Here is a 127243-nt window from a genome sequence, read left to right as displayed (position 1 = left end):
AGGTCCCACCAGCGATATATAAAAATTCTTTCACATGCCGAAAAAAAATATATAATAATAATAATAATAATAATAATAAGAAGAAGAAGAATAAATAAAATACGAACGAAAAAACCCAGGACTGTTGCGGCGGCGGTGGCGGCGGCGGCGGCCGAAGCACCGGTTTCGTGTCGTCGTGTGAGCGAGTGAGGGAGACAGAATGAGTGAGAGCACACGTGAGAATGAAAACGAGAGTGTGGGGGGGCACTGTGTACGTATTACAAAAAATTATTATTATACAATTACCGCCGTCATGTATATTGTATATCATACATATTATATGGCTACATATTATTTAGGTAGGTATAAAGCATACCTATACATCGTACACCAAAGTACATCAAACTACCTACCGCAACCGCTGTATACCACGTCATGGCGTTTACCCATAACGCATAAATTAAAATATTTTTAATGTTATTAGTGTTATTACGCACACGTCATTATTCGATTTTTCCCAACAGCTTACGAACATTCGTCGACTAAAATCGAAGAAAATCGTACTAGCCCCAAGAATTGGAAACGTTTTCTGCTTCCTAAGCGTATAAACGACTAATGAAAATAATTTTTTGTCAAAAATAAAGCCAATGTCTTGAAAAACCTATTAGTACCTATTATTTTATATTTTAGCGCTATTGACAAGTCGAAATTAACTTATAGCAGGTTTCTAAGTATCCATTTCAATTTCTCTACTTCAATAGTATTCACAGTACTTATTAAACACAAGTACCAGGGCACCAAGTTAGTTAATGCTCAAATTTAGATTTTATATTGCAAGTCTTAATAATAGATATTATATAATTTGAAAAAATTAGCATTTTTTTTTTTTTTTGGAACATCAGATTGGTTTATTCGATGATTTTTAATTAACACATTTTTTTTTTTTTTGACCGTAGTACAATTAACCATTTTTACAATTTCAAATCTATGAAATGTAACGAAACGTCCTCGTGTTAAGCGTACACAACCACCGAACAATTTATTTTTCAAGGCTTTTATTCAAATACATCTGTTTATAATAATAACGCAAAGAAAAAAAACCCATTGAATAACAGAAAACGTCGACGTCGCCTGTCGATAACAGGACCGGTCAAGGTTAAAACTGTATAATCCCTGTATTAAATAGTAAATGCTAAAAAGCCTCATTTTAATCTATACTTTAGATTTTTTTCTCCTTAGTCATAAAAGACACTTATCGGTTCATATCAAATGCATATTCATTTAATTCATGTTTTTTTCATATCTTCCGAAACTACATCGACAAGAACGTGTTGAGTCATATTACAAAAATATTAACACAATGGTTATAAGATAATATAATTATGTATAGTATCTTAAACCGCGGTTATCATATTTTTATTATATTAAATTTTAAGCATTTCATAAGTAGAGTGTAATATTTATTAATTGATAACCATTTAAGTTATGAGTTTATGACGACTGTGTAACCGCATGTCAACAAAGTTGAATAGTTTTTAACTTTAAGGAACATGGTATATTAAAACGATTACTACAGCGTTCAACCAATTAAAACGTCGAAATTTTAATTTGACGTATTAAATAATGGATGACATATGATAGAACTGCTAGAAGGTGCTTTTACTCGTTTTTTCCGTTCAACTTACCACACAGAACACACTATTTATTTTCAATCGATAGCAGTCGACAGGATAAACGCTTCAACATTTTCAAATATATGAACTAAATAATATAACAATGATACGTAAGTGAAGTAACATACAAGTATTAGTCTTAACTCTTAAATAACAATATTATCATCCAATCCCAACCGTTACGCCAATAACATCCCGCGAGTCTTTGGGTGGCGATATTAATTTCAATATTTCACAGACATAATAACAATAATAATACGCGTAACGTGGGCGTCAATAGTAAATTCATACAGAGTTTTTCCAAGAAAAATAGACAATAGAATGTGAATTAGACCAACGTCGACGTACAACGGACATATTATTATTATTGTGAATTGTGATTGGGTCAGGTGTTTTAATATAGGTCGTAAGTGGTGAGTAACTATAGTGTGGTGCCCGAAAGTAATTGTTAGCGACGCAACGTTTGTATATTATATATACAGGACGTCGCGGTTAAAATATATCGAGTCCGACTGATGGCAATAAAATGCGGCCATACACATCGTCGATTTTCTTTTGTAGTGTAATTTTATGGGAAATACTTTTACGGTGTGAATAATAATACGAACGCGCCCGTAATAAATTACACTATGCGTCGTGGTTTCGATTTTCAAAGGGAATCGTATAACTGCATAATAATATAATATCGTTGTTGTACAGTATATGCCATACGCAGTAAACGGACGAACGAATTCAAATAGCCCCGAATGTACCCACCAACCTATATTAATGATATTGTATAAAAATTAAGGCTCAACAATTTTAACTTATAAGTTGCATTTTTCTGTAACAGCCGCTGGCCATGTCAGAAATGCATTCTAATTACAATGAAAAGTTTAAACACGAAAATTAAAAATACATATTTTTGCTTGTTTTATTAATTTTAAAAGTTAAGCACTACCTCGAAATCTTATTAGATTTTTATGCAATTTTAATATTTTCTAAAAAAAATATGTTTTCTTACTGAATTATTTAAAATAGGTATTTTCTTTTTCTTAATATTTGAACAACGTAAATAAATCCATTATTTTCATTTAATATAACAAAACTTTTTGATACGGCCCAACAATATAATATGCACATGATATGCCACAGCTACGTGATATGTACCTAACAAGATTTTACTAAAAATATCTTTATTATTATTGTTATTTTTAATACAAAAATAATTTTAAAATATACTAGTATATGTTTAATAATCTATAGTTTTAAATTTTTGTTTTTTGTATATTTTATTGATTTTAATTTTCACAATTTCCAAACCCTAATAATTATAATATTATAGAAATATAGAATTTATGATTATATCTATACGGTTGAGTTAAAATTATTTAAGACTTTGAACAATTATTTTACAATATAATAATTAACATTATGTTTATGTGTAAAACGTTAAAGATAGTTTATATGTATATATATATATTATAATGCTATACTACGTAGATCGCAGGTACGTCGATGGAAAATAAATTATTAACGACGTGCAGGTCGCAATGCAAAATTAACGTTAGCACTTAGTACTCATTAAAAATAATAATATTATAATTTATAACATATCGAAACTAATGTTCAAAACTACTGAATATTATTATGCAATACGCTTCATATGTTATACAAAAGTACATATCATTATAAACGATCGATTGTGAAGCGCGTCTTAGTACGTGATACTGACTAACCAGCCGGCTGACTGGCTAATAAACACAATTTTATTCTTATAAAACATTCTTACTATACATGTATTGTGTATAGTTTTTCGAACTGTTGATTATTTTTAATGAACGTTCGCTTTGGCGCAGTGACATTGGTTCTGACACCAAATTTTGATAATTTACGACAAAAACTATTTAATGGATGCGCACAACATTCGTCGTTATAAGGACTTTCTGTGTAACTATCGTTATAGTCTTATGTATTTTATGCAATATATTTTATAAATACTTATCAGTTATCATACGCATTTTTTATGTCACAATAAGAAGCACGTTAAAACAATGTATTTTTATTTTTATATACACACAATATACGGTATTATATATAAACCGAATCGAAAATATATTACACAAAACCGTTTATGACTATTTCCTATTGACTATATATTGCTAGTTATCACGTATTTTGTTTAAAATCAAATAATAAATATAATTAGAATGATGAAGCACTTCTCTATTTCGTGTGCAGGTACTTCATTAAATAGTTCCCGTTACGAAAAACGTCGTAAAAACTTATTGGTTTAAATTGTTACATAGTAGGTATAGACAGTATAGTTAACCATTAAGTTAAGTCCACATTCTACATTCTCTATCAATTACATTAGAATTTTTTAAAGTATAAAACGAACGTTCTTTATAGTTTATATTAGGTAACCTCCAACATATTTTCATGGTGAATTCAGTATTTAAAGATTTCAAAAATCAAAAATAATAAATTCAATTGTTCAACATATAAGGCTTGGGAAAAACACATGATATTATAATAGATAGGTACCTTAATATATTTTACATACAAGTATGTATTCAATGTTTTCCAAGGTGATGAAACGAAAAACTAAGATGTTTAAAAAAAAAGTATTAATTGCTTATCAGTGTATATTGTGTACTGGTGTGTATATACGAGTATACCTATATTTAAAAAGAAAAAGTAATTTTTATACAACAGTGAAAATAATTTTATAGTAATAAATTTAATAAAACTATGATAAAAATACTACAGTTCAACATTGTATTTGTATCCTTTTATAAATAGGTTCTATTTAGGATGAAAATGCATCATTTTATATGGTATCACAAAATACATAATATTTCTCTATATCTCACATGATAGTTAGTAGGTGGTATCTACACGCATGTGTTTAATACTCACATCGCAATTTCGTCTGATCATACACAATACATTTGAAAATATAATGAATACAACTTATTAAAATAATAATACAAGTAAAGACGGTAAATTTCTTAACTTTATGGTTATGAATAAGTCTAATTTGTTTCTATTTCAATGTAACAGCTATACATAATATGGATACAGTTATAACTTTGTTATTTATAATCTCCGTACAAGATTATATAGGTACCTAATGTGAGTTATATTTGACAAAATAATAGAGTGACTTTATATTATTCAATGAAATTGTACACGAATCGTATGGAAAAAACCTGTTTTAAAGTAAAAAAGGGTCCATGGCATATATATGAGTATATATTACATTATATATATATATATATATATATATATATTATTTACGTTGTAAAGAACTACAAGGGATCGAATCTAACAAAAACTTGTTTTCGTTTTCAAAGCGTTCAGTGATTTCCATTTTTTTCAACCAAATGTTACCACCAGAATTAATAATGCTAATTGAGTTATAGAGTATCTACCTATATTAAGAGATAGAATACTCTGAAGAGTATAATGTTAGTAGTCAACAATATACACGATGGACTTAAAACAATGAGATTAAAATACTACATTTTAAATTAATAATTGACCTTTTTAATAGTTGTGATGTATTATTAGTTAACTAATATTATTGGTTATAAATATTATTATTTATAATCAATGCTAATACATAAAATATTTATTTTTAGACTGGTAGACTGGTGCAAACTATGTATTAATCGTAGGAGGATATTTTAATGTTTAAATTTCATGATCTATGGAAATCGTTGAAATTTAATACTATTATAGCATTAATTATATAAATATATACTACATAGTATTTGGGATTTTAAAATATTTTTTTTTCTTATGTAAACTTGCTATAAACATAATTGTCTATGCCTTACTTTTGTGATTTTTCAATAGTATATACATAACTAAAAATTTAGAACAAAGAAAAATATGCAATAAAGGTGAGCGAAACACTAGATTAGTCCGTTATATATAAGTATGTAACTACTAGCTACTTACCGTGATATCGCTCACATATCAATAGTTTTGTTATAATAGGTAAGTGAAGATATATATATATTTGTTATAATAGGTGAGTGAAGATGAGTAGAAAATCTATTTTAAACTAAGCGTGTTTCATTAATTGTGTCAAAGAGCATTTAATACCACGTTTCATGTAAGTTTTATCATAAAAATATTATTTTCCATACAATCTTTGCCACTTTTTTATATTCCATTAAGTGTTAAATTTCTAAAAAATTGTTTTTCTTAAACGATGCCTACAATATAAAATCAACATCCTTTAAACTTTCTAAATTTCAAATATCTATTCACATAGTTGATTTTCAATTATATAAGATTAGTTACCTACTTAGTTTCATTTATTTGGGTGTTGTTTTTTTTTTTTTTATTATTATTTATGTAATCTTTGTTCTTTTTTAGAATTCAAGCTATCTTCATATTAAATTTAATCAAAATCGGTTCAGTGGTTTAGTTGTAAAAACAAAATAAACGATCTGAGTTACTTTTGCATTTATAATATTATATAGTACGGATTTAATATATTTTTTTATACGTTATGACTGATAAGCTTTAAGCCTTTAAATAATTTAAATTAGTCTCCAAACAAACATAAATAAAAAGGTCATTTCAACATAGTAATATAATTTATTTCCTGGTCAATTGGTTCAGATGGATTTTCTATGACTATAGTAATAGATACTGATAAATAATAAATGTTATTTTTATATCATTATAGTTAGCAATATTTACGGTGATATAATATTTAAAATACTATTATAATACCTTATGTAAGTAATTATTATGTTATAATATAATTTTTTTTTAAATTTTTTGATATTTAGTAAGCACTGTTAACATTAGTAAAGTAGCACCTATGTTAGTAATCCAGAAATAAACGCAAAACCCATTTTTGAATCATTTAGATTTTTGGAAGTACGATTGTGTATATTTGACGAATAATAAAGAAATCCTTTTTAATATGTAAAATACTTGTGTACAGACAGGTATTATAAAATATTTAGTTTTAAAAGTTTAAAAAAATAATAAAATGTGTCTTGTTAAATGTTAGCTCAAAAATCTATAATACTGTAAGGATATAAATTAATCAATTCCATAAATTTTATGAGATTAATTAATTTATTGTTAAGTATTGTATATTATATATATTTCATTACTACTTCACAATTCCTTAAAAAAATATGTATAACTTATTGAAAATAAATAAATCAAAACATTTTTAAGAATTTTATATTTAATTACTTTTTAAATTCAATGGAACACTTTGTTTTTATGAATAAATTACCTCTTAAGTTGAAATAATGTTCATAATTGTTTCTACTTCGATCTTCATTAATCGTAATATATACAATATTGTCTACATTTGACTATTGTAAATTTTGTAAAGCATTTTGGACCATTTGTGTTCTATAGTTTAATTTCTTCAATTTTGTGTTTGGCAACATCGCACAAAAATAAAATTAATTTAACGTACAGAATCGTGTTATGAAAAATGTACCACCTATAAGCACCATATACAATCTTATTCTACCCATGTCATGTCGAATTATGTAATTATTTTTGATACACCAATTATTAATTTGTGTTGCATTTCAAAAATATATCCATAGTCAACTTAATTTTTAAGTGTAGAAATTAATATACGATACATATTATCTTTCTTTCATGATAATCTATTATTTATTGAAAACTGTAATTCAAATACTAGTCATCAAATATAGTATGTGTATGTATACATATATATTATATATATTGTCTAACCTACTAACTATGTTAATTATTATTTATGATTTATGAAGTGAAAAATAAGACTGTTAAATTTGATATCATATTATGATAATTATTTTATTATATTATAGTATACATCGTATTAAAAATCCAATTAAAAATATATCATAACTCCTAGTATTCAAATTTATTTAATATAAACGTTTACCAATATATATATATATATATATATTAATTGTACAATAACACATTGTTTAATGTTTACAACAATTTAATGAAATAAAGCGTAATTAAAACTTGTAACATTCAATATCTTATGATAAATCTTTTGTTTAATTATTTAAATTTACCGAGGGCGTAATATATCTTATTATATTTCATTAAACATATTGTGGTATTATGATTCTGATAGTGGAATTTTATTTAATTGTGTATTCTTCTTCAATTAGAATTAAGTTCCGTGGGAATGACAGTATAGTGATATAGAATATAGATCACTTTGAGGTGTTGTCTTTTAAAGAATTAGATTTATAAATTTGATACACGAAAAAACTAAAACGGAAATATTCCGAATAAATCTTCACGTTGTATGTTTAGTTTTTATTTTGCCTAACTCCAATATCTAATCACTGGATAATTAGTACTGTTTTTAGTTAATAATTAATATAACTACTTTTGGCCTTATAATATTAGATCCTGAACCTGAGGGGAAGGATAAAAATATTTTGCAATGATGTATATTTTTTATTTATTATTTTAAATTTTAAATTTCTACGCGTGTCATCACTTTTTAGAAAAGTAAAAACTTTCACGATCCAGTAAATATATTAATATGTTAAATAATTAAGAAACCTAAGTATAAAAAGTTTTATTCTTCAAAACCTCTTTCTGTTGCATGAGTCGTATATTATAGAAGACCCAAATTTAAAATTGTATTTAATGGTTTTGACTTTTGTGTTTATTTTTATGTCGAAATCTATTACTCGTCTTTATCACAAGGAATATAATAATAGTAGGTATTCAATTAAGACATCATTTACACAAAAATAATTATGAACTGGGTCCTTTTTAATTTTTTAATATTTTAAGAATAATAAGTAATAAATAATATAAATACGAGTATTGAAGTAAATTATTGTTAAAATTAATAATTTTCATAATTTACTTATATCAATACAATTTTATTTTTGCTTAAATACATTAAATCTGTTCTCTTATTTATTATGGTTTCTATTTACTAAATAAAAAATTAAAATTCTTTTATAAATACAAATTTATCTCACTAGATCTATGTGATTTTTATTAAAAATATGGAAAATATTCTATATAGCATGATATCAATTAATTTTTGTAAATTAAAATGATGGATATACTGTTTAAATTGATTTCTTTTAATAACTAATGACTCATTAATATAATAAAATAACGACGTTACTACCTGTTGGTTACCGTTTAGCACTTAGTTAAACTGTTTATATTATTTTGTGTTATGTAACCAATAATTGTCTTGTTAATTTCAAATAATCGCGAATCGCGATTACTGATTAGATTCATACTGAAGAGCGAAAAACTAAAGTATAAACATTATCTTAGATATACAAAATATATGTTTTAAATCTAATATTAAAAAAACAATTGGTATCAAAGGGGAATATAAATCATATAAAATTATAAATTATAATTATACAGGGCGATTCACTATATTCATGCTCGAACCATTTTATCATTTTTTCATGATATATTCATTCAAATTCTAGTTTTTAAGATTTTTAATTAAACTTAAGAATTTTATTTTAAAAGATTTTTATAACTTTTAGGAAGTATTTTTTGATTATACCAACTTTTTTTTTCAAATGAGAATCTTTTTTTTTTATTAATTATTAATTATTAATCAGATTAAGTTTTTAAAAATGTTTATGTATCAAAATCAAAATTCGAACGATAATGTTTTGAATTATTTAATTTTGTGTATTACTAAAGGATGATATACTGTATATCAATAATATAAAAATTAAATTAACAATAGTTATATATATAATATATAATAAAATATTTTTAGATATTTAGACAGATAGATTATCTCTACTCATTATTGTTTTTCACTATATAGTATGATTTATCATTTAATTCATATTTAACACATCTTTACAATAACCCACTCAATTACGAGATACACTTTACATTTTTTCTGATGCCTGGTGCTTATAAATTGTGAGTTAAGCTAATAATTAAATAACTTATATGAATAACGTTTATTATTAAAATAAAAAAAAAAAAATAGTAGCGGAGAAACTTGACAACAAAGCATTCCTATTATAAGTTTACACTCGCTGCGTGGTCCAAAAGTTGAAACTCAAGTCATTGAGTTGCGAACACTGTTGATATTGTCTTACAATTTATTTCATGATATTTTAAAAAATTTTATCATATTATGATAGATAACCAGAGACTATTTTAAAAGAAAAAATTGCAACAAAAAGAAGCTAACTGAACTTTTAGATACAATGATCGGAAACTGACAAGGTCAGGTCGCTAGTAACTTGGCGCTGTATAAATGTTGATCACCTATTATTATTTATTAATGTAAAATATGTATAGGTACAAATGTACAATATAGGTTTAGTATAAACTATAATATGTATATTAAAAATTTTATTAAATAACTGATTCTTAAAAAATTAAAATTTCATTAACATACTTTATATACATATAATCTGCATTAATTGATTCAAGTTAAATGATAGTACCGTATAATAAAAACAGATTTTTATTAAAAAGAAATATTAAAAACTTTGTATAATTAAAATACATAAGATACCTAAAATCAAACAAATTAAATTGAATCTAAAATTTAATATTTTATTAGATATAATTAAGAATAAATTAAAAAACTGTAGTAAACATAATAGAAATAAAAGCAGCAGCATGAGAAAATGTTGTTGAATAACTATATCGTTATCACAATTAATGTAAACGTTTTACACAAGAAAAGTATTCTACATAAATATCACTAATTAAATTTAACAACGATTTATTAACACGTGTTTGAGTATACTAATATATTAATGGAATGCTCTAACAAAAAATGAAAAAGAAACTTAAAAACCATTTACCAAATTACTTCTATACTAAATCCTAGTACCAGTGTACTATATCTGAGTCAACGAATCGTAAAACAAAATTACTTATTTGAATTACAAACACGCCACACTATAATGTTACTATTTTATCCGATATTTATCTAAATGCATCCTTCTCGCGTCCGAAATTATATTACAACCGAATAAAAAAGATTATAGGAAATTTGCGTTTCAGCGTGCTTTTTCTTTAAGCTAATTGCATCCTTAAAACTATTGGGATGATAATTTACCAAACGGGATAATATTATTTATAATTTGGAATTTTACTACTATAATTTCACAATAACCACACAAAAATAATCATAATAGCTATAATTAAATAAATTGTAAGAAAAAATATGTTTCATGCGAGTCATCCTCTTGATGTACCTATACATAATATAGTTACAGAACCCATAGGTATACCATAATATATTATATGCATACATGTTATATGCTATAGTTAAAAACAAGTTGGTTATTGAATTTACTATACATGCTTAGTTAATTTTTTTGGAAGACGCAAGTAGTATGCCGTCATTTATTTATTTATTAGTATTTACACGCATCGAGTTTAATATTTATAAATTAATTTTTTTCAAAGTTTTCCGTGGCCTACGGGCTACGGCTGTACTTTTATAGACGTAAGTAGGTATTTGTAGAATGCAGTTCATTATGATTTATGATATTCTTGTTCTTATGTAATAATTGTACAGTTGCAGTATGATAGTAAAATCCAGTGTGTATTTGTTACGATCGTTAAACTTAGTAATTGTGTTTCTTGTTAGAATCTCATGAACGAGACACCTCCACGTGTTTTGTGTAAATTATTAGGTCAATTATCAACCCAACATGTGTATATTATAAACCATAAAGTAATATTAGTATTGTTCGTACAAAATAGTAATTAGTTATACGGTAGGTACACTGAAGTACACACATTATTATTTTAAACAAATGACTACCTACCTATCTACCTCTATAATATAATAGAAATAATAGTTATACTCGATAATATATATTATGATATAGTTGTTGGGCGATGGCACGACGTTTTACGTAATTGTAAATTGTAACAACAGCAATTATTATTAAACTTACTACTGTTGTACGCCTGTATCCACAATATTCCATGCAGAATAATAAAGTGCATTCAGTTAATACAAATATATACAAGTAGAACCGTACTGATGAGTGTATTGTATTTTTTATTTTGTTTATCAATTTATCGATAATAGGTTTTTTTACATCGGAAATGTTGGTTAATGCGGGTTAAAAAAAGGAATACGTGTTTTTAAATGATAAGGCTATATATTTTAAAAATGATAATAATGATTAAACAACTAATGTTATTCTACATAAAGACACCATCTACTATGAAATTTAAATAGTTTTTTCTTTATAGTCAATTTATAATAAACTATTCTTCACGTTTGTACGAATCATTTTGGCTAATTAAAAGCCGCCAAAAGCCACAATAAAAATATCTGTTTCCGTAAGATCAAAGCGAAACAAAAAATTAAAAACATTAACATCGATGTTATGTGTATACTTTAAAGATATTAATTTGTTTGGGTCAACAATAAATTATACTATACAGTAGTACATAATCGTTCGAAAAACGTTTGGTAATTCTTTATTATGTATGAATGATAATATATGTATATATGAATTAATTTTTACATCATTTATTTTTAAATATAATAGTAAGATTCGTTTGTTAGTAACAAACTGGTGTTGATAAGTGAATTACATAAGTACATAAGTCACGTTATCATGTCATATTACTTAATATTACTTCACCATGTTACAGTTACATTAATAGTAATTTTAATCTTCAATTCATAACAATTAAGTACTCATAAAACAGCGTATATGCAGTTATAGAAATAGAATTTTTATATTTCTGTTGCATTGAATAATGTATTATGAATAATTTCAATTTTAATAAAATTGTTAATAATTATTATTGTCGACAATTTTATTTTTCACAATATTAGTCATCCTGTTTCCTGAATATTTTAATTGAGTACAAAAATATTTAAGTAATTTTTATAAATCCTAAATTTTTTGCTTTGGTTATTATAAAGGATAGAATAAAATCAATAAAAGTTCAATATTTTATTTGGTTCCTAAATCTTTTACCTCATGGTACACTATTATAAATTAATAAAAGTTGCAGCACATTTTATATGTTTATTTATTATTTTTCAATATAACAATGATTACAAAATGCCACAGCTTAAACACCAAAGCCTCAAACAAACATCGAATTATTCCCATTAAGATATGAACTTAAAATATGTATTTGTGCAAGAAATTTTTCAAAAATGTCTTAAGCAAAAATAGAAATTGTTTAAGTTTTGGAGTTCAATGACGTATTAAATGACAATTATTATCATAAATAATATAAAATAAATGTATATAAACATGTATAAATACTTAATAGTAAACATGAGCATCAGGTATGTAAGTATGTTATAATTAAAAGTAATAAATAGCTTCAATTATTCTAAATAATACTTATTTTTCAAAATATTTTTCAAAAACAGATTTAGTGAACTTAAATTTTAAATTTTAAGAATTACTTACATGAATTTATTATATAATAATGTTTTCATAATAAAAACATTGTTTTGACTTAACATTTAAGTATTCTAAATTTTATTTTTTATACGAGCACAATGCATAAAACATAAAGATTCTTTTACTTTATGTTTAACCATCAAAGAATTTATTAAAATTAGAGATTCGTGGAAAAAATTATTAATCAACAAATATAGTATTATTCAAATCTCTTATAATTTTAAATAATGAAAAAGACATTGTCAATTAAATTAGTATTAATTATAAACTGAATATACGCGATCTTTAGCAAAACAATAAAAGATTATTATTTGAGACAATTTAAAAACCATCATCAATATTTTTTGAAAAAAAAAAAATTATATTTATTAAAAAATATTCATAATTATTATAAGTAATAATACTGTTTTCTGTAAGTGTTATTTAGCGGTTTACTGGTTATTTTAAAGTATAATATTATATTTATAATATTAAAATATAATATTAACAACCTTACATGGTTGTTTATGATAACCTGCTGCAACTAAATATATTGATGATATTTTATGCACCTAATTAATATTATTTTAAAATATACTCGTACTTATCACACTAGTTTTTAATTAACAATAATTGTTAAGCTAATGTCGAAATATCTCCAGTAGGAGAATTCTTCATTCTGGGAATCATATTATCTTTTTTTTTATTATATACATTACATTCACATATTGTTCTGATAAACATTATATTTTATTTATACTCGTATCATATATATTATGTATAATAAATTGTGTAATACAAATATTTAAAATTAAAAAAGTGTAAAATAAAACACTTATGTTCACATATATTAATTGTATGATATATAGGTATTATTCTAGGTATACAGAGTACACTACATTTTCGATATAAACAATTTAAACTTACAAATTATACATTTATATAACTTATAGAGCAAAAAACTAAAATATGAAATCTAATTAGTAATTAAGTAATTAGGTATATTTAAATATAAATTTTAGATTCTGTGTGAAGCGATGAATGTATATTTTGTTTATTATAATAAAAAGCTTTCATAACTTCTGTGAACAATTAAAATTTGTAGACATAACCTATCCTTGTATTGGAGATTTATTTATTTATTTTTCTGTATCGAACAGGTTTCAATAAATTTTAATAATGATATAATTTATAACGTACTAATTCAAGGACGCGTAATAAAATATTTAAGTGGGAAAAATATGAATATAAGTGGTAAATAAACTTAAAAAACGTAGGTAGTCAGAATTAAATAATAATTGAACTTGTATCATTGTCCATACAAGATCAAATACCAACTATAATTTGTCATTACCTCCTTCAAATAACTAGTCGTTTTTCTCACAATATATTTTAATTTATAAATAAAATTTATACCACCCCTATTCTACTGTAAACAGTATAAAAATCAGATTATAAATATCACGATAAAATTAATAATAATTTAAACAATAAAAATGTGACATTTAGTTATATTCTGAACAGTTTGTTGCTATTATTATCATATCAAAATATTATCATACATTTTACTCTTTTATTTGTAAAATTACTTGTATGTTATACGTAGGCGTAATATGGAGAATGAGGATGTTATGTTCATCAAAAAAAAAAAACTTTATAAATTACACTTTTTATCATAGCAATTAAAACTATAAAATATGATTTTGTTTAAGTAATTTTATTTTTAATCTATTTCTTTTAAGTGTACATAACTGATAATGATTGACGAATTCACAACTATTTTCTTTTATCTTTGTAGTTATTGTTTGTGGTTTGGGAAGTATTTTTAAAATAAGAGTCATTCAAAATCATATATATTTTTGACATATTATATGTATAATAAACATCACTGCACAATTATTTCTATACACATAATTTTATAAGTAATGCTTTTCGGTATCTATTATCTACACATAGAATGTTTTACCTAATCAGTATTTTAAAATATTGATTCAAAATTACTATGATCTTTTTTTGTTTATTTTTAGATTAAAATAACTTTAAAAAAATAAAATTGTATTTTTGCGTTTCTTAAAAGTAAAAGAAAAATAACTTTAGAACGATAAATATTTTAAAAGTAGAATTTTTGTTATGCAATTAAATATTGAATATTAAAATTAAAATTAAAAAGGAAATGTTAAGTAGAATAGTTATGAGTTTATGACTTATGAGTTATTTTGTGGATATATAATATATTAATATATATATAACTGTGAATTCTGTGTAGGACCAGCAACTGATACACACTGTACAAACAGTGCTTGAGTGTTTGGCTTAAAAAGAAATAGTAGAAGTACTCTGATAATCTGATGATACAAAACAAAAATTAATCTCCCTATAAATAATAGATATGGGTAATTTATATCACCGTGTTCGGGTTTGCCCTCTACACCTCCCCCTCTTTATTACATCCTAAAATATATTACCATGAATTAACAAACATTTCATGACTTATAAAGTTTTGATATTATTGAAATATTAGCTTTTAAAGTAAATATAATCAGTTCTATAGTAAATTATAATTATAATAAGAAACATAAAATAATTAAACGGACAAGGCAGAAGACGCATGACCTGCTTTCAACAGAATTAACATTATAACTATAATTTTTTTTTTTAAATTTAATTTTATTGAATTAACTTGTATGATTCTATAATACTGTTTGAATACATTTTTTTGTAAATTTTATGTAAAGTAATATAAATAATTTTTAAAATTTTTTTTATTAAAGGTTTAAAAACAAAGTCGGCCTGATAATAATAAATAAGAACTTTGGGTCAACTAACTTCATGAGTACATGCACGCATACATTGTTTTAAATATAAAGTACTTTATCTATTAGGAATTAATACAATATTAATATTTATTGATTCTTATTAATAAAATATATTTATTATTATTATTTATTTCATAGGTAGTATATTTTATCACTCAATCATTATACAACTATCCATTTCAAACATCAGTGTTGAAAAATCAGTCGTCACTCATCAGTTCATAGGATATGTGTTTTTTATTAATTAGTATAGTTTCAGTTATATTTGATAAAATATAGGTTATGTAGGTACTGATGTATTTATCATTTAAACCAGCTGTTTTTATACAGTTTCTACGTGTTAAATCATGTCAATAATTTTTTTATATTATGTTAATATTTTTGAATTTTTTACTAAATTGGAACTATTATTGTTTAAAAATGCTACAATAGTTATAGTTAAAATTATCAAATCACTTGTTTATTATAATTTTTTTTTTTTATATACAACGTGTACCTATTTGTAACTTAAACAACATAACTTGTGAGAGATATATATTTTAAATGCATATCTTATTTAATAGTATCGAGTAGTTAAGTAATGAGTTCATAAGTTTTTAAACTAATATTTGAAAACGTAATATACGTTAACTGGCGTATGTAAAAATGTTTTAAATTATAAAAAAAAAAAGTTAGGATTCAGTAATAGATGTACATATGAAAATAATGAAATATAATTCAGATATTTTATTATCTTAATTAGTTATTTGAAATTTTAATTGATTTTTAAATTTACAATTTTTCATTGTTAAGTATTTTATAATTTTATACTAATTATAATGTATTCTTTTTAATATAAATTTAAAAAATATATTGGATATATCCTTATATATTATAAGTATATTAATAATATAATACTTACAAACAAGTAACAACATATAAATATATTATATTTATAATATAACTGCAATATAATAAACTACTTATTTATTTATGATATAAAATACGCATAAATGTACAGTAAACAAATGCCAAATCTAACGTATTATCTTGATTATTAGTATTTACTTATAACTAATTTTATAATACGTTTTAAAAATTATTTTAATTTATTATTGGTTATACTTTTGTAGAAAACGTAATATCAGACCATAAATAATTATTATACGTATTTTATCGAAAAAACAGCAAAATTCCATACATTTTAAATTAAATTTAAATTAAATATTAGGTGTACCTATTATAGTTACATAATATATGTATATATATAGTTGCTGTATATATGTAGTTATTATATATATATATATATATAATGCATATGAAAATCAAATATTTTTAAAACAAACGAATCTGTTTAAACAAAACTTAAATACATTTTTACATACGAAACGATTTATTGCTAAATCCGAATTTATAACTACGTTGTCTTTTATGTCGAGTTTAAAAGTTGAGTTTGGCCCAACTCACTGTTAGATCATGGATAATGAATTATGTTATGATTACAACGACCAATCAGAATAAAAAAAAAACACGATACGACAGATTAAGTAGCTACAAATTGTTTAATGCATTATTCAAATATAAATTATATTAAAAATGAATACCGTTGTATGACAAGTATTTTAGCTATCGTTACTATAAAACTTAAAACATCAAATACATTGTTTCCCTTGATAACATAGTTGAATCTTCTTTAAAATGAAGCAAATTTCGTGTATTTAAAAACAAAACAAATGTTTGAAAACATAATATTTCTACATGTAATATTTAATATACGGGTATTATTATTTATTACCTGAGGAGATAGGGATTTTGGTTTTTTGAATTGTATTCTTAAAAACCGGTTTTATAAACAAGCTATTGTTTAGAAGAATGTCACATGTAGATTAATTTTATATATTAAAGTAATGCATGAAAGTATATTAAACAATTATTTTTTACATTTCCTGAAAAAAATATCTTCTTTATTCAACATATTGTAAAAACGTTTTATTTAAATGTATATAATTTATAGTTGTAATTATTATTAACCAGTGTCTATTATATACAATATTATCGAAAATATTATGCTAAATATAAAAATGAATTATATTTTTAAAATTTTTTTAAAGCTTTATGACCAAGTTTAAATATTTTTATCAACACTTTAAAAAACAAAACTTTCAAAATCAACTGCCTAAAAATAACTTAAAATAAGCCTAAATATTTTGAAATTTTTATTATAAATAAAAATTATTTAAATTGCCAATAAAATGCTTAGAGTTTCTTCAAATAGTATTTTTTGAAAAATAACAAAGACCGTTATCAATTATCACACTTTTGAATAGTTTAATTTCAATCACTAAATTTTTACTTTTGACCAAGTTCTAACTAGATTCAATTTTCTGCTAGAAATCAAACTCAAAGTTTAATGTAATAGCATTTTAATTGCTTTGAAAAATGACAAAATAAAATTTAATAAAAAAACGATATATTATTTTAAAACCAATACATTCATAGTTCCTTTCAAAATTTAAATTGAAACTAGAAAGTAATTAAACAATTGTTATGAAGTTTCTTATAAATGAATCAATTTATGAAATGTTTTGTAAAATTTAAATTGAATATTTATTTTTTTCAAATTGTTTTATTGTATTTGCAAATAAAATTTTGTTTTATCAAAATAATAATAATAATAAATGATATTAAATATAGTTTTCGTAACTAGTCAATAATAAAAGTAAATAAGCTAAAAGTAAATATATTTATTTTAATAACTGGACCATTTAATTTACATACTGTTAAATGAATAATATTGAATTATTTGCGTTTTTAAGCAACGGAGTCTTGAAATGGAACTTTTTTGAGGATATCACTGACACGGTAGAACAAGTAATATAATATTTACTCGTATAGTCGTTTATACAACTTAAAACTAGGTTCATGTATTCACAATTTTTGAAACCTAATTTTGCTTTCTTAAAGTTTAAAAAGTATGAGATGTATGTCCAATATGTGTGCATTGTAAAATACATTCAATAACTTGTATACGTATTAATTATTGTGATGGTTTATACAATTTTGTGTTTGTATACATAAAAATATAAAATATTACATACTCGTATGTTAATAGAAAACAAAATATTTTATACTTGTGAACTTGGCTTATTATTACTTACAGAAAATTAAACAAATTATATATTTCTTAGACATTTTTATGTGTAATAAGTATAACTTTAGTATTATTTTATTTACGATACTAACACAAACTAACTATACACATTTTAACTTATAATAAAAACTAAAACAATTTACAAATTGCAATACAGTAATATACTCGTATTTAAATTTAATGATATTCTCAACTTAATTAAGCTTGTTAAGTAATATCGATATAATTATGAAAAAAAATATAGCTTTCGAATATTAATACATTGTATTCTACACATATAATTCGTGGTTGAACACTGCTCACTATAACATTATTCAAATACAAAAGAAAATTTTATTTAATACATTTTTAATAAATTGAAACGTTATAGAACAATGATGTGGAAAAAGATAATGATAAAAATTCTATATTAGAAGAAATATTTCCTCCCAGAGAATGGACTCAGGTTAATAATAAAAACAAGGTGATAACTTTGAGACAGACAATTTCCAGAGAACCGTCAAATAGAGATGAAGTGGCCAAAATGATTGTCATGTTAAACCATTTAGAACAGTTTTATAGATTCAAGAAAAAAGGGATTTGTGAAACAAGAAATTATGTTTACAATTTATTTTTTGGTAATAAAAGATTTTTATACGTATATTTATGTATAAATAAATATATGTATTATATTTATTGTGTGGTTTTACTAAACGTTGTTAAATATTTTTAAAAAAAGATGAAATTTTGAGACAAGTTGTAATTTTGGATGAAGATCTTGGAGCAGTTTTATATAGAATTCAAAAAGAGTTTAAAAATACGATTTTTATCTTAAAATATATGCTTGATAAAGCAGTGATGTTTAATAATTTGTACCCGGATACAGAGGTACTTGGTTTAAAATATATTATCTATTTATCTAAATATTTATCTAAGTAATTAATAATATATCATAATATAGTTATTATAATTATTAGTGTTATTACCCTAATCAGACGACTGTTAATAACAGTCATTTTGACTTAAGTATGTTTTATTTTCGTTTTAAAGATATACATTATGCTTTACTGAAATATTTGAGAATCAATTTTTGATAAACCAGAATTTCTATTAATTATCAGAAATTTATCCATCAGTAGTTTTGCTACGAACATATGTATATTATAGGCTATACTAACGATATAAATATGTGTGCTATCTCAAATGCACGAGAATTAAACATTGAAAAGTTTACTTTCAGCTACGGTCCTGTCTTTTGCAATTAACTACAATAATAGTTAATGTTAACCGGGATATGATGTTAATGAAATATATTAATTTGTCAGTTAATGTGTCAGCTACAGTATATAGGTAGTGGATACTAAATAAATGCAATGATTGTAATCACGATGACCCTTAATCTTAATGTATGAATAGCACCATTAACCCTCGCTATTGAGTTTCTATTCATGAATAAACATTTAAAAATACAATAGCCCATAGCCCTATTAACTGCCAATTCCAAATGTGTTTAGTTACAATGAAATAGAGTAGGCATTTTAAGTAGGCAGTAAAATTATACATTATAATAAGTAGTATATAATTACAGTTCAACTGTTCAAATGTAATAGCCAATAAGTATAAAATATATTTTAAAATACCATTTATGTATACTCATTTACAAAAATGTTTAACATAAGCGTAGTATATAAAATAGTCAGTTTAAAAACGTATCTCTAAAATTATTATATTATCGGGTCGTTTTATTATAGACCTCATAAATAATATTATACTTAATTGATTGTATAAGAATTATAGTACTTTAATTCGATAATCAGAAGTGTCGACCACCAGCAAGTTGTGATAATTTCTTTTTTAAACTAAATGTAGTAGTTATTGAGCAAGTCTATTCTACTCCTATTTACCATGGTCAAAAAAAAAAAATATGTATATGAAGTATAAAATAATAATACAATCATATACAATATAAATGAATTATGCATAGATTCTTTAATATATACTTGTTTAATAACTTACATATGTAAATTTAAATAAGGACAAAATACTTATATAATAATACATTTTTTAATTTCAACTATGATTGTTATTATTAGTTCAGAACTGATGATAATATTTAGGAAATATATCTATAAAATATTAATGGAATAGCAAACAGTTTCAAGTACCTTACAAGATAATCACATTTTTTTTTATAAGTATTTCTTCTATTTTACTGTTTATTTTATCAATATTTTTGAAATGTACACAAATATTTTAATAAAGTATAATATGAATATATGATAATTATATATTTAATCTGTGTTCTAATATTCCTATTTATAAGTTAGGTTAAGTAAATAATGTAACTCAAATAATTGTATTTCAACATAGAAATATGTAGGTAATCGATTAATAATAAATTTAAAACTATATGCAATATATTTATTTAATAAAATTTATAATATTAAGCTATGTATCGTATTTTCAACCCCACTCAGAAATAAAGAATAAAAACTTTATTTTTAAAATATTTATTGAAATAAGTTGTTTTTAATTCATAGCTGATTTGTATTTTAAAAGAAATATATTAGGTTAAAAATAATTAATAAAAGAACATTATAAATTTTAAATTAATTATGTTTAATTACCAGAATTTACCATATTTTTTAAATAATTAAATTTTTATCGTACATTATATTATTGGTTAAATTTTGTTTTTGTCTTTGTTTCTACTAGATTATTGTTTTTTTAGGCCTCAGCTGCTATAGGGGAAAACTGCGTTAGAATTACTGTTTTTAATATTTGTCAGTGGGCCTCAGCCTAAATTAATTTTATATTAATATGGCTATTAATATAAAATAAAATAATTAAACTTGGTATTAATACATTTTAGAATTTCAGCCCTGAATTTTTAAAGGAAGTTGAAGAATTAAAAAGAATAAATAATGATTTAAAAATAAAATATAGACTTTCAAAACAAAGATATTTAGACAGGGTAAAGAAAAAAGAGTCGGGCGAGGATTATAAACTTCTAATTTTATTGAAAGTTAAATACAGAATGCTGATGAACTACATTAAAAGATCAACTGAACAACTCAAAGTGAGATAATAATACAATGAATTTTTGACTAATGAAAGTAACCATGACGTATCATTTTAAAATGTTTACTTTAGCAACAATTTTTTTCTTTTTTGTTGGTCTTTTATTACGCTTTTGATCATACAATGCATTAATTTTTATCATATTATTATTTAAATGTATTATCGTTATATTAAATGTAATAATGAAAAATATAAAAATTAAAATTAAAATCAGAAAAATTAAATCGATTAAGTATATACATATTATACTTATATAATTATATAAAAATCGACAACTTGGCTGTAGCTAAATTTTATAATTAATAATAATAATAATAAACGTATATTCATAGTATCAGATTTGATATAATCATACGAATAATAATAATAAAAGAAAAAAAATAACAACAATAATATGATAATAATAATAATAATGAATACACAAATTAAACATTAAAAAGTTTTAAGCAACAAAAGTTTAGTTTACATGACTATTTAAAAATCTAAAATATTAATACTTATAGCAAAATTATAGTTATATAGTACATATATAGCACATAGTTTATACATTATACCTTGTATATTTATAGTCGACAGATAATTTAATACAACTGTGGTGGCTTTTTTCAGTGATTGTATCCTAAACTCGTATCAGTTATAATTTTTTTTATAACAATTGTAAATAAATATTAATAATTGTAAATTGTATAAATTACGAAGAACCACTGACTTTACATATTAGTGTCGTGGCTGTTATGCCAAGTTTGCCTCACCTAATAACTTTATAAAGATTATGAGTAAGGTAAAAATATTATATTATTGATAAATATTTGCCTGTTACAGGAACAGATGAATATGATGACGCCATCAACAAAGACTTCTTATCTGATCCAAAGTAAAATCAATTCAACCAAGTTGTAAGGGTTAATTATAAGGTTTCTATTTCCTAACCTTTTATTACTGAATTCAATTGAAATATTTCAAATTTGAACTTTATTGATTATTTGATATTTAAAACAAAGTAATAATAAATAATAGAATAATAAAAAAAGTATTTTTTTTTTTATGTTTAATGGTGTAACGATATTTTGAACACAAATACATTTGGTATATAATCGCCGGACATAACTACGTGTCATGTTGTATAATGTATTATTTATAATCGGCTAATAATACATAAGAATTTATGAACATTGTTATATTAGTTTTAACTTTTAAGGTTTGTACGTTGTTATACTCCGCCGAATTATCAATGACGAGTATAGAAAAAATATTGGTATTATTATAATGAACAATTATATATATATATAATTATTTAATTTACAATTACTTGTGACATTTTTTTTTTTGTATTTATTATTATTATTTTTTTTTTTTTTGTAATTTCCAAATTTCAAAAAATTTCAAACTATTTTCTCTTAAAAAAAAAAAAAATTGCGAACGATATATATATAAAAAACACCAGATATATCTTGTTCTATTTTTTATTTAATAAGTGAAATCGATGTGAAAGAATAATCTACTGTATGGGGACCGCGTTTTCCAATATAAAATAATAAGTCATTGTCGACGTATATATTATTACGTATAGCATAGGTTAGAGTAGTCTACACTATACTTGACATGATTATTAAATATGAAACTACATAATATTATTATGTTAACAGCGCTAATTTAAAAGAATAACAATCATATAGTATATTCTGTACAACTTAAAATAGCACGCGTACAAAAGTATTAAAATAGTAAATACCACCAACCAAACACTTACACCAATGGAATTATAATGGGTTGCTGAGGTGTTAAATCATACGGCGCGATGTTTTTCCAACAATACAAACACACAATGTTTGTTTTTATTTACACAAAAATAAATGTAAAGAAAGGTTAAAAATATTATTATAATTAATTATTGTAAATATTATATGCTATTTAGTAATCATATAAGAATTGTATGGATTTAAATTAGTTATATTATATGTTAAAATTTAAAAATAATAAAACGTTTTAATGTTTAAATATTAATTATAATATCTATATACTCTTGTGTCAATGTATAAAAATAAAACCTTATAGATTTAATTGTACTTTGCTTTTCAAAGTTTCAAATAATTGTTATCATTTTTAATTAATTTATTTTTATATTTTTTTGTAATGTAGTTACCCATAGTTGTGTATAATTTTCAGTTACCTTCCTAGTCCTTCCATTATCGATCACCGTTTTAACTATGTTTACTATTTTTCGTTAGTCATTTCATAAATAGAAATTTATATTTTGAATTCCAAACGACTTACATTTTATCACTCCTTTCAAGAGAGAAAAACGATGAGTGAAATTCGAATCGTCGTCAGTTTTTGGGAATTTTAATAACGTAGTTATCAGTGTTCACGCGTATTCCATTTTCATTTAATGCGTAGTGTACATTATCTAGTGTCTTTTAAAATATTCTAGATGATTTTTAATAAAGTAAATATTTTTATTTATTCGTAAACTTATTAGTTTGAGTAATAATTATATAATAATAATGTATAATAATTATAAACTATTTACTAGTAAGCGAGTATTAGTATATTCATATTTAATAGTAGGTACTGAATGGTTACTTCTATTCCCAATTGCTCATCATTTGAAATCTAATTAATTTACTCCAAAGCTTCAAATTGAGTTTTTGAAATTTGAGTGTTTATCAAATATATTTATTGTAAAATTATTGATTATTGAAATAACTTTTGTTGAGTTAATATTTTTTGATACTAATTAAATCTTAAAAACAAATATACAAAACAACAAACATATGGTTATAAATATATTATAGGTATTCCAACGGTTACTAATATATTATTTAAATGTAATATCTAAAAACGCACGTAAATGTTAAAAGAAAACAGTATAAAGTAAAACGAATTTTTATGAATTAGACGCCCATAAAGTCAAACATCAACAAATGGTCACCGTTAAATCTATTACCTATACAAAATAAATCATTTACGATAAAACTATAAAAATTATGATAATGATGATCGTTATGTTCGTTGACATAACGATATTATGTACAAGGTGTTCGATAATTTATTTAGTGTCAACACAATGTTTTTTTTACATATGATTTTATGAATCATGAAACAATATTTTAGGAATTTTTAGAATTGTTAAGAAAACATTTTTACGATTTTTATTGTTGTAATTTTATAAATTTTTTACTGTTTGAATACAAAAATATATTTTTAATTTTATATTCCTAGGCAAAATATTTTTAGAAGTATTTTTATGTGTAGGTATTTTATAGTACGTTTTTTAGCATTTATATTTTATTTTCACAATAGTAGGATTTTAAACGAGTACTTAATTAATTATAACTTATAATAAGTACTTAACGTTTAGAAGAGCAAGATTATACTGGCACAACTAAAGGTACGTCGCAAAATTTTGAACACAACCTAATTCATTTAAACTTAAATACTTAGTTATAAGTTATAATATCTAATTAACTACTCGTTAAAAATTCAAAATTATACATCAAAGTACTAAGAAAATTACTCTGCTTTCAAGTTAGAATAAATACATTTATTTTATTGTCCAGAAAAGTCAAAATCTTAAAAAATTGACAAAAATAAAAAATATAACTTTTTATTTTCAAAAATGTCAAGTAGGTACTTTGTGATGATGTTGAATTACGTAATAAAATATTTTCAAAAAAGTTAAAAATTCAAAATAACGAATGTATTTTTAAATGAATCATCTTGTATAGTAATACGCAATATCAAGTCTATATAAAATAATATAAGTATAGTAAATAGGACATATATTATATAAGTACACAGCCAATATGATTTATCTTTAATTTCACTTTTGTAATTACAACTTACTTTTTTCCAGTACATTTTTTATAGTACCCGAGGAGATAATTTCAATTAAATGTGCTCGAGTGTCGAATTATTGTAGTATTTTTGTGATTTTTTTTATAGGATTCGAATAGCCTTCGGACGCGAATGCAATGACGGCTGAATAATAATTAAGTAGTTTACTGCAGAGGAATGTCTCTTTCTATGTACATATATAATATAATATTCATATTATGTACTCGGTATACAATACCCTAATAATACATCTCAATAAAAATAGACAAGCATTTTCTAGACTTCTAATATAAAATAGCATATCATACAACATATACATATTATAATATATACATATATATATATAACAAGTAGTTGAATACGTCACGCGAAATCACGTGAATTGAAAAAAATTCTCCATCAGCACGTATAGCCTGTATAGCAGTATATGTATGTTGTATACACATAAAAACTTACGAAAGAAAGTACACGTAACGATCATATAAGTCCAGTAATGAAGCAAGTATTACACCAATCCGCGCCAGAATTAATCAAATTTTCGCCAGCAATTAAAAAAAAACAAAATCAAATGACGCGCAGTGACGCCGTTGAAGATAAAATTAAATTTGTTTTCCTATGTCTGTAAGTCAAGAAATTCAAATAATTTAATATATATATATACTAAGTAATATAATTTTATGTCTACCCTCATTTTTTTTTTAATAATTTATTTATTTAAATTCTAAATTTTAGAATATTTTATTATATTTAAACATCAAATTTTTAAATTCTTGAGATTTAATAAGAATTTATTAAGGAAGTATACTATGGCAATACAAATTTAAGTTTTTAAAATTAGGACCATCCTTTTTATTATTAAGTAGATATATTTTTTTTAAATGTCGGAATTCCTAAATCAAAATTCGAAAAAGTAGTTATTATAATTACTAATTAGTAACTTATAATTACTCGGTTATTATAATATTTATATACTTAGTATAGAAGTCTTCAAAAATGAATTAAAAAATATAAAAAATAAATTAATAATATTGGATCTAACTCATTATACTTGGATTATTTTTATAAATTATTAATATTAATATTTTTATATCAATTGTTTATTAAAATGTTCAGATCTCCATAGTCTTAAAATTGCACAACTTTCAAACTCATAAACATGAAGCTATATGTTATCCTTAATACAAAAAGTTAATTTACTCAAAAACTATTAATTCAAATTTTAATTTTTATACGACAATTTTTTTTTGTAAATTTTCGCTAAATAATTTACAGAAAAAAAACTAGGGTTCTCATTTTAAAAACAGAATTTTGTAACTCCATATGACATTTGTTAAATAATACAATCTCAAATAAATTGAAAATGTAATCTTAAAGTAATTTAAAAATTCCAAAAACCTGATTAACTGCGTAATTAATAAAAAAGGTAGGAGAGCATGCTTGGTGAATCATTCCGTATCATAAATAGTTTTTAACTCATACACATCTATAATAATTTTGTAATGATGTTATGGTTTTACGACGTTTATACGTTTTACAGTTCTTTTTTTCCCACCAAACTATCTTATTAGAAATTCATCGGGTCCGTTAAAAACTTTAACAAATTATTATACAAATAAATAGCTAATCATAATATTTAATACCTGTAAAAATGATTGATGCGTAGGTAGATATTTACGCAATTACACACCAGTTTATAATGTTTATTATCATTTATCGTTTACACAACGATTTGCAGATTAAAGTCACGCTGTTTACCTACTTATTAAAGGGGAAGTACGCTATAAATTACTTTGCGATAAGTATTTATTTTGTTATAATAACTGTTATCATTATCACTAGCGCGAGATTTTATACACAGAAATCTGACCAGGAGTCTCACAAATTATGGTGTCCGGTCGTGACTAGGCGTTTTTTTCATTCATTCACGATAATAGTTAAAATAATTCAATTTCAACTTTCTAACAATCTATTGCACGTATCATATGTCATCGTTATATTAAATACTTAATTATATTGTAATGAACGAACAAAGTGAAACATTCAGTTTACGTAATAACGTATTGTTTATCAGTTTATTATAAATTTATTATAATATGAACACATCACACATATACCGTTATGTATCTAGTATCTGTTATATATTAATTATTAATAATTATAATGCGGATATGCTATTAAAACTAGTCATATATGCACTAAATATGCATATACCTATATACCTATATATATATAATATATTATGTACAATATACATATTATATATTTACATATATGTACTAAACATATTAAATTTGCACTCAAAAATTATCTAAAAAATAATATATTTATTTTTCTATAAATCAGAACCACAAACATTTATTAAATTAGTAACATTAATAGTCTGAGATCTGAATTTACATTTACTTATCTTAGTACATATTTATACGTAAATAGGTACCTATCATATAACTTTGGAACGGAAATTTACTAATTGCGTTCTATACACTTTACAATATTTAAAGAAAACTTTTTAGTTAGTTATACAATAAATTATATAATAAATTAATAAACTAATCGATTTTTTGAACAATAATATTTTCATATTTGAAGGAAGAAAAATTTGAATACTAATGCAATTAGTCCATGCCCTACAGAACATATCCAATATTTATCTGTATTCACGTTTAACTATTTATTTCAATCTTATTCGAAAAACATAAAACTAAAATTCAAAAAATAATTGTTGCGTGCGTAGTTTCAGCAACCAAGTTTAGGTGTTTTAAATAAATCGATACAACAATATATATATTTTTACTAAAACTAAAGTACATGTAAAATTGTACTATAGCGGATGAGTGATTGAAGGTGCTTGAATCTTAATAGCTATGGTACATCTGATCTTGCTAATCTCTGGGCTCCCTTATATATGAAAAAGCTTCTTGTTATTGTAGTCCATGGCCTTGCATTTCGTATATATTCTTGGAATTGTTTTGATACTTGTTTTTGGCAAAAACAATCTCCAGGATGCAATTTAATCCAAAATGCCAACACGTGCCAATGCAGTATGTTGTTGCATGCGGGTGACTTCAATAATGCATTTCACTCGACCTCGGCACGCGCAATGCACTATTGCGATATTTATTATGATGTATATATAATGTCACATATATGTACGCAATTAATACAAATCTGTATTCTAATTATTATCATAATTTATAAATGTATAATTTACGGTATCCATATGGTCATATACCTTAGAATTTTTGTGACAGATAATAAACTTACATTTTTCAATTATTTGTATACAAATAATATAATTTATAATTCTTATTAGATAATCACTACAGTATTATAGGTTTGTGGATTAAATATTGCATTGAACATTTTATGTAAATGATAAAATACTCTATATGTAAAAATTGTTTGATGATTATACCCATTGAACATTACGTTTTGTTCTTACTTAAAGTTAAATCTATATCTAATTCTATTAGAATTTATTTAAAAATGATAATGTGTAAAAAACTATAAAATAAGTATTATACTATACATGAATAAAAAATAATTTGGATTTTTTAAAATAAAATCTATTTTGTTTGTTTTAAATTAAAAGTTAACACATAAATGTCTCACTTAAGGCTTACTAATTTTAAATGATTGTGTAGTAATACTAATAAGGCAACGCATATAGGTTCTGTCACCATTTAAATTTAGTAAATACTTGTGGGACATTTACACTCTATACTTTTTACTTTTGTGAATGTATAGCAATACTATTCACTGTCTTAGTATATTCTGGCACTATGTTTTTCTTCACGATTTCTATTTACCCGCCTTCCGCGATGGTTCAATCCAACACCAGTCATACATCAATATTTATATTGTGTGAACTACGAGCAAATATTAATTTAACGCAGTTTCTTAGAGAAGCCGAACCCAAATATTAGACTTCATCTTCGGTTGTCATCTTGACCTTTATACAGTGCGGCGGTAAGTTGTTTGAGAGCTTACAGGTACCTACTAATTAAATAGAACCATAAATATATATATATAACTATAACTGGGGATTGGCTTGGAATTTCAATGTTTTTAAAAATGGGTGATAATTTTATACGATAACTTGATACTCAAGACTTGTATTGAATATACTGTCGGAAATCGAAATCTAAGTATTTTTTTTCTTGATTTTGATATTTTATTATGTTTTAAAAATGTTGTTGTTGCGTAGGTACTTTTATTTTTATTACCTGAAATAATATCTCAACTATCTTGATAAATAATCAAAAAATACTTTTGATAGTTGATACCTAACTTAATATTAAAACTCAGACCAACTAAGAATAAAATTTGGCTCGAGAAAACTATTTTACAAACCCTCAAATTTGTTTCATCCTGGATATATATATATATATATATATATTAGTTGTTTTTTTAGAATATTAATGCATGCTTTGTAAATATCTGCAATGCAGATGTTTAATTAATTAGGTAATGTTTTTCATATAAAACAAATGTATATAGCTTTTTATCTAATAATTTTATTTTATTTTTAAAAATGTCTATATTATGTCTTCAAAATCAATATCATTGTAAATATTTTTCTTTATAACTACTAACAAGGATTTCTGTTATTAATATGAACAGCCCACTGTCCCTGCTGTCGCAAATAATTGTGATAAGTCCTGATATCCTGTGAACATAGTTTGCCACTGAACATAATGTTACTAATTAGTGGTCACTTATATACTTTACGTATAGATAATATTATATATTATAATCCTCTTAATTAATAAACAGAATATTTATGACACATAAATATTACGGTTATTTTGGCAAATGCAGAGTATTAAGATCTATACTTTTTTGCAAACATGTGATCCTTGATGTTAAACTTCAATATTATATTTATTTTTTTTTTGTAGAATCGATCAATATGTTAGTTCTACTAAGTTCTTATAATATTTCTTAATTTAATATTCTTTGACACTTTAAGAGCATAATATTATGTTCAATATGATATAATGTCGTTAAAATAATACGTCATCAAGAAAATTTTTTTAGAATTAATTTTCAGCACAGCAAAATGTCAAATTTTCTTTTAATAATTTAGTATAATAAAAAAATTATAAACCTTATATTGTTTATAAGTATACTTTAACGACTACTAAACATATAAAATGTTCAATTGTTCTTTTAGCCATGCTGCACTGTTATAATACTTTTGTTTATACTTTACCTATCGCTGTATTATTTTTTTTTATATACAGATCTGTTCAATAAATATTAAAAAAAAATAGAACTATATAGCGGGCGTCCGCTTATAGTTTGGAGATTGATTGCATGTTTTGTATTTTTTTCATATGTAATTTAAATGATATCGTTCGCTATTTGAATATTATAATAACTATTTTGATAGTAATCATTTATTTACCATTTTTTTCTGACAAAAACAATAAATATTATGGTTTGAAGACAAAAATTTAATTTAAATATTTATACTCATTATTAAAACAAATACTAAAAGAGACAGATTTACTCGAATCTGTTAAAATGTTAGATAGTAAATATAAAGTAAAGTAAAATAAAATTATAAATTGGAAAATTATACACAAGTATTGAAAATAATATTGATCCGTATAATTTATGAGTGAAATATACAAAAAACATAAAAAAAAGATTTTCAATATGTCGTAAAAACCTAGAATTTATTACAAACTGAATATTTTATTTTAAATACCAATCTACCATATAACATTAAATATCTAGAGAGAGAAATCAATCAATTTGAAAGAAATTATATATTCGAAAAAGGATAGTAGTAAGCTGCAATGACTGTTTTCTAAATTATATAATGATAATCTTTAAATTTTTTAGTAGAAAAAATAGATGGCATAATTTTATAATAAGTAGGAATAATTTTACTTTAACAAATGTTGCCTTTTTTTTTATATTTATTGGTTTTTGGGTCTAGTTAAATTACCACATACCATTGGGTGAACAATTATGGCAATTACAATTTATAAATTCATGGGCTTGATTAATCGCGACTAAAAAATATTTTAAAAAAACAATTGCCACATTATAGGAAAACAAATATATACTATATATCAGGGGTGGCCAGCATGAATAGGTTCGCGGGTCACATAGATAAATACAATGATACCAAGAGCCAACATTTTTATAGACACATTTTATATAATTTAATAATTTTTATAAGTTAATACCTAAAAATTAAAATTTATAATAATATTAAGTAAATGTTGATTTTGTAAATAAGACGCGAGCATCATCTGACAATGACGCGAGAGGGCACATTAAATGACTCGCGAGCCACAAGTTGACCGCCTATGCTATGTATCTATCTCAAGGCTTCCCATGAACATACGGTAATATAACGATGTTCAATATTATTGTCTACGCATTTGTAATACCCACCGGCCACCAATATTTATTTGATACTTATATAAAATACTAAATGTTAGTTTACATATAGAAACAGTGGGGGACTATAGCCCTCTCTTAACCACTTTTTCTTGACCACACCACTGTTATACGTTATATTATAAGTAGAATTTTTTTATTAGAGGAAATTTGAGCATAAGTGCGAGATTGATATTTGATACGACGCTTTTACGCACTTACGCTTACTTATTTAATTATAATTATAAAATCCCACTACAGACGACTAATTCATTATGGTATACTTTACTTTTACACATCTAACAAACTCACTGAGAATTAGCAATTTTTCTAGAAATAAAAAAAAATCAATCTACGAGTATAAACAATACATACAAAGTATTTCTATAATGTTTCTCCAGAGCTGGGAACTTCTAGCATTTGCATTTTGCAAAGCCAAATCTGTAGTTTTATGTTGCATATTTTTACGTATTACCTATAGTAATTGGTAATATTTAATTTTTGATGCATATTTCCCTTTTTTTGGCTATTTTCGTACATTTTTTTTAATTGACATTTACAAAAATACCAATCAGTTTTTATACCATTTAATTATCTGAGAAACTCTATACGCATTGCCTTATTGGGGTAACGGATTGATTGAGTATTTGAGAGTTTACGCGGTACCGGTTTAGACGTTATGTCCGTGACTTATTTCATCGTTCCTATTTCAGATGCTTTTTTATATTATTTATCAATTGAACAATTTTTTCGTGCATATTTTAGTGTTTTGAACTGCATAAGTCCCTGTATATTTTGTGTCTATATAATATTGTTATGTCCCCTCCTCTGCTTATCACACGCATTGAATGACCAATGCTAGAGGGAGTGAGAGACTCTTAAGAGATATAGAATAAACGAATAATGGTGGAGTTCCGTGAGTCGTAAAAACACAAATAATATTATTACGACGCACTACGAGTTGTATAAACGCGTCGTAATAATAAATAATAATACGTAATAATACGGTGTTTCGTCGTCGGACGATTCGACAGTCGTTTTCGGTGTTCACCCAAGGCGACGACGAGTGAACGTCGCCGATGCGATGCGCACACCGGTTCCGTGAACGCATACCAACGCGGCCCCCGCGGCATCCGTACGCCACGAACCAACTCCACGCGTACCACGTGACAATCATTTGCTCGAATCGCGCGCAGTACCAGCCAATCTCCAATCTCGATCACGGCGGTCGTACGGTAAACAAAAACACGTGGACCGACGACGACAACAACAACAACAACAACAATAAAAACTAAGTAACGTACTGTGGCGGGGGCGGTGGCGAGCAGTAGACGGCAGCTGCTGTCTCGGCGGTGCCGGAGAAGACTACAGCGCCGAGTAGGTCGGATTTTATTATTATTATTATTATTATTATTAATAATAATAAAATAAAATTATAGTCGTACGACGACATTGCGCGATTGGCGGTCGACGGGATGTGTGCGGGCGAAAACGAACGAGAACGTCGTCGGACGGCGACACCTAAACACGGAAAACGAAGACTGCGGTTCGTAATGTTTTTGTAATCGTATTAAAAAAAATTAAATACGGACAAGTCATTGTGCGGCGCACGCACCGCGCGCATGTACCCGAGTACGCCGAAGATAAGCTGGCCTAACGTTTATTCCGTTGCCGACCGTTACGCCACCGCGCCGTATTAATATCGGTTAAACCGTCGTCGGTCGACCGCGATAACGAGCGCAAACGCCGCGTGTCTAATAAGCGGTTCGAACTTCGAGGTTCGAGCCAGCCACGTTCCGGACAGTATTCCACACGGTCGTGACAATGAGCGCGCACGAGGCCGGCCGGCCGTCCGTCCGATGACGACGACGACGACGACGACCGAATCGCCAACGATAATAGCAATAATCGATCGCGTAAAAGCCGTCGCCGCCGAAAACCTTACCGACAATACCGACCGACCGATCGACCGACCGTTAGCCGACCGGTCAACCAACAGCTACCGCCATGGTCCTGTGTTTTGGTAAGCGTGTTATAAATTTATAATATTTTGTAATACGATTCGTTACGATAAATAATATTGTAAAAATTATATAATTTTTGACGTGTGTCATTATGTTAATATAATAAATAATAATGTATGTTGTGCGGACGACGCGAGCATGTCGTCGTTGTCGTCGTTGTTATGTAAACCGACGGCGGCGGTGGCAGAGATTTCACGCGAAAGATGTCGTAGTGTGATTTTTGTTTTGTTTTGTTTTTTTTTTTTTTTTTTTGCTAACCGTCTACACCTACGACGTAATAATTGTCGATTTCGATTGATTTTTGAATTTGTCGCTCTGAAGTCGATTGGCTTGAGATGTTGGTTTTTTTTCGACGTTACAGTCGGGTACCGATTTAACGGGTATTACGCAATGTTTGAATGATTTATGTGTTTCGTATGATCGTATGGTATAAATTACCTACGTCGGACAATATATTATTATTTGTTTTTAAATTATTTTTATGTAAATCATAATACATCATAGCTTCTGAAGTTTCCACGATGACGTGTTTCCTTGTGTTGTGCGGGTATAGTACCTGTGTAACAAAATACATATACAATACGTACAATATTTTTAACTGTTCAGCCATCCGACAGATTAACGAAATAATTATTGTACTTGATCTTTTCTATTCTGTAGGTCATTACACGTTCTATTTATTACATTCTGAGCTCTTAATACTTATACATACTCCGCGGTTATACATAGTCCACTTAGTATTATGTAAAAGTGTACGGGTGCACGCGCGGGTATATTGTACTCGAATAATACTATATAATACGTAGTCATGACTTGTGAGTAATTACGACTAGATTCTCAATTAACTTATCAATGTTGTAAACTGTACCAATTACTCGTAATTTCATAAGTGTTAATGGTTATTTTTATTAGCTATTGACTGCTACCGTAGACATTATTGACAAAACATATCAAAATGCAATTTATAATGCGCAAAAGTAAACAAATCATAAATGTACGAATATACCTAATAAATTTATGGAAAGTGATTTTGGATAGTAAAGTAAACAAATTTTTAATATTATACATACATTTGCAATTTATTGACTCATAAAATGCTAATAAGTCTTTTTATGAATTTATTGTTAAACATTAATGTTTAAGTACCTATTTACAAAAATGTTGTTGACATGAAAAAAGTTTAAACCATAATAATAGTGTTTGTTTATCGTCTTAACATTTTATAAAATTTTATATAACATAAATAACATAATCAATTTTTATTAAACAAAATATATGCTATAATATTATAAAATATTAGTTAGTTAAACTTAAAGTTTTAACTGTTTACTCAAATCATTTTTTTTTGAATTTTTTTCAAATTAGAGAACTGTTAAAGTTAAACATATTATTGATTTTTAATATTATTTATTCTGACATTTTTTAATGTACTAAAATACTAAATAGTAAAATGTATACCATTACTATTTATTTAGGAACCTACGTTAGTTTACAGTGAGATACTACATGTTAGCTGCTGCTAAATACTAATATCATCATATGGTTAACACGTGTGATAAAGCTTAAATTAAATTCATGATGTGGGATTACACAGTATACAACATTAACATTTAATACTTATGTGCCTTCACAGTGATTAAGGATTATGATAATAATTTATTGAGCTTGAGTTAAAATAAAAGTCTTAGGAAATTTAAGACAAAACAAAACGTAATCAGATACCTAATAATTACAGATTATACAAAACAATAAAAAATATGTAACTCATATTATACCTAATGGATAAAATATGTGATTATAATAATAAGTTAATTACTAAAACATGTTAATTGTTTTGATGATCATCGATCATCCATAAATTATATTGTCTTAAGTAGAAAATCGAAAGTTAGGTTATCAAACAATATATTTGTGCATAATATTTATATTATTAAGTTATAATATATCTTCCAGTATCTATCTAATTCATTCACTATTGATTCAAGGTATAGTATTTTTTAATATTGTAAACGAATTATCTGATTTTTATACTATACGCTATACAATAACTACAATATATTTTGTAACCATGACTATGTTCAATTTTTAGTTTAAGGATAAATATAAAAAATATTTGGACATTTGTATTCAATAACTCAAGGTCTTGCAGTTTTTAATAAAATGCATTTTTTAATAACGCAATATGTATATAATGTCAAATGTGTATAGATTATTGGTAAAACTGTACTAAGTGATTTAAATATGAATTAATTTATCTTTGTTTATCCTTTTTTTTACATATATTAACCAAATGACAGATTATTTTTCAGACTTCTCTCTGAATAATTAATAAGCGCTTAATAAAACAATATCCTCGACAATATCATAATTTCAACTGTAATAATTCAAATACAACAAAAACATTTTTATGGCTCACCCATAGATCAAAGTCTATTTACACATTAATCATCATTACCTAATAGTTTAAAACAGAAGGCTAATAATTTGATTTATTGTTTTTATCTCAATTTTATATAATATGTATATAGATATATTATAGAGTATATTTTGTTGACAGAATCTACGAAATATTAATGCGTAGACTTTATATTTAATTAATCAATAACTCTACATAGTAAATATTGGCCATAAAACCATTATGAACGATTACGAATATCATAAACCACGTGTTCGGTATATCATTTATTCTAGTAGTTGTATTAATGATATAATCACAGCTTATTAGAATAATTAAATCATCATATTTTAGATTCTAAACAAAGCGATTTATGTATTGGTCTTACAATGATATGTGATATTTTTTTTTGTCTGACATAACCTTTAAAAGAGGTAAAAATGCTGCAATCTTAAAATTTTATCGTGGTTTTTATTAGCAAATAGTATACAATGGTCAATGAGTTTTCATTAAATTCAAATTTACAACATCTATTACAGTGACCTTCACAATCGATGAGGTACACTTTATAACCCAATATTCAACAGATTTCCCAGATTACTTCTAGTTAAGTTTTAAGCGAATTAAATTTATATACTCAGATAAATGTATTAATCTCAGGAATTAGAGTTCATCGAATTAAAAATACTATTCTATTGGCTATTTTTCAATTACATTGAATATATCTCAATTATCATAAGCAAGTATGTGAAATAATAAATTAATACAATATAATAGTATGTTTATTAGTAATTTAATTATACTTTGTCAATTGGCTAATGCTTAAAGTATATAATATGATATCAAGTCTAGCACCCAAAAAATACAAGACACTTAACAGATACTTTGAGTCAAAATAATGAGTTGTGGTTGTATGATACCCAATGAAAACAAAGAAAGAACTCTGTGAATGTGCTTCGTTTGGTTACTATAAATTTCATCGTTATATGCTCAAAACATTATATTACTTCACCTCGAACAACCGGCATGGTCGTAACAAATACACAATGGGAATTTGCGAGCTTGTAAAATGAAACGTGTTTTGGAGGAGAACTACTTTTCGCATTTCAATTATTATTATGTACGTATATACTATATACTGTACATAATATCTTAACATAACACCGTAACATATATAATACTATGTAGCACACTTGTGTGTGTATATATATATATAGTTGAATACGTTGGTAAAACATTGATATTTTATATAGGACATGGGCTAGTGAAACTTGGGTTTATTTATAGGTGGATTGAGAAAATAAAACAGTCTGGGGCAAATGGTTTTGGAATTGACAAAAATAAATTTCGACACTATTTCATTAGGCAATTATACATTTTTTTACTATAAGTTTATTTTGTAACTATCGAAACTTCATATAAACGGTTAATAATTTATAGCAATAAAACAGAAATTATTTTAATATCTAGAAATAAATTAATCACGAAGTTGTAATTTATATTTACCGGAAATAATAAAAACAATTACTTATAGATTTTCAAGGCCGTATAATTTAAGCTTCGAGAATCCAAAATTATTTAGTTGCTTAGACTATAGGTTTTTTCTCAAAAAATACATCTTAAATTTCATTTTCATTTTTTTAATTTAATTTTTTCTAATTAAATCAAATTTATTTAAAAAACTAGTAATTGGATATTCATTAAATTGAACTACGAACGTTTTAAAATGCCAATCTCACACGAGATCCCATAAACCTTTCTTTGGACATGACCTGATTATATATTTTTATCATATTTATGTATTTATCGTTAGACATTTTTTATTTATAATCATTGCTTATCAATCAAAATATTATAATAATAATTATAGTAATCATAGCTATATAGACTTCAAAGTACCTATGTATTTATACTACCTCGTTGTATTTGAAGAAAAAATAACGTATTACACTTACACGGTGTATTACATTCACTTTCGTCAAGTACCTATGTTTATTGTTTATTTATGCATACTTATATACATTATGCATTATACACACTATAGGTTCATATTTCGGTATTCGTATGAGTAACCATTGAAGAAAATCTGGATGTCTATATAAATGTGTAAAAATCTATTGTGTTATAAAAAAAATCAATTTTATTAATATTAACGGTTGGACGTTTAATGTGAATTGCAGTGCATATAACATACTTGAAGTCTAAAATAAATGAATAGTAGTCTACAAGTAATAGTATTTATCTTAAATTCTAGTATTTATAATCAATAGTAGGCAACAGGTATGACTGTATAAGTATTAAGTATCACAAATATAAGGACTAAAAATAAGATTGAGTACTTTGAAACATTATACTTGAGATAGTGTAGTTCATATAGTATACGTAAATACGCAATAAAACCTTTAGGTTTATAGTATAAGTACCTAAATTCAGTGTGAGTAAAACATCCATATTACATTTTTTATCCCACTCATTTTTTTAAAGGAAACATTTTAAGTTATTAATTAGTAGTTGCAAAATAGTGTGTTAATATATATAATTTATAATATGACGTATTCGGTTGAATATTGTTGATTAAATCGTTAATGATTTTTATTTATTTGTAATTGAAATTTGATATTTTCTATTGAAATATACTATCTTTAAAAATAAAATAATTATACATAATTATAGGTTATAATTAAATTATTGATACTACAAAGTATAAAATCTGATGTTGCTCTAATTATAAGATTTTTTTTCAATAATTGAATCAATTAATAAATTCAACGAATTTCTGAAATAATTTCAAGATTATTTAATAGATAACCGTAATCAAAAGCCAATAGCCACTGACCATAAAGGTGGAACTGTAGAAAGTATACGATGTACAAAAAAAGGGAGATTTTCAAAAAGCATTTGTTTAATATACTATATTTATGACTTTATGAAGGATTTTTACTATGTGAAATTCTATTGACCTGCAAACATATCAATTTGTATTAAATATTATAACTATGAGGATGTTAACGCACTGTCTGTTTTCTTCTCTGGTCCAAGGCTCACATAGAAAAAACGTAGGTAGGTATACATGCAAAATTATTATTATTTTTTCATGATTTAAATCACTTTTTACAAAAATTATAGAGAGTAATATTTTTGAAGGTATGACATGTTGATAATTAATTTTTATTTAAATTTACAACAAAAAAATGTATTTTTAAAATCGTATACCAAGTTAAATAATAATAAAATATAAAACCAATGTGTGAAACTCTTAAAAATATTATCTACTATCATTTTTGTAATAAATAATTTTACATAAAAGTAATGAAAAATATTTTTATGTGAATACGTTTTATTCATGTTATGCGTGAGTCTGAAAGAAAACAAATGTTGCGCTGACATTCTCTTTTATCATTATTAGTGGAAAATTACCGGAATCCAGACCACAAACATACACCTTATGTCATTTATTTATATTAACATATATATTTACTCTAAACTATATTTGATTGAAGTAATATTATTGAAATAGTTATTTATAGTTAAAATATGTAATTTTGTCCAAATGTGTACCTACTTAAAATGCCTATTAAAAAAACATGCTCGTATATTTTTTAGATTTTTTGGTTTTGGTTTTTAGTATAAATCATTAAATATTTTATTAAATTTCAGATGAACTACTTATGAGACATTTTGTGTTGAATTGTCAAGCCTTATGCCTATAAAAATTGAACACTTAATACATTTGAATTGCGAAACAATTTTTAAATTTTCTTAGTATATAAATACGAATTCTGTTAAAATTTGAACTTCAAATGCTTATAAAAAGAATTTGTATTAAAGTATTTGAAATATTTCTACATATTCATAAGAACACCTTATGTTACATCTCATATTAAATTTCCAAGCTTTTTAATCGAGTGATATACTCGAAGTAAAAATAATTATTTATTTATCTGTAAATCATATATTTCATAAACTATAATTATATTTTGTTATATATTTTAGGTTGCTGTTCTCGTGGAGACTATTTACCAATAGATGATGGATCGCCATCTCATCACATTAACAATTTAGATGTAGAATACATTGACATAAAATGTGGATATTCTTATAACCTAGTGAAAAAAATAATATTTAATATAATTGCAATATGCATGGTTGGTGTACCTTACTTAGCCATTCATTGGTCAATAAAATTAAAATTATATCTACTTATGACTCCTAGTCCATTATCAACTTCCGACATTGTTCTCGTTACTGTAAGTATTTAAAGCAAACAAATTTTATCTATAGTAACTTACTTTAAAGTCAATTATTATAAAATTACACAATAATAGACATATTATAGTCTGTAATGTCTTAAGTATTCCATTCTGTTATATAATACTCGTATATAAAAACATTTTTTTATAAGCCAATACGTCTCATAGTAATTAAAACTACTTAAAAATAACATTTAATTTATTTATTTTTACAGTTAAAATGTAGTTTAATTACTATTCCTAGTAACTATTATTTTTTTTTTATTTTTTTTTTTTAATATTGTAAACATATTTAAAAAAAAAGTAACTAACTGAAAATTATCAGAAATTATCTTGTTAAAAAGGTTTTCAATTATCAACATTAGCATAAGACTTTAAATTTTTTTAAATTATTATTTTAATGATTATTAAAAATGTAAATAAAAATAGCTTTATTAGCATACTTGTTTATTTTAATGAATTATATAGTTTATATTTAAATATTATAAACTTAAACCATATTGCAGTAAAAATACGTCATTTAAAAGAAAAAATAGTTTTTCATTGGAATAGTTCTGTAATATTTATGAATATCGTACCTTGGTATTTTTAAATTTTGAGAAAAATCATAATGATTTGGTTTAACGGTATTTTTTTTCTTTTGCATTTATTCTTAATACTCTGGTAAAATATATTTAAAAGTTGCTATCGTAACATCTCTATAAATTAGAAGCATATAAAAATAATATATAACTATTTTTGTCACTTGGCGCTTTTGTAAAAAATATACATTAATTCTTACGTATTTAAAATAATATTTTAATATAAATAAAACTGATATTTTTACCGCAGATATTAGTAATTTAACGAAGTTATTATGTATAAGTGCATATATTATGTTTAGGTAGGAAATTCAAAATTTTAATAAAATATGAGATAAATATAACATTAATTATCTTAAAATGTATGTCATTGTGTTACTTGGCAACATTGCAGAATCGTGTAATTATATTTAAAACGCACAAACATAAACCAAAAGGGTTCTCGCGGAATAGTAATACGCACAAAATAGATAGGTAGGTACATACTTATAGATGTAAAATTTTAGCTTCCTTGCAACTCAATTTTGTATAAAATATTTGAGTAAAAAATCTTAATACTTTTATCACTATTGAAGTATTTTTTTTTAATAAATTATAAATTGTTTTAAATACAACTTTTGGGTATTGAATAAAAATTATATTAAATATTCTTGAACAATTAATAAATACAATACATTTTTAAATATTTTAGTTAGTATTTTCGACAATAATATTACCCCTCCATTATTGTATTTAAAATTTAATTTAGTTGTATCTATTAAATTACTAGTGTACTGAAAAGAATTAAATCACCGTGAAACGATAAATTTTTTTATCAATATTAAAATTGGTAAGTAACATATTTTAAACAACTACATTCAAGTAGATACACTGCAGTACATATCAAAGAAATGAATGCTCTTTAATACTCATTTTATATAATATTGAGGTAGTGCAGTAATGCAGTAATTAATATGATGTATAAGTATATTAAATTCATTACTGAATAATTGTCAGTTGATCTAAGTTTTGAAATAATGTATTAATCGCATCATAGTCTTAAACAAAATGGAAATTAATGTACCTACTAAATCTGCATATTATTATGCATTTATAAATTATTAGAAATTCGGTCATGTGGCTTTAGGGAGAAAAAACTATAGTTAAATCTGTTGTTTACACATTATTATATAATGATTATTTTATTCTTCAATGAATAACCAGTCGGTTAGTTTAATAATATCCAGTTTTCCTCCACTGATCAACGCCCTTTTTATTCTTTTTACCCACTTGTCGGGGTTTCTTTAAAGACACCCGTGGAATGTGTAAATGAGCTACTTGAGTCTTCTCACCAAGTTTAATGGACGCCATGAAAGAGACGTGTTCTTTCAAAAAACCTGTATATAGTAATGTATTGTATTTAGGTGTATATAGTATATACTGAACATAATATAATAAACAGATCATTATTTTTTAATATTACTGCCGTTATACATATCGTATCTTATACTAATATAAATTATTACTTGCATGGCTATATTTTTTTAATTTTTATATAAATTATAAAAAATTGTATTTAATTTCATTATTTATATTATATTAAATACATAGTTGAGTTTCGATTATGTGAGGAAGCTCCGTTTTTTAATTCATGTCATCAACTTTAAAGATTACAACAATTAGTCATTATTCGTTATCATTTTTATAGTTGAAAATATTTTATTTTAAGATAAATTTAAATAAATAAATATAATACTATATTATATTTACGTGAAAATATAACATCATATAGATATCACCTAACTAGTGTCATATCTACTGTATCGTTACCACTCTGTGATTTTGGCTATCAACTACTTTTTAAAATATTTATATTTTTATCACCCTGAAAGGCGGAAGATAATAAGTATTGAAAATACTAAGAATAATAATTTTTATTATATCAAATATTTTTATTACTGATTTGACCATTTAGTAAAATTTTATTAAAGCAGGTATAGGTACCAAAGATTTTTTTGTGTTTTATTACATCACTCAAACATGTATGGTACTTTTCCCTTTTTATTTGTATAAATATGACTATATAAATATATTATAAATTACATATATAGGTTCATTTAAATTAAAAATAATTTAAACATTATAATATAAACAACATCATATGCTCATTATCTAGCATTTTAACACGGAAATTGACTTTAATCAGTTGATTCCGCGACAAGATTACTGAAATATTATGTATGGATTTTTGAATTAATTATTAAACTGATTTTATTGCGTATTTTTGTATAATGTTTAAAAATATTGAAATAATAACAAGTAACCACAAACCTATTATGCTAATTAACAATTTTTTTTAATTTACGATTATCTATGCATACATGTTGTGTATTTTAAAATTCCATTCAGAATTAGACAAAATCATGTACAAAAAGGTTTTATACGGCACGTATAATACGTTTTATATCGTATAAAACCAATATTTTATTTCTATTATCATAAGTTAATAAACAAAATGTAACAATTTATTGAACACTCCATATTTCATAATATTTTATTACCTTTTATAATCTGTTGTATTTTTTACCAATAATTACCACTAATAACCTGTAAAACTACTTCAATTGTAAAAAAAAAGTGAAACAAATTGCTCTGTTAGTTATTTATCTCGTTATTTATTTATAATATTATATTACTTATTAAATTTTAAAATTATTATCCTTTTACATATAGTATAGTTTATAATTTTCAATATAATTGATAATTATTACTTATTAATTATAATTAATATTTAGTAATTAGTATTCAACCGCTGAGTTGACATTTTTTTCATAAATTTTAAGTGCATTATAGTTAAGTAATAGTTTTAATATATGCTATAAAATAGTTTTTGTGTTTTATCTTAAACTATTACTGTATACGTATAATATGTATAAAACGTAAATCTCTAGGGATATATATCAATTATTATATATTTGATTATAATACGTTCCAACCCACAGTGGAGGTACTACCAAAAAAAAATTCCTTTGCGTAGAGTAAAGTTTCACAAATAATATATTTGAATTTCTATTATTTATTTTTTACAAATTTTTAAAAACTTTTAAATAAACTTAATTACTTTTTAGCAAAATCAAATATAATTGTGAATATTAATATACCTTAAAAAAATAACATAAAATTATGATGATCTATTTTCCGAATTTATAAGTTATTAAATCTCTTAAATCTTGTACATTGCTTTGTTTTGGATTATGGTTTTAAAATGGAAATAAATAAGAGACGTACTGTGTTACAACTAAATAAGCAAAATTTAGTTAATGAAATTAAATCTACACACATAAAAAAAATAATAATATTAAAATACTTACTTGTTTAAAAATGTTCAAAATAAATTATATTTATTATGTGCAAAATAAATAATAATGAATATGACAATATGAATAATATAATATGATTTTGTGCATTTTATAAATGTCTTGCTTTACCATATTTTATTTAAATTAAAAAATGTTCATGTAAATTAAGTAAAATGACAATTTATAAATATTTAAATATAAATTATTTGTGATTTAAAATAAGTATATTATACAATATATAAGGCTATATATTATCTAGTTGTTTAATCTCGAACATTTAATATATCATGACCTACGCCGTGTAGTATCAGTATTTAAATAAAACATATATTATTAAAAAATATATAAATTATAAATAAAACAGCTTACTAATAACTAAACTATTTATTAATTTATTTATTTATAAATAAATAAATTATATATTAAAAAAGATCAAAAAAAGTTATAAATTTATTTTGTTCCAATCAAATTTACGTAAGTGCTAAGATAAATATAAAAAACCAATAAAAATATAATATTAATATAAAAATAAAAACTGTTATTTAAAACTTGATTATTATTACGAAACAAATTATTAGTATCTTGAGTTAAAATAATTGTATTAAGATATTGATATATCATTTTGTCAATATAGCATTCCAATATATAATTATTTCAGATTTTATAATATTTAAATATCGTAGAATTCATTTAACATCGAAACAGTGATTTTTCTGAAAATATTATCACTAAAACTCTATATAAATGTAATCAATTTCAAAATTATATTTAACTCAAAATTGGATTGGTTTTTTGCTTCAACTTCATTATACTATTTATGTTGATACATTTTTATTATTTATAGGACGCGAATAATAGCGATGCCATATACGATGTACAAATTTCAACAATAAAAGACTCAAACGGAAAAAGAAAAACCGTAAGATATTTTAAACATCAATTACTTAAATATATATGGGATGAGAATGAAAATGTATTCAAATTTCTACAAGGTCTTGATAATGGAACAACTACACTATCAAATTTGTTAGAAAAGTGTCATGGTCTCACATCTGATGAATATCTAAACCAGTACGTATAACACGAATCTACCTAAATAAATTAGGTTTATTTAGTTTTCATAATATTTTAATTTAAGAACTATTCAACTTAACAATTTTTTAACAGTTTTCAAAATCTTAATTTGATGTTATATCATAAAATATTTAATTACATATTTCTATGAATATATTGAACTATAAATAAATTAGTCACGATTGATCGCCCACATCCAACTAAGTACATTTCATATAAATAAACATGATTTTAATTCTAAAATCCTGTGATTTATTATTAATTGTCGTAAGATTAATTATTCGCAGAACATGACGTATAATATGTACATGTATTCTATTGGGACTATAACGTTTCTATGAAATAATTTATTTTATTCTATTAATTATTATGTATGTGTTTTGTGTTTATTTTGAATGGAAATTTGATAATAAATTTTGAAAAATTGATAAATTAATTAATGGTAGTACATATTTTTTGGTGTTTACAACGCTAATTTTTCACATCATTAATGTAACGTCAAAAAAATCGGTATTAATTACTATTTATTTTAATAAAAAAATAATACAGTATTTTATAGTATACTTTTTATGCATATTTATTATTATAAAAATATTCAATACCTATATAAACATCGATGGAGACCCTATAAATGCATAATATATAATCTTATAACAGGCATTAAAATACTTAAATACCAAATATTATATACATCAACTATTAAGGCCTAAGGATAATACCTAAAATTGGATAACTACAATTGGATATCAACTTAAACCAAATTACTAATATTAACCATGGTTAATACTTTATATTCTATAAAGGAATAAAAAAATTATGAATCATGAGTTACAAGTGATTCCCAAACCATTAAAACATTTTTTGATCAATTTTGATTAATATTTTTCATGATAGGTAAGTGATACTAGTAATAGGTAATAACTGTTATAGTATATTTTATTGGAACAATAATTATTTTAAATTTGACATTTCAACACATGTTATTATACAATGTTTTTTGTAGCCATTTTAAAGCATAAATATATATATTATTTTTAAATTTAATTTTTATTTAGGTTAGAGCTTTTTGGCAAGAATGAAGTGATTGTAGAAGTATATTCTTACTGGAAATTATTTTTTGCTGAAGTGTTGAATCCATTTTACGTCTTCCAAATATTTAGCATATGTCTATGGTTTTTTGATGACTATGAATACTATGCTTTATGCGTATTAGTTAGTTCAGCTTTTTCTATTGGGACTTCATTATATCAACTGAAATCGGTTTGGATATTTTATATTTCCTTATAGACTATTGTCGAATTTTGTGTTATCCAAACTATAATAAAATAATAAGATATATTCGATTAAAATGTATTTATTATCTACACCATTTTTTTTATAAAGCGTGGGGCATAGTTTTAAAAAATGGTCACTAAACTTTGGATATAATTACTAAATATTTTTTTAAATAATATTGTACATTTTTTTTACATTTAACATTTACTTCAACATATGCGATTTACATAGATAAAACTTACCATGAGTAAACATGTTAATTAATATTTTTTTTAACTAATTTTTCGGATATTTTTTTTTTTTATTTCATTTTTCAGTATATTTTTTATTCCGATACCATACACACATATAATATATAGTACATATTATATATTTGTCCATGCTGCCGTCATAATATCTTACATTTTTTCATACTCGCGTAACTACTAATGCATCGGTGGCTTTTAGCCAGGATTTACTTTGTATTTTCCTTCCACAAAAAGACTGATAACTTTTTGTATAGGGGATGCTTAACTTAAGATTTCTAGCAAATTGTTTGTGCTGTGAGTATAAAACATTTTAGATTACTAGTACAATCTTCATACAAATCATAGTTTTAATACTTGGTTAATGGTTATGTCTTATATTATGGCATACATTCACAAAACACTGAAAGCATTTTATTATTTTCCTGGAAATTCGGAAAGGGCTGTAGTCCCTTTCAACCTTCTTTGCTATACCACTGAATTATATGAATAATGAATATATTATTCTTCTGTATTTCTTCAATATTTACAAACAAATACTGCCCACTTTAAATTTTGTGTGACCCTATTAACAAGTTCTAAATGTTAAAATCGAGGTTAAATTTCTTTATCAATAAAATTTCTTTAATTTAAACATATATATCAAAATCATAATAAATCATATTTTTGCATACAATAATATATTATGATTTATTTACTATAAATTTATTAAGTATATATCATTTCAAATCTAGTTCCTCTGAACTTGATTATTATTTATAAATTTTGCTTTAAATTTTAAATTGATTATACAAATCTTGTATCCTAATATTTTAGCTTCTACATGTCTTTTATAATTTATCTCAAATAATTAGCCACTTTGAATAATAAATATGTCGAATATATCTGTTCATAGTTTGGATTCTACAAATTTTCAACGATAAATTAAAATTTATACTAAATACCAAATGAATATTTTACAGCAAAGTCAATCACTTAAAGAAACTGTAGATACTTATAATAATGATATTTATACTGTCCTAAGAAGAGACGAAGGTGAGTTTATTTAATAATTAAGTATATAGGTTGTATTTTGTATATATATATAAATTCTAATTTTAACTTTTTCCAATAACTTTAGCACACGATACAGTATAATTTATAAGAGTTTTATTAGTTCAGGATATAAAATAATATATTTGTACTGTACTAAGGATGATCAATTAATAAAAAAAATTAAAATTAAATTTTAGTAATTGTGTAATAATTTTTTATTCATATTAAATATTTATTTTGTTATTTATAAAATAAATCTATAACATAGCAAATGTCAGAATTATGGTCTTTTACCAATTGATATTAGTTAATTCTAAGATATACAAATAAATTTAGTCTACACATAGTAATATTTTCAAAATATTTTGGCTCTTTTTATGTTATTTATAAGCATAAAAAATGTTCAATTTTATTTAGTTTTTTCAATCATTGTCGATAAAAAAGTGTTCAGTTTAAATAAAAAAGCTTGAAATTTTAATACTAGATTCCTTATAAATTATATCTATTTAAACATATTAAAAATACGTTTGCACAAATGTTTTTTTATAAGCATTTGAAGTTCAAATTATAACGAAATTACATATTTAAACGAATAACAACGATGTTACTTATTTCGTTATAATTTAAAAACATTATTTGTGAAGATTTAAAATGTTTACGTATATTATGAATTTTACTATACGTAATGACATTTTCAAAATATATAGATTAATTGTAAGGTATTATCTTTTCATAAATCATTTCAGCTTTTTTACACTATTTTTTAGTATAATTATATTGGCTCAAAAGTTAATTACAATGATTTATTATGGTATAAACAGTATAAATATAGATAGATATACTATTATAAAATTAAATATTAATAATATAAATGTAATGTTTTCGGTTAAGTTAATCTTTCGGTAAAACTTAAATCAAACTTTATCGGGTCTATACCAAAAATATACTATCAGTAAAAATAACTTAAAAAGCTGTAAAAAAAAAAAAAAAAATATTTTTTCATGAAATATAATTTATTTATAAAATAGTGGTATGACATCTCTGATTAAAATTGTTTTTTATATAAAATGATATATCATTAATTTCAAATTTAACACACCCATACAGTAACAAGGGCTGTCTCGAGAGAAAAATCATTGGCTTGACTCATTAGTTTGCTAACTTTAAAAAAATGTTCTCGCTCCGCTCGAATTACTATTAACATATTATATCTCATAAACATAAGTATACTTACATATAAATATTTATTATTTACCTAATAGCCACAAACGACTTAGATATTTTTTGGTATCAGTACCTACCTAGTTAACACATAACGGTAAGTACATGAGGTTAAATAAAATTAAAACTTATATACAATTTTTGAAATTGAATTCTTTGTTTCATATAAGACTATTTGTGTAGCTATTTTACTTACATTGGTTTCGTGTAAAACATCGTTTTCAATACTCATCAGCATTAATGAGTCTAACCTATTGTCTATCATTGTTGACCTTAAATAACTTTTGATAATTTTAAGTTTACTAAACGTCCTTTCACTGATAGCAACACTAACAGGCACTGTTAATGCTAATCGACAAATACTATTAACCGATGGTAGGATATATTTTACTTCTTCACATTTTTCAATTTTTTATACTGATAAAAGTGGTTGAAAATGGTTTTTGAACTCAAATATTTGCATATTTTGTTTAATATTCCGAATTCAACTTGAATGGTTTTGATATCTTTGCACTTGACAAAATCACTGTTGGGAGGAAATATTAACATAATTAACACATACTATCTATACAATAGAGTTGTACCCTCTTACCCACCTTTTTTAAATTGAATTATAAAAATAATTAAAAACAAAATCTGAGTAAATTATGGAATAAAATTACAAAATTATTGGTACATTCAATAAACATTGTTATTGATTATTACATGTTCGAGTTGCTTAATTACTAATAGCATAAAAAATAGCATTAGACAATATTAAAAATTACTACAATAATGTAACATTTCTCTTAAACAAAGTGCAAACAATTTTATTATAATAATATATTATATAATTTTTAATAAACGTTACTATTATTTACCTAATCACTTAATTACCATTGTATCGTTAAATTATTGATAATAATTAAATAGGTACTAATAAATAATGATTATTTTATATTATTTTCTGTGTGTTATATTTAATAAATTAATTGATTAATATATTTCAATATTTTTTTTTATTTCTTTGTGTGTGTATAGAAAGTGTAAAAGTCAGAGCTCAATACTTAGTGCCTGGAGATGTAATTGTAATACCACCAGGTGGCTGCAATATTGCTTGTGATGCTTTATTGTTATCTGGTAATTGTATTGTCGACGAAAGTCTTTTAACAGGTTTGTATTAGCATTAGAATAAAATTATAAGCAGTATTAAAGTTGTTTAAAGTTACCTACCATAAATTTTCATAATAAATTGTTATACCTAAATTGAATAACACACATTGCATGGGATAAGTGTAATCTTAATAGATACTTACTTTAAACTGGTACAGATTTTATTAAAATTTATGTTCTAATGGTCATAATATCTAAGCTGAAAATATTATTTATTTAGGAGAAAGTGAGCCAATAACAAAAAGTCCTCCTTTGTCAATTGAAGAATTTTGTTATAGTAGTTCTTCACATAAACATCACACATTGTATTGTGGAACCAAGATTTTACAGTCAAGATTTTACTCTGGAGCTCAAGTATGGAAATCAATATGAATTATTTACTATTTGTTTACTTAACATGTACAGTGAAAATTTAATAAAATTAATTCAATTTATAGGTATTAGCTCTAGTGGTTAGGACTGGAAGTTCTACAGCTAAAGGGAATTTAATACGTTCAATTATGTTTCCAAAAGATATGGATTTTGAATTTTATTTGGACTCCATAAAATTTGTTTTAATCATGTTTATTGTCGCTACCGTTGGAATGCTTTACTGTGCCTATTTATACATGATAAGAGATGTAAGTATTTAAATTTCCAAGTAATTTAATGAGATAAATCACTAAATCAGTATACTATTAATATTAAATTACCTGTTCAATTTATTTTTATTTTATTAATATATTTACAAATATACATTTATGATATTATATACCTATTTTTTTAATTATTATTATTATTTTTTTTTTTTAATAGGCTTCTATTGAGTACATCGTCATAAGAAGTCTGGACATTTACACTGTGGTTGTTCCCCCTGCATTACCAGCTGCTATGACAATTGGTATTGTGCATTCTATGAAACGCCTGAAACGACTTAAAATATATTGCACAAGTCAATCCCGTATAAATGTTGCTGGTAAAATAAAGCTGGTTTGTTTTGATAAGGTAAATTTTATAAATAAACAATTAAAATTTATTCAATTATGGGCTGTTAATTTTGGTTATAACTATAACTTAGTTTTATTGTTAAATTAACATGTTATATTAAATTTAGATAAATTATATGAGAAAAAGTATAAAAATAATTAGGTTGAATTTCAGTAAGATTTTATAAAAATTTGGTAATTACAAAAATATTTAAATATTTTATTGTTTGTAAAAATATATCAAGTTTTCAAAAAACTTAATCCTTTTAAATCAAATGAAAAAAATAAATATCGAAGTAAAAGTTAATGTTAAATTAATAATATAAATACAATATTTTTTATCAAATTTAATATAATTAATAACTTTTTTAGTTGAAATAGGTATATATAATATAACTTGATACATCTAAGCTTTCTTCAACATTTTACTAAAAATAAAATAAATACAATCATTTTTGAAAATCTTTAGATAAGTAAACAAAGTATTGGGTTCAGATTCATTTTTTTAAGTGTAATTATTAATTTTCTAATTTTTTTTACTTAAATACACTATTTTTATATAATTCAATACCTACTTTTAAACGATACAAGTTAAATTATAACCTAGATATCCAATATCTATAATGTTGTTTTTTTTTAGACTGGCACATTAACTGAAGACGGATTGCACTTTTATGGACTATTGCCTCGTGATGATCTAAAATGTGTAACAAATATTTATGATAATTTAGTGAAAGATTTATCTCAAATAGATGTCAGGTCACCAATAATTGCTACAATGGCATCTTGTCATTCATTAACTCACATTCACGGATCACTGGCTGGAGATCCATTAGATTTGAGCATGTTTAATGCAACTGATTGGGTAAAAGAAAATAACTTATATAATTGAATAATGTTGTTCAATAAAAAACTAATTCATAATCTATACATAACGATTATTTTTATGTTTTAGGAATTGGAAGAGCCAGGAGCAGATAATTCAATGTATGATAACTTATTACCTCCCATAGTAAGACCGTCTAAAAAATTATATCTAGATGAAGTAAGAAAATATCAAAGTACTCATTTTTTTTCTAATTATTATTTATAACTATAACAAATATTGTAATTTAATAGTCGCCAATTGAAATCGGTATTGTACATCAATTTCCCTTTAATTCAAAAACACAGAGCATGTGTGTTATTGGTCAAGTGTTTGGTACTCGGGGTTACACAGCATACTGTAAAGGTGCTCCAGAAAAGATTATCCAAAGCTGCTTAAAAGAAACAAGTAATTTAAAAATAATTAATTTTTTCATTGTATTATATATTTAAATGTATTATTATTTTTTTTCTAGTTCCTACAAATATTTTTTCTGTTTTGGAAGAATTTGGTTCATCTGGGTACCGAGTATTAGCATTGGCATACAAAGATTTGCCAAAAAAAGTTAATTGGAAATCATTAAATCATATTAAATTAGAAAATGTAAATCATTTTATATCTCTGCTATTTATATCATACAACATTTGTGTAATAATAATAAATTTTAAAATATTTTTAAAGATTCAGTGTGATTTAAATTTTCTTGGATTTCTGGTTATGCAAAATAAACTTAAACCACAATCTTCTAATGTAATTCAACAATTGAGAACAGCAAATATAAAATGTGTCATGGTTACAGGTAAGCACAAACCTACAGTTAAGTAGATATAAAAATTGATCTTTATTTGCATTGCACTGTGTTGGATTAATTTATTAATTTCTAAGCAGTAGTTATAATAATTAAAACAATGCAAATTAAATTAATACATTTGATAAATGATGTTGAGTAAAACTTAGTACCTAGTTTACACAAAAATAGTTAAAATTTCTTTAGTATTTTTGTTTGCATGAAATTATAATTATTTATCATTTTTTTTTTTTTTTGGATACTTAAAATTTGACATAACATTGTAAGAACGGGTAGTCTTATATGGACATGATTTATTTTTTAATTTATTTATTCAATCGATTGTTTAAATTAGTATATTTTTAAATTTTTTTCATTTAATTTATTAGTATTCAATAAATATGATTTTTTTTTTTTAGGGGATAATTTATATACTGGAATAAGTGTAGCAAGAGAGTGTTCTATGATCCCATCTAATATCAATATTGCAGTACTAACAGCAACACCTAGTACTGAAATAAATAAAGCAGAAATCAAACTTGAGCCTACCTTGGGACATAGCTTTGATGTAATTACTTAAAATACAAAATACTTTATTTATTTTTATTAATTTCTTGTTAAAAATATGTAATGTATTTATTATAGATACAAGACGAAAAAGTATGTTATGCAATTGACGGGAGGTCATGGTCTGTTTTGGAATCAGATTTTCCAAATTGGTTACCTTATATTGTTTCTAAAGGTCTTGTGTTTGGACGAATGTTACCAGAACAAAAAATGAAACTTGTGGAATATTTTCAAAGTATGGGCTATGTGACAGCTATGTGTGGTGATGGAGCAAATGATGCTGGGGTATGATTTAATTTTTTATTGAATGAATATGAAAAATATTGATATAAATTATATTTATACTTTATAGGCATTAAAAGTTGCTCATGTTGGCATTTCACTTTCACAAGCTGAAGCTTCTATAGCAGCACCATTTACTTCTCAAATAACAAATATCTCATGTGTTACTAATGTAATACGAGAAGGACGATGTGCTCTGGTTACTAGTTTTGGAATATTTAAATATATGACATGCTACAGTTTAATACAATTTATTACATTAGTTTTACTTTATAGCGTAGGTACAATCACCATTATTTACAAAATTTAAAACTGGCATTTGATTATATGAAAATAATTTTTTTTTTTCTAATATTTTTAGAGAGGTATTATGTTGGGAAATTTTCAATTTTTATACTTTGATTTTGTTCTTACTACATCTTTAGCTATTGTAATGAGTGATATCGATCCTACTGATAAAGTTCATCCTCACCGTCCTTTGTCTAAAATTCTGACTGCAAAAAACTTAATACCACTATTTTTGCAATTGTTGGTTTGTGCTTTAATTCAAATAGGATCACTATACTACTTAAAATTACAAAATTGGTAAGTATTTTCATATTGTATTTTAATTTATAAAATCATTTTATTACATAATTTAACTGAAAATATTAATGAAAATGTATATTTAAAACTTAAAATATAATATTAATCACTTATAACATGGTAATAATTTTTATTAACCTTAAACATTTTTCCATGATAAATTATGTCAATGTCAATTTTTCACAGATTATTTATTAATGTAGGTAATTATTGAAATAATATATTTTGGACTTGGGTATTGTATATGGTGTATATATATATATATATATATATAATATATATATATATATATATATATTTATACAAAATACTGATAAATTTACTATTTATTTATTTTGTACACGAGGAAATTAAATTGACAATTAAAAGTTTTAATGACTTAGTCACTAATACTTAATAGGATTCAGTATTAATATATTTTGTTTCATTAACATCCAAAGTAAACATTATAGATGATATGGAAATAGTTAAACGGTTTAAAAACAATTTTCATTAAGTATGATTTTGAAAAATAATTTTTGTAAATGTTTAAAAATAATATTGAAATTAAGGTTTTTATGTTTCATATTATTAAAAATTATATGAAGCTTATTATATAACTTATTTTTAGTAGTTAATATTATCTTCCTATTCTATGACATAGGTAATATAATATGCATTAAGGGCCAAAATCAATTAAAAAAAAAAGGTTTCCTTGTTCTGAACTACCAAAGTAAAATGTCCAATGTTTTTTCTCAAGATACAACCATTATTGCTATATTTAATAAAAAAGAATTCTATTTTTTTATAGGTATGTGCCTACAAGTCCTGCATGGTCAGACGAAGACGTAATTTCATGTTGGGAAAATACTACATTGTTTTTAACCAGTTCATACCAGTACATTATTTTAGCATTTGTATTGAACAAGGGGTATCCTCATCGGAAACCGTTTTACCAAAATTGTAAATTTGTACTAAACATTTTATTCTTTTATTTCATTTATTTACTTGTATAATATATTTTTATAGTATTTTTCACAACTGTCATTGTGATATTGACTTTATTTACGCTGATGTTGCAAATCACAAGAAATTCTACGTTTACAGACATATTCGATATGGTCAATCTGAAAAATTCACCCCATGAAAAAGAACAGCGGCTTTTCCTAATTACTCTACTTTCTTTTCCTATTTTAAATCTTTACCTAGCTATCTATATCGAGGTAAATATTTATTTTTATTTAATACCATTAACTTTATTCTAAAAATATAATCATACAATAGTTTTAATTATATTGTTTTATTTTATTTTTCAAGGAGTTTGCCGAGTCGACTTTTATGAAAAAAATATTAAGCACCATTAAACAGAAAAAAAAGCCTAAAAATCCTTATAATCAGCTGATTGCTAGTCAGCCTAACATATTTATATAAAAAATTACAAAATATTATTTAGAGTGAATGCATTCTTTTTTGAAATGTTATTCTGTTTGATTATAGGTAATCTCAAATCAAATTGTCACCTATGTCCTACTTAAATCATACTAATTTAATTTTATGAGAAATGTTTAATTATTAAATATTGGATTATAAGTATTTTGATAATAAAACCATACAGTTTTATAATTTAAATTATTATTAATGGTATAGATACATAAAATACATATGTACAGAATACTTTCATATTATAAATTTGTATAATAAATTATAAATATAAATTTTATGTATGTATATGTAGTTGTATATAATATAGTTAATTAAATATCTGTACATCACAAGTAAAGTTATCTTAGTCCTTAGTCATAAAAATTGGTATTTTTCAGAGAAGCAAAAAACAAAAAATATTTTTTTATTTTTATTTTAGAAAATAATAATCATCAATAATAATAATTATTATTGATTAAATATTATTTTATAATAAAACCATGAATGTTCCTTATATGAGTAGAGTTAGTAGTAATTACATCATGTACATTATATTTTGATATAAAAGTTAATATTTTTTAAACGAGTTAACTAAACTAAAAACAAAAAAAAATTACTAAGAACATTTGTTTTTGAAAATAAAAAAAATAATTTTAACTCTATACATAATATAACAACTGTCTATTATAACTACAATTATGTTGATCTGTTGTCTAGTCTTCTGGATAATCTATAGTATTATCCACAAATTTTAAGTATTTACAGTAACTATGGAACATTGTAGTTAATGGTTATCCATTTCTACATGATTTGTAAATCTCTATACTTAAATATATTTATTGGTTTAACTTCACTTCTAACTGGTGGAATAATTGTTGACCAAATTACTCTTTTGGTTATTCTGCTAAATGAAAACGTTTTAAAATCATCTTCTTTAAAGTTAGTTTTATACATAATAGTCCATTCTTTACTTTTTTAAAACAAATATGAATCATTTCAAATAATATTCTTTGAATTCCGTTAATTTATGAAATAACTAGGTAGTTACCTGCAAATGTTAGTTAAAGTATGAAATAATACATGAAAATTGTACTTTAACTAGTTATTTCATAGAATATCTAGTTATTCTATACAATTTCAGTTTGATATCCTTTAAAGTATAAAATACATTAAAATTTAAAATATATATTAAAATATTTTATTTTACTGAATTAATTATAGTTATATTATTTATTTATTTATTTATACATGTAAGGCTATTATGGCATTTAGAATTGCACAATACCTCTTTTTTTTCTACAAACACATCAATTTGTGTCACATTTTTTGGTACAAGTGCACTTAAAAAAACCCTGACTAGTTCCCAGTGACTGTGCAGTTGCCGTAGATCTTAATGTAATAATTTCATTTGGAACAGCTTTTACAGCTAACAAATTTTCTGAACATACTGTGAACTGGGATTGAGAGTATATAGTTGTTTATCACTCCTGTAATTATAATTTATTATAAATAAATAAAAAATAACTTGTATTATCTAAATTTATCTTACCATCATTGGATCCCAGTTGATAAAACCCATCGTCAGTTAATTTTAAAACAACTGCAATAATTGAACGAGCATCACCCTTTCCTCTATCAACATCAGACATTTTTATACGCATTGTAGAACTAATATTAGCAACCGCAAATTTAGTATTTGATAAATCTTTCATTCTTTTTGCCTGTTTTTCCAAACATACATTGCGGTCACCGACAAAAAGGATGTCAATCTTATCTGATTTAATATGTTATATTAAATTTTTGAAAATGTTAGAACTATATTTATTTATCATGATTTTTTGTTATTTTCAATTTAATACATTAATGAAGTGATGCCAGAGAATGTATAAAATAACTAGTTAAAGTATAAATTATATACATTACCTACAAGCTTTAATTATTTTATAAATTACCTTATTATTTCATAAACTAACTGATTTAACACTTTAACTGTAACATATACGCTTTGAAAATCAATCAAGTATTTTAAATCAAAATTTATTACATTGATTGAATAGATTTTTCTTGCAATTTATTCTAAATTTCTGCCAATCCCAATATTATTACTATGGAATATAAAATCTTTTGTTTTGTTTTTTCAATAATTTAATAGTTTCCATCTACTTTCTATGAGTATATGGCATTTTAAATTAATTTTTTTATTATGCATAGACTCTTGAACTAGTCCCATAGTAAAAATGATTCATTAGCAGTGATGACTTACCTATCTAAAATGCCACATGGCTTATATTTTATTATTGAAACAAGTTTAAAAAAAATTATTACTAGATAACCAAAAAAATAACCAAATAATGCTGCCTATTTTGGAAACAAAGTTGTATTGAAAGCTCTCATTTAAGTTATTTTTTGTAATAATAATTACCTTACACATTGAATCACCCAATATATGAACCGTGTATGTGTATTCATAATTCTATTTAAGTCGGTATATACCTACCTACATTAGTACAATGTATTATATAAATGCAACTAAATAATTTATTCTTATTTGTATGACTCTTGTATTCAAATCTCTAGTCTTAAAATGCAATACACAAAACAATGAACTCTATTAAAATTAAAAATAATTACATTTTAAATTTATAAAATCATCATCATTTTATCTAAAAATTGACCCCATATGATAATCATTAATGATCAACTCTAGATTTTTATACCTCAAAAGGTTCAAAAAATCGTTCATCAAATATTTAAATCTATCAGAGCTTACACGTAGGCAGTATTAATAGATAAAATTCAATAGTTAATACCAATGTGGCAATATATCATAGTAGACTAATAAAGGCATAATAAAATTACTACATACAGACGATTAGCCAAAATGATATCATTAAAATACTAAGTTAATAATAACACAACAAAAATCTAATCCAATCATTAGAATATATCAATTTCTATTAAAAATGTTATTTATAGAAAATGGAAGTAGCTAATTTTTTTTACATCCAATAACTCGATTCGCAGAAATATAGTATCAAAAATTGAAATTTTAATTTAATTTTTTTCGGTATTAGATATTTTACAATACTTTTAAGTTTTAAGTGCCTAATGTGCCCATATTATCATCATTTTTTTCCTAATCATTAATTAGGTATACTATTTTTTTAATTGTTATGAGTTATGACATTATGTAGTAACTTTTCTGTTGGGGTAATCTTATACAAAATAAATTATTTGTATATAGAAAAAAATTACCTACCAAATAGGCATTAAAAATTAATAAAACTTTAACTAGGCAGTCTCCATTTTTTGTCTCCATTTAGATATTTATTCAGGATCTCAATACCAAACAATTTGGACAATACGAAATATCCAATTGAAAATATACAATTATATTTGATTTGGTTACTGTGGTATAATATACTTAACCCTAAATATTCCAACATTTTCAACTAAGTTAATATAAATTCTGGAAATGACGGCCTGCAGAGACTGTGGAGATGGACACGTGATGGATATGATTTTTAAACATTAAATCGAAAATTGAAAATTTCACAAAAAACCCACATAAGTTATCATTATATCTGTATAAAATAATTAAAAATACCTATATGTATATGGTTATTTTTAAATGTATTTTAAGTTCAAATTTTTAAAACTTTCAAAATTGTGTAGTAAAACATTTATAAAACGTACGATTTTCATTGTTCAGGCTTGAAAATGTAATACAAACTAGTTTATACTGAAATCGAAAAATCTAAAAACTATACAGTGTAATTTAATAGTTTAAATTTGAACTAAATTGCATATTATTTAGATTATGAACCACAATACTTACTATTTTATTATAGTTTAAAATCATAACTCATAGAGACATAAAACTTTTACGCATATTATTATATTTTATACACACAATGATATTTTTAAATGCAATATTTTTGGTAAAAAATATTTTAACCTACAGTATTACTAAGAGTAAAGAGTAAAATAAATTACTTTACCTAATAACAGTATCAAAAAACATAATTTATAATATTATTTTTAATATTTCAGTGACAGAGACAGTGACATATACCGTATATCAGAGCGAAACCCTCAAATCAACCTCCTTTTTATTTATAATTTTGTCTTAAACTCTTAAGAGGATACCGCACAGAAATTTGTTGTCTCTATTTTACAAGTGCGTATAACAAACAATTTATGTTCAGCAGATAAGGTTTAGCTTCGTCAGCTTAAAAATTAGAGTAACCTATAATTAAACTTGATGGTAAGAACATTTTCTGTGTTTATATGTGGGTTTTTACGATAATTCAATTTTTTAAATTAGTTATGAACATTTTTAATTTACTATATTTTACATACGCAAAATTCGCTAAAAAATTTAATTATCGTACAAAACATCCACATACAGATACGGAAAATCATCTTGCCATTATGTTTCATTATTATAGGTCAATTTACTCTAAGGCTACGGCTACATTGGAATCGTTTCCGATCCGATCCGATAATCCGACTAGTCGGAAGAAAAACAAACTATGTATAATTTCGGTAGTGGCTAGATTTATCCGTTCCGACCGTTTCCGACGTACCAACCAGTCGGATACGTCGGTTTTAAAACAAATTGATTTGTTTTTCATCCGACGAGTCGGACAAAATAAAGTTTTTTTTGATTAAAATAGTAATCAAAATTATTTTTAAAATTGATTTCTACCATATTTATTGCGTGCGAGTGTGCACAGGTCACGACATGTACCCACACGTGTTGTACTGGTCGTCTTGTCGTGCCTGACATTTTGTCAATTGTGTCTGCAGTGTGTTCGATAAATTTGTTAAATTAAAATAATTGAAATTAAAATTGTTTAAGTTTTTAGCCAAAATATAATATAATATTAAAATTTAAAAGTGAAATAACTTAATAAATTTAATAAATTTAATAATGGAATACGATAAAGAGCGCCTAATTGAAATTGTTCACTCAAAACCAGCATTATGGGACAAAAAGACATCACAATATCAAAACAGAAACTTGAAACAGAAAGAATGGAAAGACGTTAATAAAATATTGGGAGGTAAGTCAAATATTATTTTATATAATATTTACATATTTATTATATTGAAACATTTGAAACTTAATTAATTTTTTCATCATATATAAAAGTAACACAAATTAATAAAAAGTACATAGTACATAATATTATAGTAGTATTATAGTAGTATATAATAATATAATATTATAACATAATATACTAGTAATACTGTTAAAACATTATTTACTAATTTATTTATCCAAGAGAGATTGTTATCATTTTCTCCAACAATGTGATATCTTCTTATGTATACATTTTACAGTGTAAAATATATCATGGACCATGACTAAACTTATTATTTAATTACTTTTTGTTCCATAACAATAAATTTCTTGAAATGAAATTTTTCCAATTGGACTGTTAAAATATGATTTTAATGTATCTCTAAGTTGTTTTGCATCATTTGAATACCTATTAAGACTTTTTCGTGAAATATTTGTAATTTCTTGATTTTTTTTTTCAAATTCGAAACTTTCCATTGCTTCTTCTATTGCAATTGCGTTAGGGCTTCCATCTAAATCTATTATTATGTTATGCAGTAAAGTTATGGCTTTGGCAATGTTTTCTGCTTTTTCAATTTTAGTTTCGATAGGTTTGTATAACAGTCTCCACTTGGTACACATTATTCCAAACGCACATTCGACACAACGTCTAGAACGTGAAAGTCTATAATTAAATATCATTTCTTCATGTGTCAGTTTTCACTTTGAATATGGCTTCAATATATACTCTTTTAAAGGGTAGGCATCATCAGCAAGCATTACATATGGCATAACAATTTCGGTATCTTTGATTTTTGTAGGAAGAGGTAATGAATTTTTGTAGTTATCGAGTATGTCATATAAATCTGAGGCTAAAAACGTACCGCTATCACTCTGTTTACCGTAGGCTCCTACATCTACAAATATGAATTTGTAATTCGCATCTGCAACTCCTTGTAATACAATTGAATAATAACCTTTGTAGTTGAAAAACATACTGCCAGACTTTTCTGGACACTTTACCCGTAGATGTTTTCCATCCAAGCAACCAACAACATGCGGAAAATTCCATAGTACTTCAAATGTTGATGATATTTTTAAATAGTCTTCTTTATTGGGAATCGGCATATGTTTAGTAAAAAGTTTATTCCATATTGCAACACAAACATCTTCAACGATTTTACCAATGGTGTAATGATGTCGCCTAAATGAAAATTCTAAAGCTCGAAATGACATACCAGTTGACAAATATCTGAAATAATTATTAATTATATTTGTTATTTTATTTTTTAAATAAACTTATATAATAAAATATTAATATAATAATAATAATACATATTATTACATATAATATTATAGTACATTTATACTAAATAATCGTATCTAGTTAGTATTTTGAGGGTCAGAAGACAGAAGTAAAAAGTCCCAGTAGTTTTCCAAATGTCATGGACATGCTTAAATTTTCAAAATACTTACACTTTTTTGAGCTATTTATAGAAAATTTAAATTTTAGATTTTCTTTATAAAGTTGTACTTAGTTCGGTTAAAAAAAAAATCAAAAATCGTAAGTCACAATTTCTATTTATATACTTTTATATTAAGTTCGATTTTAGGTTCTGGTCAGAGCTATGGATGTAATTATTTTACAATGACGTGTTTTTTAAATTTATTTATTTTACTATATTTATTTATTTATTTGTTATATTTATTTATTTATTTCTGGTTATCTATAATATGAAACTGTTAGAGTATATTGTTATATTTTATAGTTTTATACACACAATGACATTTTTAAATGTAATTTTTTTTGTCAAAAATGAATTTAACCTACTTTAGTAGATATCATGAAATATACCTATTTAGTAATATTATAGGCTGACATATTATCTTCACTGAGAATTGTATTTCTTATACAATAATAATATATCATTGAATTAAAATTTAGCACAATCCATTACAGTAACCCACTTGTAACCTACTGTACATCAGAGTGACACCCACTTGCCTGCCTTAGGTGTTATTATTAAATAATAAAATTATTAATAATATTAATAACTAATTATTAATTTCGTAAAAAAATTGTATTTTGCGTAGACAACGAGGCAAAAGAAAAATGGGAAAACACAAGAGACATTTTTAGAAGATAATTCAATAAGTCGATAAAATCATCGGGTCAAGGTACGGACGAGGCTTATAAGAGTAAGTGGCCGTATTATGAACGAATGTTGTTTTTAAAAGATGTAATGATGCCAAGAAAGACCTCATCAAATATTCAAAAAGATATAACGTTGATAGAAAACGATGATGATAGTGAAAATCCCGATGACCAAATTGAATCACCACCAGAAACACTCGAAAATTTAGATATCCCAAAACCAATCACTCCTATTTCAAATAAACGTAAAACATTTCAAGAAAAAGCTTTGGAGGTAGAAAAAAAAAAGATTAAACTTTTTGAGGCTCGTTTAGAAACACGTATTCAGAAAAATTTAAATAAAAATAACGAAACTGATGGTGACTATCATTTTTTGATGAGTATTTTGCCCATGTTTAAAAAAATGAATGAAGTTGACAAAATAGATGCTAAAATGGAAATTTACGGTACATTAAAAAAATATATTAATACAAGTTCACTATCTCAAATCAATTCAAATAATTATTGCTCTACTTCTTCGTCATCGTATTATCAATCGCCTTCGCCAGCTTCTTTAGAGTGGATGGCATCAGACTCAAGAACAAGCAGCATCACTTATACTGATATGGACACAATGCAAAGTCGATCATTTCAAAATAACTAAGTTTTAGTTTTTAAGTTATTTTTTTTTCGGATTTTGGTTTTGAATTATTTTAGGAGTAACAATTTATTTTTAAAAAAGAACAGATGTTATTATTTTTTTTTTGGTTTTGAGTTATTTTAAAAGGAGTAACAATTTATTTTTTAAAAATGAACAGATAAGTTATTTTTATTTATTTTTTTTTTTAAATAATAAATTTAAGAGTTGAAATTAGAAATTTTGAAATTTGTACTTACCTTATTGTTATTGCAAGTTTTTCATCTGGTTGAATACACTCACGAAAATTACTATATTTTTTTATATCATTTGAAATATTATCCAATATGTAGTCATACGTATGTATGCTCATTCGAAAATATTCTTTAAATTTTTCCGGGTATTCTCGAAGTTTAATACATGTTTGAAAATATTCTCCATTTTTATAATCTTTCAATAAATCGTGCACCCAGCAAGACCTTGGACTGTTTAAGTACAAATTATAACTACTATCCAATAAATCATCCCATTCGTCTTCTGAGCCTGAACTGCTGGAACTTGAAAACATATTGAGTATTGACTAAAAATTATAAAATGAAACAGCACCAAAACACGTGTTAACTGTAAGAGAAGGTACGTGCAAATAAAATAAAAGTCACAGCAGATGACCTGATGACAACATAATATTTGATTGTAGTCGGTACAAAATCGGATATGATGTAGCCACAAATATCGGACGAGTAGGATGTTGGTCGGATCGGATCGATTAGGATCGGATCGGAAACGATTCCAATGTAGCCGTAGCCTAATTTTTAAACTAACGAAGCTGTATAGTGTATTATAATATTATAAAGTTATAGATATTATACACTAATTTTAACTCTTGAGCGAAATAAAATATCATAGAAGAAAAGGCGGGTACCTACTATGCATATTTATTAGCCATGATCGTCATAACGGTCATATTTACATCGTCCTTTGCAGTCATCGGCGGTTCGAAACTCCTTGCGAAACGTACAAGTTTGTTACTATTCACCTATGTTCCTCCGTGGCTCGCCATTCTTTCGTCATCGTTACTGTCGTCAAGACCATATTTGCATTTTCCAACGTTCATTTTTCATTTTGTCTCTTCGTTAAATTTGGGATGGAAGAAAATTCGAAAGTTGAAGTTGTTACGGTGACTTGGTACAGTTATTTGTCACAAATAATTGTGGGGCTTTTGTCTTTATTCGGTAAGAATATTTAATATTATTACAGACATAATAGTTAGGTACTTTTATATACAATATTTATTATAAATTTGTATTTTATTGAAAGTTAGTTCAATTATTACCCAATCGTTATACGAATAATATTACATTTTAAGCTGCCTATTTATTCTTATTATAGTATTATCAGTAACTTATGTTAAGAATACGCATATGAAATAATAAAAATATAAATTTTTACGTAATTTAATTTTTGTGCAAAAATTTTAAACATAGTAAAGATATTATATTTATTTATTATCGAAAGTAGATAGGTACTACTTTTTACAGCAAACATTACACCATTATTGAGCAAAATGTCTGTACCTAAAAAATATTTAAATATACTTATTAGATTTTTGCCAAGTTATATTGGTGTATATTCTATTCTATTTTTAATTAAATAGATTAATACCTTAAAGATTTTAATTCTTTAAGTAAAGAATCTGCTTACATGATTTTCAGAGGTGAATGATCGTTATAAATCAACATAATAAAACATGATATTACCTATATTTTTAAATTATCATAATATTTATCTGCCAGTTTAGATATTAGGTAATTAAAATTTTATTTTGAAAAGTTCTGATAAATTAATGCAATGATATTATTTAACCTACCATTTTCCTAATAGAAAATAAATTACTTATTGTAAGATATATGTTAAATAAAATATCCTTAGACATATACATACAGGGCAATTATTGTATAAAATGGTATCATTCAATTCATTTTAACACATCCATCGACCATCACAATGATTTACTCAATCACCACATTGCATATATAAGTACACTCGACACTTACTCCTACTATACAGACTATACAACCGAGTGATTTTTTTTAGATTTTATTCACTAGCTGCATAGGTATGTTATAATTATATAATTCGTGTTGTTTTGCTTAATTCTATAATATACGATACATACATAGACCATAACAAATATTGTGTATTAATATTATGTATATTATATGCAATATAAGATTAAACCTACTACCAACTTTTATCAACTGGTTGAAAAATTAAATAAAAGCACTTAATAAGAAAAAGTATCCACATTAATTTATACTGATTCAATTATATATTTCACTATTTCAGCGTTGAAAATAATTTACTTTACCATAAAACGTAGATATACACAAACATCGAAAGTTGAAAAAAATTCTACAGAAGAAAGTAAAATTTATACAAGTAGTGAAAACGTGTTTAATGAATCTTCAACAGAAAGCTTGAATTTAGAACTAGAAGAAAAATATGTAAATATACCTTAGTGTTATTATTTTATACCTAATTAGTTAGGTACCTATTTAAATTTATTAATGAAGTATTTATTACCTAATAATTTTATATGTAAGAGGTTTTCGAATAAAAAAAAATACATTTTTTTGTATTAGAACTTTCTAACCTAAGAACTAATAAAATAAATATCTAATTATCTACTTTGTACATTTGTATTGAATTGTTTTTTTTTGTTTTTTTTAGAAATTATTGCGTCGATCGGATAAAAGGAATGAATCATCGGGAGTATTGTGCACAAATGTAATGAATAAAGATCAATCATTATTTATATATTTATTGATATTATTTATAGTAGACTTTTTTTACAAAAAAGAAAAAAGAAATATTAAACGAAAAATAATACGATAAATTTATTTCTAACTAATAATATTTTTTCTTTTACGTTTTTGTTATACGGCCTATTATTAATAATATCAATATTTTTTTCAGGATTCTGAGTTATCGAAACTCATTGACACAGAAGATGATATCGTTGATAAACTTCTCAGTGAATTAATAAACTTTGATACTAAGTTAGATTTTAAGGTAATTTTTTATTTTTTATTTTATTAGTATATTGTTACCTATTTGCTATAATATATAGTAAGTTCTAGACCAGGGGTCGACAATTAAATTCTATGGAGGTCTAGAAAATCAAAAAAAAAAAAAAATTCGAAGGCCAGTAAAAACTAAAATCTCAGATATTAGTTAATAATAATTGTTGTGTTATCGCAACTATTATTGTAAATAGCAATAAACGATAAACACCATCGTAATCTCTAAATACATCATAAAATAGATAAAATATATAATATTATGTGTGGAAAACCAGCATTATTAAAAAAAATAATATTTTTTTGTGGTCCAATTATTTTTCCTTCGCGGGCCGCCTATTGCCGACCACTGTTCTAGACTATTAAACCAGAATTCGGATTATGAGTTCATATAAGTAGGTACTACCTACCTATTTTATACATTGGTAGTTACTTTATTAATGATAAATTAAAATCTTAAATGGTCATTATTATTTTTATTTATGTATTTATTTACTAATTGTTAAGTGTTATTACACATTATTCAATATTTAAGTATGGATATAAATTTTAAACTTATGATAAAAATACAGTAGATTTTATTCTTTGATTTGTTAATAGAGAACTATAGATACAGTTTTTAGTGGTTACGATTCAACTCAAAATGAAATGCAGGAATGTAAGAATTATAGGAAATTTCAAGATGTTGTGGACACTTGTAAAATAAATTCTGATTCACATTCATCAATTTTATCATGGAAATCTTGTCATAAAAATATCGACCACTCTGAATCTGACTATATAAACAATTCAGAAAATCTGGAAATATGTCAACCAGTTAATCTATGCATAAAAGATAATAACAATGAAGTGTGTTTAAATTTTCAATATACCTATTATATAATGTTTATTTATTTAAATGTTATGTTTTAGTTAACAATTTATGTTTAAATAAGTATATTTTTATTTTTATTTATTTTTAGACAGAAACAAATAAAAAAACAATTAAAACATTTTTTACGGATAGAAAATATAAAAATACTAAAGACTTACTAATGATAAATCCTGAAGATTTTCCTTTTGCTGAAACAATTGCAAATAAACAAGTAAGATAAAAATATTGTATAACTATAATTTATTAAAAAAAAAAGAAAAAATGTATGAATAACTGTTTAAGTTTTAAATGTACATAAACTTTAATTTCTTAAATGCTTCAGTGTGTTTTAAAAGTATGGGAAAACTGAAGAATGAGTATATTTTGAATAACACTAAAATAGTACTTATGTAAATATTACTATTCAATACAGGCGCGGGTCCAGGGATATTTTTTTGGGCGGCCCGTAAATTTAACCACAAAAGATAATACAGTAAAATTATGATTTAATTAAGAATAATTTTCATTTAGATTTTAGTTATAAATATTTCAATAAATAGTCCGGTACTAATAATAGAAAAAAAAATAATAAAAAAATATTGAAATACAATTACGTGGAAAAATTTTAAAATAACAACTCCAATGCCAATATTCAAAATTAAAATTATTTTTTTTTGGAAAATTTGGGTGAGCCCGGCCCACTCTCTGGATCCGCGCCTGATTCAACACAGTGCATTTTTAATACAGTACTTTAATTACAATTTTTTTGTTTTTATAGTACTTAGCCTTATTTCAAAATAAATTGAAAAATTTAAACTATTTTTATGATAAAGAAGTATACATACTTATTTATAAACATCACTGAATTGAATACATTAATTTTATTGATTTTTGATTTTTATAGTTCTCTATAAATACTGACAAACTAGAATACAAAATGGAAAACACGGAAGTATTTAATATTATTTATTAATGTCAATAAATTGAGTGCATTAATATTATTTATTTTTGATTATTGTAGCATGGTTTGAAGCATGAAAACTATTTGGAGATTACAAAAGTATACATACACACACACACACACACACACACACACACACACACACACATATATATATATGTATATATATATAAATTGTATTGATAAATAATTATTTAAATTCAATTTTTAACTATTATTGTAGCTCTCTGCAAATAATCATGATGAATTGGAAAATGAAGACAATTTGAATGACACAGAAGTATATATTTATAAATATTTAAATATTACATTAATAAACACATAGACAAATTTAATTTTTTTTACAACTATTGTAGCACTTTTCAAACTATCATAATGAATTGGAGGCTGAATACAATTCGGAGAGTTTAAAAGTATGTAATATTATATATACATATACATTTATTAAGCTTATTTTTATTATTATAGCATGGATTGGAGAATGAATACGATTTGAATGACACAGAAGTATACATTAATTAATAATTAAATATTACATTATTAAATAAGAATAAAAATTTAATATTTTTTATAATTTTAGCTTTCTACTATAAATTACAATGCATCAGAGAATGAATACAGTTTGGAAAATACAAAAGTATTTAATATTATAAATACATTTTAATAAATGAAATACATTAATTTTATTTATTTTCTATTATTTTAGTATTCCTTAAATGAGGATGAACTGATGCTTGAAAAAAATTTGGAGACAACTGAAGTATACTTATATAAATACAAATATTAATAAATTAAATAAGTAAATATGTATTTTTATTTTTTTATAACTATCTTAGATCTCTTCTATAAATCAGGATGAATCGTTATATGAATACAATTTGAAGAGTCCGGAAGTAAATATATTTACATAAATATTAATAAATTTAGTAATCTACATTATCTTATTTTTATTACTGTAGCTCTCCTCCTTAAATAATGACAAAAGCATTTCTGGTATCGATAGCCCTGTAAGTATACTCTAAATTAGAAAATGTTATAGGTATGTTAAACAAACTTTAATGATTATTATATTACATAAAATATTTAAATTTTTTAAATTTTTAAGTGAAAATGTACTGTTATTTGAAACATTAAAGCTTCTCCAATTAAAAAAAAAATAAATAATTTTTATGAAAATAAAACTAACATTACCACACATATTTTGTAGAATATTCATGATTATGACGTTCAAAGTATCACAGACTTGAACAATACTTCTTCAACTGAGTTTACAGAATCATTACCAAGTCCCATATACCAAAACAATAATTCAATTGATGACATTCGAGTAAGCATAACCTAATTATACACTTGAAAATTTTTATAAGAGTTGTAAAGTAATAGGTATTTATTACATAATTCTAATTTGTAAATATTTTTGAAATCATTCAATATAATTAATTATGAAATACTAAATATCTAAAAATAAATAAAGCAATATTATTATATTGAGCTCTTAAAATGTCATAAAAGCCAATGAAATTAAACAAAAAAGTTTGGTTTAAATTAGAAATGTTTTTTTTTTGTTATTTGATAATAGTTATTTAACTAAAAATATCGCAATAAATACACATTTTTTTGTTTTTGTTTTGATTGATATTTTTTCAACAATTTATTCTTTTTATTATTTAGACTATTGTTTATTAGGTATTGACAACGGTTTCTAATTACCCCCTTTGATGGGTAAATTATTTAGTTAATAATTTTTTTTTTAATTTTATAAAAATGCTTAACACCATAATTCTCATATAAAATAAAATTATTAATAATAAGTTATTACTAATAACTTGAGTGTAATGTAAAGTAATACTGTAGAAACTCAATTAATCATCAGTCATAGGACCAGAGTCTTGAGTCTTAACAGATAATCGAATAGATGGTCAAAAGAAACTTTGTAATAGATGTTTATATACATTTTACAACATATTTTTATATAAATTATAATAAACAAATTATACAATATATATACACAAGCTACTTGTGAATTAATAATTAAATTAAATTAAAAGTTTGTTCACGTCACATTTAATATATATATATATTAGATATTTAAAAATATTTTTATACGCTTTGATAGTTGTGGCAACACTAAATAGTATTTTAAGCACCGATATAACCTTACCTTTGATCTCCATTTTATTTTTTGAAGATGATAGATAACAGAATTCGAGTTTCTACTGTATTGTGGAATCAGAAATCCAAATCTATTCAAGTTGAATGGATTTCATAGTTTCCATTTTAAATATAGTAATCTAATTCTTGTTATTTTTATAATTATTATCTAATTTATGTTATAATTTTCAGTATGTAGAAGACTTTAATGATATAAGCTTCTTTGATCCAACATTATCAGACGATGCCATGAATGAAGCATTCGTAGAAGACTAAATAACATTGTATCACAAAACTCAATTTATTGTTACTTTTATGTATAAAATGAATATTTTAAATAAAATTAATTATCTTGTTAAATAAGAACAAATGGTAACAGCATAGAAATGTACAAATTCTGAATACATTTTTATAAGCCATTTTCTTCAATATATGACAGTAATATATTAAGTTCTTATTTGTCTTTTTTAAATATATTGAAATTAATTTAACATGCCATAAACAATGTAGTAAAAATACTTCAAATATAATCAATTAATAAAACTAAGTTACAATCAAATAAAATGACTTCTGATAAGTATTAAAAATATATAAGTGAAACAATACATAAAACACTGTCATATATCCAACAATGAATAAAATGTTAGTTATTAAATACAAATTAAAAATAAAAATAAATTAAATATATTTTTAATTTTAAGTATAATTAATATAATATACATAATAATATAACATAGATTAAAAAAATAATTTATTTTCAATTATGAAAACAATTAGATTATTATAATATAAAAAAGAACAATAATTGTTCTTACTACAATTTTAGTTCTTACTAAACTATATTAAATTTAACAATTTTCAATCATCTTTTTCTTCATATTTATCTTCATCTTCATTGTTCAAAGATTTTTTCATCTTTCTAATTTTGTCTCGTTTACACTTGGGACATTCATTTACTTTTTTAAAACAATTACGATGGAATAATGATTTGCAATGGCGACACTAGAAAAAAATGTCATTAATTTTTAATGGGTATCAATATAAAAATGTTTTATTAACCATTAATATTATTTTATTATTTAAAAAGTAGGTTAATGATAAAATCCATAACATACATATGAGTGAAGGGGGGGGGGGGGGGGTTGTTAGAGTATTCAACCTATTCTACTAATTTTTTTACTATACAAGAATGTGAAAATGTATATTGATTTAATATAACACATTCTTTTAATGGAAATGTCTTTATATGCTAGACAACAAAATAATTACAAAATCTGTAAATATATTTATGTTGTAGGTATATAGTGTACCTACAATATAATATATTGTAAAATAATAAAACATTTAAGAGGATGTCTCAAGCAGAAATATGTTATCCCAGTCTTACAAACATATAATATAGCCAAATTGTGTTCAGTAGTTATAATTTAATGCAGTAACTTTTAATAACAGAATGAATTTACTAATTAACAATAATATTTTTTTTAACATGAGAATTTTGACTTGCTTAAAAATTTAACTAAATTTAACAATAGATCAATTCATTCTATTATTTAATGTTGCTACATAAAATTGGGCCTGCCAAACATAAATTTTCTATGATAAATGGTAAAAACAAATATGGGTATAGCATCATTTTAAAATTATTCTTACCCGATAATTATCTCCCATGTCAAATGGATAGATGATTTTGGGGTCGCGGCAAAGTTCACATATAAAACCTTTTTGACTGCACACTAAACAGTTGTAAACGTGGTTTCGGCTAGTTTCAATTTTGCGCTCAAGAAATTCTAATAAAGTACCAGAATAGATCTCTAGAAGGTCCTGAAAAGCATCAAATAAATTAAAATGAAAAACTCTTCATTTAATTGATTTTAAAAAACTTACGGCAAATGAATACAGGTGAATGTTATTAAAGAAATACACACGAGGCCATATGTCTTTGGATAGTTCATCAATATTGTAAAACTTGCATGTAGATAAATAATGATACAGATAGTAAATTTGCCACCGTAATTTCTACAATAAAACATATAAAAATAAAAAATGGATATCAAGATAAATTATAATTTTAATAGTTATGTAAATTTTATCCTTACTTTTGACTTGTTCATTTCCTTGTTGGCTTTGTACAGTTTATGATGAATACTCCTCATATTAAACAATGGATGATATTGTATTTCACTTAAAAATGTTGCACTACTGTTAGACACTGGATACCGGTTGAAATCCCAATTAAGCAATGTTTTTACAGGTATTGCCCAAGTTTCTGATCCAAAACAGTGTACACAATAATAACATGCCGTGAAATTGCATTTACTAAAAGTTTAATAATTAAAGCAAACATTATAAAAATGCTTATTATGTAATTGATAAACTGAAACATTAAGTTCTCAATTTTACTTACTAATATTCTCCAAAATCAATGCCAATTGCTTCGTTGCAACTTTTACACATAAAATCCTGAGAATTTAAACCAAGTTCCTTTGGAGGAGTAAATAAATATTCTAAATATTGTTTTAAAAGCTAACAAATAAAACCAAATTATAAAAAACGTATAGTTAAAAATATAAAAATGATAAGTAATAATAATTACATCTAAACTCAAACGTTCGGGATGCATTGATACCTCAACAAAAGATTCATCATCCTGTAAATACAATTTTAATTATTAGTTTAATGTTTAATAATAATTTCAATAATATTTAGAGAGTAGTTATTTACAATTTTTTTATATTTACATCATTTAAAATTTCAGGTTCGGTGAAATGCTTCTCTTCGATAATTTGTGGGACAGTCAATTGTTTATATAAATCTTCCATTTTAGGGCTATCAGACAAACTTTTCACTCTCAAATTATAAGATTCTAATAATTCATTGAAACTTTGGACATTATATTTAGCTTCTTCATTTGGTAAGCTTTCAGCTTTGTGTTCAGTATTTGGTACTTCTGATGAATTTTCAACTTCTTTCGTTTCTATCTCATGAGGTTTTGTTACTGAAATGTCACTATTAGAAATGTCTTCTTTCAATACATCAACAGACTGTATATCTTTGGTAAGACTAGGAGATACATAAGAAGTAGAAGGTTGCTTCATTATCAATTGCCACCCAATTTCTTCATCCATCATAATGGGAGGTTTACGCAAAAACTCTGAATCAACAAATGACGAAGATAAAGATGACGTATAGCTTTCTTCTGATCTATTATGATCATTTATTAGTATTGCTTCATCAGTATCATTAACATCCACCGCTTCAGCTATCTGAGGATTATTGTTGTGTAATGGGTTATTTTTAAGAGCTGGGGTCCAGTAACCAGCCAACATCAATGTGCTATTGGGCCATGTATTAAGAAGACTTGAGTTTAAAGTGAGTTCAAAATGATACTGATCAATGCTTTCTAGTAAAGCAATTATCTTTTCAAAACTTTCATGGTCCCGTATAATTGCTGTCTTGTTATAAAACTTAACAATATATCGACGATATTTAACAACAGACATTAAATAACTACGAAAAACGCAATCGTTGAGGGTACAGCGAATCCAAGCTCTGCATTTTCCTACATCTGTTGTAACATGTTTTAATGAGTTAATCTGAAAACAATTGAATAACAGTTAAGATATTATATACTCAGTAGTTAGTTATACAAACTTACTTGATCTACCACACCACTTGGAGATAGTACAAGAAGACAGTGCCAAAAATTGATATCCATAGTTTTGTCCACATCGTTACCAATTACTGTTGATAACTGACTGATAAACGTTTCTTTAAGGCCATGTAAGAACAATGCTTCTAGGTTAGCCAATAATCTATCGGCAACATAGTTGGAACTAGTAACTTTTACTTCTTTATCTGAGAACTCTGAATGAAATTCATTTAATCTTTCTTCAAAATAATGTATAATAGATGCCTTATTACATTCATCTTTAAGTTCTTTATTACTTATAATTTTTCTTAAAAATTTATTCATTATAATTCCTTTAAACCAAATTTATGCAATTTCTGTAATGTATTTAAAAGTGCAGATCCTGTTCTTATTACTCTAAAATGATTATTGATTGTTAAGTCAATTATAGTAGAACCTTGGCGTGATTCTAATGAGGAACCAATAGTACCACCATCAAATATGGCATCTAATTTAGGCCACAAACCTAAAAATTCTATTGGTTTTAATGTACTAGGTTTGTTACTCTCATTAGCGCTCGTTAAAGCAATTGGTTTCTTCAGATTACTTACAATATTACAAACAAAACCACTGTTTGGTACTCGTATTGCAATATTTGATTCCTCAGGATTTAATGCAAAATTTAAAAATGGTGTTCTTTGTAATACAACTGTTACAGGCCCAGGTAATAGTGAATCTAAAAGACCAAAAGGCAAGTGACCAATTTCACCCCAATTGCCAATATCATTTACATGGTGAGTACATATAGCTATTGGTTTTTGAAGATTACGTCCTTTGATATTGTATAGTTTGCCTATAGCACTTGAATTTTGTGCATCAGCTGCTAGACCATAAACAGTATCAGTTGGAAGTGCAACAACGCTACCGTCATTAATTAATTTAACAGCCAAAGAGACAGCTTGTTGTTCATATTTTTTTATGTCAATTAATTTATTCATTAATATTTGTTTTGGATATTTAAATTTATTGAGCAAGAACTCAATTTTATAAATCCAGTGTTTAAAATGCTTGAAATTTATAAAAAGCATTGGATAAACTTAAAATATTTTTGACACATTATTAATATTGGAATTCATTGGAAAAGCTGAAACAGAAAAAGTACATTAGGTTAACATAGTAAAATGCATTGTATTGTTAATAATTATTTATTATTTGTACAATGATCACAATATTATTAATTTTTATATTGATTTAAAATTAAGGTAATTCTGAACATATTTTAATCAATAAGTATTTAGAAATAACATACTTCATGGATAAATTATAATAATCATTTTACATATTTAAATAAAATAAATGTACGTAATATGTATATTGCATATTGATTTAATAAGAGATTTTTTAATAGCTGTTTTATATTATTAAGTCAACACCAACATAAATACTTAAAAATACTACATACAATTTCAAAAATTAAATTATTTTAGATTTTAAAATAACTTTTTTAATTTTATAATTTCTTATAAAAAGTCTACAATTGTTAAAAATACAAGTTTGTATAATATTAAATAAATATAATTTAGACAATTTCAAAATCTTTTAAAGTTTTCAGCTCAGTTTTCTTTAAATTAACAATATCAAAATTATAAAAACTATATAATTCCCTGAAAAATTAAGACTATTAAAATTTAAATCTAAATCAAGTCTAGTATACCTAACAAATGTCTTAACTTGATTTACAATTCACTAAATCTTTGATTGTAATCTAGTGACAGTTATAGAGCATGACAAATCACTCTACTATATTTTAACCTTGATTTTAACAGTCACTGATAGTCATAGTTATTAATAAAGTTACCTAAATTACTTTTTAATCTATAATCTATAAATTAAAAACTTTATAATCAATGTTACCTAATATTTTTTATATTTGCATAGTAACTTACATTAATTAAATTAGAATTGAGGTAGAGCATATAATGTATACAAAAATTAAATATCTCAAAACTTTGTTTTAATTTAAAACAAAAAATATAAAATCATACATGCAATAAACAACTTCTGTCAGAATTAACAATAGCAATGTTTAAACTACCTATTACAATTAAGTAGGTAGATAAATAATTCAAGCTAACCTAAACCAAAATGATGTGATAGATAATGTATATAAATTTAAACAGATTTACATAATATAAATTATAGCTTTAAAGTAACTATAGATTTTAATAAAATTTAATTTACATTGTGTAAAATAAAAAAAAATTCAAGACCATCATCATTAACCCTTTGTTAGTCTTACAGTATTATATTACACTAGTGGTTATGTGGAGTACAATATTAAATTTATAATTAAATACAACTTATCGTAATAAACCATTTAAATTCTAGTAAGTTTTTTATTATTATTATTATTATATTTTTTGAAATATCATATCCAATTTACTGAAACTGCTACAAAAAAAAAATAAATAAATAAATAAATAAATGTCATAACTCATAATTATATACTTATTAGATAAGTACCTAATGTATAACAAAATGTATTAATTATAAAAACTATATAGCTGATATTGAATAAAATAAAAATACTTAAAAATTGATGAAATAACTTTGAAGATGTAATTGTTTGAGAGAAGACAAAAAGGTAGTTATCTATTTACTTATTTTCTCCATAAACAATATATTTATGACCTTGGTACAAAAAGTAACAAAACCAACCGTCTTACATGGTCAGTGATGCATCTAAAGTTCAAATCTTGGAGATGCTATAATTATAAATCGCACAAAGCAAACAATATCATAATTTTGAATTTGTATCATTTAAATCACTAGGTCATTAGTTATTACTTATTACTATAGCTGTGGACTATCTATAACATCCTATATTCCTATCGATAATTTATTATCCTTCGAAATTATAGATTAACTTCCAGTAATCTCAATATGACAATATTATGTTACTATTTATTATAATAATTATAATAATATAATATAAATTATAATCTATATCCAAGAAAAAAATGACTGATAATGAAATCAAAAAAATAAAGATATTTTAAATTACAAAGACACAGAATTTGAGTGGGATGGGGTGATTGAGCACTCCCAAACAACTCCGTAGTTATGCCACTACTGTGCAGTTTATAAACATATATCAGTTGACTTCAGCATAAGTTTACTAGATTATAAAAACATCTAACCCTAAAACTGGGTTTACAAAGTAACAATAAAATTATAACAAAATAATGTTTATATTTTTAGAAACATAATTCTGTCAGTGATAAGAAAACTGAGTTTTTGTTAATTATTTTATTATGTGCAGATCTGACATAAAATAAAAGTAAATAACATTGAGATTATCTATAAGGATCATAAAAAGTTAATCTATCATTAGTAAATATTTATAACTAATGAAAGGTTAGATATTATTTAGAATAATAATTAGCAATTTACCTATATCCATAGCTTACCTTAGGATTAAACTAACTACCAATAGGTTTCACTGTACACTAAACCACAAAAATTAACCAGGATATCGTTTAGACCCTGACTAGTGCCTACGATTGAGACATGAACAAAACATTCAAATAAAATTTTCTTAACTACCTACCTACCTCGGTTTGGTGACGACAGTTATTAGAATAGGATTGATAAAATTATTGTTATTACGACTCATTATTTCCGCCTCACTTTTATACAAATACCAATGACGTTATGACAGGTGACGACGTGTACGTACCTATTGATGGATTTTGAGTCGATTGTCCGTATTAACAATTAAATATCCTGGACGGGAATTCATTAAATTTGCAGTATTTCATCGGAATTCATTTGTCACTCGTGAAGGACATTTTTTACGTTACGCACAAATGTTGAGTAATATTGTAAAAGACGATAAGAAAAACAAACGAAAGCACGAGACGACGGCGGTAACAATATGATAACACGACGACTTCAAAAATGTGTTTTCATTTATCATTTGAAGCACAGCAGTTGTAGATAAAGCGGCGGACAAATACCAAATATTTTTCTTATCCTCATTTACGTAGGTGATACGTTCACCGGTAGATAGCAGTTAACTTACCGTAAAAATAATGAAATAGTGTAGTTTCGGTAATTGTGGAATTATTTTACGAGCGAGTACCTACCTACTTAAACTACGTCGTAAACGTAGGCAAGTTAATGAAAATAATTTACTCAAATTACGTAAAGTGAACATATTCGTTAAGTTAAAAGTAAGTAATTAACAAATAGTACCTACATTTAGTTCTCGAAATTCAAAGTCAAAATGGTAAAAAAATTGACTTAGTTTAAAAAAATTGATTTAATTTTTTATATTAGTGCGAATAGTACGTGGGTTACATATGTGGCCTATTTACGGGTGAGGATTAAGGAGATATATCTCCTCCTCCCTTAGACCCCATTTTTGCATATATCTAAATGGTTTTATTTATGATTTTTAAATTTATCACTTAGGTAATCAGTTGGCATTAACATGTTGAGACGTTTGGCTTCGACAATTTTAGTTATATCTCCCACCTCAAAGAAATTCTAAATACCTATGCCATTGGATCACATGATGAGTATTTTATACTTATATTAATCTATATAATATCAAACAACGTAATAGAAATTTTAGTATTATTAGTTATTACTAAAGCTAGGATTTTGATGACTTTTGTATTTTTTTTTTTTTTTTTGTGAGTGTTATACTGTTTTAATCAAAAACTAAATTTGTTCCGTCATATAATAATTTAGAATGTGTAATTTTTATTTAGCATTTTTCTTGCATTTTTGCAAGAAAAATCTTAATTACCTGCTCCGTTCATTGATACTGAAAAAGTAATTTAATTGTCAACTCAAATTTGAATTAATTTGTTTAATTTATTTCTTAATATAAATGTTTACCTATTTTGTAAAATATAAAAATGAATAAATAATAATTGCTTTAAAATTATATTTTTTTCGTTCATCTAACTTAATTTTTTTGTCATTTTTAGCTTTTTTAGGTCATCAAAATTTTAGCTCTAGTTATATTTATTAATTTATTATTATATAGTATCCATTAGTTAGCTTTTTTTTATATAAAACCTCATATACATAAAATGAATTAAAACAAATTAAAATTAGTTATTTCAACAATCAGTTAAACTAATCAAGTTCTCAATTTAATTAGAAAATTATAATAAACTAATTCTAAAATTAAAAAAATTAAATAATTTTTTAATTATAGATTTTCGCCCACCTTTTTGAGTAGATATTCAGTAAACAATATTACGACACATTAACAGTTGTCAGCATGATGGCTTCGTATGCTTCTTACAACTGTACTAATCTATATGATCATCGTGCGTAATTAGAATTTAGAATTAAGAATTGGAGCTTGGATTCCTGATGAATATATTATGGTATATCAAATTCGAAAAATATGTAATGTGTATCTATTAAATTATTATATTTTAGTGATTATATAACATTATGATGTTAACAAGAAGCATAAATCTACACATGGACATATTAAAATATTATAATATTGCAATATTGAAATAAATTAAGCATAATACAACAAAAAATAATCGTATTTAAATAAAATAAAAATATTATTTGATTATGACTTATGGTTAACAAAAAAAAAAACTTAAGACTTAATAAAATAATCTTCCATAGGACGCACTTTTCATAAAAAACTTCATCATATTTAATACTTCTATTTATTGAATGGACGAATGACGACAACATACATAATAAAAGTAAAGTCCGCTTAAAATTATGTAGCTATTTGATGTTTATTTTTTTTTTTAATTTTATACATTTTTGTGACTATTTTAGTTATAGTAATGAAAAAGTTTATAAAAGTAAAAAAAAAAATATTATAGGTAAAACAGTCAAATAAGGTAGTAATAAGGTATACTTGTACATTATATTATATAATAATTATAGTGTACAGTCGATGTGATTTGCTAAAAACAAATAGGTAACCACGATGAACATAATTAGGTAGTAGGTATTTCAAACTATTTTAAGGTGTAAGTGACAATTTATTGATTAAGTCGTTTTGTAATAAATTTATGTATGAGATCGTATAAAATTTCTGGCCTGTCACAGGATACTAAATGGCCCGCGTTTCTTACCATTACTTCTGTAAGGTTTCCGACCGTTTTTATGTAACCAGCCAACTTTTTATTTACATACCACGGTTTTCTGATCGCTTTCTTGTAATCAGCGCCGTAAGGGCTCTTCATGTTCGAATACAAGTTGACGGATAGCGGATACGCCACGACAAGGTCCATTTGACCATTGTAAACTAGAATGGGATAACTGGTCACTAGCTGTTCCAGGTGTTCCTTAACCGAGGTCATGAAATCCGGTATCATTTTGTAATAGATCACGCCCAAACTAGTATACTCAATATCGCCAATGTGTAAAGCTCTTCGGCTATCAACCGTCTGCAATAAGTCAATGTAACTGACGTCTCCAATGGTGTTAGTGGAATTCCACGGAATTGTGTCGCCGTCAATGATATTGTATAAGCTTGGAAACTGAGTTTGCTCAATAAACGTACTCATTATACCACTCCAAGCCTGAAAATATAATTTTTTTTTTAAAATTATAATATAACTATTTACATCATCCATAAACTATATCATTTGTACCATCATTTGTAGAGAGGAATTAAATTATAGGGGAAGGGGGATAAAGGATGCTGATGAGGAATCGCCACCAAAGGATTACATTTTATTAGCACTACTTTTATAAGAGCTATTTGTGGATCATATATATATGAGAGATATATTATATATTATAATTTTATAAGTGATATACATATACCTATATATCTACTTATATGTGTACATACACATTTTAAGCATTGTTTTAAATTTCCAATTTTTTTAAAAGCATACAAGAAAATTAAAATTATAATAAATACTTATTCAATTTTTTATTGTTTTGTAGTTATAAAATGGTAATTTTAAAGTAAAATAAGCAATAAGAAATGTAATACCTATCATATATTGAATATAAACATTTACCAACATTTTGGACATAATAATTATATATATAATATGTATATATATTATGTCAATATATTAATAGGTTTAGTGGTTATACAACTAATACAAAAATTATAAAAAAATAAGTGAAAAAAATTAAACAAATTAATATTTATGAATATTTTATAAATTAAAAAACATGTAGAGAAATTTTTTATTGTGGTCAGAAAGTGAATTAATATATGATAGGCATACTCACATAAAATGCATCGACAAAATGTTTATCGTGTATTGCTTTTCTGCCTTGGGATTCCAATTTATTAATTTCTTGTTTTGTATTGTTATCAACTAAACCAATTTGGTATAGAAAATCTCCATAACACAACAATGTTTCAGGATCTAAAAATCCGTTGCCAATTGCGATTCCATCTATTCTTATATTAGCTAATGTTTTGTCATTGTGAATTAATGACGCCAAAGAAAGTGCAAATTTGCCTAAGTTCCAAATTAATTTTAAATATAATTAAATAATCGATTGTATATTTAATATGTGAATTATAGATTTCTTATCAATTGAGTGTTGTACATACCACCGTATGATTCAGCAACAATATAGAACGGGTTTGGTCTCTGTTCAGGAAACATAGTGTAGAATTGTGTTAAAGCTTCGAAAAGTTGTTCGCCAACGGTTGTGAAGTTTGTTGCATATCCGTCAATGTGTTCAGTGAAACTGAACCCTAAAATAAAAAAAAGTATAAATATTGACAAATTGTTAAAATATAACTACTTGCGTAAAATTATTGATATTTGCTCATTAAACACTTGCAAAAATTAAATTAAAAAGTTTAAAAATTAAGCAAACACAATTGAAAAGGAAAATAATAATATATAAAATATTCATTCTCTCTTATATGTAGTATCTTTAAATCATTTCGTTACCATACATTAATTTTTGATTTTATTTTTACGACTTAAAATGCACATTTTTGTTAAATACATACTGCATTAAATTAATCATAAATAGTTAAACATATTAAAAATTAATAAACATAATATTTGGTTATGGGTTATTATAATATTCGTTTAACCTGTTCCAACAGGACTGTCGATGAATAGTAATGAATTGTTATTGTGCCAAGATAATGGATTTTCATCAATTGTATAGGTTTTTCCGTCAAAGGAGGAATTGAACGGGCCAATTTCTTTAAATACGCTAAACGCCGTACTGGCACCAGGGCCACCTTCCAGCCACAAAATTAACGGTGCTTCTATTTCATGGTAAAGACACTATAATAATAACATAAAAAGTATAAATTAAACTTCTTATAGAATAGGAAAACTTTTTCAATCGTGACACTTATTTTTCACTTCAGTTCTTATTACAGATATGACTGTAACGTTATACAATTCATGCTTGGATAATAAGCTTCATAATATATTCCAATGTTCGTATTATAATTTTATAAGGCTTTATTTTTACGTGAGACTTCTAAAGAGAAGATTCACCGTGCTACATAATTATAGCCATACTAAAATAATTTAAGCAAAAGTGAAATCTTTATGTTTTTAGCTCCGAAAATATAATAATTCTCGCTTAGGTAGTTGTTGTTTCTTTGCATTTATCCCTACTATATTATAATTTAAAAATAAAGTGAACTTAATACTTCCATACTTTTATGCTATATTAATAAAATTAAAACATCTATTATATATTTAACTTTTATTTTTTTATTACTATATGTTAAAACAATAAAATATGATTATGATTGTTTATCACAATAATTTAAATAATATTTATTTTTCGGCTTTCACAGATAGTTGTTAATATTTTAAATTTCGATAAATAAAAAAATAATGCACATTACTTATCAAGAAAAAAACCATTACCTAGTCTATAAAAGATAGAATCTATTAATGGTTTAAATTTTTTAATGTAATGGGACATGGGTGTATTATAAATTACACTGTAGACAAATTAAAAACGTTTTTAAATTTATTAACCTACTACTATTATTTTTTATTTCTGCTTATTAGATATATGTTTTAACTTTTATGTTTCAATTATTCATTTAGTCAAATTTATCATTTAAACTTTTAGAGGATTCAATTCTAACCGTTTTTAAGGATTTTAAGATTATTTTACCAATTATATTAAGAGACCAAATTATTCGATACAATTTTCTAAATCTTCTATTTATCATGAAATTTACTTAAAAACGACTTTTTTTTTTAATATTTTTTCATTAATTTATTAAGTTGGATATTATCAACAATTAATAATAAAATTCTTAACACGCAAAATTGAAAAAACTTAAGGATTTAAGAATTAAATTTTAAAAATGTAGTTTATAACGAATTAAATTTTCTTTCAAAAGATTTATCTAATTAATAGAATAGTCAGTACGATTGGCATACATATGTCTATTTTTATAGAGATCATAGTCTGGATCGAATTCCCTAAATTTTTTTTTTGAACGAATCGTAAAAAATTTAATTTGTATAGTTTAGATTATGGTAAAGGTAATATGTGTAGGACAGAGAACTTGTAAAGCTGAAGCTCTAAAAAATCATTGAATATATACTTTAAAATCTAACATTTATACATTTTAAATATCCAGTTAAAAACTAGTATTAAAAAAACAAATTTTCGTCAAAAATAAATAGAATTTTAATTTCAGACTTTTTGTACATATAAATAAAATTAACCGGAAACAAAACGCGTACAGACCGTTTAGAAACACATCTGATAAGTATTAAATGTGAAATTTTTAATATATCGGAGTATAGTATATAGCCGGCCGTGTATAAACACTATTGATTATATTTTGTGCGGTGAACAATTATCCATCAATAAATTAAATGAAAAATTAATCTAGACGTCATTCTCTATAGCGCCTCTAGGTAAACTGCATGCGTTCGCGAACAACTTTAGGTACTATATTACATGATAAATATTTGAATACAACAATTTCGGTTGTATATTACACGAAATAAAAACGTCCATGGAGAATATTTTAATCGAGTTATTTACGAATTATGTATCGAATAATATATTGAAAAATATAAAATGTAAGAAATATTCGCTAAAAAACTCAAACTATGCATTTGTATAATATGCAAAATAAAACGACAAAACTAGCTTTATTCCAAGATAAAACAGATATTTATTTTTTTTTGCTCTGCTATTTTCGTGACCGCTTAAAACAAATTTAATGTGCAAATACTACAAGACCTTTGTCCTAGCGAGTCTAGACTAACGAGCTAATAACTTGGTACGTTTTTTATTTTCCATTTTTTCCATCATATTAATATTATCTCTTTCGAAGTTTACAGTATTATAGCATGCAGCACAGGTATACGTATTATGTAACAAACACTTGTCGCCGACGTCAGCGTTGCGCGGTAATAATAATATCGCCGTCGTTTGTTTCGTATTGAAATAATATTTAGCGTGTTATAACAGTAGGTACGGTTACCGCTGCGGGGAAGAACCAGAAGAACAGATTGGAGTTGTGTTGGTCGTCGACCGTGAAGTAACCGGAGTAGCTGGCCACGCGCTGCGGCCGGTACACTTCGGTCACCCTGGCCAGCTGCTTGGCCCTGAGTATGTTGCCGTTGCGCAGGTACGGCGTCAGCAGCAGCGGCTCGGCCGCCGAATGGGACGGCGTGGACTTGGGGTCCCACAGCGGGTACGCGCTCCGCAAGTAAAGCGGCGTCGACTCGGACGACAGGCACGCGGCCCGCCGCCACACGCAACACCCGGCGGCGCAACACGCGAGTATTACACGGAACGCGGCGAGCATCGTTGTGCCGGCGGCCGGGACAGTGCGCGTCCTCTCGGCCCCGTCCCGCTCCGGACGTCGGCCGCCGACGCGGTACGTCCGTCGTCCCCTCCCACTCGACAAAGCAACGCTGCGAATTCTTTCCGACCGCCGCGTAACGGGTGCGACAGCCGGGCGCAGGTCGATGATGATATTATGATATTATACCGACGCTATTAATAAATAATAATTAATAATGATAATAATAATAATAATAATAATAATTTAATAATTTATTTACGGAAATAAATCCAATTTACAGCAGGAACACATCGAACGTTTACGCATTACATGTATACGTATTTACGTACGGATGGATAGAGGCGTGAAAAATTGCAGGAAATAGCTGGTATCATCACAGTTTTTTGACACGCAGCCCCTGCTCAAATATATTTCTTCACTTCGCCTATATCGTAGTTTTCCACTTTTTAATGGCTGACATTATTATTGCTACGTAAATAAATTATTATTCCGCGGAAGACCTATGAAAAATTTTTTTTATCGTCGTGATTCGTAAATTGTTACCTAATTTATTCCGTGTACCTATACTTAACTACTTCTGTCACTGAATGAAATATTATTATTCTGTGCTTCAGCTAGTGTTTTTTGCCGGATGGAGGTGTAGGAGATGGGCATACCGCGAAAAACTAGTACAATTGTGATGATACCTATCGAATTTGCCATGGACAGAGGTATGCTACAGTTCCGTCGTGATTTAAATGTTCGATCCCGGAGACATAAGAGTTTCACCGGCTCAATCGTATAAGTAGACAAAAAGCAGTTTAATTTATTCTGGTTAAATATTTTTATCTCAACAAATTATAAAAACAGTTTTAGAAATAAAATTATACGAAATTACGATATTATTTTTGTGCAATAAGTTCGCACCACACATATCGTGTATGAATATACTTACATAGATCACACTCGCACATAATTTTAATGTGTAACGTTAAGCGTCTATAAAATATAAAAACGAATTAAAAATAAGTTAAGTTAATTTTGACTTTTCAATTTGAATATAGATAAAAAAATTATAAAACTAGAAATTTTTAGTATTATATAAAATAATTAATACTATTTAAATTTTAGTATTAAATAAAATAATTAATACTATTTAAATTTTATTATATAATGTGAATGGTCGTAGTTATATAAGTTTATATTCTAAATTACTCTGTTGTGTTTTTATTTTACCATAAAAATAAATACTCTGTCGTAAGCTTAAGATTAGGGCCTGAAGTTTAATGTAACGAATTTTAATAATAACACAATACGACAACGTGTAAATTATCAAAACGTGATAATTCTATTGAAAATTAAATATTTCTATGTTAAAAATATATGTATCTATCTCACATTTAACATAGTTTAAGACAATGCAACGATGATTAGCAACTATCCCTTAATAGTTGGCCTAGCATTTCAGTTCCAGTGTCAATGTATTCCGTGTACACATAACATAATAAACAAATATTTATATTAGATACAACAACCGTAATGCTTTCATATCGTGTTCAAAGATCCAACAGGAAATTATACTTACTCGGTGCGTAATAATATCATTTGCATATAGGAAATAACACGCATGTTTTTGAATTATATATTAGCACCGTTTAATCTCCGAGCACGTGCACCATGGATATATTAGCAACGATTGTATATTATAATAGTATAGGTACACTGTATAATGTAAAATCTATGATTGTGACCAGGAAAAAGTCTCTCTAAATGTATTGGTATAAAAAGTACCGGATTAAAAGTATGAAACTTTTAAATATTTATTGCATATGTAAATATGTTTTAAATAAATTAAAAAAATACAAATTTATTAAAACAAAATAAAATAATGTATCTAATATATGCATTTAAATAATAGTACTAATAATTATTAACTATTCTATAGTAGGTAATGGTTTTCTAAAATTCTAATGTTATATTGTAAATACATATATATATACTATTAAATAAAATTGTAAGGAATTTTCTATGACCGTATTAATCGATAAAATTACTGAACCGATTTGATTTAAATGTTTTACGGTTATACCTGATAGTCTGTTGAAGGTTTTAGTACCACTTTTGTTAATAAAAAATTAAAATATATTAAGTAAAATGGGAATTTTTACGCATATTCAATATTATTATTAAAACTATTGTTTTATAACCATGATTACCATTAAAACACTAATGTTATAACTTTATAAGAGTTATTATAATTATTATATGGAATGAAATTTTAAAAATATCTAAATTAATTTAAATATATTATCTATCTATTTATATCATACATTTATTCACTCTGTTTTATGATAAGATTTAATTAACTCAAAGTTTATAAAAAAGTTCTTGAAAAATTTAAAAAAACCAAGCTAATTTTTAAGGCTTCTCTACCAAGTTTGCAAGAACAGGCCTTTTTTAAGTTCTCATTTTGTAACAAATATATGTATTTTTTTTCCAATTTTTTTTACATATTTGTTCTAAATACCTTCCTAAATGTCACCACATTACCCGATTTTTAATTATTTTTGTTCGGAGGGGGTAGGAAGGAGGTGTATTGTATTTAAATGTTCCAATTTTCTGACGACATTATTTAACATTTTTCCTTTTTTTTTTTTTAAAGGTTATATCAAACACTTAATACCACATAATTAAACGATAAAATTTGAATAGAAAATTCTATATATTAATATATCATCGTCCGAAGGAAAATTAACAACCAATCACGGGCGAAGCCGTGAAGGGTCGGCTAGTTAGTAATAAATTTATAAAATTGTGTTTATGAGACATGAGCTTTTAACTTTCATTAGTTGTCAGTAGTTAAAGTTTCCAATTTTTGTTGAAAAATTAAAAATTGTTTTGAAAAATTATGAAAAAATTACATATAATTTATAAATGTTATTAAGTGTAGGCTATTACCTATATAGGCATATAGGCTATAACAGGTGCAACTAAACAGTCGATCGCAAACGATTTAAAAGTCGATCGTGTTAGAATTTATTTTTAGGCTACGCACACGAAAATAAATTATGGTGATATAATAAGTTCATAATAAAAAATTTACAGTATTAAATAGGTAAATACTAAATATTGTATTAAAAAAAAAAAAAATCAATGAGAATCATTTATGATTTTTGAGTTTTAGTGGATATTTAAACGTTTAACAATAGTTTTTTTTTTTTGGATCGTTAACATATTATAATTTAGAAATAGCTTTAATATGAACCATACACGAAGCAATAATGATATTTTAATGAACATTAAAATGTACACTGATTCGTCACTATGTTGATGAACCCTAACATTTTATATTGTACTATTCGAATCACGTACAGGTTGATTGAAATCTGAGGTTTTTCAAAACGTTAAAAACACTAAGTTATTGAGTCATTTGGTATTTCCCTATATTTAATGAATGATAAAAAATATTTTGTTTATATATATGTAGTTTTATTGTAATACTTTGACGAGACACATCCGCAGGAAATCCAATAGCAACATACTAATTAATATTACATTTTTTCTTGAACACATAACGTACCTAACTACAATTATTTTGTTATTCATTCTATTGTTTGTGTTTCATATGTTATTATCTATTAATATTATATAAGCTAATCAATCTAGAAACATCTTTGTACATATTGAAAATAGGTATATATATAATACTAAATTACCTAATAAACTATATACCTAGTTCATAATATGTATTATTTATAAATCAAACGTTTCACGTTTGCCAAGGACATAAATTTAAATTTTAAATTGAATCAAACTAGTCAAAGTATTTTATAATGTTATGTTAGATTTTGAGTGCAGGAGAAATGTATTGGTTTCGTATTGATGAGTTCTTTTTTTGTCAATTATCAGTTATCACGATTTGGATCAAAATAAAAATGCTACAAGTTTAGACTTGTGATAGTATAAACTTTTGATAAACATTGAGTACTATCGATTAAATTTTCTTTTTATTGTATCGTTATTATGTTTTAAAGTGCCTCAATACGCAAATCCCAGTCCTTTGCTATATTTCATATTCCTTATGTCACTACAAATATTGAGCACCAACGTTGATTCTTTTTTTACCATTTAACTTAAACGTATCTTGTAAATTTAACTTCTAATATTTTTCACTTGTTACAAGTTTTTTTGTACTTCTTTTATTTAATATTTAGTCCTCGTCTGCATAAATGAATAAAATATTATTATAGTTTAATATTTTGATCTTCAAAATATTTTTTTGTGCTTTTTATGGATATTTGGAATTTTTACATTACAATAGTTTTTTTGATTTATTAATAACAATTTTATTCTTCGATTAAAATAATTGACAGTTTTACACTGTTATTAAATTTAATATGAAATTAATAAGACTTTTTTTACAGAACCTTAAAATAGTCATAATTTTTAAAACCGTTTTTTCTTCGACAATTTTTGTAATTTTATTACCATTAAAAAAAAAATAGTCTTAAATCTTGACACTTTTTGCTATTTGTATAGATATAATTATTTTCGATGGAAATTTTAATAAAGTACAATAAACATTATATTTTAATATTAGACACATAAAATTATTTTTATTTTAATAAGTACGAATATCCATCATTTTAATTCATAATGTCTGTAAGATAGAAATATCTATTTCAACTTTTTTTAATAGTACTAACTTAAATAAATACATCAGTTATTATATTAATCATTGGTTTATGATTCTTAAAGAATCATTTATGTGTTAAAATATCTTCTTCCTGATTTTGGTCACGTTGTAATAGTGACAACCACATTTTCCCATTAAAAAGTACGCGTGCCCTCTAAATATTTAATATTCACATAATAGTCTCAGTGTCAAACAAAAAAAAATAAATAGTTTGTCTCGTGCAGGAAATCATAATGGGTCGGTCATCGCACTTCCCGTTGATTATAACGAAAAATCTCACGTTCTATTACTTTTAATAATTAAAACAAGAATTACAACACAACATAAAATGTAATTTCTATTTGTTAGTATCTCCTCAAAAAAAAAAAAAAAAAAAAAATAGGAATAATAGGAATTTATTATTAATTCTATATTTTTTATTATTAATATAATGGTGTATGTTAGTCGTAAACTTAAAATTAGTTCTTATTAATTATTTGAAAAGATTTCTCTACAAGATAGATAATTTTACAACATATTTTATTTTTCATAATTGATTCTTCGACAATGTTTTCTTAAATTTTCAACTGTGACAACAAGAAGTAGTATTTTTTTGTATTATTAATTGTTATAACTAACAATAATTATTAAACAGATAATATCTTGAAGTATATAAATATATTGCTACAGTTTACAACTGTCAATCATGACTTATGAGTATAGGACACAGTTAATATTTTTAAACTATTATACTATATAAGTTTATTGGAAAATTAATAGTTGTGCAAAATCATTTTTTTCCCATGGTTTATTATGGATTTGATTTTCAAAATATAATTTTTCTCATATAAATAGACTATAAAAAAAAAAAAAAAAAACTATGACAATAGTCGTTTCTATAGTATATAATCTTCTTACTATAAATAGAATCTCTTATATATTTATATAAGCAATTTGCTTTTTTAAGGTTAAAAATTGTTTTATCTTTATAATAATTATTGTACACGTTATATTATTTTAAATTAATAACAACATATAATTTTAATTTATAATCTATGCCAAATTTCTACATAAAAAGATAATTAAATTAAATTAATCTATTACTGCATTCTTTTGAGATAATAATAAAAATATTTACTAACAAATGTGCAGTATAAAAAACAAAGTTTGCAACTAATAAAATAAATAATAATACGCCACATATTTTTTTATATCTAAATTTTTCATTTATCTTAATTAAAACAAGTTTTTCAAAAAAACTTTAAAAACAAATTTGATGAAAATTATTAAAAAATAATAATATTTGTGAGCCAAAGACTAATATAAGTAAAGAACGTAGGTATTTATTTAACATTATTTAATCCAAAAGTAATACACCGTACTTAATATACTCCAGAAGAAGTATATAATATTATCTTTCATTTGTTTTTTATACATTTTAAATATCATGAAGACATAACTAAAATATTTTTTTAATATATATATATATATATATATATATACATTATACATAGAATAAGCTTTGTTGTTATTTATTTATATACAAATATAAAACATGAGTTATAACTTATAACTATGGTAATCCAAGATATCTGTATTTGACCAACTGTATACAGTTTCAAAAAATTAATTTGTTTTAATCCTTAATGTGAATTGATTTTCTGTGTTTAACATTGACCCATTTCAAAACATACCAATCAACTTTTAAAAAACAGTCTTCATTTCTCATATGCCCATACTCACGAAAAATTACAATAAACTAAAATCTATTCTCTATATTTAATTAAAATTTTTTTTATGAACATAAACCCTTAGCGCAGTGCTAACTTAAATTTTAAGAATTATTTATATTTTTATTGAATATTATAACATTCCACATACTTTATGTTATTGTTTTAGAATCTCAATTGATACTTGTGAATTAAAAGCTTGTTATATAGTCTCTATCTTCATAAATAATAATTTACCTGCACAGATATTGTACATAAGGATATTTGAAGTTTGCTGGTTTATTAATCATTAATATACTATTATTCTTTTGATTTTATTTTTCAAAAATTTTTCAATTATTTTATTGGTTCAATATTTAGTATTAATTTAATTTCTATTTTATTTATTTTTATAGAGAAATTTTATTTTGTTACTAATTTGTACTTAAAGGCACTAATAATTTTTCCAAAGTTAATATATTTACTTATTATTAGGGCTAGGATTTATATGCAATAAAAATTGTAAAATAGGTAAACACTTGGTTTATAAAAATATGCAAAACTATGCAATATCGTCGAAATATGCAATAATTTTCATTTTATTCAAAATATCCAAAAATATGCAAATAAAAACATCAAAATTTTCCTCATCATGAGGTGATTTTTGGACAAAAGTAATAAATAAAAGTTGCGAAAAAAACCATACTGTTGCATATAAATCCTAGCCCACTTATTACATTTTTTTAGAAATTTATATTATATAACACATGTATAATAAGTCATGTCACGATTTCAGTATTTATATTAATCATTTTTTTTTTTTTTTAAATGGAATTAAAATTTTAATCATTATCATATTACATTGATAAAATGTATAAACGGCGTTTTGTATAGGTAATTTTTGTACGTATATGTGAATGTTCGCTTTCACAAGCGAAACATTCGACGCCTGGTACCCGAGAAATTCGGATTAAAATCACTCTATAAAACAAAATATTTATCTAAAATACAAAGTAATAATTGATACAATTTTTGATGCTGAAATTAAAAATATAATTGTCGATTTCAAGATGTCAAGTATTACTGAAAGAAACTATTATACGTTTTTCAGCTATTGACAATTATCAAGTAGTTAAAATAATATTATTTTAAAAACGTTTTTATTATTTGTTATCTATTATAAACATTATTATCACTGAAACGTAAAAATTATTAAGTATATTATAATTCATAATTTTGATTGATAATATTATTAAACTTTGATGATTTTTGATACATTAAATTATTATTCTTAAATGTATATTTAAAACATTATAAAAAATTTTTATCCTTTACAATTATTTTTTGTTTTATCACAAAAATTTTCAAGTTGATACTCGTAATACTTAAAAATACACTCAAATGCCAATAAACTATTTAAATTAAATTTAAAAATTGGATAATTATTTGTGGTATTGTTATAAGAGACCATTCATTAATGCTTTTAGAATACTTTTTATTATTTTGTAACAGCTAAATTTGCATTTTTGTAAAATGTCGAAAAAGTTGCCTATACCGAACCCCTTGTATATGTATTAAGTGATATTTATTTTGGTATAAATAATATGTTCCGATAGTTAATACATTTGAAGATGGTATACATAGTATACCTACTATAAAATTATTATGTCTTTAATCTATTTAAGAAGTTAAGCATAAATTTAAAAAATAAACAATGTAATAACACTAGTAATTAATTGATAATGAGACACTGCAATTAATATAATCAATGCTCATATTCACATAACTTTTATGTGATTAAACTAAGTCATAGAATAACATGCCACAACCTACACAATAATTTAGGTTACAGCTCTTATAATTTAGGTCATCATGGCAGTATTAGTATTTTAATATTCAATTTCGTATAATTTGGATGGTATAATTAACAAAAATAAAAAAAACCACAGTCAACGTTGTAAAATATTAATATATAATAAACTCTTATGTAAAACAAAAGAATATTTAAATAAATAATACACGTATATAAACATATAATATGTACATAATATACTTAACCTATGGAAGTATATATTTGATGCATGTAATACAATAGACAAGAGTGACGACGTATAATTGAGTTTATTTTGTCGGCTGGACTACAATTTTTTTCTGCCACTTTCTGTACTTAAAGTGTATACATATAAAATATAATATGGCCGTTTTTAATTAATTTACGCGCGCACAGTATAATAAATACCGACATCGTACAAGATAAGTTAAAAAAATAAAATAAAAAATATTTAGTTCAAATCATACGAACTATGGAAAGATGAACACAATTTTATTACACAAATGTGCCTATATTATGTATAGTGTGTTTAACTAAATAATTGTACATAATAATTGTTTTAGTACTTATAACTTGTATAACATTATTATTACGTTAAAGTTACATACAAAGTTAAACGCAGACGAGCGACCTTCTAAATAGGTACCTAAAGTTTTTTCTCATAAAAAAAAACGACAATAGTACAATGATCACATATATATTATTATCGTCTCTTCTGTTAGGAGTTCCGTCGCGGGAATTCACTACCGCGGTAATGGTCACGCGATGGTCGTTGCCACCGAAATCGGCGGTGACGGTGTCGGCGACTGCGTAAGTGGCGGCAGCGGCGGCGGCGGCGGCGGAGCTATCGAGTGCGGCCACACGGCCGCGGCCGTGCACGGCGGCGTCGTGCTCAGATGGTGCGACGGATGGCGGCCGGCAGCCGCAATACTGCCCGCCGCCGTGGCCGCGTATACCATTGCGTGATGGTAGTAACTGCTGCAGTACGTGTTGTACGCCGCAGCGGCCGCGGCAGCAGCGGCGCTACCGCCGGCCGACGTGTCGTAATCCGCTGCGGCCGCGGGCTGCTGCTCGGCGGCGGCTGCGGCGGCGGCCGTCGTAGCGGCCGCGGTGTCGCTGCCGCCGCCACCGCCGCTTCCGCCGCCGACGCCGTAATGGCTGCTCGTGGTGGTGTTGCGACGGGCGCAGGTGGTGCGCTGGACGGGCAAGGGGTGCTGATGCTGTTGCGAGCGCGGCCGCTGCGGCGAGTATGTCGGTGACGGCGTGCGGACTCGGCCAACAGTGTTGTGGCGGCGGCGGCGCCGGTGGCTGTAGCTGCGTCACCAGTGACGGCGATGTCAGAGACCTAGACGCCGCGACCGGTACGGACGGAGAACAGCACGTCGAGCCGGTCGTCGCCGGCGGCACGGCGGGGGATAGCCCCGACTGCGGTGGCGGGGGCGGTGGAGGCGGTGGCGGCGGTGAACACAGGTGTTGGTGCTGTTGGTAGTGATGGTTGTGGTAGAGCTGATGGTGTTGGTGGTGGTATTGGCCGTGTTGGTGGTGGTGGTGGAGCTGATAGCCCGCGGCCACGGACGGCGGTGACCCGGACGGGTGGTGGTGATGGTGGTGATGGTACGGTCCGTACATGTGATGCGCCGCCGCGGCGGTGGTCGGCGACAGGCCGCCGCCACCGGTCATGACGGCCGTCGGCTGCTGCGACGCTGCGTTTTGGGTCGGTCCCGTCGATCCGATCTTATTGCGCAGTATCCGGCTAATGCTCGATACGCTGGGCACGTTGAACTTATCGCACACGCCGTCGGCGAGCAGCCGGTCCCGAATCTCCCAGGCGAACACGCCCGGGTCCTTGCGTTTCAACCGGCCAATGTACGCCACCACCCTTGGCGTGGTCACCCGGGGCTTACTGCCTCCGATGGCCCCGGGCAGTACGCTTCCGGTCTCGTGGTACCTGGCGAGGATCTTGGACACGCACCCGTGCGAGACGCGCAGCTGACGGCTGATGTCGCACGGCCGGATGCCGACGCGGGCCAGTTCGACGATGCGCACGCGAACAGCGTTAGGTAACGGCCGGCCGTTGACGAACACGCCGCCCAGCTGGTTCACCTCGCCGTACTGCTGCTGTTGCTGTTGCTGCTGCTGCTGAAAGCTCTGCTGGTGCTGTTGCAAGTTTTGCTGGTGTTGCAGGCTTTGGTGGTGGAGATCGTGCAGCTGTTGGTCGTGATGCAGTTGTTGATGGTGTTGGTGGAGGTGCCCGTCCAACTGTTCGTGTTGGCGTTGCTGTTGCATCTGTTGGTGCTGTTGCAGTTCATTGTCTTGGTGCTGCTGGTGCTGGTGCTGCTGATGTTGCGGCATCTGTTGGAGCAACTGCGACTGGTGGCCTTGCTGGTGCGGGTGGTGTTGTTGGTGCTGTAAGTGTTGCTGATTCAGATGGTGTTGGTGCAGTAACAGCATTTGCTGCTGTTGTTCGTTGCCACCGACACTGCCGTCACTCATGTGCTCGTCGTTGTGGTGCCGTCCATGGCGACGATGCCGGTCGTCGCCTCTCTCTTCGCCACCACCGTGCTGTTGTTGCTGAGGTTCCAATAACATTTGAGAAAGCCGATTGTGTAATTCTGTTAACAAAATCGATAATTATCATTATTATATTATAATCGTGTGTACAGTTAAAACCCAAATTATATTACTAATCACCATAACCTAACTAATAGATTATAAATACTCGTAGACCTATAAATCATCAATAATTATAACTAACTGTGATCTATATACCTATTATATACATGGTTATATTTATTTTAGTAGTTAAAATTATTTCTGTGATAAAAACATAGGTGTAAGTATAGTAAAATTTTAATTATTTGTAAATTATTTTACAAATGTTGGTAGGTATAACATTTTTAGATTTGTCATAGCACTCGATTCAAATGATTACAGTAAATACTCCATGATAAAGTATAGATAGTATTTTGATTGGAACGTTTAGAAATTTCTAGTGAGAAAAAGTCGTTAAAAATACGAAAAAAATCTTATAATTAAATTTTCTAATTTAAAATAAAAAATAATATAGGTACCTGCAAGTGAGAATATTTATATTTAAATAAAGACATAAAAATAAAAACAAAGTAAAATAAATAATAAATCATGAATAATAATACTATGATCAATAGCGTTATATTAATCATGTTTTACAAAAATTTTATTGAAAATTTTAAATCATTTGATTTAGTATGACTATAAATTACTTCTCAATTATCTCTTATGTTTTTTTTGAAACGGTAATCAAAATTTTGCTTTTATGAGCCACATAAACAAAATATATTATTATTCACTAATTTTGTATATTATTATTTTTTATTTAATTTTTAATTTTTTTTTTTTTTTACTGTATTCAAAATAAAAAAAAATCTTTAAGCTAAAAAGATAAAGTATTTGAAAATCAATATTTAATAGAATGGATACTTCACTATTGAAAAATTATGGGTACACCACAAAAAGTCAAATAGAGAATTCATTATGAAAACAACAATTCCAAATATTGAAAAATACATCATAATAGGAAAGAAATAAGTTATTTAATAAGATAACTTTTTGTTATGTTTTTAATATATGAAATGAATACATACATTTAGTCAATTAAAAATATTTTATATACTACAGTACAAACTAGAAAACATTAAATTATATAACTAGAATATATTTTTAGTGATTACTATTATTTTGTAATGCTAAATCGTTAGTAAAATAAATAATATAAATTATTATACATAATAATAAATAATTATTATTATTTGTAGTAACGATTAATTGTTAGTTTAGTTGTCATGACTATAGCTGTTACTGTAACAGTAAAAAAAAAAATTGTTTCTAACCTAACCTAACCAACCTAACTTACAACCCTAGAAAACTGCAGTTCAGTGGTGTTCATGTAGGAGGTGTATACAAATTAGTAGGTATTGCAGTTTTTTTGTATATAATTTACTTTTTTTATTTTAAATCTAAAATTATATACAATTTAGATTTTAAGCGGATCGATGAATGTATTGATTTTAAAAAGATGAGTGTGTGCTGTGTGTGTGGATTTTTGCGCCCATTTACTCGATAAAATGTCGGAAAATCATTCCATTTTAAACTTTGAGAGTGGTTTTAAATAGAAAATTGGATATATTTTGTATTTTAAAAAGGTTAAAAATTACCAGTACTTACTATTTATAATTAGAAAAACAAACAAATATAGAAAAATGAAAATTTTTTCGTAAATCCAATATTATTATTAAAATAATTGTTTTGTAACTATGGTTATTTTAAAACTTTTACGTATATAATTAATTAAACTGAAGGAAATTTTAAAATTTAATTTTAAGTTATTACCTATCTACTTATCTATACTATGATGAGCTTATTCACACTGTTTAGAATAAGAAGGTATTATTTCAAAAATTAAAACAATAATATATTAATATAGTATATAAATATAATATTTATGTTTTATTTTAAATACATCGAAAAAACATTTCATGAAAATATATACTTAATGATACAGGCTGATCGTTTCTACTTAGAATTGTATTTATATTTAAATTTTTTTTTTATTCAATGATATATCATTATTGAATTATTTGAATTCAAATATATTACTGACCACAAACCCACTATTAACACTTAATGCACCGCAGAGCAATTAGCAAACCCGTTTTTAATTTATAACAGGTCTTAAGTTTATTATTATAATTTATAAATATTAAAAATATTATGATAAGTTGAAATAATCATATGGTTGGAAGTGCAAAAAAAGTTACTGGCACAATTTATGAGAATCACAATTATTTAAAATCATATTAAAAGTAACATATAATTACTATTATATCGACTTAAACCTTAAAATTGTAATAAAATATATCTATAAAAATGTTTATTCTTCTATTATTATTCAATATTTAATACATAGACTACTAAATATCTATATAGCTATATAGGTATGAATACTATAAATATTGAATAGAATTTAATTTAATTAAACGTTTAAACCATTTTGATTGGTGTTTATTATATTGAATTAAAAAACAAAAATGTACCCTTTACAAACTATAATAGCATAATTTTATTTAATTAGCTGAAGTAAGAAAATTAAGTCATTGTATAAAATATATAAAATTATGTATTTTATGAATACATAAACAAAAATTAATTTATATGAGATGTGTATTGGAATATATACCTTACCTATGTATATATAATAGCTATAAACGTATTCCAAACTATCTGTTTTTATACTAAACAGAAAATTTTTCAAAACATAAAATCCATCGAAAAGAGTTAAAATTTAAATATCTATCAGTTGTATGTATTCGCATAATAAAATGTTTTATATTTTATTTTTATTTTTATACATATAATTTTGTTTTTTCTATACCCACATAGCATAAAAAGAATTTCCGTATACCTACTGATATGTAATCGGTATTATATGGGCGGAGTCTAAAAGTATACTTGTAGATAACTATACTATAGGTGCGCGTTTAGCAATATAATATTATACAATTCTTAATACCACGATAACTACATATCGACATTTCATAAAAGTATATAAATATATATTTTTTAATATCCATCTATAAATCGTTAAACGTACCCTGTTCGCTTTAACTAATAATGTGTTTAACATCGTGGACCGTGGTGTTGTTGTAATTTATTAAGAGTGGACATTTATCTCTGAATTTCGCAAGACGTTTTACAGATTACTCGGCAGCCGGTTAGTACATATTTCGTACGTTTAAATAAATAATAATATTTAATAATTATTTAATCCATCAGATACATATAATACTATATACAACCGTAAAGAACAATTCGATGGGTTCAAGTGCGTTTTTGTATATTTGTATGTACCTATATAACAAATTGCTTAACTGCGTTATACACTTCCGGTGACATATAACCTATAATGTAATTTGTATACTAATGTTGTATTGCCACACACACACACACATATATATATATATATATATAACAATAAATGTATACTCTTGTAGTGTGCATAGACATTACACACGCTATATCGTTTTAGTGTGCGTGTGTATTTAATATTGTTTTGACTACCGTCACCGCCGCCGCCCAAGAGTCGGGTTACACGAACGGCTCAAATTTCTCATTAAAAAAATCGCGTAGCTATATTATATTAAAATGTATAGGTGTATTCCATATAATTTACACACAAAACCATTATTGTTTAGCGTATTATAATATGCATTATGGCTTTGCGGCACGCGAATATTCGCACGTATATCGCGCGATCGTATTTTACACCCAGGACGGAAGGTTGCGGCGGTACATTATCCGCCATCGTTTTCCAATTCTCATCGCAAAAGTTCTTTAGATTATAGCTCAGTTATGTATACAAATAAACAATGCACGTGATCAAAGGTTGACTAGTTAATAAAATTTTAAGTTAACTTGAAAACTTTTCATAATTATTAACTATAATTAATTAATAGTGTAGTTAACTTAAGAACTTGACTGGTTTAATTGACTATTAAAATAAATTAGATATTTTTGCAGTTAATTTAAAAATAATCCATTAAATAAAAAATAAAAATGTTTCTGAAATTGTTGGTTTTATTAGTTTCATTTATACACAATTATTGTACACTTGAAATTTACATTTCCGTTTTAAATAAAATAATAATCTAATACTATAATTAGCAAAAAATACTTTTATGTGATTCGTATATTAATTAAAATTGTAAATTAACTTTTTTTCAATCGAGTTAAATTAATGTTTTATTTCCTATATTAATTTTAAATTTAGTAAGTTAAATTAATTATTTGTTAATATTAACTTCTAACTTAACGATCAAGTTTTAACTTAACTTAAAATAACTTGAATTAAAACCTTTGTAGATTGTTTATAATACATTTTATCTACTAAGCCCGTCTCATAAAAATTAACTAATTAATTTTAATATTAAATTACATTATAACAAAATATTGTCTATCATAAGATATACCTATACATTATTTATTATTCATAAATTGTGTTGATTGTTTTATTATCTGTTATTGCCTGGCAAATATTTAAACAAAAAAATAAATTGATTTAATTATAGTTCACAATCTTCAGATTATGATAAAATGAAAATGATAATATAACTAAGATGAATATTTTGTAATGTTCGGTACATACAACGAAATAGGACCCCACCATTGAAATTTTATTGTGGTTACGCTAAATCCTCGATACATGGTGAAATAATATAAAAGTTGATATTTATGTAATTATGTTGTGTAACAAAATTAATTAGCATTACATATTGATAAAATTTTATTTTTATAATAGACTATTGTTACTTATTTTATTTATATCTTGATACGTTATTTTATGAACCAATGTGTATTTGGACTTGAGATACAATCTGGGTACTTATATTTGGGCAGAAATAGGACTTAACCAGTATTCAAGCTTCAATCGGACAATTTCGTTTGTAATATTATTGCGAAGATCGTCTCGTAAAACGTTAATTTTATTATTTCTTAGTAATTTACTTATTTATAGACCAGATTTCCAACATGTACATTGTACAAGCTTGTTTTTTTATCAATTGTGTTGATAAAGATCAGATGACCAGTAACTATCACGGGAAAGTGTATTCATTTTAAAACAACAGTAGGTTTGGATAAAGTTTATAGATAGGTAGGTACCTATTTGATAAGAATCTAACATAAATTTAGATATAACAATGATTTTTCTATTCATAACATTTACTGATTAACTTACTTTTACAAATTTTAAAATTTTATTAAATTAATTCAATAATTATATCATTGTATTTTTTATGGTAAAAGTTTAACTTATACACACCTATGTCAAATTAATAAATGTGTTTCTAAAAATTTGATGAAGCTAAAAATGTAAAACGTTTATAATATAGTAAGGCAATCTGCAGGTTTTTCTTTTATCAGTGAATTAAAAAATATAAGCTATTATAGTAAGAATAAGATTTTTATGACTCATATATGTTTTTATTTTAGTCTTGCATATTTTGAACCAAATTATAAATCAATTTAATATGGCACAAAAGCAGTTATATCTACTTTAAGCATTTTTTTAAAAATATAAATCCTATTTTTTAAATAGTATACATAGAAGGTAATTTTTCTTAAATTTTAGATATCAAAATTTTTTTTATAAACTTTACCAAGAATAAAAAAATGCATAGATAATATTAAATTAAGTTGTTAAAAAATGTATATCATATTTTTATTTTATTTACATTTTACATATTTGTTAATGTAATATGTATTTGATTTCTTTAAGAAAATATTTTTGTTTTAAATATTTTTGCCTATTATTTTAGAGCTTTTAATGTTATGAGAATATCAAATTGTATTTATTATAGTATATAGGAGATATAACTTATATTATGTATATATAAAATAAAATTGAATTTGGATTGAATCAAAAATGTTTTATTCAAAATATTACGATTCAGTAACGTAAAAAGAAGTTTTAATACCTGTAAATTTAGAAAATTGTAAATTAACTATGAATGAAGAAATATCATCATTTGATAAAAATAAAATATTGAAACTTTTAGGTCGATTTTCAAACATAAAACTAATCAATGATGACTGTACACAAAACCAAATAAAAATAAAATGGAAATGTTTCTGTATAAAAGAAGATTAGTTATTAATTGATGTGCACAAGTTCATGGAATAATTTATGAAAAGATGTTTGGTTAAGTTTTAAAATATGGTGGTATTTGAAAATTATTAGTCATAAAAGCCGTAAATAATTTGAATCTTAAGTAATTCAATATTAAAATTACGTTTTTCTATGCTAACGTAGAAGAATAAATATACATAAAAACTAAGAGTTTTTAAGATAGAAACAAAAAAATGAATAAATTTCTTAGTATGTATGGGTCAAAACTACGTAATATCTAAGTGTTTAAATAAAAATGTTAAAAATGTATTACCATATTTTGACTTAGAACAGACAAGAACAGACTTTTTTTTTGTAAGTCAGAAAAATTAAATTTATTAAATTTAGAAACTTCTGTAAATTGACTCAAAATGGTAGTAAAAATGACGATCTGCAGGTTATTAACTTTGTGGGAAATATCAAGGGTAACTTTAAGATGTTCTAGATTTTTTTTCTACTGGGTATTGAAGTTTACCCGGAGTCTGGTGGTTTAATATTTATACATGAGACGTTGTAACTGCTTTTTCTATTCAAGTTCAATATGTAAGATACTAATAATGTGGTCATTTTCACAGATATTCAACATACTTTGGGTACAAGTACTAAACTAAGACAGAGTCTTCATTAGTAAAGAGAAGTGACAATACCTAGGTAGTTTGTTGTATTTCAGTAAAAAACGAGACCAGATAATATAAGATAATTTTGAAAGAGAATGTTGAATTAAAGTTAGCTAAAATAGAAATCAGTATCACATTACGGAATTGGTACCTGTGCATAACTTTAATTCAATAGTAATAATATGAATCCATCATAGAACTGATGTGACTTATTTTTATAATGGGTGTATAGTTACTGGTTAGATGCGATTAGGTATTAAGTTTGAATATTATTTATGTGTGTGCGTTATACATATTTAATACATATCTAATTACTATAATTATTCATTTTGTACAGGACACTTAGAGTTAGACAAATAATAATAATTTATGAATAGCAGTGGAGTTTTTATAATTTTTTTTTGAGGGGGGAAGGGGAGTAAATAAAAAATTATGACATAAAACTTTTATAAAAATACTTGAAAAAGTAAGTCGGAAATGTTAATAAAAAATAGTTCTTTCATGAACCATGAACCTAAAAAGGATACTATGTAAGTTACTATATGCACAAAATTTGTATTTATAGAGTATAAAATATGTATATAAAAAAACTTAATTTCTCAAGTTATACTCCATGGTTATTGGTTACGCTACTGCCCATAGCTATTACGTATATCGAGATATAAAAGCAATTGCAAAGATTAGTTTTGAAAAACTGATGTGCAGTGCCAATGTAAATTATATAAACTTGCACACCAGTTTTTAATTAAATCCGGAAATCGATGTAGAACTTAGACAAAATATCAGACTGCGTCTGCTACTGTGGAGACTGGTGGAGAGATAATATATAATAATATGTCGTGACTTGTATCTATTATAAATTGATAAGAAGTTTTTATTATTTTTTCAACCTACTATGATAAAAAAAAAAAAAAAAATCAATCATCAATAGACAATAACGTATAACCAAGTTACATTATAATACAGTTCACACATAAGCGTATAGAGACGCTATAACAAAATCATATTAATATCGATTGATTGCTATTTTTTAGTGTTACGTGTTATAATATCTTTAAGAGGACACGGTAAACGTATGACAGGACGAGCATGTCAAGCGACATGGAATGTGACCAATTATTATTATAATATAGTTGTATAATTTTATAACGCGTGTGTGATATGGACGTAAAATCGTTTTTCAAATACTATTGACGTATATACGTCATACCCGCGAACTCCGTCGCCGGCACCTGCAGCAGTGTATTGGTATACAATAAATTATATTATTTTTCGTAAGTTCGCGATAAATCATACGATACGGTGCTTATAATAATAATAATAATAATAATAATAATAATAATAGTAATATAGTCGCGGCTGTGCATTTAGGTCGGTTTTTATTTATTTTTTTTTTTTTTATTTCCCGTTTTCACGTTTCACGCGAGCGTATAAATAACTGTGTACAGTAGGCGCATCCTCCGCGGGCGGGTGGGCGGACGGACGGGCGAGCCAAGAAAATAATTACAATCGCCCGGCTCTATCTGTCCGACGTGCGTGTGTGTGCGTATTCGGTGTGCATGCACTGTGCTTGTGTTCGTATGCAGGCAGTGCCGCAGCCGCAGCCGAGGGGCGGTACGCGTCATTTACGAATCCATTACACGGCGGCGCGGTGCGGCGGTGTTATGGGCTGTGCTGGGCGGGGTTGGGGGAACATGCTCCTCGGGGGTGACGCGCGGAGCGGCGGGCGTCGGACCCGGATGGCTGCCGCCGAGTCTATAATATAATAGAGACGCGCTCGCAATTCGACCGTACCGAGATCGTAATGACGCGTACGGAGATTAATAATCGTCACCGTAAAAATAAAACTTTGCCGTTGTCACTGTGTTATACGTACATGCTGCGGCGGTGTATAATAGTGTAATACGCGGCCATAATAATAGTAATAATAATCTATAAATTGTTCATATATGTATATATATATATATATATGTATATTGTGCTCAGTTTCCGAGCGCGCGCGCGTGTGTCTGTGTGTATTATGTATTATATTATGCATATGTGCCGCTTAATATATTATTATGTACGGCAGTATATTATAATATGTGAAATTAATCGTCGACGGCGCAATGAAGGCGCGCCGGTTAGCCAGAGAAAAAACATACAAAAAAAATAAATATATATATATATTTTTTACGATACGAAAAAAAAGAGCTGAACGAAGCGACGACGCGTGCACGCCGCCGCTACTGCCACTGCAGAAGAAACATTCCACGAAATCGCGTTTTTGCGATTTAATATCAATAAGATATTGTATATATATATATATATATTATATTGCATATGCACTGGTGGGGATCATTGCTACGGTACATATTAATATGTTTGTAAATGAACACACGCAAATGGTCTATTTGCTCGATGCAACTATATATACTAAAACGTGATAGACGTATAGTAATTTAAATCTTAAAAATTGTAAGACAGGCATTCAAAGTTATCAAAATACCTGTTCAATATTATTTATTTTGTATACATATAGATCATTAATTAAACACTTTAAATTTTGAACTTCAAGGAAATGGTGGAATCATAATTAAATTATTGAGTATTATAAATAGATTTAAAATTTAAATGAAAATTATTTAAGTTACATTGAAAAAAATAAACATGAATGACTTTCTAAATGTACTAAGTTTAATATAGGCTAAAATTAAAAGTTTTTTGAAAATACCTACATTGTTGAAATTGAAAATATATACAATGAATTTGAGAGACGATTTGATAATATTCAAAAATTACAGCTGATTATCATATTGATATATTTTCTTTCTCTGAAGCCAGAAAATATATAAATAATATATTTCATATATTGAAAATATTTCTACGCAAATCAGTAATTTGTTTGACGTGGATTTATAAGAATAAAATTAGATAGGTACATTCCTCAAAGCTCAAGGTTTTGAAAATAATTTTTGGAATCTATAGAATGAATAAGAATATTCTAATTAAAGGAATAGCTTTGTAGTTACATAAACTTATTTTAGATCTATACATATACGTATTATATACGTTTTAATAAATCAGCATTTTTTTCATTAAAATTATAAAATTGAAATACTGAGCTTTATATTTTTTAATTTAAAGCAGATAGTTTTTGTTTAACAGTCAGCAGCTATATATTCTCTATATTATGATAAACTGACCAACAATGTGACAATATGTAATGTCACACTTCCACATTAATCAAAAAAAATATTTTACTTATTTAATTTTTATTTAGGCTATACATTTTAATTTTATTGTTTATATAAATTAATGTTTATTAATAGTTATAGGTAAATAGTAGGCAGGTACTCAATAATATAGAAGTCGATCCTCAAAGAAAAAAATGTTCTTAGTAGATCTTTGCCAAAAAAAAAAAAAGTAAGTAATCATTAGTAACTACTATACAATTAGAGCAATTAACATTAATATAATAAAATAAAATGTATAAAATATTTAATTAAACGAATCCTGATAATAAAATTATTTTAGAATAATAAATAAAAATAACTTGAACTAATGAAGAAAATTAAGATATAATATAATAGTGGTATGATTTATTTTATTGTTTTTATTAATTGACAATATTTTCCTTTGGTCTTTACATACATTATTGGCTTTATAATATGTTATTAAATAACTTATCAATATTATTATCATATGTATTAAATTTATCAATTTATATAAATCTCATAATATAATGCATTCTATTTAATATTTATAAATACGTAATATTCAAAAATAAAGAAAGAAAGCTGTCAAAAAAATGAACTCAATAAAATTATAAAATTATAATTGTTATATAACACCATTTAGTATTATTTTATTATATATATTATAGTTAAATAATTTGATGCTTAAGAAATATGGCGCATATGATTTTGCGTTACACTATAAGTAACCTTTCTGTTAGTTTTAATCACGAATAACAGAATAAATTATCTATGTAGTTAATATTATAATTAAAGTTTCAATTATAGCCCTAATCTGAAGTTTATAAATTCTATACATTGTGCTTGGAAAATATATTTACAATAGTATATAGTATCATGATATTAAAAAGAATACATAGGTACAATCTATACATAATAACTAAGTCATAAATCACATTATTCTTGTTTCAATTTATAATCTATAAATTAATAAACATTTTGTAATAATAGACTGAAATAGAATTTTACTTAATTTTAACGGTAACAGACAAGACCACTATGTTCAAAAGATGTATATTCTAAACACCGCTGTTATCGAAAAATGAATATTCGGCTACAGAGTAGTAATATGGATGGACCTATTAATGGATTGTGAATAGGTATTTTACTCATTAATCGTATATAATTTAAAATTAACCGTAAAACAATCTAACTATAAAATTTATATCGACAAAATTTAAAAAATAATATCTTTAAAACATTGGTTAAGCTATTGTAAAATAAGTTAAGACTATTGTCGCCGTAACTCGTGGGAGTATAATAATAAAAACATCAATAAATACTTTTATTAAATAAAACATAATTATAAAGAACCATTATAATAGTATCCATGTAAAAAGTTAATTTTAATATTTATGTACAAATAATAAATTACGTTTTAATTTAATATTCAAAAACTATAAATTTCAATGAGACTACTTATTTAAGCTCTTCTATATGATTCTAATAAATGATTCAAACATTCCCTCTTTCACAAAAAAAAAAAAATTATAACCAAACATTCACCCCAATTGTGTATTAAGATAAAAATAGTTTGAAGTGTAAATGGGTTGTACCATAACAAATAATAAAGACAACGAGGGGGAATTATAGGGCAGTGTCTAACATTTTTACACCCACAAAATTGGCCACTACATCTTCATTGATCTCATCGTACCACCACCAATCACAAACGATGACAAAATACCAGCACACAAAAGCATAATAAAAAATATAAATAAATGTATAAAGAAGCTGCGATTTCAAAAAATTTTAAATAGTTTACAGTTTACACTTAACAAAGTTAATATATTAGTGCGATTTTACAACCAAAATCACATCTGTGTCACACATCGCTATATCTTTTATAAAATTAATTTTCTTAACTTATATACCAGTAGTAATAAGAAACAATAAATTAAAATTTGGAAGGAAACATTAAGAATAATCTAATTTAATATGCTAAAAATAAAAAAACATATTAATAAGTTTAAAACCATTTAAATAACCATTTTTATAACTATTGAATATTATATATTAAAAATTCTCAGTTAACTATTAATGTATTATTGAAAATAAAAAAATTCCAACAATAACATGCGTTATAATTTTTCATTTTAAATTTAATGTAATTTTCCTAGTATATATATTGTTAAATCCTTTAAGTATGTTTAAGACAATAAACTGAATAGTATCTAATATATTATATGATTTATAGCTTATAAATAATATTTGTAACATTTATTATTAAACCGATATACATACATATACATTTTATAAATTGTTATTTACTTTAAAACTTAAATGTATTAATTATAAAAAAGTGGAACTATTGAATATAACAATTTAATAAACATTATAATTATTATTGATACAAATAACATGATTTATCAGTAACTTAACTTAAATAGATTAATAATGTGTAAAACAGGAAATTAAAAGATTATTTTAATGATTATTCTCTTGTTTAAATAGAATAATTTTTAACAATAAAAATAATTATTTTAATCTTATATATCATTAAAAAAATAGAATTTATGTGTGTAAATTATCAGTACCTATAAACACGATCAATCTTATACGAAATTATATAGTGTTTCAAAATATTGTTTATAATAAAGATTTATACAGAACCATATATTATATGTCAGCTCGACGAAAAAATTGCTGGCTAATAACTAATAGGGCCCAAACACGGAACACAATATTTAGATGTACATTAGTAAGTATATACATATGTATAATACTCGTCGGGGCAGCTGCAGCAGAACGTTCTTGGCCGAATGTGTCATTTAGATGGTTAACCCTTACTACAACATATATATATATATATATATGTACGGCAAATGAACAGAGACTATATATGACGCGAGATAATGAGAATCAGATTTAAATAATGAGCGGCGATGGACTATGAACCTTAAGTCAATTTATATATATATACTAATACAACCTTTATAGTGTATTGCTGGATCCTAATTATTGATCTTCAAGGCAAAAGAAGAAGCTATATTCATCTGCTTGTAACTATATATATACACTCACCAAGTGTGTGTATATATATATATATATATATATATTGCGCTACAGCTGCCGCCAAAAACATACGCACACAATTATGTATTATTAACCTATGTCCTATGCTGTACTGTATGCTTACACGAAAAAGTGTCAAACCCGGGTTTATGGTGACACGCTGCAAATATGATGTTCATATATAGGTATAAAGGTATATATATCGTCTACAACGCACGAGCGCCCTTTTTCTGCGTCAAGACGATGGACTGCAAGAATAGACCTTTTCACCCGCGACTTTCGTGTCTCCGAAAATATTCTTGCACGCGTGCAGTTCAGAGTCCAACCCCCCGAAACACACGTCATGTACCTATCCATACATCATGCCATCGTATGCTGTGTACCTGACTATTTTATTTTAGATCTAGTGAATCGGTGAATACAAATATTTAAAAGATTGTATGCCATATGGTATGCAGAGTTTTAAAAATGTAGAAGTTAAAATTAAATTAAAATACAAGTGCTCAATTTTTTATTAAACAAAATATTATCAAACTATTAGTTATTAATGAATGCGACGAGTCAGTTGTAAGATATACAACTATATAATGTTTATAAGCGACAACCGCGGTTCAATCAGAATGCTACACAGTGACATATGATTATAAAATTAAGATGACATACCTTGGCAACAAATTCTGTTAACTATTTGTCCGAGTACACCGTCCTCTTGATAGATATAGGTTACCATGATAATATACCAATAACTCGTTTATACAAGTCTATGCATTTTCATATTTTATTCTATAATATTATATATTCGAATGATATAGATATTATACCTATGAGTGAATAATTTTTACTTCACACATGCCTATTCTTTTATTGCTTTAACTTATGTAATCACGTCATTGTAATCAGGGAAAAAATGCATGTGCAATTATGTGCAGAACCGGATACAAATCTTATGCGATAATTATCAACATCATTGATGGATTGATGCCAAATTCTATCAGTTCCGACCATTATACATAAAAAAAACATGCAATAAGGAATATCCGTGCTAATTGTTTTTATTATGATAATTTCATAATATATGGCTACAATTTAAAAATATTTTAATTTTTGAATACTAACAAACGATAATTCTTTTTTAAAAACGAATAAATATTTAAGATTTAAACAACTGCATATAGTTACAGTCTCAAAATAATCATATAGATTTATACATATAGGTTTACTTGAAAATTAGAGTCACGTCGTCTAGTAACGGCGGCGGCATTGATCGGATCGAGTACGATATAATTATTATTATCGTACATTGTTGCTTGTACAGTAGGCAACAACTAAAGCAGCGTACAGCAATGACATAAAAACATTTCGGTTTACCTAGTCAAGCGATCGCTGCAGTCCGACAATGGGTGCGCGGGTGGTTCGTCGCTGGAACCCCTCCCGGAACCGGAACCGTTGGATGAATGGGGTGGGGTGGATAGCGCTGCAGGGACAACGTCGACGGAAACGGGACGCACAGCACATATTAAATGGAAGAAGGCACCGTCGCCGGATAAATAAAAATATATATACAATAGTCAGAGGCGGTCGCGACGGCGGCAGTTTTTTAAAGTCGCGGAGATGATTATAATTAATTGGCGTCGGCGGCAAACATGACAAAACGACGTACACACACACAGACACACAAACAACGAGACACGATATAAGACGCGCGCGGCGACGCTCCGACCGATGTGATCTACTGCTGTTGTCATCTATCCTCCGCCGCCGCCGCCGTCGGTTCTTGTGCTTCTCGACGTACGATACTGTTATTATAGACACAGGCGCAGCAGTAGCAAACTAATTTGACGACAACTTCAGTCGGTGTGTGTGTGTGTGTGTGTGTGTGTGTGTGCGCGCGCATGGACACGGTGACGAGGAGGAAGGCGCGGGGGGTGGCGGGCGGCATTAGAACAAAGACGACGGCGGTGGCGGCGGAGGGGGGCCGTGTATAATATATTATTATTATTATGTTTGTTATTTTCTTCGCGATCTCGCGTGTGGGCTGGCGGGGCGCGGAGACTCGCGTACATACAGTCGTGTAATATAATTGTGGTCGTTGCCGCCGCCGCCGCCGCCGCCGTCCCTTTGACGGCAGTCGCTCATTTTCACATTTACATTATAATTAGCCGGTTTGTTTCTTTGCAGCGACCGCCACAACCACAACCGCCACCGCCCTAACCTCTTCGCCGTGCCCGCAGTGCTCGGTTTGGTGAGCCGCGCGTCTTATTTATTGCCACCGCCGCCACCGCTGCCTCCCGTGTCCCGTGTTTTACACGTGTTTTCACGCACGACCGATGGACGGCGGTGTGGTGTAGAGGAGTGGTCGTGGTATATATCCTACGCGACAACAGAGGGATCCTCGTTACGATTATAATTACGAATATTATTATATTAGTGGAAACGACTGCGTTCCTATGTATTGGGTTATTACAACGACTATTACAACAACACGAAATACAAGCGGCAGCTATACGGGCGTCGGCGGCGTCTAGGGTTTACACAAACGACATCCACTGGATATCTCGTGCGCCTTTCCGCCGACGCGTCGATCGTCTTCTGTTGTAGTGTCTACGTGCAGCTCTTCCGCGGACGTTAATAATAATAATAATAATAATAATAATAATAATAATACTTTTACGTGCGACTTTGACGCGACAATGTGTGTCTGTAAACACGACGGAACCGATTTCCGGCGCCGGTGTCGACAACGACAGCGGCGGCGGCGGCTCCGTAAAGTACCTATATTCTTTGTGTCGTTCGTTCCGCGGAAATATCATCACGCGAGAAAGAGAGTGAGAGAAACGATAATCGGCGACGACTCGGCAGCGGAGTCGATCGCGACCCGTACCTATACGGATTTATTGTATTTTAAGCGCCGCGCAGGTACAACACACAACCTCCACCGTACTAATATCTTTCGCAGGTATATTATTCCCGTCCATCACGGTCGTTGCGGTCCCGTGTTTGCACTGTTGCCCGCGTACGATATGTCATCACATCGGCGGAGACCGAATTAAAAGGTTTACATCCAACTACGCCGCACGTCACATATAAATAACAATAATAATATGATATTGTGTTTCTGTGTGCGCTGCAGCTAATCGCGACCGCCCTGTCGTACACCGCGCCGTATTGCTAATAGCCACCGACGTTACCGGTGCTACCGTCGGCGTCGCGACGCCGACGATGTTTGTTTCATTGGCGGCGGCTAAGGCGACTGCGGTAGTATTGGCGGGTATTACACGTCAAACAAATCGACAAACAAACGAGCGCAAACACGACTACTGCAGGCCGCTCTCGTTTGTCGGGCAGTTAAGTGGTGCACATCGGTTAAATCATATCGTGTAAAAGTATATATAAGCATATGTGTAAACATGGGTACGTACATGTATTATATAAGTACCTACATTATTTTTACTAAATTTAATATTATAGCATTTAAGTATATATAATGTATACAGTGTGATTCGCCGATAGTTGTAATGGGTTGAGACCAAATAGGCCAAGTTTTCAATTCTTTTTCTATTGATAATATAGTCATCATAGGTACTATAGTGAGACGACTTTGACTTATTAGTTATTGCTGATCTAAAATTATTTTTTATAATTTTCAGCTTGCTGAAACTCCTTTCACAAGTAGCTGTAGTGACAGAAATCGTTAAAAATATTCCTATAATGCCGCTTCTAAATTCGGATATAAATCTTGTAAAGAGTACTGATGAATATGCTTAGGAATATCTATTTGAGTTGTATTATCAAATGTTGTCATTAATAATGGAGCTTGGTATTTGATATTTTTAACTCTGTAACGTTTAAATCTCAATTATACTTTAATATCAAGTCATTAATCATTTTTTTTTCAGACTCCAAAGTTGATAATGAGTTGTCTGACAAGAAATTAAAATCAGAAATTTTTGTTTTTGTAATCTTAATAGTTACTTTAAATTTTGTTAAGTTAAATCATAGAAATTTGAATGAGTGATTCCCGAACTATTAAATTTGTTAACTAAAGATTATAAATCCATTAAAATGAATCAATTAATTTGAAAAATGTATATTTTATAGAAGCTATGACGATTTAAAAAAGTAAGTTATAATAATATCTAATAGGTAACATTTTATAATTTGTAAATACTAAATTGTTCTGGTATTTTGTATTTTTATAAAATCATTAAAAATGTATTTATTAATGAACAAAATACCATCACTAACATGTTTTACAAACTCAAAGATACTCATTTAAATTTCGTTTTGTAGATATAAACATTAAAAAAAAAAAACACTTCCTTAATAATTTTTAGTAGAAATGGTTGATTCTCGTTAGGAAAAGAAGTTCTCATCAACACAAGACACTTTTTAAACGGTATAAAAACTTAAATAATTATATGCTATTATGATTTTTATAAATATACTTAAAAATTTTTAAAGTTATAATTTGAATAAAATTAATTCTTAGATATTATATAGATTAGGGTAAAAAATAAGCATTCTTTTGAATCATCCTGTATACATAAACACTCGTCATACCTATGTGGTTTTACGAACAAAGCATAACATTGTAATAATGGCACTGTAAAATCAGATTTTTCTCTAAATATTGGTTCGTGAATCAAAAATTTTTCAATCTTAAAAGTTTAAAACGAAAATCCATGTAATAAATTAAAATAGAAACAAAAAGTGATTTGCAATAATATTTATTGCTCCCTTTGAGCAATATGCCTGTGGTGCTAGTGGTAGTATATTACAATTTCATAAATTATATGATGTTCGAAATTAATTATTGTGTACATAGTGAAATCCAATACCTACTGCAGGAAAACAATGCTTTGAAAATCGTGTATAATAATTTAGTTTTATAATTTAAATCAAACATATTATAATATATAAGTAGACGGGTGCGCGAGTATTCAAAAAAAATTATATGCCGCGGCTGCTCTGTCAGTGTTGTATTATTTATATCGCCTCGCACGTATATTATAATAAAGGCCAAAAAAAAAAAAATAAAAAACGTATATAAAGAGAAAAAACACTTATATCATACGCGACAGGGCGTCGAGCCAACATCCACGACGACAAATCTGTGACGGCCAGAGCTATAATTATAAATGATTACACACGCGATTATGATTATTACGGTTATGTGTTTGCTTCCCGTGCGCGTACGCCCACGCCGCCCACGTGTAATTATGAAATGTAAACACGCGCTAATACCGCGACGACAGCGACAATCCCTTTGAAACGGATTCGTTATTATTTATTTTCCGCTCTCGCGCTCGAAGAATTTTGAAAGAAAAACAGTAGTAATCACTTATAGTTTGCGTGTTATTATACAACACAAAATTCATAAATCGTACTAAATTTTTCAACGCATAAGCATATGCATGAATGCATGATATATGCAGTGAAAAATAACAATGTAAAACAAACCACAATATTATATTATTATAATAAATAATAATAATAATAATAATAATAAATGTACTAGAACACGATGTACAATAAGCAATTATTAATATTAATTAGCGTTCCCGTAAACTCGTCGAAAAATGTACACACGCGGAGCTGCTTTACGTATACAGTATTTATATTATATACAGAATCCTCACCTATAGACGGTACAATGACGTGTAATCGATTACTGCTGTGTAATTGTGATTGATATTATATTTTTTCTCGCACACAGCTATTATACACGATAAATATTAAATATGCGCGCAGATTAATCGGTCGTCCCCAATGCATTTCCGTCCGTCGTACATAATAACTGTTAGTATTTATTATAAAATGACGATAAGTCAATGATGTGTGCAAGGGGTGGTAGGGATAGATAAGATGACGCTGCCGCGCGATTAATTAATTAATTCATGAACCGATGAACTGCAAATAATGAAGTTGTATATTATATATAATTAACAACAACAAGCAGCCAGCTACAACCTTTTTTTACATAATATTACTGTCATGGTTTTTTTCTTAGCTCTACAGACGTACCGCCGCCGATTTTTACAGACGCGTTTTCCGGCCGCCGGTGCAAACTGCAGTGGGTCGATGACGATCCCGTCGGCACTCTTATCGAGTGCATATTTATTTATCAAAGCGAATCGTATTCGATCGAGCATATTGAATCTACTTACCGCCAAAGGTGTACGCGTTATTAATTATCAACTATTATATTAATTAAACATAAAATAACCTATTTATTCACACGATTTAAAAGCTACAATGATCATATGAAAATAATATCTATATAGATGCGGAGAATGACCGACTATACACTACAAAAGGCTTTGCTTATATAGTTAACGAAACTCGAATAGCGATGTACGTATGTCATATGAACGTTAAATCAATCGTTGTCGTTCCTGATCTAACCCGAACAAATGATGTTTTATAGACTTACATGTCACACGTGTATACACGTTTAAACATAATGTTATTCTATATAATTACGGGTCCCAAAACTATAATCATATACATATCAATCACCTTAATTATCTCGGCGGAAAATAGATGTATCCAAAATGGGTTTTATTCGACGACAATGCGTATAATATACTATAATATATTATTATATATAATTTAATAATTATGATTTCAATCGTTGATTACGTATCTTATTTATAGACGTGCGACGTTCTCGCACCGGAAATACCCTACATAGTAGTGGCAACGCGGAACTCTCGAGCGTAGGTATAATACTGCAGTAGCAGGCGGACAATCAAAATGCGTACTATCTATGTATATATATATAACATTGTCGTGTAAAACGTACCTGCAGGACGGTCAGACGACGGTGCAGCAGACGGTGGACGGTGTCGCGGTTGTCGGTTCTGCAAGTCCATGCGCCGCCCGCGGTGTGGTCGGCTCCGTCGTTATCCGCGGTCGGTCGCCAACAGCATCGCCTCCGTCGTGGACAGCGGCGGCGCCGCGATAGCTGGCCGTGTTCCGGAGCGGCTGCGGCGGCAGCATATACGCACTGTCGGCCGGTTTTACGCGACGCGCGTCGACCGCGATCGCGGCGAGACTGCAGTCGCGGCCACGGCGGTAGGACGCCGGACGAGATAAGTCGCTACAATTAATGTTTTTCTCGGATTTTACCGGTGCCGTGCGCGCCGCCGTCACGGTGTACGGCCGTGGTCGTCCGCCGCCGCCGCCGAGATATTAACGCGACCGTTAAGACGCGACGACACGGGTGCGCGCTCGCGTGCGTTTAAACGTTTATCACGCGCGCCGCGAGTAGCAACGTACCGTATCCGTAACGGTAGCGTGGCGATCGGCTGTCCCGCTGTACAACGCGCGATGACTGCTGCAGTGCGCCGAGTGTACGAAAATATTACGGTGATGGTGATGATGATGATGATGATGATGATGACGACAATGGCGACGTGTAGGACGCGTGATATAAAGATATTATGTAATGTGCAACGGTCACAGTTCGAAATGCACGCGTGTATGTGCACAGCTGCAGCCGCTGCCGCTGTCGTCGTCGTCGTCGTCGTGGTCGTAGTCGTCGCTACACTGCTATGCACCGTGTGCGCCGCGCCAATACGACTACCGCCGTAGCGTTAACGCTACATAACAAATATTATCGTATTATTATGTTTACGACGGTCGGTTGCTAATCTGCGAGTTCGACGTGTGGGGTGGGGGTCCTCAGCGCCGAGGCGACGGTTCAACGGGAGCGCAGGAGGCTGGAACACGGCGCGACGCCGTGACCCCGCCCATTCCGGTGACGGAAACTCTGCTGCCGCCACCAATCGTCGTCGTCGCCACCACCGCCGCCTGCGGCTGTACCACTCTACACGAAATCCACCCGACGCACGGCAGACCCCCTCCCCCCCCGTATCGTCACAATGCGTACGCAGAGCGAAGGGCGCAGGTTTTTTATTTTTTTAAATTTTTATTATATACGACTGTATATGGGCAACAACATATTATTGTTGCGTGAAACGATATGTATACCTAATACGTATGCTTAAGCGGTGGACGGCTTATATTTTATTTTTTTTTCAACCGGTGTCAAAACTTCCATAAATCGCGATACCTATTTCATATTGCGGTGTAATAGCTATATTATACATTTATACCTTTACGCTATTATATTGTATAGAAACTCGAGTTTACGATCTCAACGGAGACCCTTACGTTATAAAAACCATATTGAACTATGAACAGTTATTGTGCTCTTATATAATTATATTTTATTGTACAAGGACACACAAGAATATGAGATATATGTATGATGCGATCGCCAGAGCATGTAGACGCACATACGAAAAAATCTCGAGAAAATTGCTGCAGCCGCGGTAATGCAACATTATAACAGTTCTGCAGAGTTCTCAAAATACCTAATTGGATTCCGTATAATACTCTTTCAGACGTATGCTGACACTTGCACACGCCAACCGTATCGCACTTAAATCAAACTATAGACACTAAATCTCAGCTCTCGCGACTTATCACTTTTTGATTTACAAAAAAATAGGTACCAAACAAGCACCATCCAGGACGATTTTCATCGCGGTATGCGAGGGTTATTATGATTACCCGTCAATGCGCATCCATATTCAGCTTTTCATTAAACTCTTCTGCATTCAAAAAATACGCACCGGACAAACGTCCGATTACTAAGTCATTGATACCAACATTGCAAAACTAAACTACACTCGCTTATTTACAAGACTTTCAAGTTCCAATAAGGCTCTCTCAAATATTAATTTAGGTATAGATATATCTGGAGGTATGTATGCGTTTCCGACCACGAGAACTCGCACTTGCATTGCGTCAGGACCCACAAGCAGTTAGCTATCTAGTATATAGATACCTCTATACTCACTAGTCACTCGTACAAAAACGCGTACGATGCAATCTATACCGAATGCGCGCACAGACACGTCATACGAAAATAACCTCGAAAACAATAAAGCAGCGGTTACGGCAGCGGTGTGCAGCATATTATAACGATTCCCGAAATACGTACGACGAGTCCTCACCGTGCACGCATGTCACACGCACACATACACAGTCTTGTATTTAATATATAATAATAGCGACTATAAATCACCGGTGGCGATGGACGGCCGAGTATAATATATTATATTATGGCGTATACGCGGCACATCACAATATCACTTATATAGGTAGGTATACAGCCGTACAGGCGATGCGGTCCATGTACCCGCGCGCCATATATCGGCCGCGGTTTTACACGGCCCGTTTAGTGCACGCCCGCGGTCGATGGACGATTGCACTCGCGTGTAAATACCGTTTCTGACGGGTTTAACGCCCCCGCCGCGCGGTGTTGTCGCAGCTAACGCCACAGCAGATCGACCGCGAGTGTCTAACTGCAGCAGGCATGGGCTTAAGTATACGGATTTAAAGTGTCATAATCTATATAATTAATAACAATTAATAGCAAATGCATGAGTGCGTGTGTACGTGTACGTGTGTGTGTGTGTGTGTAAGCGATCCACAACCCACTCTATCACACTCATGCGTGGTTCCAAAATTCGGTACACATAATATAATATGTAGTGATAATATACGTCTAGACCCAAGAATGTGCATCCCGGAGACAGTTCTTATAAATTTTGTATTTTAAAAAGAAGGTCGCGCAGAGATTTGTTGGCTCTCGAAAAACGAATATTTGTTTGTTTGCAAAGGGTTGTCGTTTGGTTGCAAAAAATAAAATATTTATTATATGGGCGGAAATTATATTTTAGACCTGCGTGTTTTATACTTGGTCGAAACAACTATTGAAAATCTAAGTGGTTTACCGAGTACATTACATAAGTATATAATCTTATGTGTACACTCAAGGAGCAAATAACCACATTTTTTTTTTTATTTAAAGAATATGTACCTAATACCTATATACACAAAGCTGCTCGCAAATGTCACGAACCTAAAAAATTATATAACACATTTTTTAATTTTACGTTTAGTATTTATTTATATAGGTAGTTCATTTTCAAAAAAAAAAAACATTAAGATTAACTACAAAACGTATTTTAAATTAATAAAAATAACCATCTATATTTTTATTGATAGCAAAATACTACAAAGTAGTAACAATAAAATTTAAAAAATAAAATTATGTAAGACTATAACATTATTTTTAATAATTATTTAATTATTATTATTATTATTTTACTTCCTTTATATTGATATTAATTAATTGTCTCTATCTTACCAAAAAACAGCTTACAGTCACTTAAACATATTAATATATCAGCTGTATGACATGATAAGATCAATATTAAATATTATGAATAAATTAATCGCAGTTGGTCGTAATAATAAATAAAACAATAGCACACGTATCTAAATTTGTTTATAATTTCCCTCGTTTTGTTCACTAAGAATATTTTATAATCTTTTATTTATAACCTAGATTATATATATATTAGACGTCGCTTATAAGACTCGCGGATATAAGGTTCAGTCATTTAATAGATTCAAAATCGTCTGGAACGGACCGGACGTATCCAAATGCATTATAAAAAATTCAGTTATAAGACTCACCACTTTGTTTATAACACTATTTTTTTTTCAAAAAAATAGTTGAAAATAAACATTTTTGATTAAAATTTAGAAATAAATTTGTTTTCAAAAATTACATAAAAAATGTCGAAAATTCTCAGAAATTTCATTTCTGGAATATTAGGACATAATTCTAAACAACCCAGGATTACAAATGTTTTTTTATAAATAGTAAGTATTCACATACATAATTAATAATTTTTATAATAATATTATTTTATTTTATCATTTATTCACTAATAACAGTAATGTATATATAATTAAGTAGATTAAAATAAAAAGTAAGATCATATTATTAATTATACATTTTAAATTATAATATTATATATTTATATATTAGTCATTGCCGTCACTAAACCAATATTGAGGTTCATGTACGATAATGAAATTTGAGATTTTATATTCAATATATAGCAATACAATTATTATATTATATTCAGTTTGTTGAAATTAATTCAACAACGCGGTGAATATGCTGTGAATTATAATATATTTTTACTTATAAATAATTTCAAAGAACGAATGTTTTAGATTCTATTCACCCATATAATTTATAAATAAATAAAAGTAGTTTAAAAAAATCTGATGTAGCTATTAAATAAATAACTTAAAAATTAGGTGATAGAATTTTTTATATTTATTTCTTTTAATGATTTCTTTTTTTATTTTTAAGTTTGATTTGCATACATTTCCTGTAATACTATGTCACTACCAATACAGATTCTTGATATACATAAAATTAATAGAGTTTTTAAATGTTATAACTTTTATGATTGATAGTTAATCCCATAAAGTGGTGAAAGGTGTGTTACGTGTGTTTATATAAAATTATTAACAAGCTAAGCTTTAAGATAATGTCACAGGTTAAGTGATATACAGTTTATAAAAATATCGATAGTAAACATTAAGAAACTTAAAATTTATTCCACTAAATTTTGAATATATTTAGTCATAATTTAGAAAATCATATTTTAAATTTGTTAATAACAAACGTCTTGAGAAAAATGAAGTCAAATTTCAGTTATCGTAAATGTTATTAATAGATTTTATGTCTACAAATTTTGTAATGACCAGTGTTGTATCTATAAAACTATAAAATTAGTTACTTAATAATTATTTTCAGCGACTGTTAACCGACTAACACTAACAACAACATCAAAGAACTTTAAAATCGTTTTTAAGAAGCATAAATGATATTTGCCACATTTTACATACGTTTATATTACGTTTATACGTTCGGCATTGTCCATAAATTTAATAATAAACAATTAAATCACATATTTCTCGCAGATTTAAATTTCTAATTACGCAATATGAGCAGATTGCGTGTTATAGCCTTGATTAGAAACATTTTCAAAAATAAAACCTAAAAATCAGATTATCAAAAGTTCACCAAAATATAAATTGGGTTTTTAGAAAAAATTAGAAATTTTTAATCGAAATAATGCAGGCAAATAATGTATTAAAAGTGTTATGATACATACAGAATTCGTACAAAAACATAAATAGTAATCAAAACTTTAATTTCTCCCTTTTGGAAAAAAATATAAAATTATTAATATTTCTCATTACAGGGCAAACATTTTTAGCTACAAAAGTGCAGACAAACAATATTGTAATTATTGAAAAAATATATTTTTCGTTAGAGTTGAAAATTAGGAATCTAAAAAAACAGCAGATTACAACTATTGAAATAGCTGGGAATAAAGTGGGATGAAATTCGTCTTCTAAATATGTACTTTATATGAAACTATTAAATAAAAATATATGGTTCAAATTTTAAGCCTCTAACACCACGGGTAATGAACCAAAAACATTACATTTTTTCTGTAATAATAATAATGATATACTGACGTATCATGTTGTGTATAGTTTAATTATAATAAATAAATAACGGTCAGATTTTCGTACGCTGATAGTAGTTACTTTCATTAAAAATCTTTTATCGCTAATGAAAAGGACGATTCACATTATATGGTCTCGTAGGAGTTCACACATATTTGAGACAATGAAACGCAAGACATGTAACTTTCTTATATGCCGCCAGAATCAGGGGGTGATAGAATAAAGGTTACTGCCACCAAGGAGAAAGCTAGTTTCTTGAAAGTGCAGAGGTCTTTGATGAAGCTGCCAGTCACTTCGGCGGATTTGACCATGTCATCTTTTCACAGTTGTTGTCCGTTTAATCGTTAACAATCTTTAAAAATCCTATTCAATGTAAAATGAAAAACATTTAATCGAATTGCAGCATCATGTAAACTAATTTTTGGGGGGCTTATCGTATAATTTTAAAAAATTATAGTTCTGTCCCGAAATTTAATCTGAGCATTTAGACATTTTTAGATTTTTATAAAAACAAAACACTTACCAAAATAAATATAAATATTAATACAAGTAAATTTAAGAGGTTTATCTAAAGTTATTAATTATTTAAGCATTATAATGTTTCTACTATAAATAACAACAAAAATTATCACATTTCGATGATTGAAACCACATTATTAATTTAAATATTACTGAAATAAACATTTTTGTAAGATATAAAATCCATATAGTATAATAATAAAGAAGTAATAATATAGTTAATAGTTAATTAATAATTTATTAGTTGATAACCACAATAGATTCATTAATATAATGTATGTAGACACGTAAGTGCATTTAATATTCGAGTAATGTTCATTCTAATAGAACTTTTTAGCTGGCCATACATTTTTTAAATTGATATGAAATGATAATATTATAATTTATAGTATAGTATTTTGAATACAAAAACATAATAGTACTCAAATTATGTATATAATTTAACAATATGATTTAAGGTGTAAATATAAATTAAAGATAATTCAAACATTTTTATCATTTCTGAATCACTTATATAACATGCGCTAAAATGTGCCTATTACAATGAATATCAAGAAAGTATGTAGGGAAGGGTTATAGAGTTGAAAAATTATTAATTTTTGATAAATATGTATAGTATTAATATTTGATTGGAAACTAATGTGATAATTAATGAAAGATTAAAAAAAAAAAAAAACTATCAAGTTTTTAAGTAACCCAATAAATATTAAATATATTGAAAAACAAAATAAGTACTACATGCTATAAATTACCATATTTAATTATGGGGGTAATTTATTTTAATTATACTTCAATAATCCCATGTTAAAAATTATCTCTTAATTCTTTTATAATTAAATAACTACACAAAACATTAGTAGAAATAAATAGGTACCTACTACCTATACGTCAGAGTTTTAATTATTTTAATCTCTAATATTTTGTATAATCCAGAAAACAATGTATTATAATAAAATTGTCTCAGTAAAAATCGTTAATTATTACTATCATGCAATTAAATTAACTGTATTACTTGTAATAATTATAATTAATTAACACAGTCCTTAGTATAACGAAGGCCATAAGTGTACGTTATTATTTCAACTTATAACTAATGTTTACATTAAATCTTCATCAGTCAACACTACTCACTTAGAATAAAATTTTAGTGTAAATATAAGATGTTTTTAATAAATTATAATTGTATAAATTTGTGGTATAGAAAAGTCTTATTTTAAAACTGACTATCTTAGATTTTCACCATATTTATAATTTTTTGAATTTATATTTAATTCAATTTTTTTTTTTACTTTGAATTTTCCAATATATATATATATTATATTTGAATATATTTTTTTTCAGGTATTACACACATCATTAATTATTTAATATATTTTAATATCTTGTCCTTAGATATTATATAAAACTAATCATTTTTACGTAAATTTCATAACTTAGACTAGAGTCAAGCTGCTTATGATTTTTACAAGTAAATCGTATTGAGTACTTTTATTTAATTAATGTGTGTAATTTTAATTTTATAAAAGTAAATAATACCAAACTATATATGTATAATAATAATTTTAATTAAACTAAAAAGAAAATAAGAATGAAAAAAAAAATAATTAATAGTATAAATTATTATTAAATGTTAAAAATAATAATAATAAAATGTTAGAATAAAAGAAACGATTGAATTTAATTGAATTAAAAAAAAAGTTATGAAAAAATAATTGTGATAATTAAAAAAATTAATTTCACATTCAGTCATTTCGACTGTTGGCATATCTAAAGGAGGACAAAATTATACCTTTGCCCCATCTCAAAAAATCTAACCTTGCCACCCACAGTTACGCCATTGCAAACAAACGATATAAATCAAATTATATATAATTTATATAATTTATGAATAAAAATTATACTATATACCTATACAACATTTTTGACTATGATTAATTTTAGCTTTTTACTTTTCTCGCCAACAATTTAATTTTTTAAATTATATTAGCAAGTCACAAGAGGTAGAAAAAATGTACTTTATAATTTAACGGCTATAATTGTATAGCCAAAAATATATATTTATATATAACGTTGACAACTTGATTAAAAAATAAAAATAAGCTGCCAATAATGTAAATGGTTACAAGATATAACTTACACCATTAATGCTTAAAACGTTAATTACTTCATACGTTTATGATTTATATAAAAAATGTTAAAACTAAAATAAATAATTCAAATTAATAAAAATAATATTATGTTATCAAAATGATAACTATTTTAATAATATAATATGTATAATATATATATTTATATATTTATCTTTGGTAAATTTATAATTTAATGAGCAATTATCATTATCTGAACTAAAGTTAAATTAGTTTTTAGTTTTTTTTAAGTAATAAAAAATGTTTATTAATTTAATTGATAATTCAAAAATTGTGTAAAATATATTTTAAAACGGGAAACTATTTGTTCAATACTCATACATTATAAGTAAATTAAAAGTTATTCTTAATTTATTATTTTTCATAAATTACTATTATCTACTTAATAACTAGTTAGGATTGATAACTATATTAGAATAGTTACCTATTTTCCACCTTTTTTTTTGTATACTATGCGTTACACAATTCATAGTAGAATAAATGCTTTAGTTTTAAATTTTAATATTTTTTCTGGTAATAAATTGAATCAAGTTGATACTATTGGAAGGTCAATATTAAAAGTTCTTTAAGTATTTTTCAAAATAACGAGGAATAAAAAAAATCGAAAGTTTTACACACAATTTTGTTATAATAAAAAAAAAAAAAAACTGTACATATTTAAAATTTTCACTAAATATGTATGTTGATATTTTTTATAATAATTGGTGTAATTTTCAATATATTTAAGCTATTTAATTTATTTGACATTTTCATTTTTGCTTTAAACATAATATTTTCGTTGGGTCAAAATGTTTGAACATTTAATAAAAATTCTTCATAAAGTTTCATAGATTTGTATTGTTTATTTATTATAAGTACTATTTGTAATATTTTTTAGATTTAAATATTAAAAAAATAAGTTTACAAAATTTCAATTATTCATTTTTGGACTAATAATTAATTTCTGTATTAATTAGTAATATAATTTTCAATACAGAAGCTAGTTAGCATACAATATTATCAGTAAGTATTTTACTATTTATAATATCTACTGTATTAGTACATTTAACAATTATAAATTGTTATCTATTCCTTCCAGAATCGTTTAGATAAATGTAAACATATATATTCATTTATAATACCCTACCTATAAATATTATTTAAAACTTTTTTAATAACGGCGTAGCGTATAGGCAATCAAGGTACAATGTGTAAAATGCGACTATCTTGTAAAATGGACTACAATAAATTCAGTCGTAGAAAGTTGTTTTTGTCTGGTCAAAACGAATGTTGTTTGATAAGTGAGGAAAAAATACAGACATCAAATTCAAAGTTGAATGTTAATTTTACTATTTTTAGAACGAAATCCTTTCATGAATAATTATTTTACTTTGTCTTTCGGAATGGTTGGTGGCTAGACTTGACGGGTGTCGGCCGGTAATGTTCGTTGTCATGGAAATAGTTATTGTCGTAGAACGTTATCAATGTAAATTATAGCCGTTGCCATTGGGTCATACATCCAGCCTACTGAGTCACCCGTCCCTATTTTCCTATGATTGGGTAAAGAGGAGAGTTAATGAAATCGTTCTGTTTGTATTCTAAAATTACATTTAATAGGAACAAACATCAGTATTATGCTGTAATGTTTGTATACTATGTACTTACAAATATCAATTATGATGAATATTATAAAATAAAAACTTCATAACTATTTGTTAGGTGTTGGGTATTTAAAAAAATATAAATTTTTACATTTAACATACTTTTTATTTTAATCCAAATCAGCAACAGAACTCCTCGTTTAACATAAGAAAAATCTGGTACGTCCACTACAACACGCGCCCAAACCATATTTCAAAAATCAAAAGTTAAAACTTAAAATATTAATTTAAAAATAGTGCTTATGTAAATTTAATATACTTCATATTATTCCAAATATTTTGAAATTTTTATTATTATACAACTAATGTTTTTGAAATTATAACAAAATAACAAAAATCTTTTGTTAAGAAATTATTAAAAAAACAATGCCATTAAAATTTGTAGTTAAAATTGATGGAATTTAACTCTAAACCGCTTTCTTTAATTCTAGTAAAAAAACGACAAATAAAAAAATCTCATATTATATTTTAAAATCTTATTAGATATCATAAAAAAACATTATGGATTTTTAACTATAAAATAATTTACACGTTTACAAAGCAATTCAAATTTAAACGCTTTTAAACAAACCTTAAATTGAACACTTTCCATTTTACAGTTTATAAATCTTAACAAGGCAATAACATTCCGGATTAAAATGATACTCAATATTTCACTCAATTGTAAATAAACTTAAAAATAACATAAAATCTTTTGAAAATGTATGCATAAAATCTATTATAAATCTGAATTACAGCAATCTCGCTTGTATGAATCTTAGAACAACCGTTATTATCACGTATATCGACCAAAAACCACTATGTCGAATAAATATACAACTTAAATCTGATTCTGATATCACATTAATCTATCTGGTTTTTGAAATAATATTGATTATTTTTGGTTGTCTTAATTATTACGATAGATCAGAAATCTGTTATCTTTAGTACCGCAGTAGGTACTCTCAGTTAATAGTCGTCTTTGTTGGATAACCTGTGATTGGTAGAATGATTACTAAGATTGCGTTAAACTACATTAAGTTGCAGCATATCACTGAACTCCGGCGCAGCCTCCATTACTGTAAACGAGCAATTTCGTATTCGTATCAATACTTTTTTAAAACTTGAACAAAATTAAGACTATAATA

At 26.2% G+C, this 127243-nt stretch overlaps 9 protein-coding genes across 10 annotated transcripts; 3 read left to right on the top strand and 6 right to left on the bottom strand.

Annotated features, from left to right (window-relative positions):
* The first annotated feature begins 18612 nt into the window (after positions 1 to 18612).
* Positions 18613 to 22939, top strand: LOC112595643 (33 kDa inner dynein arm light chain, axonemal-like). The gene is made up of 5 exons (XM_025340926.1): positions 18613 to 18699; positions 19350 to 19596; positions 19698 to 19846; positions 21831 to 22037; positions 22862 to 22939. Exons 1-5 carry the CDS (start codon positions 18613 to 18615, stop codon positions 22937 to 22939), a joined length of 768 nt encoding a protein of 255 aa, XP_025196711.1.
* Positions 22940 to 33331: 10392 nt separating this feature from the next.
* Positions 33332 to 56502, top strand: LOC112595610 (probable cation-transporting ATPase 13A3). Of its 2 annotated transcripts, XM_025340877.1 has the most exons (22): positions 33336 to 33652; positions 33715 to 34298; positions 40688 to 40941; positions 45708 to 45934; positions 46993 to 47197; positions 48420 to 48492; positions 50734 to 50865; positions 51086 to 51219; positions 51303 to 51485; positions 51661 to 51849; positions 52471 to 52695; positions 52786 to 52875; positions 52950 to 53103; positions 53171 to 53298; positions 53377 to 53494; positions 53902 to 54050; positions 54128 to 54334; positions 54402 to 54608; positions 54693 to 54916; positions 55707 to 55858; positions 55925 to 56118; positions 56213 to 56502. In XM_025340877.1, the coding sequence occupies exons 2-22, from the start codon at positions 34283 to 34285 to the stop codon at positions 56324 to 56326; spliced, it is 3375 nt and encodes a 1124-aa protein (XP_025196662.1). In that variant the 5' UTR covers positions 33336 to 33652; positions 33715 to 34282; the 3' UTR covers positions 56327 to 56502. The 2 variants fall into 2 exon arrangements, with proteins under 2 accessions (XP_025196664.1, XP_025196662.1); XM_025340879.1 differs by lacking the exons at positions 55707 to 55858; positions 55925 to 56118; positions 56213 to 56502 and having other exon boundaries at positions 33332 to 34298; positions 54402 to 54612; positions 54693 to 54823.
* Positions 56503 to 57551: 1049 nt separating this feature from the next.
* Positions 57552 to 58029, bottom strand: LOC112595606. The gene is given in 3 exon segments (XM_025340873.1): positions 57552 to 57611; positions 57613 to 57793; positions 57857 to 58029. Coding segments are annotated over 3 exon segments (414 nt in total).
* Positions 58030 to 60381: 2352 nt separating this feature from the next.
* LOC112595604 lies at positions 60382 to 71575 on the top strand. Its single transcript, XM_025340871.1, has 16 exons — positions 60382 to 60497; positions 65141 to 65388; positions 66503 to 66660; positions 66887 to 66943; positions 67133 to 67228; positions 67837 to 68085; positions 68199 to 68321; positions 69274 to 69330; positions 69407 to 69463; positions 69519 to 69557; positions 69631 to 69687; positions 69757 to 69810; positions 69887 to 69943; positions 70010 to 70057; positions 70258 to 70377; positions 71394 to 71575. Exons 2-16 carry the CDS (start codon positions 65301 to 65303, stop codon positions 71475 to 71477), a joined length of 1344 nt encoding a protein of 447 aa, XP_025196656.1. The 5' UTR covers positions 60382 to 60497; positions 65141 to 65300; the 3' UTR covers positions 71478 to 71575.
* Positions 61704 to 62621, bottom strand: LOC112595605. Its single transcript, XM_025340872.1, has 2 exons — positions 62134 to 62621; positions 61704 to 62070 (listed from the first exon to the last, which is right to left on the bottom strand). Exons 1-2 carry the CDS (start codon positions 62619 to 62621, stop codon positions 61704 to 61706), a joined length of 855 nt encoding a protein of 284 aa, XP_025196657.1.
* Positions 71576 to 72026: 451 nt separating the features above from the next.
* On the bottom strand, positions 72027 to 75194 carry LOC112595644 (pleckstrin homology domain-containing family M member 1). The gene is made up of 8 exons (XM_025340927.1): positions 74860 to 75194; positions 73943 to 74797; positions 73798 to 73851; positions 73609 to 73727; positions 73301 to 73520; positions 73089 to 73220; positions 72855 to 73025; positions 72027 to 72203 (listed from the first exon to the last, which is right to left on the bottom strand). The coding sequence occupies exons 1-8, from the start codon at positions 75175 to 75177 to the stop codon at positions 72060 to 72062; spliced, it is 2013 nt and encodes a 670-aa protein (XP_025196712.1). The 5' UTR covers positions 75178 to 75194; the 3' UTR covers positions 72027 to 72059.
* LOC112595645 (yrdC domain-containing protein, mitochondrial) lies at positions 75160 to 75920 on the bottom strand. The gene has a single exon (XM_025340928.1). It carries the CDS (start codon positions 75918 to 75920, stop codon positions 75177 to 75179), a length of 744 nt encoding a protein of 247 aa, XP_025196713.1. The 3' UTR covers positions 75160 to 75176.
* Positions 75921 to 80716: 4796 nt separating this feature from the next.
* On the bottom strand, positions 80717 to 85645 carry LOC112595631 (venom serine carboxypeptidase-like). The gene is made up of 5 exons (XM_025340909.1): positions 85301 to 85645; positions 82913 to 83111; positions 82415 to 82561; positions 82084 to 82319; positions 80717 to 81413 (listed from the first exon to the last, which is right to left on the bottom strand). Exons 1-5 carry the CDS (start codon positions 85625 to 85627, stop codon positions 80871 to 80873), a joined length of 1452 nt encoding a protein of 483 aa, XP_025196694.1. The 5' UTR covers positions 85628 to 85645; the 3' UTR covers positions 80717 to 80870.
* An 8562-nt stretch (positions 85646 to 94207) lies between these two features.
* LOC112595619 (paired box pox-meso protein-like) lies at positions 94208 to 116954 on the bottom strand. Its single transcript, XM_025340895.1, is given in 3 exon segments — positions 94208 to 94987; positions 94989 to 96433; positions 116196 to 116954. Coding segments are annotated over 3 exon segments (1923 nt in total). The 5' UTR covers positions 116266 to 116954; the 3' UTR covers positions 94208 to 94579.
* Positions 116955 to 127243: the final 10289 nt, after the last annotated feature.

The sequence above is a fragment of the Melanaphis sacchari genome, unplaced genomic scaffold, assembly GCF_002803265.2.
Source record: "Melanaphis sacchari strain LSU unplaced genomic scaffold, SCAv2.0 Contig28_pilon_pilon, whole genome shotgun sequence".
Lineage (NCBI taxonomy): Eukaryota > Metazoa > Arthropoda > Insecta > Hemiptera > Aphididae > Melanaphis > Melanaphis sacchari.
This window is presented reverse-complemented; position numbering and strand designations above follow the sequence as displayed.

What these genes read in the sequence shown, in the direction of transcription:
- LOC112595643 (XM_025340926.1), top strand. Translation starts at nt 18,613, where the DNA reads ATGAATAATATTGAATTATTTGCGTTTTTAAGCAACGGAGTCTTGAAA. An exon ending in TCACTGACACGGTAGAACAA is followed by an intron (nt 18,700 to 19,349) that starts GTAATATAATAT and finishes GAAACGTTATAG; the next exon opens with AACAATGATGTGGAAAAAGA. An exon ending in TGTTTACAATTTATTTTTTG is followed by an intron (nt 19,597 to 19,697) that starts GTAATAAAAGAT and finishes TTTTAAAAAAAG; the next exon opens with ATGAAATTTTGAGACAAGTT.
- LOC112595604 (XM_025340871.1), top strand. Translation starts at nt 65,301, where the DNA reads ATGGAAGAAAATTCGAAAGTTGAAGTTGTTACGGTGACTTGGTACAGT. An exon ending in CGGGAGTATTGTGCACAAAT is followed by an intron (nt 66,944 to 67,132) that starts GTAATGAATAAA and finishes TATTTTTTTCAG; the next exon opens with GATTCTGAGTTATCGAAACT. An exon ending in ACAATTCGGAGAGTTTAAAA is followed by an intron (nt 69,464 to 69,518) that starts GTATGTAATATT and finishes TTATTATTATAG; the next exon opens with CATGGATTGGAGAATGAATA.
- LOC112595610 (XM_025340877.1), top strand. An exon ending in CATTATATCAACTGAAATCG is followed by an intron (nt 47,198 to 48,419) that starts GTTTGGATATTT and finishes AATATTTTACAG; the next exon opens with CAAAGTCAATCACTTAAAGA. An exon ending in ACCTAGCTATCTATATCGAG is followed by an intron (nt 56,119 to 56,212) that starts GTAAATATTTAT and finishes TTATTTTTCAAG; the next exon opens with GAGTTTGCCGAGTCGACTTT.
- LOC112595644 (XM_025340927.1), bottom strand. Translation starts at nt 75,177, where the DNA reads ATGAATAAATTTTTAAGAAAAATTATAAGTAATAAAGAACTTAAAGAT. An exon ending in ATTGATTTTGGAGAATATTA is followed by an intron (nt 73,521 to 73,608) that starts GTAAGTAAAATT and finishes TTAAACTTTTAG; the next exon opens with TAAATGCAATTTCACGGCAT. An exon ending in TTCACCTGTATTCATTTGCC is followed by an intron (nt 73,026 to 73,088) that starts GTAAGTTTTTTA and finishes GATGCTTTTCAG; the next exon opens with GACCTTCTAGAGATCTATTC.
- LOC112595605 (XM_025340872.1), bottom strand. Translation starts at nt 62,621, where the DNA reads ATGTCATTTCGAGCTTTAGAATTTTCATTTAGGCGACATCATTACACC. An exon ending in GATGCCTACCCTTTAAAAGA is followed by an intron (nt 62,071 to 62,133) that starts GTATATATTGAA and finishes ATTTAATTATAG; the next exon opens with ACTTTCACGTTCTAGACGTT.
- LOC112595645 (XM_025340928.1), bottom strand. Translation starts at nt 75,920, where the DNA reads ATGCTTTTTATAAATTTCAAGCATTTTAAACACTGGATTTATAAAATT.
- LOC112595631 (XM_025340909.1), bottom strand. Translation starts at nt 85,627, where the DNA reads ATGCTCGCCGCGTTCCGTGTAATACTCGCGTGTTGCGCCGCCGGGTGT. An exon ending in CGACAGTCCTGTTGGAACAG is followed by an intron (nt 82,562 to 82,912) that starts GTTAAACGAATA and finishes TTTTTATTTTAG; the next exon opens with GGTTCAGTTTCACTGAACAC. An exon ending in ATTTTGTCGATGCATTTTAT is followed by an intron (nt 81,414 to 82,083) that starts GTGAGTATGCCT and finishes TTATATTTTCAG; the next exon opens with GCTTGGAGTGGTATAATGAG.